At 45.8% G+C, this 144,179-nt stretch overlaps 2 protein-coding genes, 1 long non-coding RNA gene and 1 pseudogene across 6 annotated transcripts; all 4 read left to right on the forward strand.

Moving 5' to 3' along the window:
- Nucleotides 1-44,926: 44,926 nt before the first annotated feature.
- LOC136472020 (uncharacterized) lies at nt 44,927-110,178 on the forward strand. 4 transcript variants are annotated; one of them, XR_010762195.1, is made up of 4 exons: nt 44,927-45,053; nt 47,985-48,144; nt 109,678-109,837; nt 109,922-110,178. It is a non-coding gene; the product is annotated as an uncharacterized lncRNA (long non-coding RNA). The 4 variants fall into 4 exon arrangements; XR_010762194.1 differs by lacking the exons at nt 109,678-109,837; nt 109,922-110,178 and adding an exon at nt 48,229-48,412; XR_010762196.1 differs by lacking the exons at nt 44,927-45,053; nt 109,678-109,837; nt 109,922-110,178 and adding exons at nt 45,256-45,371; nt 48,229-48,412.
- Nucleotides 59,801-60,780, forward strand: LOC136472018 (germin-like protein 12-1). Its single transcript, XM_066469764.1, has 2 exons — nt 59,801-59,984; nt 60,141-60,780. The coding sequence occupies exons 1-2, from the start codon at nt 59,870-59,872 to the stop codon at nt 60,707-60,709; spliced, it is 684 nt and encodes a 227-aa protein (XP_066325861.1). The 5' UTR covers nt 59,801-59,869; the 3' UTR covers nt 60,710-60,780.
- On the forward strand, nt 79,626-80,605 carry LOC136472019 (germin-like protein 12-1). Its single transcript, XM_066469765.1, has 2 exons — nt 79,626-79,809; nt 79,966-80,605. Exons 1-2 carry the CDS (start codon nt 79,695-79,697, stop codon nt 80,532-80,534), a joined length of 684 nt encoding a protein of 227 aa, XP_066325862.1. The 5' UTR covers nt 79,626-79,694; the 3' UTR covers nt 80,535-80,605.
- An 11,326-nt stretch (nt 110,179-121,504) lies between the features above and the next one.
- LOC136472023 (putative germin-like protein 12-4) lies at nt 121,505-122,495 on the forward strand (annotated as a pseudogene).
- The last annotated feature ends 21,684 nt before the right edge of the window (nt 122,496-144,179 follow it).

A 144,179-nucleotide genomic window follows, 5' to 3' on the forward strand; every position in this document is an offset into this window, starting at 1 on the left:
GGGCCCGGCGACCCTGGGCGCCTGCCCAGGCTCTGTCCGGGGCTAGACTGCTGATTGCATGCGCATCTCCTCCGTTGGAACTTGGAAGCTGCATAGGCATCTTGTGAGAGCCTGAGACATCAATCCGATCAGCTTTTTGGCCCACAATATGTCCAGCTCACTATGCATTGAAAGTTAGAACTAAACAGGTAACTATATATGCTCATGATTTTTGCTTAACTGTTAAACTTGTCTGATCAATTCTTCTTCTTCTTTTTTGCGAAAGGCTGATCAATTCTTCAGTGTCTTAATAGTTAGCTATTTCAGCAGCTGCCTCACATACGTAAGCTCACATATGTTTTTTCAGCCCAAACATATTATTGTATTCTTGTGGCAAATCCCCAAATTTTAGGGTCGTAACGAGACAATTGTTGTGATGTCTTCTTGGTCTTAGTGTATGCATATTCGCATGTATATTGGAGTAAATATTAAGTTGTGAATTCGCTTATGTTAATGGTCGATATGTCTTATTATCAGTTGTTATGTTCGTCTAGGCTCTCGAAAATTTCTGGGTCTGCCACTGGTTTACATCACTGGTTCAGCGGAAGACTGGTTTAGTATACATAGCAATCAGAAGCGTTTCAGTTTTACAGATGGTTAAACAGAGGTCAGGTACAAAATACAACATAACCTCCGAAGTAGAATAACATGTTCATGGGACGTGGACAACAGCTATAGCTGCGGCAATCGAATAAATGAAACAATGCAAGTTGCGACACCCTGTGCCTAGCAGATGTCTCCTGAGCACACAAAAAGTTAGCCGGGTGAGCAAACGAGTCCAGACCACTCTGGACTGCCCTTGGCTTACTACCGACCAGTGGCTCCGGCCTCAACCTGGATCTTTATGGGTAACAGTTGGGAACAAACCCTGAGAACTCAATGTAATCCACAAGCCTTACCCATATACTTAATTAGCCCCACAATCAAGGGGATGCGGGGGCTATCTGGATCGTTTGGGTATTCTTGTGAAAAGCTTACCAAATCTTGGTCCTTCACTTTCATGTTTTTTTTTTCTGAACGCAATGGTAGGAGCTCTGTCTTTCAATTAAGGTAGAAAAGACTTGAGCTTGTCTATAAGTAACACCGGGTCTGAAAACCTTAACACTTGCAAGGTTAATTAAAGGAAAACCCCCGAAAACCCTCACTACTACAGATCTAACATTCACTGTCGACTCCATCACTATCGGTTTTTAAGGAACCGACAGTGCTAGTGCCTCCTGGCACATCACTGTCGGTGATAAGATCAACGGACATTGATATTGGGTCATCACTATCGGTTTTTGGCTTAAACCGACACTGATAGTAGCCCAGAACCGACACTGATATTGGGTCATCACTGTCGATTTTTTGAACCGACGGTGATAGGTTGCAAGAAAAACTTCATAACTTTCTCATATGATGTCCGATGAAGACGAATTTTATATCAAATTGTAGTACTCAAAGAGATCTACAACGTTGTAGTTCAAACTTTTTTGATTTGAGATCGTTTGGATGTCAAAATATACACCACAAGATTTTGTAGAGTTAATACCAAAGGAGTCCATATGCTACATAGTCATAATTGAGTGTGCAATGGTAGTTAAGGATCTCAGATGGAGAAGCAACCAAAACAAAAGTTGTAGGTATTGAAAAGTTATGCAACTTTATAGTTTACAGATTTCTTATTTGAAGTCATTATGATGTCACTCTATTTGATTCACAAGATTTCATAGAAGTTAATACCAACTAAAGGCATATGTTGCATAGTCATAAGTGAGTGTGTAGTGGTATTTGAGATTCTCGGATGGAGAAGCAACCAAAATAAAAGTTTTAGATGTCGAAAAGTTATACAACTTTGTAGTTGACAACTTTTTCATTTGAAACCATCTATATAACAAAAATTACGTTTGATTTCTCAAATTTAAAATCCTAAATTTTCAAACGACCTCGGATAGAGAAACACCCAAAACAAAAGTTGTAGATCTAGAAAAGTTGTGCAACTTTGCTGTTGACAACTTTTCCATTTGAAATCATTGATCCAAGGAAAATTAGGGTTGGATTTTCTCACATTGGAAATTAAAATTCTTCAAATGATCTCAGATGGAGAAATGACCAAAACCGAAGTTGTAGATCTCAAAAAGTTATTAAACTTTGTAGTTGACAACTTTTTCATTTGAAATCGTTTAGGGTCCCAAATACTCATTTCAAAATCGGATGAACATAAAATGGATAGGACGGATATCTCATTTGGACACAAGCGTCTTACATGTGTAGTGGTTAGGGAACGAACATACAAAGCAGTAGGTCAGGGGTTCGAGCGCCGGTCGTTGCAAAGTGTGATTTTCAGAAAATCTAAAAAATGGGCTGAAAAATAGGTCCCAAGTCACATGGGGTAGTGCCTAACATCGATGACATGGACGAAATGACCAACCCAAAACGATGATGCAGAGCCTAGGACTAGTCATTGTTACCGAGCTCAAAAACGTATCCGAGCAGCTCCTACTTCTTGTGATGGTGGCCCAAGCATCAAAGTCATAACACAAGACTACATGGAAAACTATTACTGCCCTGAAGAGGTTACTGAATGTCATCATTATCGAGCTATGCTGAAACCTGTTGGCCCACAGGATCGCTGGCTCAGGCGAGTGAAGCATTCACCGGTCTTACCGAGCACCCGCTAGTGTTGCCGAGCACCCACTAGCCGTGCCGACCACGAACAGGCGTTGTCCGTCCCACGCACTATGTCTGGAGCTAGAAGAAGAAGGGAGAATAGAGCAAGCACGCACAATACAAGACACCAGTGTTGGCCGAAGCCCTGTCTGTGAGATGGCAAATCTGAACTCTCTTTACTGAGTTGCCGTGGTAGTCTATTTATACAACTCTATCTATCTAGTCCTAGTACAACCCACATGTTGTAACAGTAACTAGATAACATATAGGGCTAACTCTGCGCTGGCCACTTCATGGCTACAGTGTTGTAGGTGAGCCGTGCGGCACCTGCACCTGTAGCGGCTACAGTATCACAGCAGGGGGCCTTTCGGTGCCGCCTTCCCTTGCTGTGTTCACACAAGGTAACCGTAGATTAGCTAACAATCTTTCCCTAATCCTACTGCTAACCCTTGTACCCCTTCCATGCCGATCATCTCCTTCAGCTCCATGAGTCAAAGTCGTCTGAGCAGCTTGGTGAGGATGTTCGCGAGTTGCCGACCAGTTTCGATGAACTCGATGACGATCTGCCCTCCATCGACACAGTCCCTGAGGAAGTGGAACTTTACGTCGATGTGTTTGCTCTGGTCGTGCAGAACCGGATTCTTCGCAAGGGCAATGGCGGGCTGGTTGTCCACCATCAGTGCTGGTGGGTGAGCTTCCATGCCGGTCAGCTCGCCCAGTAGCTGGCGTAGCCACATAACTTGGCACGCCACTGTGGCTGCCGCTACGTACTTTGCCTCGCACGTAGATAGCGCCACCACCTTCTGTTTCAGCGACAGCCATGAAATTGGGGCCAACCTGAGGAAGACGAGCATGCTAGAGGTGCTCTGTCATCCGTCGATGCCCCCCTCCATGTCTGCATCACTGAACACAGTGAGCTGCAGCCTGCTCCCACCGGTCTTGGGAAAGATGATCCCTTGATCCACCATCCCTTTGACGTAGCGTAGTAGCCGCTTCACCGCAGCCCAGTGATCCTCTCTAGGATCCTCCATGAAGTGACTGACATAGCCCACGGCGAACGCAATGTCCGGCCTCGTGTGGACTAGGTAGTGCAGACCGCCGACGATGCTCCGGTAGAGTGTTGCATCCACCTTCGCCGCGGTGCTAGCCTTCGTCAGCTTCAGTCGCTCCTCCATTGGAGTCACGCATGGCTTGCACTCAGCCATGCCGCTCCGCTCCAACAGCTTGGAGGCAAACGTGATCTGACCGAGCGTGAGTTCCTCCTTCCCCTGTCTCACCCTGATGCCGAGGTAGTAGGAGAGTGCACCGAGATCGGTCATTCAAAAACAAGCCGCCATCTCGCGCTTGAAGCTGTTGATGTCCTCCGTGCGTGCGCCGGTGACAATCAAGTCATCCACATACATGCCAACCACGAGCTCTTCCTTCCCCCGTCGTCACCTATAGAGCATGTGCTCGGTTGCGCACCATTGAAACCCAAGCTCGCCCAGCAAGCTTGGAGTTCCATGCTCAGGGGGCCTGCTGCAGCCCGTAGAGCGCCTTGTGTAGTCGGAGCACCCTGTGCTCCTCTCCCTTGATGGCAAAACCTGGTGGTTGCCTGACGAAGACCGTTTCTGCCAGTTCGCCGTTGAGGAAGGCCGGTTTAACGTCCAAGTGATGGACGCGCCAGTCCTTTGCTGCTGCCAAGGCAAGTAGCAAATGGATCGACTCCATGCGCGCTACTAGCGCAAAGACCTCCTCGAAGTCTATGCCCTCGCGCTGAACAAAGCCCCGAGCGACGTGGCGCGCCTTGTGCTTGACAATGGCACCGAGCTAGTCCCTTTTGACCTTGTACACCCACTTCAGGCTAATCGGACGGCATCCTGGAAGTGGATCGATGAGCTGCCAAGCCTTGTTTTCCTCGATCGCCTTCATCTCCTCCAGCATCGCCTGTCGCCAATTTCCATCACGCTCGGCTAGCGCGAACGTGGGTGGTTCCTCTGCATTGATGAGTAGCAGCTCTGCATCATTGAGCAGCCTGCCCACCAGACCTGAGGGACCTGTGCCACCGACGGTGTCGTCCAGCCTGCGGAACCGCACCTCCTCACCTTCGTGCAGGTAGGCATCCACGAACTCAGTGATGTCACTTGGAGGTGAGGCAAACTCGATCGGCATCGATGGAGTTCCCCGTTCCGCCGAAGTGCCCGGCATAGCACCTGAAGTGCTCGGCACTACTTTTGGACAGCTCGTCATAACTCCTGCAGTGTTTGGCCACACTGTAGGATTGTCCAGTCTCAGTCTTGGAGTGGTTGGCACCACTGCAAGACCTCTTGGCTCCGCCATGGGAATGCTCGGCACCCATCCTGAAGTGGTCGCCACCACTGCAGAACCTCCCGGCACCACTCTTGGCATGCTCGGCATCCCTCCAAAAGTGCACGACACTCCTCCCGGGGTGCAGGGCAACACTAGTGGGTGCTCAGCAAGATCGGCGAGTGCTTCACTCACCTGAGCCAGTGATCCTATGGGCCAGTTGATGTCCTCCGTGCGTGCGCCGGTGATAATCAAGTCGTCCACATACACGCGGACCACGAGCTCTTCCTTCACCATCGTCACGTGTAGAGCGCGTGCTCGGTTACGCACCGTTGAAACCCAAGCTTGCCCAGCGTGGCGTCAAGCTTGGCGTTCCATGCTCGAGGGCCTACCACAGCCTGTAGAGCACCTTGCGTAGTCAGAGCACCCTGTGCTCCTCTCCCTTGATGGCAAAACCTAGGGGTTGCCTGACGAAGACCGTTTCCGCCAGTTCACCATTGAGGAAGGCTGATTTAACATCCAAGTGATGGACGCGCCAGTCCTTTGCTACGGCCAAGGCAAGTAGCAAACGGATTGACTCCATGCACGCTACTAGCGCAAAGACCTCCTCGAAGTCTATGCCCTCACGCTAAACAAACCCCCGGGCGATGAGGCACACCTTGCGCTTGACAATGGCATCGAGCTCGTCCCTTTTGACCTTGTACACCCACTTCAGGCTGATCGGACGGCATCCTAGAGGTGGATCGATGAGCTGCCATGTCTTGTTTTCCTCGATCGCCTTCATCTCCTCCAGCATCGCCCGTCACCAGTTTCCATCGCGCTCGGCTAGCGCGAACGTGGGTGGTTCCTCTGCACTGACGAGTAGCAGCTCTACGTCGTTGAGCAGCCTACCCGCCAGACATGAGGGACCTGTGCTGCCGATGATGTCGCACCTTTGTGGTAGGCGTCCACGAACTCAGTGATGTCACTTAGAGGTGAGGCGAACTCGATCGGCGTCAATAGAGTTCCCTATTCTGCCGGAGTGCCCGGCATAGCACCTAAAGTGCTCGGCACTGCTTCTAGACAGCTCGTCATTACTCCAGCAGTGTTCGACCACACTGTAGGAGTGCCCAGCCTCAGTCTTGGAGTGGTTGGCACCACTACAAGACCTCTTGGCTCCGCCACGGGAGTGCTTGGCACCCGTCCTGAAGTGGTCGCCACCACTGCAGAACCTCCCGGCACCACTCTTGGTGTGCTCGGCATCCCTCTAGAAGGGCACGACACTCCTCTCGGGGTGCTCGGTAACACTAGCGGGTGCTCGGCAAGACCGGCGAGTGTTTCACTCGCCTGAGCCGGTGATCCTGTGGGCCAGTTGATGTCCTCCATGCGTGCACCGATGACAATCAAGTCATCCACATACACGCCGACCACGAGCTCTTCCTTCCCCCATCATCATGTGTAGAGCGCGTGCTCGGTTGCACACCGTTGAAACCCAAGCTCGCCTAGCGTGGCATAAAGCTTGGCGTTCCATGCTCGGGGGGCCTGCCGCAGCCCGTAGAGTGCCTTGCGCAGTCGGAGCACCCTGTGCTCCTCTCCCTTGATGGCAAAACCTGGGGGTTGCCCGACGAAGACCGTTTCTGCCAGTTCGCCGTTGAGGAAGGCTGATTTAACGTCCAAGTGATGGACGCGCTAGTCCTTTGCTGCTGCCAAGGCAAGTAGCAAACGGATTGACTCCATGAGCGCTACTGGCGTGAAGACCTCCTCGAAGCCTATGCCCTCGTGCTGAACAAAGCCTCGGGCGACGAGGCGTGCCTTGTGCTTGACAATGGCTCTGAGCTCATCCCTTTTGACCTTGTACACTTCAGGCTGATCGGACGATATCCTGGAGATGGATCGATGAGCTACCAAGTCTCATTTTCCTCGATCGCCTTCATTTCCTCTAGCATTGCCCGTCGCTAGTTTTCATCACGCTTGGCTAGCACGAACATGGGTGGTTCCTCTACACTGATGAGTAGCAGCTCTGCGTCGTTGAGCAGCCTACCCGCCAAACCTAAGGGACCTGTGCCGCCGATGATGTCGTCCAGCCTACGGAACCACACCTCGTCACCTTCGTGGTAGGCGTCCACAAACTCAGTGATGTCACTTGGAGGTGAGGCGAACTCGATCGGCGTCGATGGAGTTCCTTGTTCTGCCGGAGTGCTCGGCATAGCACCTAAAGTCCAGCCTCAGTGTTGGAGTGGTCGGCACCACTGCAAGATGTCTTGGCTCCGCCACGGGAGTGCTCGGCACCCGTCCTGAAGTGGTCGCCACCACTGCAGAACCTCCCAGCACCACTCTTGGCTTACTCGGCATCCCTCCAGAAGTGCATGACACTCCTCCTAGAGTGCTCGGCATCCCTCCCAAAGTGCTCGGCACTGCCCCAGGAGTGCTTGACTCTACCGCCGGAGTGCTCGACGCTCCTCCCAGAGTGCTCGACACCTCTTCCCCAGCGTCTCCACCACCATGGATGACCAAGTGCTCGACAACGAAGGTGTTGGTGAAGCCGCCAGCTTCCCCCATGCTCGGACTGCTCCAGTCCCAAGCCGCCTTCTTATCGAACACGAAATTGCACAAGACAACCACTTTGTCTCCACGTGGGTCATAGAGCCAGTACGCCTTGGTACCCTCCGCGTAGCCTAGGAACACCATCGGTGTGCTCCTGTCCTCCAGCTTGGTGAGGTTCGGCTTCGTCTTCCTGACGTGGCTGATGCAATCAAATGTCTAGAGGAATGACACGTTCGGCTTGCACCCATACCAAGCTTCGAACGGTGTCTTGCCCATCAGGGCCTTGGTCGAAGCACGGTTGAGGATGAACACCGCCGTGGTCACCGCCTCTCCCCAGAACTTTGCCGGCATCCTTTTGGCCTTCATCATGGATCAGGCCATGCCGACCATCGTTTGGTTCTGTGGCTCCACCACGCCATTCTATTGTGGCGAGTACGGCACAGTGTGGTGTTGCCCCACACCCTGATCCACGCAGTACGTAGCAAACTCCACCGAAGTGAATTCACCACCGCGATCAGTCCTCAGCACATGGAGCTTCTTGCCGCTCTTAGCCTCCGCGCACGTCTTGAACTTCTTGATCGCCTCTGCCGCTTCGTCCTTGCTCGTCAGGAGTTGCAGCCACATGTAGCGACTGCAATCATCCACGAGCAAGATGAAGTACCACCGACCACTGCATGTAGCAGGCGTGATCGGCCCGCAGAGGTCGCCGTGAATGAGCTCGAGAGCTTCCTCCACACGATACTTGGCCGCCTTTGGGAAAGGTAGCCTCCTCTACTTCTCGGCCAGGCAGCTGTCACACAGCTTGCCTCCATGCTTGATGTGGGGTAGCCCTCGGACCATCTTTCCTAGCCGACCAAGCGTGTCAAAGCTGAGATGTCCGAACCGGGCATGCCACATCCACGGTTCCTCGGACTGCCTTGCCGCCAGGCACACTGGCTGCTCTACCTTCAGGTCAAGCAGGTACAACTGGTTTAGGGACCTCTTCACCTTGGCAAGGAGCCGTTGCTCCCGGTCCCTGATCCTAAGGACGCCGTCCTTGATCAATACTTCGCTACCGTGCTCATCCAGCTGACGAATGCTGATGATGTTGGAATGCAGCTGTGGGATGTAGTATACATCCGTTAGCGCGCGGTGCTCCCCATTCTGGCATATGAAGATGATGGTGCCGTGCCCTTGGATAGCCACCCTTGAGCCATCACCAAACTTCACCGTACCGGTAACATCACCGTTGAGCTCGAAGAAGGATTCCTTGGAGCCCGTCATGTGGTTGTTGGCACTAGAGTCAAGATACCACCACTGCTCCTGGTCGGTGTTCACACGCCTAAGGTAAACTTGGGCACGTGGTTCATCGAGGTTGATGGTCTTTAGGGCCCTCCCAGGTCCTTCCACCATCGTTGCCTCTTCCTTCTCCTCGGCCTTGATGTCGTGCAGTGCACAGAACGTCACCATTAGGATAGTGGCCTCATGCTCATCATCGGCTTGCTCCAGGTGAGCCTGAACCTTCTTCTCCTGCTTGCGATTTGGGCACTCCCGTGCCCAATGGCCCATCCTTCCGCAACGCCGACAGGCATTGGGGTCGACCTACTTCTTCTCCGAAGAAGCCCTGTCGCGGTGCTTGCCCTTGCCACCATGACTGGAGGAGGCTACCTTCCCGGAGTTCCTCCGAGCAGCCCACTCCTCTTCCATCAACAGGAGTTTCCCGCTGTCCTTCGTTGCTGTCGCTTGCTCTAGGCACTCGTCCACTGCCTGCAGACAGCCTGTCACATCCTCAATGGTGAGGGTGGACAAGTCCAGCATCGTCTCTATGGAGAGAGCGATCTGGATGTACTTTGCCGGAACGGAGTGGAGGTACTTGGAGACCACCTCCTCTTCGTCGATGGTGACGCCGTGGCTCTTCAGCTTGCTGATGAGCATCTATAGGCAGAGGGAGAAGTTCTCCACCATTTCACCATCCTTGAACTTGAGGAGGGCGTACTCCTGCTTCAGAAGCTGGGCCGTCGCCTTCTTTAAGCGGTCGGAACCGACGCCCATCGCCGCAATAGCCTCCCATGCCTCCTTAGCCAAGCTCTTCGTCCCCAATGGCTCTCTGTACTCCGCCGGTACAACAGCGAGGATAGCCTCCAACGCTGACATGTCATCCTCCTCATTGTCGGTGCCCTTGTCAACATCATTCTAGAGCTGTCGGGCTCTGAACTTGACCTTCATGGTCACCGACCACTCTCCATAGTTGGTGCGAGTCAGCGTCGGCCAATTGGTGCCGCTGACCTCCTGCACCGTGCGAACAACGACCTACCCTCATGGCTGGGTAGCCACAGTAGTGCCACTGCTGTCGCCCAACTCAGAACCGCCCGTCATCGCCATCGGTTAGACTGGCGACGGCACTTGTACGGCTCTTATACCACTTGTTGGCCCACAGGATCATTGACTCAGGCGAGTGAAGCACTCGCCGGTCTTGCCGAGCACTCGCTAGTGTTGCCGAGCACCCACTAGCCGTGCCGACCACAAACAGACGTTGTCCGTCCCACGCACTATGTCTAGAGCTAGAAGAAGAAGGGAGAACAGGGCAAGCACGTACAATACAAGACACCAGCGTTGGCTGAAGCCCTATCTGTGAGATGGCAAATCTGAACTCTCTTTACTGAGTTGCCATGGTAGTCTATTTATACAACTACTATCTATCTAGTTCTAGTACAGCCCACTATGCTGTAACAGCTAACTAGATAACATACAGGGCTGACTCTACGCCGACCACTGCATGGCTATAGTGCTATAGGTAAGCCGTGCTGGCTGTCTGCACCTGTAGCGGCTACAGTATCATAGCAGGGGGCCTTTTGGCGCTGCCTTCTCCTTGCTGTGTTCACACAAGGTAACAGTAGATTAGCTAACAAAACCCACGACACAGCAGCTTTCGACTTCGTCGTGGCGTCTTCCAAGCAGGTGAAGAGTCCCTACATGGCGCGGTGCAACACCAAACATAGAGCCTCAGTCGAAAATCAGTGAGTACCAGGCAGTGACCGCTGAGCAACGAAACGACGCCTCAAGGAAGGATGCATCGCACAAAGCACTGCCATCGCTCGCCAAGGAATCTGAACAGTGTTTTCACACAGAGAGTCTTGTTGTTGGGGGGAGACACGCCTCTTCATCACCCCCTCTTCGCCCCTCTCCGTCCTTACAACCGATGGACTAGCGTTTCGCCAGGGGAAGCATGTCTGAAAGCACAAGGGGTGGGCTACACTTTCGTGACACAACCATTCCCGGATTGCAAACTGGCGAAGTGGTAAGGGTGCTTAGAGTTAGGACGATAGGTGACACCTTAAGTCCCTGTTTCGTCATCTTCTGTGAGTGTTAATCATCTACAGGTGATCCTCATGTTTCGCCGCGATGGCAACGAAGGCGAAAGGGAGCGAAATGAGAGAGACCGGTCGAGGACCGAACGCACCGTCCGTGGAAGCCGAAGGTGGCGCAACCAGGGGCGGTCCCCTCCTTGTGTCAGATATGGCCATGCGTCAGCTGAGGGAGGTAACAACCAGGGGTGACGGATACCGCTGGACCAGGTTGCCCACAGTTTGTTAGGATATGCTCCGAATCTAGAGCATGTTTGGGTGTGTTTTGTTCCCGTGTAAAGCCTTCAGGCCTGTATAAATATGGCCCTAGAGGTCATTGTAAAGGAGGATGAATGATAAAACCAGTTGTCCACTAACTCACTTTGCCATTCTCTTTTGGTCATACTTTCGCTACTCGCCCCTTGCAGGGTTCTCGTTACTCGGCAACCACCTGGTGTTCGGAGGCCTAGGCCTAGAACAACACCTGTAGAGGGGGGAGGGCTCCTCAATGATGCCTCAACAGGGAGAGCGACGCCCATGGGCAGTCGCCATCATTGGCTCTGGTCAAACTGGCCAAAGCATTAAGCCTAGAGCCATCTACCCACACCTGTCGTGTCAAGGTGTGGCACGCCAAGAGGATGGGTGCAGCCCACCAACAACGTGATGCCGACACCAAACCATGCCCCCTGCCGAGTTGTTATTGTCGATGTCGACCAAAGGCACAACCAAGGCCACGCCACAGCTACCGCTTGCTTTGTTGCTGGACTGATACGCGCAGCAACCTGACCTTCATCCTGTCGCCGGCACAGCCAAGGCCATGCTGCGGCTGTCGGGTCGCTAGACTGAGACATGCTTCATCCTGACCTTTGTCTCATCGCCATGGACCGACTCTTGCAGATCCGGCCCCCGAGCTGCCCAACCCCCGCCATGGTTGCCACAAAATGAGGAGGGGAGGGGAGAGGGTGCCAGGGCTGGGAGGAGAGCCCCTCGCACCCACGTAATCATTAGAGGAGTCATCACTTACATTGCTTTCGGTACCTATTGCAATTAGGCATGTTAATGATGACTTGGAGAAAAGACATGTCTTGTATAGTTGTGAGTGGTAAAGAGCTTACTTGATGCATCACTTGTACTTAAGCTAGTGTCTTCACCAGTACTTATCCATTCTTGAATGGCGAGGAAAGCCGCTTGCTCCTTTGTTCCTTTTTCCTTGGCTTTCTCCTTTTTCTTGATTCTTTCCTTCAATCCTTCCTCATTATATTATTAACATACATACACTCGAGATGGTCGAGACTTATGGAGTACCCATCCTCCAAAGAATGCCCACATGCCTTGGCAGTCTTTTTGGCATGTGCACTGGGTACTCATCTGCACTTCAGGAGATTCTTCGCTCTCTTCTTCTTTACTTGAGCTAGGTTCTTGCCGCCATCTTGTTCTAGCTTTTGTGCTTGCTTGTGGCGGAGAAGCCCTTGATGCTTGGTATTTTTAAAGAAGTCTTATTGGCTATGCCCATGTGCAGCTTTATAGTGAAAGCCACTACTACAGAGTATACCATCAGTGTTCGCCGATCGGTAGTGATAAGCTTCGTAGCTTCAACCGCCAGTGATAGTATAACCGAAAGTGATAGATGGCCTTTCACATATTGCCAATTGGTAACAGAGACCAGAAGTGATTCTTTAGCCCTGGACCTAAATTTTTGCGTCAACACGGTTCATGCAGCAGGATCGCGATCACAATGCTTTTTTTGTTATTATGTGAGAATAAGCATCATTGCCGGTGACAAACCGGCAGTGCAACGCCAAGACCAACACGGTCCATTAACCACTGGCGGATTGAAATCTGGCACCAAAAGCGCTGGATCCAAACCAGCAGTGATTGCTAGTTACGGGTAGCCAGCACCCAAATGCTTGATCGGTCCAAAAAAAAGTCACTATCAGATACAGCAGGACGTTAATGAAACGCCGATATCATATCGAAATGTTAGGGATCCGGTGAATAGAAAATTAACATTTTGCTATGTGTTGTGGCAATAGCAGGCTGCAGGCTTACGGGATGACCTCACTGGTGATGCACGGAGGACAGATGATGGATAGAAGCTTCACCACAGATTAACTCAAAAGTAAAGCGTGTGCAGTAGCTACCCTTTTAGGCTTTTACCAGTTCGTCCCTGCGCGCCTTGGCACGGAAGCATTCCACTCGATTAATTCATGTATGTCAGCTCCCGAAAAAATGGTGACCATGCAAACATTGGAAACATGAGGAGTTGACTCTTTCTATACGTATGTGAGCACAAGCGCATGGATCGACCATTTCAACCATCACATGCAGTCCACCATCAGCATCTGCTTCTGCGAATGTCTTAATCACCATTAGAAAACAAATCATCTCTCCATATTATCAATATCTTAATCATCTCTCCATATTACCCAGCAACAATTAACAAACCGCACCATCCAAAAGGACTTATTTACCTGCGTTGAAATTTATATAAACAACATAATTATTAGGAATACGCATTTTATGGTTTACTTCATAATATTTTAGAATTATTTTTTAAAAGGATAATGACCTTGATCCTTCCACCGAAAAACACCAAAGAAAGAAAGAATACACATTCCAAAGAGATCACACTGGATTTGTTAATGTAATGCATGTGAAAATATTAAAACCAAGGTAGGTTTGGAAATGTTGTTATAGTAGTAAGATAATTGAGTTGTTTCCTCTGCAGGTTCTAGCAGCCGGAGACCCTTTCTTCTTTTGGTAGGTTGAACTTGGACTTTTTCAGTCATTAACACGTTCACGTCACCTACCCTTGCCTGCTGCGGTAGCCTATATAAACACACCATCCCCATGCCCAAAGCATCAAATAGACGGAAGCTCCATAGCTCAATTCGGAGAGCACAAACATTAAACCAGATGGCTCCCTCCACCTACTTTCTCCTCGCTTCTCTTCTAGCATTGGCCACTTCTCAGGCCATTGCTTCTGACCCTGGCCCACTCCAGGACTTCTGTGTTGCCGACATACACTCTCCAGGCACTACTACAAACTCAAATATTTCTGTGTGTGCAAAAACCCACAGAAAAATACGAATACCGATAGAAAAATATTTTTCTGACGGTGTACCATCAGAAAATTACCCACAGAAATAGAATGACAGAAAAATCAATTTTTTCTGTCGGTTCGCTGTTAGAAACAATTTTTATGTCGGTCCTTACACGCATAGAAAATTTGTGTTTGGTCAGATTAAAAATAAAATTTCTATGCATTATTCCTCACAAAAAAAAAGAAAAACTCGACAGAAAAATCATTTTTCTGTTAGTGTTATCCCGTTAGAGTTGCACTCACAGGAAAAAATTGTATTTTTCTGTTGGGTTAGGTGAACGCACAGAAAAATTATATTTTTCTGTCAGGTGTTAACAAACCACCGACAGAATAATATACACTTACCCATGCAGCAAATTGGATACAATAATTATTTGAAAACAGTAGCAACAACATATTAAAATATGGACTGTCCATACAGTAATTTCATCGTAACATATAAAGATGGAGTCCAAATGTTCAACACATTCATTCATAGCATCCAGGCTACATGTGGATGATGTCCAAATGTTCCGGCATCAATACATTCAAAAGCATTACCATCTCATCTCAGCAGTTCATGAATTTCACTACTGATAACTACTGCACTACTATGCTGACAACCAGATCGATGTTGCTACCATTGAAAATGAGCAGCTCTTAGCTCTTTCATTGCAGCTCCTATCGACCTACAAATAAAGCACAGTAAGCAATATAATATCAACTTGGCATACATCAGGTAGTAAGCACAACTTTGTTCCAGGTAGTAACTTGGCAGCTAACTTCCAGATGTCAAACTGCAAACCTTCCTAAATTCCAGATGTCAAACTGCAAACCTTGCTAAATTCCTAAGGTAGAAAGCAAAAAATTGGACTCCTGACTACATAGACAAACACATAGAATGTTCCACAAAATCTTAAGAACTGTTCACCAAATTACAAAATCGTTGCTCCTTACTGCATATGTTCCATAAATTCTGAATAAAAGGGTACTGAACACAGATTTAACAGATTTAATTTTCTTTGTGTTGCGTATACTACTGAACACAGTTTAATTTTCAACAAATACTAAGTGCTGACACCAAGGCCCATCTGTTATTCTAAATAGCATCACACTATGCAGAGTTGCAGACTGGTGCTGAATGATAGAGCTAACTGACATTCAGGCAATGGGAAAAATCATAGCAAGAAGCATAAATTATTTAATCACTAATTTTCTCTACACCGATTCTTTAATCACAGCAAGAAGCATATACATACTACAATTATAAAATCTCACGGATCTCCCTTGCTTGTATGCACATCCAGTTTGCTTGAATAACTACTAGAAAAAGAGGCACAACTTGACATTTGGGCAGCTATTTACAACTGCATACAACTCTGTTTCGCACAAGAATGGGGGAGCATGGGATGCACATACCTGATGGGAGCTCGTCACCGCCAAAGGGCCCAGTGGAGGAAGCGGCGTGGAGAAGAAGGGCTGCCATGTCGCGGATCTGGCCAGAGCTCGTTGTGATGCACATACCTGATGCACATACAAGGTTACAAGATGTGAACAACCTGAGCTACTAATTTCCAAATAAGGCAATCTGAATGAAAAAATAAACCCCAAGAAAATTTCTAAACTCTACTTATCAACTACTTCACTATTAAGTATGCTACTAATCCATTGATCAACCATGTCTAGAAAGGCATAATTTAAAACATGATAACTATAAACCTGAGCCATATCATACTGCTTGTAGCCTTGTACCATTGCAGAGAAATACCAATGATTGCAAACTGCTTACCTGTTTGGCTTTATTGTCATTGTTGACCTGATTCCGTTAGCGCGCGGTGCTCCCCATTCTGGCATATGAAGATGATGGTGCCGTGCCCTTGGATAGCCACCCTTGAGCCATCACCAAACTTCACCGTACCGGTAACATCACCGTTGAGCTCGAAGAAGGATTCCTTGGAGCCCGTCATGTGGTTGTTGGCACTAGAGTCAAGATACCACCACTGCTCCTGGTCGGTGTTCACACGCCTAAGGTAAACTTGGGCACGTGGTTCATCGAGGTTGATGGTCTTTAGGGCCCTCCCAGGTCCTTCCACCATCGTTGCCTCTTCCTTCTCCTCGGCCTTGATGTCGTGCAGTGCACAGAACGTCACCATTAGGATAGTGGCCTCATGCTCATCATCGGCTTGCTCCAGGTGAGCCTGAACCTTCTTCTCCTGCTTGCGATTTGGGCACTCCCGTGCCCAATGGCCCATCCTTCCGCAACGCCGACAGGCATTGGGGTCGACCTACTTCTTCTCCGAAGAAGCCCTGTCGCGGTGCTTGCCCTTGCCACCATGACTGGAGGAGGCTACCTTCCCGGAGTTCCTCCGAGCAGCCCACTCCTCTTCCATCAACAGGAGTTTCCCGCTGTCCTTCGTTGCTGTCGCTTGCTCTAGGCACTCGTCCACTGCCTGCAGACAGCCTGTCACATCCTCAATGGTGAGGGTGGACAAGTCCAGCATCGTCTCTATGGAGAGAGCGATCTGGATGTACTTTGCCGGAACGGAGTGGAGGTACTTGGAGACCACCTCCTCTTCGTCGATGGTGACGCCGTGGCTCTTCAGCTTGCTGATGAGCATCTATAGGCAGAGGGAGAAGTTCTCCACCATTTCACCATCCTTGAACTTGAGGAGGGCGTACTCCTGCTTCAGAAGCTGGGCCGTCGCCTTCTTTAAGCGGGTCGGAACCGACGCCCATCGCCGCAATAGCCTCCCATGCCTCCTTAGCCAAGCTCTTCGTCCCCAATGGCTCTCTGTACTCCGCCGGTACAACAGCGAGGATAGCCTCCAACGCTGACATGTCATCCTCCTCATTGTCGGTGCCCTTGTCAACATCATTCTAGAGCTGTCGGGCTCTGAACTTGACCTTCATGGTCACCGACCACTCTCCATAGTTGGTGCGAGTCAGCGTCGGCCAATTGGTGCCGCTGACCTCCTGCACCGTGCGAACAACGACCTACCCTCATGGCTGGTAGCCACAGTAGTGCCACTGCTGTCGCCCAACTCAGAACCGCCCGTCATCGCCATCGGTTAGACTGGCGACGGCACTTGTACGGCTCTTATACCACTTGTTGGCCCACAGGATCATTGACTCAGGCGAGTGAAGCACTCGCCGGTCTTGCCGAGCACTCCGCTAGTGTTGCCGAGCACCCACTAGCCGTGCCGACCACAAACAGACGTTGTCCGTCCCACGCACTATGTCTAGAGCTAGAAGAAGAAGGGAGAACAGGGCAAGCACGTACAATACAAGACACCAGCGTTGGCTGAAGCCCTATCTGTGAGATGGCAAATCTGAACTCTCTTTGCTGAGTTGCCATGGTAGTCTATTTATACAACTCTATCTATCTAGTTCTAGTACAGCCCACATGCTGTAACAGCAACTAGATAACATACAGGGCTGACTCTACGCCGACCACTGCATGGCTAATAGCTGCTAGGTAAGCCGTGCTGGCTGTCTGCACCTGTAGCGGCTACAGTATCACAGCAGGGGGCCTTTTGGCGCTGCCTTCTCTTGCTGTTTTCACACAAGGTAACAGTAGATTAGCTAACAAAACCCACAACACAGCAGCTTCGACTTCGTCGTGGCGTCTTCCAAGCAGGTGAAGAGTCCCTACATGGCTGCGGTGCAACACCAAACATAGAGCCTCAGTCGAAAATCAGTGAGTACCAGGCAGTGACCGCTGAGCAACGAAACGACGCCTCAAGGAAGGATGCATCGCACAAAGCACTGCCATCGCTCGCCAAGGAATCTGAACAGTGTTTTCACACAGAGAGTCTTGTTGTTGGGGGGAGACACGCCTCTTCATCACCCCTCTTCGCCCCTCTCCAGTCCTTACAACCGATGGACATAGCGTTTCGCCAGGGAAGCATGTCTGAAAGCACAAGGGGTGGGCTACACTTTCGTGACACAACCATTCCCGGATTGCAAACTGGGCGAAGTGGTAAGGGTGCTTAGAGTTAGGACGATAGGTGACACCTTAAGTCATGTTTTCGTCATCTTCTGTGAGTGTTAATCATCTACAGGTGATCCTCATGTTTCACCGCGATGGCAACGAAGGCGAAAGGGCTGCGAAATGAGAGAGACCGGTCGAGGACCGAACGCACCGTCCGTGGAAGCCGAAGGTGGCGCAACCAAGGGGCGGTCCCCTCCTTGTGTCAGATATGGCCATGCATCAGCTGAGGGAGGTAACAACCAGGGGTGACGGATACCGCTGGACCAGGTTGCCCACAGTTTGTTAGGATATGCTCCGAATCTAGAGCATGTTTGGGTGTGTTTTGTTCCCGTGTAAAGCCTTCAGGCCTGTATAAATATGGCCCTAGAGGTCATTGTAAAGGAGGATGAATGATAAAACCAGTCGTCCACTAACTCACTTTGCCATTCTCTTTTGGTCATACTTTCGCTACTCGCCCCTTGCAGGGTTCTCGTTACTCGGCAACCACCTGGTGTTCGGAGGCCTAGGCCTAGAACAACACCTGTAGAGGGGGGAGGGCTCCTCAATGATGCCTCAACAGGGAGAGCGACGCCCATGGGCGTCGCCATCATTGGCTCTGGTCAAACTGGCCAAAGCATTAAGCCTAGAGCCATCTACCCACACCTGTCGTGTCAAGGTGTGGCACGCCAAGAGGATGGGTGCAGCCCACCAACAACGTGATGCCTGACACCAAACCATGCCCCCTGCCGAGTTGTTATTGTCGATGTCGACCAAAGGCACAACCAAGGCCACGCCACAGCTACCGCTTGCTTTGTTGCTGGACTGATACGCGCAGCAACCTGACCTTCATCCTGTCGCCGGCACAGCCAAGGCCATGCTGCGGCTGTCGGGTCGCTAGACTGAGACATGCTTCATCCTGACCTTTGTCTCATCGCCATGGACCGACTCTTGCAGATCCGGCCCCCGAGCTGCCCAACCCCCCGCCATGGTTGCCACAAAATGAGGAGGGAGGGGAGAGGGTGCCAGGGCTGGGAGGAGAGCCCCTCGCACCCACGTAATCATTAGAGGAGTCATCACTTACATTGCTTTCGGTACCTATTGCAATTAGGCATGTTAATGATGACTTGGAGAAAAGACATGTCTTGTATAGTTGTGAGTGGTAAAGAGCTTACTTGATGCATCACTTGTACTTAAGCTAGTGTCTTCACCAGTACTTATCCATTCTTGAATGGCGAGGAAAGCCGCTTGCTCCTTTGTTCCTTTTTCCTTGGCTTTCTCCTTTTTTCTTGATTCTTTCCTTCAATCCTTCCTCATTATATTATTAACATACATACACTCGAGATGGTCGAGACTTATGGAGTACCCATCCTCCAAAGAATGCCCAGATGCCTTGGCAGTCTTTTTGGCATGGTTCTTTCCGCCATCTTGTTCTAGCTTTTGTGCTTGCTTGTGGCGGACAAGCCCTTGATGCTTGGTATTGGTAAAGAAGTCTTATTGGCTATGCCCATGTGCAGCTTTACAGTGAAAGCCACTACTACAGAGTATACAATCACTGTTTGCCGATCGGTAGTGATAAGCTTCGTAGCTTCAACCGCCGGTGATAGTACAACCGATAGTGATAGATGGTCTTTCACATATTGCCAATTGGTAACACAGACCAGCAGTGATTCTTTAGCCCTGGACCTAAATTTTTGTTTCAACATGGTTGGGATCGTGATCACAGTGCTTTTTTTTTTGTTATTATGTGAGAATAAGCATCATTAGCCAGTGACAAACCGGCAGTGCAACGCCAAGACCAACACCGTCCATTAACCACTGCCGGATTGAAATCTGGCACTAAAAGCGCTGGTTCCAAACTGGCAGTGATTGCTAGTTACGGGTAGCCAGCACCCAAATGCTTGCTCGGTCCAAAAAAAAGTCACTATCAGATACAGCAGGACGTTAATGAAACGCCGATATCATATCGAAATGTTAGGGATCCGGTGAATAGAAAATTAACATTTTGCTATGTGTTGTGGCAATAGCAGGCTGCAGGCTTACGGGATGACCTCACTGGTGATGCACGGAGGACAGATGATGGATAGAAGCTTCACCACAGATTAACTCAAAAGTAAAGCGTGTGCAGTAGCTACCCTTTTAGGCTTTTACCAGTTCGTCCCTGCGCGCCTTGGCACGGAAGCATTCCACTCGATTAATTCATGTATGTCAGCTCCCGAAAAAATGGTGACCATGCAAACATTGGAAACATGAGGAGTTGACTCTTTCTATACGTATGTGAGCACAAGCGCATGGATCGACCATTTCAACCATCACATGCAGTCCACCATCAGCATCTGCTTCTGCGAATGTCTTAATCACCATTAGAAAACAAATCATCTCTCCATATATTATCAATATCTTAATCATCTCTCCATATTACCCAGCAACAATTAACAAACCGTACCATCCAAAAGGACTTATTTACCTGCGTTGAAATTTATATAAACAACATAATTATTAGGAATACGCATTTTATGGTTTACTTCATAATATTTTAGAATTATTTTTTAAAAGGATAATGACCTTGATCCTTCCACCGAAAAACACCAAAGAAAGAAAGAATACACATTCCAAAGAGATCACACTGGATTTGTTAATGTAATGCATGTGAAAATATTAAAACCAAGGTAGGTTTGGAAATGTTGATATAGTAGTAAGATAATTGAGTTGTTTCCTCTGCAGGTTCTAGCAGCCGGAGACCCTTTCTTCTTTTGGTAGGTTGAACTTGGACTTTTTCAGTCATTAACACGTTCACGTCACCTACCCTTGCCGCTGCGGTAGCCTATATAAACACACCATCCCCATGCCCAAAGCATCAAATAGACGGAAGCTCCATAGCTCAATTCGGAGAGCACAAACATTAAACCAGATGGCTCCCTCCACCTACTTTCTCCTCGCTTCTCTTCTAGCATTGGCCACTTCTCAGGCCATTGCTTCTGACCCTGGCCCACTCCAGGACTTCTGTGTTGCCGACATACACTCTCCAGGCACTACTACAAACTCAAATATTTCTGTGTGTGCAAAAACCCACAGAAAAATACGAATACCGATAGAAAAATATTTTTCTGACGGTGTACCATCAGAAAATTACCCACAGAAATAGAATGACAGAAAAATCAATTTTTTCTGTCGGTTCGCTGTTAGAAACAATTTTTATGTCGGTCTTACACGCATAGAAAATTTGTGTTCGGTCAGATTAAAAATAAAATTTCTATGCATTATTCCTCACAAAAAAAAAGAAAAACTCGACAGAAAAATCATTTTTCTGTTAGTGTTATCCCGTCAGAGTTGCACTCACAGGAAAAAATTGTATTTTTCTGTCGGGTTAGGTGAACGCACAGAAAAATTATATTTTTCTGTCAGGTGTTAACAAACCACCGACAGAATAATATACACTTACCCATGCAGCAAATTGGATACAATAATTATTTGAAAACAGTAGCAACAACATATTAAAATATGGACTGTCCATACAGTAATTTCATCATAACATATAAAGATGGAGTCCAAATGTTCAACACATTCATTCATAGCATCCAGGCTACATGTGGATGATGTCCAAATGTTCCGGCATCAATACATTCAAAAGCATTACCATCTCATCTCAGCAGTTCATGAATTTCACTACTGATAACTACTGCACTACTATGCTGACAACCAGATCGATGTTGCTACCATTGAAAATGAGCAGCTCTTAGCTCTTTCATTGCAGCTCCTATCGACCTACAAATAAAGCACAGTAAGCAAGATAATATCAACTTGGCATACATCAGGTAGTAAGCACAACTTTGTTCCAGGTAGTAACTTGGCAGCTAACTTCCAGATGTCAAACTGCAAACCTTCCTAAATTCCAGATGTCAAACTGCAAACCTTCCTAAATTCCTAAGGTAGAAAGCAAAAAATTGGACTCCTGACTACATAGACAAACGCATAGAATGTTCCACAAAATCTTAAGAACGTTCACCAAATTACAAAATCGTTGCTCCTTACTGCATATGTTCCATAAATTCTGAATAAAAGGGTACTGAACACAGATTTAACAGATTTAATTTTCTTTGTGTTGCGTATACTACTGAACACAGTTTAATTTTCAACAAATACTAAGTGCTGACACCAAGGCCCATCTGTTATTCTAAATAGCATCACACTATGCAGAGTTGCAGACTGGTGCTGAATGATAGAGCTAACTGACATTCAGGCAATGGGAAAAATTCATAGCAAGAAGCATAAATTATTTAATCACTAATTTTCTCTACACCGATTCTTTAATCACAGCAAGAAGCACATACATACTACAATTATAAAATCTCACGGATCTCCCTTGCTTGTATGCACATCCAGTTTGCTTGAACAACTACTAGAAAAAGAGGCACAACTTGACATTTGGGCAGCTATTTACAACTGCATACAACTCTGTTTCGCACAACAAGAATGGGGGAGCATGGGATGCACATACCTGATGGGAGCTCGTCACCGCCAAAGGGCCCAGTGGAGGAAGCGGCGTGGAGAAGAAGGGCTGCCATGTCGCGGATCTGGCCAGAGCTCGTTGTGATGCACATACCTAATGCACATACAAGGTTACAAGATGTGAACAACCTGAGCTACTAATTTCCAAATAAGGCAATCTGAATGAAAAAATAAACCCCAAGGAAATTTCAAAACTCTACTTATCAACTACTTCACTATTAAGTATGCTACTAATCCATTGATCAACCATGTCTAGAAAGGCATAATTTAAAACATGATAACTGTAAACCTGAGCCATATCATACTGCTTGTAGCCTTGTACCATTGCAGAGAAATACCAATGATTGCAAATTGCTTACCTGTTTGGCTTTATGTCATTGTTGACCTGATTATCCAGTTTCCAGCCCGTCTTTCTTATCATCTTCCATCTCACTATCTCTTCACTGGTCCCTACAGATGCAGAGAATGAGACTACTGTGTTGCATATAAACCATAGAATGTTCCACCAAATATGACATGAAGTGATCACAAAGGAGAAGGAATATGGAATTCATGAAAATATGTAGGCAATGCTGAATCCATGAATCTATTATGTGATGACACATTCAGTAAAAAAATAAGTGCTAAAAATAGTTGACTTAGCCACATTGATGCACAAACTCATGAGGTTTCCTTCTGTTAAGCAGCAGTTCCCAATCAATCAAACTACTAGTGTCTTTAGGATAGACTCACAGTGTTGAGGAGGCCTGGAGCCTTTTTCCCTCCCCGAATGAACTACTGAATGTGCTGTGATGCCAATATTTTCCCTCACCAATGAACTCCTAGCTTAGTTGTAGGATCAAATTTGCCTAATAATTAATTCAGAAGGGAGGAGTGGAAGGCCACGTAGATCTAGTAGCAGTACCTGAGCAAAAAAAACAGAATACATTGATTTGGTACCTCGCTCGTCGCCTCCATGACATGGACCTGTGCAGAGAAGAGACGATGCCATGAGAGAGGGGTAGTGGGAGGAAGGGGATTGGAGCTTGCCTTGCTAGATGCTGGGGATGTTGTGGTAGCGGCATCCGTCGGCTCGTCGACCTCGACGTCGACAATCCCCTAGGGGAGGAGCAGGGTCGCACAGCAGCGACAGGCATCGTCAGGAGCTAGGGGGCCACGCATGCTGCCGAGGGCTGGGGGAGTCATGCACGATCCCAGGGGGTAGGGGGCTCAAGATCCGCCTCCTCCGCCATCTCATTCGGGAGCAGCCTCTGGATCTCACCATGGGCAGGCCCATGCTATGGATCTGGTGGCAGGGAAAGGGGGCAGCACGGACAACTGTCATAGCCTGGCCAGGGGGTGGCTAGCCCGGCCGGGCCTCCTACGATGAATGGGCAGCAGCGGCCGTGTGGCACATAGCTGCGGCCTGCCCGGTAGCCTGGTGGTGCGCCCATCCATCCCTAGCCATCGGCGGCGGCGGCCAGCATGGCTAATCGAAGCCAGCTAGGGCATGGTAGCCTGCCTAGTGCGAGGGCGTGCGGCGCGGGGAGGAAGAGGAGGGGGCGCCGGTGCTGCACGAGGAGAAGCTAGGAGCAGGGGAGGTCACCATGGGAGGAGCAGCAGGGAGCGGCGTCGGCATCGAGAGAGAGGGAGCCCGCGAGAGCGAAGACTGAGACTCCGAGAGAGACCATGGGGCATGCTGCTCCCATGCGTGTGGTGAAGAGAAACTAGGGTTTGGGAGGGAAACAATGTTCTTAACCATCGGATCGAGAGATGGACGGCTGGTATCAACTGAAGTTGCAGCTGGGCCTACAGGAGGTATTGGGCCTATCTCTCATTTTGGGATAGAATGGAGTTGTCTTTGCCCAAGACTATTTTCTTTTTTTTCTTTTCTTTTGTTGGTAGAAATATATTAAATTCTAAGATGTCAAAAATGATTTCAAATGAAAATGTTGTCAACAGCAAAGTAGTAGAACTCATCAATATCCACAACTTTGGTTTTGGTCCTTTTTCCATATGAGTTTATTTGAACAATTCAAAAATTGAATTTCAAAATATGAGAACAATGACAGAATTTTTGGATAGCAAATGACTTCAAATGAAAAAGTCATAAACCACAAATTTGTAAAACTCATCAAGATCCACAACTTTTATTTTGGTCATTTCTCCATTAGACTTTGTTTGAACAATTCAAAATTTGAATTTCTAGAAATAACAACTTCAAACAAGATTTTGAAATAGCAAATGATTCTAGCTAAAAAAGTCATAAGCAGGGGCGGGGGAGATCGACACGGAGAGGAGGGTCATCGCATCGAGACGAGCAGTGGAGGGGAAGGTCCCACGACCATGTACAGCTGGCGGAGGGCCTAGGGACATGCCCCGGAGCACTGGCGGCTAGCGGCTGGCACCCTAGCGGCCAACGGCTGGCACCCAACGGGCGGCCGGCGGACTAGGGAGAGTGAGGGCGCCGAATCGGTGGCAGCGACCGGCGGGGAGCTTACGTTGGCGTGGATCTAGAGGCTGCCGACCTAGTTGCGGCGGACGGCATGGGTGCGGAGCTGCTGCGGCGGCGGCGGCGGTGCAGCGTATGCGTGCGTGCGTGAGGAGCCGAGTGGGCGAGTCCGCGAGTGCGTGCGTGCTGTTGGGTCGAGTGCATGCGAGGGTGTTTGGGGGCGCCAGCCAGCGGGTTAGGGTTATGACTTCTTTGATTTTTATTTATTTTATTAATTAAAGTATTTTCTTTTGACGAGAACGCACGAACGCCGAAATGGAAAGCGCAAACGCCAAATCCTAGTGGTCGTTTGAATTTTTCCGTGCGTGTGTATGTTTTTATGTACGTTTTAAAATAACCGATAGAATAATAATATTTTTCCTGTGCATGCATGTATTTTTTCTGTGCGTTTTAAAGAACCGATAGAATAAGTTGTATTTTTCTGTGAGTGCTAATTTTTTCGTGTATGTATTGTCACGTACAGAAAAATCATATAATTATTCTGTCGGTTTTTGCATTTTTCTGTTGGGATATTTTGGAACTGATAGAATAATCGTAATTTTTCTGTGCGTACCGAAAAAAACGTACAGAAAAATTCGTCATCCACAGGGCAATCCGAGTTTCCAGTAGTGAGGTATGCATGCACTCACTTTGAATAATGCGCTATGTTCTTGTACTAAATTATAGATCAAATCAGAATTATTTTTGTCAGAACAAACACTATATTTTTATGTATGTCCTAGTGATTTCTGATCGTTGTGTACCTATATTTCTTTGTCCTGGACTCAACACCCTGGGTATCTCGTTGGCTCGCATTGACTACGCACCATTAGGTCAGAATCCGCCACACACACACCCAAGTGCCATAGAGATTCTCACCGTGCTTGAGGGTAGTCTCTATGTTGGATTTGTCACCTCCAACACAGACAATGGTAACAAGCTATTCGCCAAGGTTCTCAACAAGGGTGATGTGTTTGTATTCCCCCAAGGGCTCATACACTTCCAATTCAACCCAATCCATGACAAGCCAGCTGTCGCAATAGCTGCACTAAGCAGCTAGAACCCTGGGGCTATTACTATTGCCAACGCAATCTTTGGATCAAAACCATCGATCTCTGATGATGTCTTGGCCAAGGCTTTCCAAGTGCAAAAGGTAACAATTGATTGGCTCCAAGCTCAATTCTGGGAGAACAACCACTACTAAGTAAATTTAGACTCACTTCACTGTATGAAGATAGGTTTATATGCATTTTGCGTACTCTTTGCGTATTCAGTTATGACTACATGCTACAGCCGAGATATAATAGAATAAATAGGAAGTATTTGTAACCAATCACTGTTTTTGTGTCTCTGCTACAAGCTACACCACCATGTTCTTTTTCGAATATTTAAATTGAAGTACGTGAGGATCCCACAAAATTTATTGAATATTGTTTGTATATGATATGCCGTTACAAAAACAATATTTCTGAACGGTAATTTGGAGTTGAATATTGCATGGAGCCGTCCAAATTACTAAGCTAAACCAAACTATCAACCGGTAGATCAGCTAAGATTAAATTAATCCACCCAGCAGGCCTAGGAGACCCACGACCAGTGTGTTCCACTAGAGATGCATATAATAACGAAAGTAAAGTATCACTACCCCAGATCTAGACACACTACTGGATTCAGGTTCTTTGCCGAGTGCCGACCAGATTGCACTCGGCAAAGCCTTTGCCGAGTGCGACACTCGGCAAAGAACACACGACAAAAAATTGATCGGCAAAGCCCTCTTTACCAAGTGTCTTTTATCGGGCACTCGGCAAAGGCTTTACCGAGTGCCCCGGGGACACTCAGCAAAGAAAAGCAACCATCACGGCGCCGGTCCCGTTGACGGTCACTTTGCCGAGTGCCAACCCGGCAGGCACTCGGCAAAGATTTTTTTATTTTTTTTTAAAAAAAATCTTTGCCGAGTGCCAACCCTTCAGGCACTCGGCAAAGAGTTTTTATTTTTTTTACAAAATTTCTTTGCCGAGTGTCAACCTTCAGGCACTCGGCAAAGATTTTTTATTTTTTTTTAAAAATTTCTTTGCCGAGTGCCCTATGTTCGGCACTCGGCAAAGTTTGAATTTTTTTAAAAAAATTCCTTTGCCGAGTGTCCTCTGTCCGGCACTCGGCAAAGTTTGATTTTTTTTAAATTTCTTTGCCGAGTGCCCTCTGTCCTGCACTCGACAAAGTTTGAATTTTTTTTTAAAAAAATTATTTGCTGAGTGCCATGGTCACAGCACTCGGCAAAGCTAGAAAAATCAACCATTTTTCCAGCTTTGCCGAGTGCTGTGACCATTGCACTCGGCAAAGTGACCCAAAACTGCAATTTTTAATTTTTTTACATTCCATCATGACAAATAAATTCATACAAATATATATCACATATATATCTCATCCATCACATATATATCTCATCCATCCACACATCCATCCGCACATATCACATCCATCACAATATATATCACATATATAATAATAAGTGCTCAAGTCCATTCAAATAAATACACAAGTCCATCAAAGTCCACAAGTGCATCACAAGTATATCACAAAGTGAACAACAAATGAAAAAAATACAATGTGCACTCATCTCAGGCAAGACGACTGTGGTGAAGACCCAGCTCCATCATTCGGAGGTGCATGAGGTAGATTATTCGAACCACCATTAGATGGAGACTGCACAAAGGAGAAAAGATTGCATGTGAGACAAGATTGTTTGGATAGCTAATCTAGGAAGGTAGAGGCCATACAAGCAAAGCACAAGCGAAAGTAAAAAACTTTTCATACTCACGGGAGTAGCTGTAGGACGTGGAGGCGGAGGTGGAACCAAGAGCCCAGGTGGTAGAGAGAAGTCCACACGTTGCCCAAGTCCTTGTAGGAACTCTGTAATGTCCGTCAGCCTCTGCGCCTGGGTCTGCCGCTCGGCCCGCTCAGCCTCCAGCTAGGCCGCCATCCTCTGCTGCCCGGCCTCCAGCTCCTGATGTTGCCTCATTTCTTGTTCCAGCCGGGCCTGTAATATTTCACTCCAATGTTTCAGTAATGCAAAGCTAATTAAGGTGTGTAAAGATCAATGTATGATGAGTCAAATAGGAATAACCTCGAGTGCGTCGACCCAGTGCTGTACAGCGGTCGGCCGTGTGCGAATGGCTGGGCTCTCGCTCGTGCTCTGTGCTCGGATCTGGGAGAGAGAGAGGGAGTAGAGGCCGTGTCGATGACGTCGTCGCCAAGCCAGATCCGCTCATGCTTCTTGCCTTGCCCCTGACCTCATGACGACCTCTCCATCGAAGTCCTGCGTGCTCGGATCGTGGTCTGACCCATGGAGCGACCTCGCCACCTCAGTGTACTCACTGATGCGAGTGTGGACGCTCGGGTTCATGTATGCCTCGGGCGGGTCCTCTAGGTTGAAGGAGACGTCGGACGTCGCCTTGCCCTTGTGGGCCATACACCATGCCTGGAAGTTCGAGCAAGCCTGACCACTATGTGACGCCAACTGAGAGAAAGACAGCACGATTATTAGAAATCAGGCAGAACTGAGCGTCACAATAGATAAATGAATTTGTGTACCCATGCTTATTTGTATCCGGCGAGGCTGCGACTGCCTTGATGGTGTGCTGGACCTTGCATCTACAAACGACAGTCCTGGGCATCCCTGTGCATCTTGAGGTACTCCTCCGTGAACCACTTGTCCACCACCATCGCCCAGCACTCGGGATATGCTTGGCACCACTAGGGAATCATCTACATGTCATCAAGTATTGGACATATAAGAAGATCAAATTAAACCAACTTAATCTCAAAGCAAATCAATATTGATGTTCTTTATTTACCTCAAGGTACTATTCCCAGGTCAGCTGCATCTCTCTTGCGTGTTTCTTGGTTTTCCTCTCTCCAAGCTTCGACCCGTAGTAGGTTACGATGGTCTGGATGCGCACCTCGTGATGCATGTCGGAGACAAGTTTTTTATAGGCTTTGGTAGTCACCTGCTCCGCCCTGGCCTCAAATCCCTCCTCGCATCTGTAATAAGTCTGTATACAAAAGCGATGTATCCATTCATTATTTCAAGAAAAGTCCAATGAATGCGACGTATTGAGCAATGTTGTGCGAGGGAGATTTACCCAAAGCTCTGCCTTCACCCGCGCCACCTTGTTGTGGTACTCCGCATCGGTGGCGATGGCGTAGTGGTCAAACGAGTAGGCTGGCTCCGACTTCGATGCATACGTGATAATGCCGGGGAAGTGTTGCCTACACAGAAGACCCAGGATGCCGTTGACTAGCCGCGTGTTACCACCCGACACAACCACCCAGTTCCTGCACAAGTGATTAAGAAAAATTATTAGTTTTTTTCATCATATCATATGAAGTAGTGGTGATAACATATAAAGTTACTTACTTTTGCCCTTCGGGGTGAATCACTGGGCGTTGGTGAGGAAGCGGAACATGTGGAAGGCTCGCGGGACCTCGCAAGTAGACACTCGAAGAGGAGTCAGAGGAAGCGGAACCCGTGCCTGCCGCCTCCAACTTGTCGTCCTCGTGTGGCCCCTCCTCCTCGTCCGTCTACTGAACCAGCTTATCGTCTGACTCATCCATAGGCGCCACCTCCTCCTCTGGCTCCACCTCACACAGCATGGGAGGAGACGGCCCCCTCCTGCATCTGGCAGTACTCCTCCTCCTCCTGTCCGATCCCTCCGCCTCCTCTTGCAGCTGGTGTGGGCTTTGGTATATCGAGTTCACGGACCTATGACGGTCGCCCGCCATCTTTGTTCAATCACCTGCAACAAAAAAGAAAAACAAGATGTAATTAGAAATAGGTGAAAAAATGAACAAAACATAATTATAAAAAACATAGTAATACATGTATTAGAAATATTTGTAAAAATGAACAAAACATAATTACAAAAAACATAGTATTACATGTATTAGAAATAATCTTCATGATTGAGATTAGCTGGATCATAGGTCTCATCATCACTATCAACATTGTCCAACTCATCAACACTATCCGAAGGAGGAATGTTGTCTTCATTGTCATTGCCTAAACATAATCGCTCAAGCATTTGTATGTCCTTTAGATTTCGCACCTCGTCTCTAGCGTCCTCGTCATCATCTCTTTCATTGTCTACTTCCATTCCTATCTCTTCGGTTAAGTCTATATCAAACCTTCCTTGTAGTCCCTCTTCTTGATAGAACTCTCCATCATATGTGTTTGGGTTGAAGTTGTAATCTTCATCGTTTGGGACAGGTAGTTTACCATGTGGCGATACCTTATGCACAATAGACCAACCCTTAAGATGCTTGGCATCTTTGCACGCGTATGACGTATAATAAACCTAGACGGCTTGTTGAGCCACAATGTAGACATCTTTTCCTAGATAGACAAAATCCTGTTGAATCTTGACTAGCCCAAGCTTAGGGGTTCGTCTCGTTACTCCAGGATGAAACCAGTGGCATTTGAATATGATAGGAGTAAGAGGTTTGGGACCATAGAATGATAGTTCATAGATTTCTTCAATTCTTCCATAATAGTCGAGTCCATCAGTGTCGGACGTAACAACTCCGCTGTTTGTGGTTTTTCGATTGGACCGACTCTGCTCGTAGCTTGCTGTGTGAAAACGATATTCATTCACATCATAACCGGTAAATGAGTTGACCCTAATGGCACAACCGTTTGCAACCTGTCTTAGCTCGTGACTTATAGATGCATCAGTTTGGGCTTTCTGTTTGAACCAACAAATGAAATCAAGGCTCCCTGGTCCCGCACCCCATGAAAGAAGGGTATCATTTTCTTATGGGCTAGGTTGCCTTGATCCATGCTAGGATTGACGAAGAAATTCCCTGTACCAACGAGAAACAAGGGGGTTGGACGAAGAAACAAGGACATACGGCGAAATGAAACAAGTTCATTTAGAACTTACCTAATGAACAGTTGCACCTCAACAAGGTTGGTCAACACATATAGCATGATACTATGCCACTCTTCATTTTTCAATTGCTTAGTGGTCGATGCACTTGCGCTTCCGAGTTGCCCTTGGAAAAGGTTGAGGTTTAATTCATTTTCACCAGCATTGTAATGAGGGGGTGGATTATAAACACTAGGAAGTTTCTCGGTGTAGTATTTCTCTGTGAAGTTCGACACCTCCTCTAGAATGTATGCCTCTGCAATGGAAGCCTCAATTTTGGCTTTATTTCTACATTTTTTGTGAAGAGTCTACAGACATCTCTCGATTGGATAGCACCAACGGTTCTGCATGGGCCCCCCATCCGTGCCTCATATGGGAGGTGCACAATCAAATGCTATATCAGCAAGAAGAAGCCAGGTGGAAAGATCTTCTCCAACTTACAAAGCAACATGGGTGCCGCTTTTTCCAAGTCATCAATGATGGTCTGAGAGAGCTCCTTGGCACAAAGCTGGCGGAATAAGTAGCTCAACTCTGCCATCACTTGCCAGACATGCTCCGGGACATAGCCTCGAACCATTGCCGAAAGAAGACGCTCAATCCATATGTGGTAGTCATGACTCTTCATCCCGTTTACTCGCAGAGTCCCTAAGTTCACTCCCCTCTTTAGATTCACTGCATACCCATCAAGGAACATTAGCGTCTTGATCCATTCAAGTACTTCCCTCCTTTGGTCCTTTTTCAAGACGAAATCGGCCTTAGGCCTTCTCTTGGTCTTACCACGACTAGGAGGCTGCATCTCTTGATTTGGTCTATCGCACAATGTTGCCAGGTCCACTCTATCCTTAGGGTTATCCTTAGACTTTCCAGTGTCCATGAGTGTTGCCCAAAGTGCCTCAGCAACATTCTTTTCAGTGCGCATTACATCAATGTTATGTGGCAGAAGAAGGTCATCGAAATAGGGGAGCCTTGTCATGCTCGAGATATGAGTCCACATATGTTGCTCACCATATCCCACAAAACCACCTTCATTAGGCATGAGAGCATCTATCTGAGCACGAACCTTGGCACCAGTCATCATCCATGGTGCAGGGTTTGTCACTTTGACACCTTTCGTAAAGTTCTTGATGTCTTATCTGAATGGATGGTCAAGAGGTAGGAATTGACGATGTCTGTTGAACGACGAATACTTGCCACCCTTCTGCAACCAAATGAACCTCACACCTTCCTTGCATATTGGGCATGGGAACTTCCCGTGAACACACCAGGCATAGAATATCCCATACGCCAGGAAGTCATGCAGGGAGTAGTGGTACCAAACGTGCATTTTGAAGGTTGTCTTTGTAGCTCGATCGTATGTCCATACCCCTTCGTCCCAAGCATGGACCAATTCATCAAATGCGGGCTCCATGAATACACCCATATTACTCCCCAGGTGTCTAGGAATTATCAACGATAAGAATATGTTATGTCGTTGAAAGGAGACACCGGGGGGGGGAGATTAAGGGGGATAACGAAGACGGGCCAACATGTGTATGGGGAAGCCATCATTCCATAAGGATTGAACCCATCTATTCCTAGCACGACACGTACATTACGAGCCTCATATGCTTTGTCACGATGTTTGTCATTAAAGTGGATCCAAGCTTCACCATTGGATGGATGTACCATCTTGTCAGGATTGTATCGTTTGCCATTTTTGTGCCATGTCATCTGTTTCTCGGATTCCTCGGTCATGTATAGCCGTTGGATCCTCGGTAGGAATAGAAGGTACCGTAGGATTTTCACAGGGATCGTAAGTTGCCTCTTTTGGCCATCATCAGAGTCTACCTCCAGGTACCTGGAGGATTTACACTTTGCACAGAACTTTGCATGCTCGTGTTCTTTCCTAAATAGGATGCACCCCTTTGGACAAACATGTATCTGCTCATACGGCATCTTAAGTGCTCAAAGGAGCTTCTATGACTCGTACATGCTCTTTGGCAGAATGAGGCCCTCCGGAAGCAGGGTGCCAATCACGTCCAACATCTTATCGAAGCCAGGTCGACTCAAGTTTAACTCATACTTCAACCCCATTAAGCGTCCAATGGCATCTAGTTGAGGCACCATTGACTGATCATGAAGGGGTTTCTATGCCGAGTCCATCATGTCGTAGAACGCCTGTGCGGCTGCCTCCATCTCCTCCTTCTCACGTCCCTCATCGAACTATCCTTGGTGAAAGTCATCTAACATGTCTGGTACCCCTGGCATCAGCATCAAAAGCCTCCACCCATGGTCTCACCACCTCCTCTCTCATACGATGGGCTTCACCATGGTGGACCCACCGGGTGTAGTCCAACGTAAATCCATTCTTCACAAGATGTTTACCCATTTCCACCTTGTTTACCCTCCTCCTGTTTCCACATTTGCTGCAGAGACACAAAACTAGGCAATGTCCTTTAGCAGCCTTCCTAAATACACTGTTCAAGAAAGCATCAGTCTTGTTCATCCATTCCGTGGTGTAATCATTTTGACTTCTCCAGCCCGTGTACATTCACTGACGGTCATCCATCCTTTAACATATGTATCAACGAGTAATGTAACCATCAATTGCATCTACATGGTGTTCCTACTATCTAATAGGTGAGGATAGATCCTAATCCCACCCGCAGATGCGTAGATGAGCTTAGTTTCCATGCTCTACTCCTATCCGAGATAGAATTTCGGCAGCACCTCCCCGCTGTTCTCCAGATACATGTCCTGCCAAAGAAGAGTGCATATCCAACGAACAATAGGGAGGTGATGCCGAAACTCTGTCTTAGACCAGAGCAGACCATGGAAACTAACCCATCTACGAATCCACGGGTTGTCCAAAAAACGTGGACAATCCGAAATAGATACAGTCATAGATATGCAAAGATCTGCATACCTCCAACCGTATCTCTTTCGAATGGGAGATGCCTAACTAGGTTACGCGATCTATGACCATGATACAGAAAGAGGGGTTATACCTTGGGTGGCGGTGGAGTCAGGCTAGCGAGGCCATGGCGGGTCGGTGCAGTGGCGAGGCGGCACGGTGCAGGTAGACCGACACGGCGACAGGAACTCCAACTCGGCTCTGACGGGCTCTTCTCTAAAAAATGGAACAAAATACTGTCATTTAAAAAAAATTTGGCAGAACCTCCCCTGCACGGTGAGGTTTCCAAAACCTGCAAAAAACAGCGGCACGATGGCCGACAAGCACATATGTCTCAAGAAAGCCATGTAATTTGGATACTAATCCATGCTGAAGAATATATTCAAGTAGTACCACTACTTCTACTACTACTTCCACTATTGCTACTACTACTACCACTAGTTCTACTACTACTACCACCACTATTGCTACAACTACTACCACTAGTTCTACTACTACTACTACTACCACTACTACTACTACTACCACTAATTCTACTACTACCACCACCACTAGTTGTACTACTACTACCACTACTTCTAATACTACTACTACCACTAGCACTACTAGTACAACTAATACTACTACAACTATCACTACCATGACAACAACCAGAGAGAAGGCATACCTGACGGGCGCTGGGGGTAGGGGCGGGCGGCGTCGGGGTCGGACGGCGTCGGGGTCGGAGTCGGGGTCGTCGGAGTCGGGAACGGGGCCGGGGGTAGGGCCGACGGCCGGGGGCAGGGTCGGCGGGGGGTAGGGCTGGCCTAGGGCGGCTAGGGGCAGGGCACGACCGGGGATAGGGGGCTGTGGGCAGCACGAGGGCGGCCGGGCGGCGTGGGCAACGCGGGCGGGCGCGGGCGGCATGGCCAGCGCGGGCAACGCGGGCGGTGGCGGCATGAAAAGCAACCGTCATGGCACCGGTCCCGTTGACGGTCACTTTGCCGAGGGCCAACCCGGCAGGCACTCGGCAAATATTTTTTTATTTTTTTTAAAAAAATTTCTTTGCCGAGTGCCAACCCTTCAGGCACTCAGCAAAGAGTTTTTATTTTTTTTACAAAATTTCTTTGCCGAGTGCCAACCTTCAGGCACTCGGCAAAGATTTTTTATTTTTTTTAAAAAAATTTCTTTGCCGAGTGCCCTCTGTCCGGCACTTGGTAAAGTTTGAATTTTTTTTTAAAAAAATTCCTTTGCCGAGTGTCCTCTGTCCGGCACTCGGCAAAGTTTGATTTTTTTTTTTTAATTTCTTTGCCGAGTGCCCTCTGTCCTGCACTCGGCAAAGTTTGATTTTTTTTTAAAAAAAAAATTCTTTGCCGAGTGCCATGGTCACAGCACTCGGCAAAGTTGGAAAAATCAACCATTTTTCTAGCTTTGCCGAGTGCTATGACCATTGCACTCGGCAAAGTGACCCAAAACTGTAATTTTTATTTTATTTTACATTCCATCATGACAAATAAATTCATACAAATATATATCACATATATATCTCATCCATCACATATATATCTCATCCATCACATATATATCTCATCCATCCACACATCCATCCGCACATATCACATCCATCACAATATATATCACATATATAATAATAAGTGCTCAAGTCCATCCAAATAAATACACAAGTCCATCAAAGTCCACAAGTGCATCACAAGTACTCCGTATATCACAAAGTGAACAACAAATGAAAAAAAATACAATGTGCACTCATCTCGGCCAAGGCGACTGTGGTGAAGGCCCAGCTTCATCATTCGGAGGTGCATGAGGTAGATTATTCAAACCACCATTAGATGGAGACTGCACAAAGGAGAAAAGATTGCATGTGAGACAAGATTATTTGGATAGCTAATCTAGGAAGGTAGAGGCCATACAAGCAAAGCACAAGCGAAAGTAAAAAACTTTTCATACTCACAGGAGTAGCTGTAGCTGCAGGACATGGAGGCGGAGGTGGAACCAAGAGCCCAGGTGGTAGAGAGAAGTCCACACGTTGCCCAAGTCCTTGTAGGAACTCCGTAATGTCCGTTAGCCTCTGCGCCTGGGCCTGCCGCTCGGCCCGCTCAGCCTCCAGCTGGGCCGCCATCCTCTGTTGCCCAGCCTCCAGCTCCTGACGTTGCCTCATTTCTTGTTCCAACCGGGCCTGCAATATTTCACTCCAATGTTTCAGTAATGCAAAGCTAATTAAGGTGTGTAAAGATCAATGTATGACGAGTCAAATAGGAATAACCTCGAGTGCGTCGACCCGGTGCTGTACAGCGGTCGGCCGTGTGCGAATGGCTGGGCTCTCGCTCGTGCTCTGTGCTCGGATCTGGGAGAGAGAGAGGGAGTCAAGGACGTGTCGATGACGCCGTCGCTAAGCCAGATCCGCCCATGCTTCTTGCCTTGCCCTGCCCTCATGATGGCCTCTCCATCGAAGTCCTGCGTGCTCGGATCGTGGTCTGTCCCATGGAGCGACCTCGCCACCTCAGTGTACTCACTGATGCAGGAGTGGACGCTTGGGTTCGTGTATGCCTCGGGCGGGTCCTCCAGGTTGAAGGAGACGTCGGACGTCGCCTTACCCTTGTGGGCCATACACCATGCCTGGAAGTCTGAGCAAGCCTGACCACTATGTGACGCCGACTGGGAGAAAGACATCACGATTATTAGAAATCAGGCAGAACTGAGCGTCACAATAGATAAATGAATTTGCGTACCCATGCTTGTTTGTATCCGGCGAGGCTGCGGCTGCCTTGATGGTGTGCTAGACCTTGCATCTGCAAACGACGGTCCCGGGCATCCCTGTGCATCTTGAGGTACTCCTTCGTGAACCATCTGTCCACCATCATCGCCCAGCACTCGGGATACGCTTGGCACCACTAGGGAATCATCTACACGTCATCAAGTATTGGACATATAAGAAGATCAACTTAAACCAACTTAATCTCAAAGTGAATCAATATTGATGTTCTTCATTTACCTCAAGGTACTGCTCCCGGGTCAGCTGCATCTCTCTTGCGTGTTTCTTGGTTTTCCTCTCTCCAAGCTTCGACCCGTAGTAGGTTACGATGGCCTGGATGCGCACCTCGTGATGCATGTCGGAGACAAGTTTTTTACAGGCTTTGGTAGTCACCTGCTCCACCCTGGCCTCAAATCCCTCCTCGCATCTGTAATAAGTCTGCATACAAAAGCGATGTATCCATTCATTATTTCAAGAAAAGTCCAATGAATGTGACGTATTGAGCAATGTTGTGCGAGGGAGACTTACCCAAAGCTCTGCCTTCACCTACACCGCCTTGTTGGGGTACTCCGCATCGGTGGCGATGGCGTAGTGGTCAAACGAGTAGGATGGCTCCGTCTTCGATGCATACGTGACAATGCCGGGGAAGTGTTGCCTGCACAGAAGACCCAGGATGTTGTTAACTAGCCATGCGTTACCACCCGACATAACCACCCAGTTCCTGCACAAGTGATTAAGAAAAATTATTAGTTTTTTTCATCATATCATATGAAGTAGTGGTGATAACATATAAAGTTACTTACTTTTGCCCTTCGGGGCGAATCGCTGGGCGTTGGTGAGGAAGCAGAAGATGTGGAAGGCTCACGCGACCTCGCAAGTAGACACTCGAAGAGGAGTCAGAGGAAGCGGAACCCGTGCCTGCCGCCTCCAACTCGTTGTCCTCGTGCGGCCCCTCCTCCTCGTCCGTCTACTGAACTAGCTTATCGTCCGACTCGTCCATAGGGGCCACCTCCTCCTCCGGCTCCTCCTCACACGGCGTGGGAGGAGACGGCCCCCTCCTGCGTCTGGCAGTACTCCTCCTCCTCCTCCTGTCCGATCCCTCCGCCGCCCCCTCCGCCTCCTCCTATAGCCGGCATGGTCTTTGGTATATCGAGTTCACGGACCTATGACGGTCGCCCGCCATCTTTGTTCAATCACCTGCAACAAAAAAGAAAAACAAGATGTAATTAGAAATAGGTGAAAAAATGAACAAAACATAATTACAAAAAACATAGTAATACATGTATTAGAAATATTTGCAAAAATGAACAAAACATAATTACAAAAAACATAGTATTACATGTATTAGAAATAATCTTCATGATTGAGATTAGCTGGATCATAAGTCTTGTCATCACTATCAACATTGTCCAACTCATCAACACTATTCGAAGGAGGAATGTTGTCTTCATTGTCATTGCCTAAATGTAATCACTCAAGCATTTGTATGTCCTTTAGATTTCGCACCTCGCCTCCAGCGTCCTCGTCATCATCTCTTTCATTGTCTACTTCCATTCCTATCTCTTTGGTTAAGTCTATGTCAAACCTTCCTTGTAGTCCCTCTTCTTGATAGAACTCTCCATCATATGTGTTTGGGTTGAAGTTGTAATCTTCATCGTTTGGGACAGATAGTTTACCGTGTGGCGATACCTTGTGCACAATAGACCAACCCTTAAGATGCTCGACATCTTTGCACGTGTATGACGTATAATAAACCTAGACGGCCTGTTGAGCCACAATGTAGACATCTTTTCCTGGATAGACGAAATCCTGTCGAATCTTGACTAGCCCAAGCTTAGGGGTCCATCTCATTACTCTAGGATGAAACCAGTGGCATTTGAATATGATAGGAGTAAGAGGTTTGGAACCATAGAATGATAGTTCATAGATTTCTTCAATTCTTCCATAATAGTCAAGTCCATCAGTGCCGGACATAACAACTCCACTGTTTGTGGTTTTTCGATTGGACTGACTCTGCTCGTAGCTTGCTGTGTGAAAACGATACCATTCACGTCATAACCGGTAAATGACTTGACCCTAACGGCACAACCGTTTGCAACCTGTCTCAGCTCGTGACTTATAGACGCATCAGTTTGGGCTTTCTGTTTGAACCAACAAATGAAATCGGGGCTCCCTGGTCCCGCACCCCATGAAAGAAGGGTATCATTTTCTTATGGGGTAGGTTGCCTTGATCCATGCCAGGATTGACGAAGAAATTCCCTGTACCAACGAGAAACAAGGGGGTTGGATGAAGAAACAAGGACATACAGCGAAATGAAACAAGTTCATTTAGAACTTACCCAATGAACAGTTGCACCTCGATAAGGTTGGTCAACATATATAGCATGATACTACGCCACTCTTCATTTTTCAATTGCTTAGTGGTCGATGCACTTGCGCTTCCGAGTTGCCCTTGGAAAAGGCTGAGGTTCGATTCATTTTCGCCAGTATTGTAATGAGGGGGTGGATTATAAATGCTAGGAAGTTTCTCGGTGTAGTATTTCTCTGTGAAGTTCGACACCTCCTCTACAATGTATGCCTCTGCAATGGAAGCCTCAATTTTGGCTTTATTTCTACATTTTTTGCGAAGAGTCTTCAGACATCTCTCGATTGGATAGCACCAACGGTTCTGCATGGGCCCCCATCCGTGCCTCATATGGGAGGTGCACAATCAAATGCTATATCGGCAAGAAGAAGCCGGGTGGAAAGATCCTCTCCAACTTACAAAGCAACATGGGTGCCGCTTTTTCCAAGTCATCAATGATGGTCCGAGAGAGCTCCTTGGCACAAAGCTGGCGGAATAAGTAGCTCAACTCTGCCAGCACTTGCCAGACATGCTCCGAGACATAGCCTCGAGCCATCGCCGGAAGAAGCCGCTCAATCCATATGTGGTAGTCATGACTCTTCATCCCATTTACTCGCAGAGTGCCTAAGTTCACTCCCCTCTTTAGATTCGCTGCATACCCATCAGGGAACATTAGCGTCTTGATCCATTCAAGTACTTCCCACCTTTGGTCCTTTTTCAAGACGAAATCAGCCTTAGGCCTTCTCCAGGTCTTACCATGACTAGGAGGCTGCATCTCTTGATTTGGTCTATCGCACAATATTGCCAGGTCCACTCTACCCTTAGGGTTGTCCTTAGACTTTTCAGTGTCCATGAGTGTTGCCCAAAGTGCCTCGGCGACATTCTTTTCAGTGCGCATTACATCAATGTTATATGGCAGAAGAAGGTCATCAAAATAGGGGAGCCTCGTCATGCCCGAGATATGAGTCCACATATGTTGCTCACCATATCCCACAAAACCACCTTCATTAGGCATGAGAGCATCTATCTGAGCACGAACCTCGGCACCAGTCATCATCCACGGTGCAGGGTTTGTCACTTTGACACCTTTCGTAAAGTTCTTGATGTCTTGTCTGAATGGATGGTCAAGAGGTAGGAATTGACGATGTCTGTTGAACGACGAATACTTGCCACCCTTCTGCAACCAAATGAATCTCACACCTTCCTTGCATATTGGGCATGGGAACTTCCCGTGAACACACCGGGCGCAGAATATCCCATACGCCAGGAAGTCATGCAGGGAGTAGTGGTACCAAACATGCATTTTGAAGGTTGTCTTTGTAGCTCGATCGTATGTCCATACCCCTTCGTCCCAAGCACGGACCAATTCATCAAACAAGGGCTCCATGAACACACCCATATTACTCCCTGGGTGTCCAGGAATTATCAATGACAAGAACACGTTATGTCGTTGAAAGGAGCACCGGGGGGAGATTAAGGGGGATAACGAAGACGGGCCAACATGTGTATGGGGCAGCCATCATTCTATAAGGATTGAACCCATCTATTGCCAGCGCGACACGTACATTATGAGCCTCATATGCTTTGTCACGATGTTTGTCATTAAAGTGGATCCAAGCTTCACCATCGGATGGATGTACCATCTTGTCAGGATTGTACCGTTTGCCATTTTTGTGCCATATCATCTGTTTCGCGGATTCCTCGGTCATGTATAGCCATTGGATCCTCGGTAGGAACGGAAGGTACCGTAGGATTTTCACGGGGATCGTAAGTTGCCTCTTCTGGCCATCATCAGAGTCTACCTCCAGGTACCTAGAGGATTTACACTTTGCACAGAACTTTGCATGCTCATGTTCTTTCCTAAATAGGACGCACCCCTTCGGACAAACATGTATCTGCTCATACGGCATCTTAAGTGCTCGAAGGAGTTTCCGTGACTCGTACATGCTCTTTGGCAGAATGAGGCCCTCCGGAAGCAGGGTGCGAATCACGTCCAACATCTTATCGAAGCCAGGTCGACTCAAGTTTAACTCGGACTTCAACCCCATTAAGCGTCCAATGGCATCCAGTTGAGGCACCGTTGACCGATCGTGAAGGGGTTTCTATGCCGAGTCCATCATGTCGTAGAACGCCTGTGCGGCTGCCTCCATCTCCTCCTTCTCACGTCCCTCATCGAACTGTCCTTGGTGAAAGTCATCTAACATGTCTGGTACCCCGACATCAGCATCAAAAGCCTCCACCCATGGTCTCACCACCTCCTCTCTCATACGATGGGCTTCACCATGGTGGACCCATCGGGTGTAGTCCGACGTAAATCCATTCTTCATAAGATGTTTACCCATTTCCACCTTGTTTACCCTCCTCCTGTTTCCACATTTGCTATAGGGACACAAAACTAGGCAATGTCCTTTAGCAGCCTTGCCAAATGCACTGTTCAAGAAAGCATCGGTCTTGTTCATCCATTCCGTGGTGTAATCACTCTGACTTCTCCAGCTCGTGTACATCCACTGACGGCCATCCATCCTTTAACATATGTATCAGCGAGTAATGTAACCATCAATTGCATCTACATGGTGTTCCTACTATCTAATAGGTGAGGATAGGTCCTAATCTCACCCGTAGATGCGTAGATGAGCTTAGTTTCCATGCTCTACTCCTATCCGAGACAGAATTTCGGTAGCACCTCCCCGCTATTCTCCAGATACATGTCCTGCTAAAGAAGAGTGCGTATCCAAAGAACAATAGGGAGGTGATGCCGAAACTCTATCTCGGACCAGAGCAGACCATGGAAACTAACCCATCTACGCATCCGCGGGCTATCCAAAAAACGTGGACAATCCAAAACAGATACGGTCATAGATATGCAAAGATCTGCATACCTCCAACCGTATCTCTTTCGAACAGGAGACGCCTAACTAGGTTACGTGATCTACGACCATGATACGGAAAGAGGGGTTATACCTAGGGTGGTGGTGGAGTCAGGCTAGCGAGGCCATGGCGGGTTGGTGCAGTGGCGAGGCGGCATGGTGCAGGTAGACCGGCACGGCGATAGGAACTCCAACTCGGCTCCGACAGGCTCTTCTCTATAAAAATAGAACAAAATACTGTCATTTAAAAAAATTCGGCAGAACCTCCCCTGCACGGTGAGGTTTCCAAAACCTGCAAAAAACAGCGGCACGATGGCCGACAAGCACATATGTCTCAAGAGAAGTCATGTAATTTGGATACCAATCCATGCTAAAGAATATATTCAAGTAGTACCACTACTTCTACTACTACTTCCACTATTGCTACTACTACTACCACTAGTTCTACTACTACTACCACCACTATTGCTACAACTACTACCACTAGTTCTACTACTACTACTACTACTACCACTACTACTACTACTACCACTAATTCTACTACTACCACCACCACTAGTTGTACTACTACTACCACTACTTCTAATACTACTACTACCACTAGCACTACTAGTACAACTAATACTACTACAACTATCACTACCATGACAACAACCAGAGAGAAGGCATACCTGACGGGCGCTGGGGGTAGGGGCGGGCGGGAGTCGGGTAGGACGGCGTCGAGGGGTCGGGGAGTGGGGGGTCGGAGTCGGGAAGGGGGTAGGGGGGGTAGGGCACGACGGAAGGGGGAAGGGGGCGGGGGGGGGTGAGGGAGGGATAGGGGGAAGGGGACAGGGAAACGAAACGGGGATAGGAGTGGCAGCTCAAGGGTGGACGAGGAGGGAGTGGGAAAGAGGGCGAGGGGGGATATGGCCAGAGAGGCGGGAAACGGGCGGGCGGGGTGGCGGCATGGCGCGGCGCGTGGCGCGGGGGTGGTTGGGGGCGGCGCGGGCGTGGGCGTGGGGGCTGGCTGGCTGGCTGTTTGACTGCCCCGGCCGGCAATTTTGGTTTTTACGTCCCACAACCGCCCCTTTGCCGAGTGCCGAATCAGGGAGGGCACTTGGCAAAGATTTTATTTTATTTTTTTAAAATTTCTTTGCCAAGTGTCCCAGATCTGGCACTCGGCAAAGATTTAAATTTTTTTTTAAAATTTCTTTGCCGAGTGTCCCAGATCTGGCACTCAGCAAAATTGTTTTTTTGAAAAATACTTTACCGAGTGCCCCTGGCACGGCACTCGGTAAAGATTTTTTTATTTATTTTTTTAAAACACTTTGCCGAGTGCCCCTAGCACGGCACTCAGCAAAGATTTAATTTTTTTTAAATGCCTTTGCCGAGTGCCCTCTGACGGCACTCGGCAAAGACGAAATTTTTTAAAAAAATTCAAAACCCTCTTTAACGAGTGCCTTATTCGTGGCACTCGACAAAGACCCCCTTTTGCCGAGTGCCATGCCCCGACACTCGGCAAAGTTTTTTTTGTTTTTGACCTCCAAATTTTTTGTGCAGCCCTTTTAAAGCATCACGAACTCCTAGTTAGAATTTGGGGATTTTTATGGCTTTTTGATATATTTAGTTACTTTATTTCATTTACTTGAATTTTTTCGAAAAATATAATTTTGAACCGCACGTGGTACGAATAATGGAATTTAATGATTCAAAAAATGATAGTCATGTTACTGAGTGTAGTGTGAGGCCGTATCCAGTAATGGACCCAAAATTTCAGACATCTTGTTCACGAAACATGACCGTGAACTTGCGTGCGAAGTGTTTTTAAATTCCACAAAAAGCAAACGAAGTCCGAAAAACATGAAACTTGTTGAGATGCCATGATATCATATGTGGAGGCTATGATAAAAATTTTAGAAGATTTCATGCACGTTGTCACGTATGATGCTTACAAAACAGGACATCTCTACAGAAGCAACCCGACTTTGAAGATGACTTTCGCGCGCACACACAAAAAAAAAAGCAGGCCGAGCTGCTGCCGGCCAGCATGGCGCTGCCATGCCGGTCGGTGGCTCGTCGAGACGCGTCGTTGCTCAACTGTGCCACCCAGCTCTTCGTTGTCGCGCTGCATTGTGCATGCCGGAGTTGCTCGCGCCACGCCGAGCGCGCACCAGTCCGCGCGGAGCAGCCCGCGCAGCCACTCCATCCCGCGCCATCGCGCCAGCCGAAGTTGCACGCGCCACGCTGCACTCACACCAGCCCATGCAGCCGCGATGCTGCTGCAGGCAACGGTGCCGTCCGCTCACACCCCTCTAGCCGCGCTCGCCCGGAGTTGTGTGTGGCACGCATGTGGAGCCGCGTTGTGTCTTCTCCTCCATGGCTGCGTGAAGGAGAAAGAGGAAGGAAGGAAAGAAAGGTGAGAGAGAGACTGAGGAGAGAAATAATGGAGGAGAGATGAGATGAGGAGTACCAGCACACAGCACACCAGAGCACGGCAAGAGATAAGGCGGAGAAAAATAATGGAGGAGAGAGAGATACAATGAAACACTCGATGAAGCGGAGGACAAAGAAAGGTAATGGGATGTTTCACATCTACCCTACTAATGCACCAAGTTTTCTTCGCTTGATCCACCCAGAAAAGCGTCCCTCACTGAGATGGCCATCCTAAATGCACCCCAAAAATTGTACACACAAAACCAACCACATCCGAATTAACTGCCCAGATCTGTCCTCAATATTCTCTCTCATTACTCACACACGATCCAACGATCAACATATTTTGTATGGTATTCCTCCTCCCCCTCCATGCGTCGCAGAAAAAGGAATATTGACGCGAGAAAAAATGACGCAAGAGAAATCTGCGGCTCTTTCCACGCGAAGTCCGCCTCCGCTCGATCTCCTGCCTCCGCACCTTCCTCGTCTCGCCGCAGCACGTACGTTGCCTCCGCAGCGGCGATCGTCAGGATCTCATCACCCCACCGAGGACGCGGCGTCGGCCGGATCTGAGGACGCCCCAGCCTGGACGGTGATGGCAGACGAGGCCGTGGCACCGACCTAGGCGCTGACCAAGATGAGTTTCGTCCACTGAGTCCGTGTGGGAGGAGCTACGGCGGGAGGCGCGCAAGCTGGAGGGCGACGTCGATGTGATGCTCTCCTCCTATGCGCGCCTCACCCGTGACGAGCTGGACGCCCTGGTAAGCGGGATAGGCTTCGGGGCGGCCCGCCGGCTCGTGCCCCACGGCCTCCACATCGTTCTATCCTCCTGCGACGCCACTAAGGGCTAGGACGCGGCAGGGAGCATCCTGGCGGAGGCTCCTGATGACGTGGCCGTCATCGTGGAGTCCCGGCAGCGCATACGTGATGACGGCGCATCGGTGGAGGCCTTCGTGGCCTGGGCGGTGGAAAACAATGGACGACGCGCCGTCCTCGCCGCTTCCACCATGGTATGTGTCTGAACCCGCCCGCTCAAGAATCTCCAATCCATTCGTCAGTTTTTGCTCGAACCTAGATTTCCTCTTCGAGCAGCCACCGCACGGACCATGGTGGTGACCATGCGACCGATGCAGCATGCTGGACGCCACCATGAAGCAACATGATGCAGTTCAGAGCTGCCAACAAGAGTGAATTTAAGTTGTAGGGCTGTCGCAAGCACACAAGGATCGGACTTTGCCATGGTAGTCACTGGTAAGCAAAGCGGGCTGCTTGACCAGCCAATAGCGCACACCACTTGCTCGACAAAAGTCCTCAACGCCAACAGTTGGGTGGGAAATTGTCTCTGAGTTTCAATGGTTCTTTTCTTTATTTCACTACTGGAATCTCGTTTTTTTCTGTGTGTGCGAAAAGACACAGAAAAATGCGAATACCGTCAGAAAAATATTTTTCTGACGGTGTACCCTCAGAAAAATACCCATAGAAATATGATGACAGAAAAATCAAAATTTTCTGTGGGTTCACCGTCAGAAATAATTTTTCTGTGGGTCTCACACGCACAGAAAAATAGTTTTCGCCCAGATTAAAACTAATTTTTCTGTGTGTTAATCCACACAAGGAAAAAGAAATAAACACACAGAAAAAAACATTTTTCTGTCGGTCTAGGTGAACTCACAGGAAAATTCATTTCGCCCAGATTAAAAAAGAATATTTCTGTGCAGCCAACCTCACAGAAAAAAAGAGTTAAACGCACAAAAAAAATTATTTTAAAACAGTACCAATAGCATATTAAAATATATATTTTCCATACAGTAATTTCTGTGCACGACAACAAGGTTTCATTCAAATAATACACAAATACAGAACTCGAAGGGACCTTGATGGGTGACCAGACAACCAATCAAGTATCAAGAGCAAACTGAAATACAGAGCGTAACAGTGGAGAGAAAAAATTCAGAGGAAGCATAGCTGAAGACTGAATATCAGACTCTAAAACTTGAAACAACAATTCACACGTAACAGTACTGAAACAGATTATGTGCTACTAGACAAACAAAAGCATGCAAGCCATAAATTAAATATTCAGAACTAAAAATTGAATACAGGCAGAGTAGTGAATGAGCAATCTCTAAACTTATTGTTCTCGTGTCACAGTAATAGAAACACATTAGGAACATTGAGGCTAGTTGTACTCTATTCGCTTTACACAATTATAATAACCTTCAGTCATACTACTACACTAAAGAGTATCTCAATTCCAGGATCTAAGTAAGAAGGAACTTGGCGACATACCTCTGCCTCTTCCTGGCTCATTCCCTCTTTCCATTCATGATCAAGAAGGGCATAAAGGTAACTGGAACTTGAACCTGCAATTCAGAGATAACATAAACAAGTGTCGGAAACAATATTTCTCAAGCATAACAGGGTATGTCTGTTTTTTTATCAACAATGGCATACAAAAAAAAAATAAGGACTAACATCAAGCCAAATAACCAATAAGGACTAAGATCATGTCCCATGGTTTGCTGACAGTCATGAGAATCATACAGAATGCACAAAAAACAAATTGCAGCCACCTCAGAGTTTATTTTTCATGTTGCATCATTGGCCAAATAGATATCAAGAGTTTGAACATCACAGTCATATCAAGAGATTGAACATCAGTGTCATAAATTCTAGATGCTTCAGCACAAAGAACCCTCACTAGAATCAGAGCTATGAACTTAAGCAAGACACGGCTGCCACACCATAGGGTGCTCCTCCATCGCCTAGGGTTAAGTAAACATCATCGACCAAGGCACTTTGCTTAGTTTATAAATCGGACTAGGCATCATCATGTGCAAAATCTAGGCGACAACACATGTGTACAACAAATAAGAGGTGCACATCACACAGATCTGAGGGCGGAACAAGACGAAAGCAAATGTAAACATGTAGATCAACAAAAATGTCGCCCAGATCTAAGTATCTAAGAACATGAACCCTAATATCAGTGGACGACAAACAAAATCCACAAACGATTCAACATAAATCACCGCACAGAGAGGGGCAGGAGATGGGGGCAGGTGAGATATACTGTCGGAGCACTGGAGGACCAACACGAATCCACCGGTGGAGGTTGACCGTATAGGTCAAGCGAGCTCGATGGGGAGGAAGAGGAGAGAGCGCACCAAACCAGAGGAGGAAGGAGAGGAGCGAAATGGGGGCGGTAACCCTAGCCCAGGCCCGAGGACGACAAGATCTCCCGCGCAAGATCTGGGGGCGGCGGTGGCCGCCGCGACGTTGGAAGAGAGGAGTGGGAGGCAGATCTGGGGGCGGCGGGCGGCGAAGCTCCTTGGTGCGGCAGGAGGTAGATCTGGGGGTGGAGGCGTCGCCATCCGGCCTTGCACGGGTAGCCACCGCCGTCTTCTGAGGGAAGGGAGGGGAGGAGTTGTAGTGGAGGAGGGGGTGGCCGCCGCGACGGTGGAAGAGAGGAGGGGGATGGCCGCCGCGACGGTGGAAGAGAGGAGGGGGTGGCCGCTGCGAGACCTAGAGCGACGGGAGTGCGAGCGGGTGCGGGCGGCGCGTTTGGGATAAGGATGGGCGGCCGCGTGGTTTAGGTTTTTTTCGTGTATATAGTTTTTCTGTGCGTGTACGTAGTTTTTCTGTGAGTTTTGAAAAGACCGACAGAATAATGTAAATTTTTCTGTGTGTATTTACACGCACAGAAAAATCAAGCAATTTTTCTGTGGGTTTTTGAATATTTCTGTCGGGATTTTTGAAACGCACAGAAAATTTACGAATTTTTCTGTGTGTATAGATAAACACACACAGAAAAATGTAACATCCACAGAAGTATTCAAATTTCCAGTAGTGTTTCACTTTGTTAGTTTCGAATGCTTTGACTTTGTGTTGATCTGTTATATATTTTTTCCTTAACGATTATATTTGAACTGCTTATTTAGGTTCTTGGTGAAGATGGAATCTTGGAAGAGCAGATTTTAAATGTTCTGGGGGTCCAGTAAGACTTGCTTGTCCTCCTCCCCCAACAGAAACACACATACACCAGTCAGTTCCATCTGATGCTACTCTTACCAGTTCTTTTCGATCTTCAAATGAACTCAGGTAGTGTGATTATATTGATAGATTATATTGACTGTATCTTAGCTAAGTTCTCATATGAGCTATATCACTGCACATATATCATAGGGAAGAGGAAATAGTGGCAGATCACCACCGATAGAGCATTGTCGCCTCCATTGCAACGGAACAACGGAACTCCTTCGCATTTATAGACCAGGTATTTGTTTTGCCAGCTGTCATTATTTTAAATCCATAAATAGAATTGGTTACTCTGTTGCTGAACCCATCATCATATGTTTCAAATTGTGAGTTTAATAAGTGCAGTTGTGTACTTGTGGTTGGTGTCCCTTATGCTCTGAAATGATTTACACGAGAAAACCAAATGGTGGTCGTCCCCCATTGATGACTTCCACGAAAAAACAGAGCTGTCCTAATTGTTCAATTGCAACCTGGTAATTTTTCTTTCACATGAAAAAATTGGTGCTTTACTCAGCTTCCTATCACTTTGGTTGTTTCTTGGAAAAAAATGTAGTTATTTGGTTGTTGTCGTGTGCATCGCTGCCGTTGCGTTAGCACGGGCATTATACTAGTTGAATGTAGTTTTCATTATGCATCATCCTTACAAGGTCCTCTTGAGGCCCTATTTATACACAGCCATAGCTTTTTCCTAAACCCAAAATGCCTCTCCACGTACTCCAAACAAAGGGTATATTCTGATATTCCGGGGCAGCTTCGGTCCAGACGACGCCAACCTCCCTTGGTTGCCGCCTTCCCAGCTTAGCACCTGCCCGGGCGCTCGACCTGGAGGCTGCCGGGGGACCACCTTGTTTCCGGTTCCCCCTTCGCTCTGTGCTGCTCGGAGTGTCCGATCCCACCTGCCTTTTCGCCATTTCGCGCCCCTTCGCCATCTCTTTGGTTTCCGCCCTCAGCAAACACTTGGAGATAATCTGCAAACATGAAACCCGCACCAAGGACCGAAGAATTATTGTTGTAGCGGGGCGGGAAGGGGGAACAAACCTGGTGGCGCTGGCAAGCCCTTCGCTTCTCCACCGTGCGCTGTTCCTTTCGCTTGTTGGCGAAAGGTCACTCTATTGTCAATAACAAATACTGATCTCGGAATGACAGAGGAATGGCGGAGGGAAAACTGGGGATGCCCAAAGGGTAGGTTATCCCCAACAGTATCCCCTCGATAGCGCCGCTTCAGCGTTCGGCGAAAGGTCGGTATCGTCGTTTCAGTATGCTCCTTGCTGCTTCCCCGATGCTGTCCCCCCAAGATGCAGAAGGGTCTGCGACTGGACGTTCCTGTTGTTAATAAACTATGATAATTTGTGGAGATATAAGATTTTAATTTTAACTTGGGCTAACGAATTAATTATATGTAATTATTGAATTGATTGATTTTTTTTACGCGTGAACCGACACGTCGGTTGGGTGGTAACGGTTCGGCCTTCTCGTTTTGTGCGCCTTATGGGGGCTCGTGCCCGCGCATGAGGTGGTTATGCTTGCCCCTTGGCCATTTGCGCGCTCGCTGCTGTTTCTTTCTGCCTTTGCCAGCTGCGTTTCGCATTTCGCCTTGAGCCTTTGCTTCGTGACGCTGTCAGCTCGTTCGTTTGAAGTTATGGTTTTTCGCCTTATTTTGTTTTTGGTTTTAATTTCCTGCTTGTCCTTTTTTTGTTGCATTTGTGATTTCGCCGCGTGTTTAGATGACTTCGGCGGTAGAATCCTCTTCGGCTACTGGTACATCCGGCGAAAGTGATTTCGGCTCTAAGAGACGCAGTGAGCAGGCCGCTCAGGGGTTGGGAGCCGCTGAGGGCGATCGTGGTTCGTCTCTTCTTCTGAGGAGTGAAGGCATCCGACGAAGTGTCCGTTACTGGGTCGGTATACACCGCGCCGGCTCCAGCTGGGATTAAGGATGGCAACGGATCGGGTTTCGGGCGGATATCCGCGGGTTTCGGGTTCGGGTTTGGGGATGGTTTTTCACCCACGGTTTTCGGGTTCGGGCCCCCGAAACCATTCGGGTTCGGTTTCGGGTTTTGTTTTCCACCCGTGGATATCCAATGGATATCCGAAATAAATCATTTGGAATTAAAACTCATGTTTTATAATATACTAATAATAATTTGTTTACTTAGATTATTAAATTTATTTAAAGTTGACTCATGAAAATATTTATTATTTGTTGCCTCTTGTTTATACATGTGAATATGTGTATATATATCCGCGGGTTTCGGGTATCCATTTGGGTTTCGGGTATCCGTTCGGGTTTCGGGTATCCGCGGGTTTGGTTTTGGTGATGGATTTCCACCCGAATCGGTTTTCGGGGCGGATTCGGGTTTTGATTTCGGGTTTCGGTTTTGGGTGCACGGAGACTCCACCCGATCCGAACCCGACCCGTTGCCATCCTTAGCTGGGATGAGATGCACTTTTCGCCTGGGTCGATCTTGCGTGCACTACCCCAGTTTTCGACATCACTGCCGGTTCAAAATCCCCCTTCATTGTCGGATTTTGAACCAGCAGTGGTATATCGGCAATGATGCTCGGTGGCTATTGCTGCCGGTACTTCACCTGGCAGTGATAAGGTTTAGAAAAACAAAAAAAAAGCAATCCAACAAGCATGCTAGCTGGAGCATGCTCGTTACCGCTGCTGCCACCACCATGCTCACTGGCTACCACCGCCACTACATCAAGCATTTCATCCAAGAAAAAAATTCATACATCACAGATAAAGGACGGATTCAACACATTAGAAAAACTCATCCACAAATCGATTCGTGCATCGCAGACGAAGAAGAAGGGTTCAACACATCACAAATCAACCCATCCACAAATCGATTTGTACATCACAGACAAAGGAGCAAAGTGATTCACACAACATAGAGGGAGGGGAGGGGAGGCCAGGAGGGGGAGATTGGGGATGCCACCAGGCAGGCCAAGTCGCTCCAACGCCATATCTGAGGCCGCGCTTCCAGTCACCGCCCCTACGATGATAGATCTGAGGAGACAGTGTGTGAAAGAGAGAGGAGAGAGCACCAGAAAGGGAGATTGCCGAGGAGACACAGTGCGGCTGCTTCCTCCTTCTCCGGCAGGCGCGCACGGCTGCCTCCTCCTCCTTCAGCGGGCGCGCCCCTCCTCCCCTCTGGCGCGACGGCCCTCTCCCCTCCCTCTCTCCCTCAGGCGATGCGGGCGAGGAGGCCGGATCCGGCGGCGGGGAAGCCGGATCCGGTGGCGGGGAGGACGGATCTGGGCTCCTCCTCGCCCTCACCGCCGGATCCGGGAGCGGGCGAGGCGGCGGCGGCGCGGGCAACGCGGGCGGCGCATGCGAGCGGTGGCCCTCTCCCCACGGCGGCACTCCTCCCCCTTCAACTCCGGCAGCGGCGTGGAGGCCGGATCCGGCCTCTCTACGGCGGCGCTCCTCTCCCTCCAACTCCGGTAGCGGCGTGGAGGATGGATCCGGTGGCGTGGAGGTTGGATCCGGCCTCCCCACGGCAGCGCTCCTCCCCCTACTCTAGCGGCGGCATGGAGGCCGGATCCGGTGGCGTGGAGGCCGGATCTGGCCTCCCCACAGCGGCGCTCCTCCCCCTCCATCTCTACGTCAACTCCGGCGGCGGCTGTGGCCTCGTGCCCGCGCTGGGGTGGATCCGCTCGGGTTGCCGTGGTGTGGAGGCATGGGGAGGAGGAGATAGTCTGTCGGGTTGCCGTGGTGTGGAGGCGTGGTGTTGGGAGGGAGTTGGGAGGAGCAGATAGAGTTGGGAGTTGGGAGGCGTGTGGAGTTAACTGGGATGGATAAAATTTTCGGGTCCGGGAGTATGGATCAGTGCCGGTTTGGTATTTCAACCGATAGTAAATAGACGTTACTGCCGGTTTATATTAACAACCGGCAGTGATGTGGTCCTTCAGTGTCGGTTTTAGCCCAGCCTCAATCATTTTCTCATTTTCAAGCTCGGAAGCGTACATCACTGTCAGTTCTCACGAATCCGATAGTGATGAGGCCAGCAGTGATGTCTAAATCTGTAGTAGTGGTGATGAACGTGCAGATACAGGAATATGTAAACCTGGGGTATCTGAACCTGGAGTTTTTGTCAGACTTTCGGGCTCTGGGGATGAAGAACTTCCTCAACCGAAACTGTACGGAGCCGTTGTGTAGAGATTTCTTTGTTGCTGGTCTGCAATTTTCCCTTCGTTGGCGAAGTGTTAGAGCGGTTCGAAATTAAGACGCATCAGCTGACACCCAACGCTTTCCCTCGGCTTGGAGTTTTTGCTATGGCTATGAAAATGCTTGGCTGTGAACTGCTGGCGGATACTTTTATTCATTTTTACGAGACTCAACTACATCGGAACAAGGCTAGGGACCACGATACTGGCAAAGAACTGTACTCCGAATTTGGTGCTTACAATTTCGTGCCCAAGAAAACTCAGGGCACTATGAGCATTGTCCCTACTTATCCGAATAAGTGGCCCTTTTGGACAAATTGCTGGTTTTATCACCGAGTGTGAACATATTCCGACGTTGAAAGTGCCCAGGTGAACAAGCGCACTCAGGCTTCACACAAAATTGATTGGCTTGCGTTTACCCGAGTTTTCGATGTCTAAACCCGAGGAAATTAGAACCGGTGATGCTTTCATCTTAACGTCGAGATGGCAGACCAGTCGGGATCGTATTGAGGCATGGATAGCGATCAAGCTGAAGCCTCTGTTTATTATTGTGAGGCGGTGCCCTTTTATTAAACGAGACGGTCAAAAAACAAACCGCCTCGTAAAATGCCCAACGATTAAGGGATGCGGTCGTTTTATTTAACAAGGCAAAAAAATAACCACCTCGCAAAATCGATTAACCGAGGCGGTCATTTTATTTACTGAGGCGTTTACAATTGTCCGCCTTGCAAAATCAATTTACGATGTGGTCATTTATTTACGGAGGTGTCCGCCTCGTAAAATATATTTATGGAAGCGGGCCTTTTACGAGGTCTGCCTCCAAAAATCAGGCCATTTTATAGGCCCGACTCGGTTAATGAGGCCAAATCCATTAGAAGCCAATCTCAACCTGGAAACTAGTCGTGCTATATAAACAACAAACGCTAGCCCATCGTCTCACCCATCAGCTCGCACTCCCTCCCTCACCCGACCGTCACTCGTGCGTCTCTATCTTGTCTCTGTCACTTCTCTCGCACATCTCTATCTTCTCTCCCTCACTTCTCTCGATGGCGAGAGCCCTGCAGCTCTTCTCTCCCTCACTTCTCTCAATGGCGATGGCGAGGGCCCTACAGTAGGGGGCCGCGCGCCCTAGCGGGCAGTTTGCCCGCCTTGGAAAACTGTCTTTGCCCGCCTCTGTAAAGTTTTCTATAGTAGTGTGGCTATCGTGGACCAACGCTGGCCTGCCAATGGCCGGACAATTTTTCGAATGACTTGGTGTTTGTTACATATGTTGAGCACCAAGATGACAAGGTTTGCGGGCCTTATTTCGACAAAGAGGAGAGCGCAAAACTCCAGTGCCTGGGGCAGAAACCCAGGCTTAACGGAATCTTTCGACTGATGGGATCTTATGACCGCCTCTGAGTAGTGCTTAATTCTTGAGGTATCAAGAAGCTCGTGCTTCCCCTAGTGTACTCGTTGGAGCCCCTCGCACAGGCCAAGATCTCGGTTGGATAACTCCGTGGATAGTCCCTAGGCCATCCCCACACGCAAGTGTGTCTTCGAGATGGCCTATCGTGGACTGCTCCCTACCATCTTCAATATCGAGCTTCCGGCTCAAACACCATGGGCCTCGTTCCTTCGGTACTCCAGAGGTGGCCGCACCATAAACGTGGTTCTTGTGATATTGCAAGGTTAGAAGCCGCTAGGGTACAATAATGGTGCATGCACAAGCACTAAGCTTCAGAGGTATGCAAACCTCTTTTACTAAGCCTAATGCAAGAGCTAAAGCGGTTTTCTAACTAGCCTAACCCCACCAGGAGAATTCTGGTGACTGCCATGTCAGCTAGTCGTTGCCGACCATTGGACCTTTCTCCGGTGACCACCGAATAATTCGGTGCACCTAAAACTTTCTTTGGCGCCGCTCTCCCTATCCATCGCCAGATTATTCCGGTGCCTATAAAAAGCTTTTGCAAAGACTTCTTCATCGTCCTAGCCTTTTCTCCAATCCTCCCTGGTCGCAACCACCAATGTTTTGTTGGTGTTTGTCTTGCCTACTTCTATGTACCACCCTTTTTATTTCTCCGTTGCTTGTAAAAAGAGGAATCACAGGAGTTATCCGGTGCTCCTGTGCAGCACTCGTCTAGTTCCGTTTGTTTATGTCTTCTTGTCTGCGTTTCTTCTACTTTGGACTTTTTGCATGTCTTCCAGGTATGATCTCCAATATTGCTCCATGGTCTTTGCTGAGGTGATCTTTAAATGCATGACTAACCATTCCAAATATTACAGCGTACACTTACATATTAGCATATGTAAGCCACTATCACAGAGTATACAATCACTGTTGGCCGATCACTGCCGACTGCTTTGCAATCGGTAGGGATAAGGTTTGTAGCTTCAACCGGTTGTGATAGGATAGCTTTCATATATTGCCCATCGGTAACACAGACCGGCAGTGATTCTTTAGCCATGCACCTAAATTTTTGTTTCAACATGGTTGATGAAGCAGGACCACGGTCACAGTGCTTTTTTTTTGTTATTTTGTGAAAATAGGCATCACTCATTACCTAGATTTTCACATCACTGTCAGTTTAAAAACCTCCTTCACTGCCGGTTTTTGAACCGACAGTGGCATGCCGACAGTGATAAAGGGGGCTCATCACTACCAGTTATAAAAAACCGACAGCGATGTGGTTTTCAGAAAATCCAAAAAACAGCTTGAAAAAATAGGGATTTTTTTTTAATTCTGGGAGAGACCCCACTGGACACGCGATTTTTAAGTCACAAGTCACGCGATTTTTCGTGTAAAAAATCGCGCCCTCCATGGCCACTGGTGCTCAAACCCCTGACATCTTGCTTCGCGTCTTTGGCCCCCTAACCCACTCCACCTGCAAGCTATTTGTGTCCAAATGAGATTTTTCATACTAGCCATTTTATGTTCATGTAATTTTGAAATGAGTATTTGGGACCCTAAACGAATTCAAATAAAAAAGTTGTCAACTACAAAGTTTTATAACTTTTCGAGATCTACAACTTTCATTTTGGTAGTTTCTCCATCCGAGGTCGTTTACAAAATTTGAATTTCAAATTTTAGAAATTTAAACGTAGCAAGATGATTTCAAATCAAAAAGTTGTCAACTACAAAGTTTCATAACTTTTTGAGATTTAAAACTTTCGTTTTTGCTATTTGTCCATCCGAGGTCGTTTAAAAAATTCAAATTTTAAAATTTTGGAAATTCAAACGTAGTTTTCCTTTACAAGATGATTTCAAATCAAAAAGTTGTCAACTACAAAGTTTCATAACCTTTTGGGATCTACAATTTTCGTTTTGTTAGTTTCTCCATCCGAGGTCATTTACAAAATTTGAATTTCAAATTTTAGAAATTCAAATGTTGTTTTCCTTGACAAAATGATTTCAAATCAAAAAGTTGTCAACTACAGAGTTTCATAACTTTCCGAGATCTACAACTTTTATTTTGGTCATTTTATCATTTATTCATCCGACATAGTGGTAGTAATATTGTTCACAAATGTTACATATCCCACTTATAGTTTATGAAACTATAAGAGAGATATATAAATTTTGTGAACAAAAACTATAAGAGAGAGATGTAAATTTTGTGAACAATATTACTACCACTTTATTGGATGAAGAAATGACCAAAATAAAAGTTGTAAATCTTGATAAGTTCTACAACTTCTATGTTCATGACTTTTTGAGCTGAAATCATTTAGTGTTCCAAAATGACGTTTGAAGTTGCCATTTTCTGAAATTCAAAATTCAAATAGATAAAACACAGTCACATGAAAAGATGGATAAAATAATACCCGTAAAAACACAATAAATTGATAGAGCATGATTTTAGAAATTATTAGGAAAAAAATCATCAAATTTGAAGTTAGTACGAGGGAGAAAGACTAGTTACAAGTTTTAGACAGAGATTAAAAAGAGAAATCAGAGTTTTTCAATAATTTTAAATTTTAATTTCAAATAGCATTTTGAAGTACTAAATGATTTCAAATGAAAAAGTTATCAGCTATAAAGTTGCATAATTTTTTGAGATCTACAACTTTTGTTTTGGGCGTTGGGTCGTTTGAAAAATTCAAATTTTAAATTTTAGAAATCAAACGTAATTTTTGTTAGATAGATGATTTCAAATGAAAATATTTAGACATCCACAAATCTCAATTTAAAAAAGATTGAACTAAAAAGTTGTAGATCTCTTTGAGTACTACAACTTTGATATAAAGTTCGTCTTCATCGGACATCACATGAGAAACTTATGAAGTTTTCTTGCAGCATATCACTGTCGGTTCAAGCCACGAACTTAGTATCAGTGTTGGTTTTTGGGCTAAAACCGGCAGTGATTACCCAATATCACTGCCGGTTCTTGGCTAAAAGCGACAGTGATATGAACCGACAGTGAAGACCCGAATATCAGTGTCGGTGGGTCCTATCACTGTTGGTTTCTTAAAATCCGGCAGTGATGTCCAATTCTGTAGTAGTGACTACCGGTGACACACCGGCAGCGAAACACAAAGGTCAACACTGTCGATTGACCACTACCGGATCAAAATCTGGCAGTAAAAGCTAGTTCCAAACCGGCAGTAATTGCTAGTTACAGGTAGCCAGCAGCCAAATGCTTGATCGATCCAAAAAAAAGTCACTATCAAATGCAGCAAGACGCTAATCACTACTACAGAATTAGATATCACTGTCGCCCTCATCACTGCCGGATTTTAGGAAACCGACAGTGATAGCCCAACACTGCTGGTTTTTGGTTAAAACTAGCAGTGATAGGATAGGACTAACCGACACTGATATTCGGGTCTCCACTGTCGGTTCATATCACGGTCGCTTTAAATAATACGCTATGTTCTTGTACTAAATTACATATCAAATCAGAATTATTTGTCAGAACAAACACCATATTTTCATGTATAACCTAGACATTTCTGATCGATGTGTACCAATTTTTCTTTGTCTTTGTATATGCAGTGAAGGTGAATGGATTTGTCTAAAGGTTAGCTTTGATACCATTTGTAGTGCCCAAGAGTCCAAACGGCTCAGATCCACTCTGCACACCGAGTGAACCACATCAACCACCATCCCACGTACGCTTTCGTTCTCGCTTCGTGTAAAAGGATTAACCTGGGGATGGTGGGGTTGACTCTAGAAGCCTTATATGTTGGTCTAACCCACCCTAAACAACCGGTGGGACTAAACCCGCCGCAATATCTCATCAACATGCACATGGCCACTATGGGCCAAATTCTAAACTGGGTTGGATGTCACAGACCAGTTTAGCTACCCGCCGGACGACCCATTTATTGACGGCCACCCAAGGATCGGGATGCATGGGGTTCCTATTGCTCGTGGCCCTCGTACTACTGGCCACCACCCTAGCGGGGGTTACCCTTATTAAGGCGGTTCTGGTGACTACCACTATCGATGCGGCCACCAGCGAAGGATGCAAGCGGTGCAGCGGGAGCATGCAAGTAGCAGCCACCAAAGGAGCTAGCGGCAATAAGGACGGACTAGCAGGCGACCTTCGAATCATTGGTGAGTCGTACTTCCATTAGGAAGAGCATGTCCAAGGTGTGGTAAAGGAGGGCAGAGTCGCCTTGTCCATCATGGTGTTTCTAGTTGTAGAAAACCCAGTGTTGAGCCTGCGCAGGAGGTTGAGCACTAGCTGGGGCCTGGAGATGGTGTGCTAACATCACATAGAGAGCCGGTGAAGACCTCCATGTGCTTGTAGTAGTCATTGATGAAGAAGGTCCCGAGAACCATCGAGTGGAACTCGTGGTGTAGGATGATAACACGCTACTGCTTGTTGGCATGGTTGAGGCCCTCGACGGTTGTTCAAACGGCAAACGCCATCTTTTCGGGCTCCACGGTAAGGTATAGCATGTTGTTGGTGATGCTCTGGTAGATCCAATTATGCACACAGGACTCCACCTGATGGAGAAGCCCAAACTTGGTGCACATGGGAGTGCATGAGCTGTGCCGACTTGGAGTAGCTGGGATGCTGGAGCTCAGGGGGATCGGCATCTAGTTCTTGACATTGACAGTGGCATAGGGGTTGACTGGCTGGGGGCTCATGATACCATGTAGAAAGGTAAAATAACAAGAGCCAACGAATCGAGGGAACACTCCTTACCCCCCTTCTATCGGGTGACCTTTCATATATATACATATATATTGGGACATTATTTAAGGAGCATATTGTGTTACAAGTTACATGAAGAATGTGAATTAAACATATTAAATGTCTAATAATAACCTTGTGGGATCATGGTTATGCACCTCGGAGAGGCCCAAAACAATTCATTTTTATAAAACTTAATTTCGTCTTAGTTTACATCACTAAATCCAAATGCACCAGCACCTTATATGTGTATTAGCTAGTGACTGTGTCTAAATATTTACAGAATGGAATCCACTCGGATGTCGGAACCAATAATGGTGTTGAAATGCAACAAATTAAGAAAACCCGTCAGACCATAAGCTAGTAAATTAAATATCAAGCAACAGAGTAAAGATTGACAAGGAAAAAAATTGGTCTTTATTTTATATGAGTTCTCTTTTAAATCATGCATGCTAAACCATCCCTATACTTCACGTACGTATTAGTGTAAAGCTACTAAGAAGCAATCGGTGCTTGATCTAGTAAAAGCGTGTACGCACATGCTGGTTTGGTGTGGAACTGACAGATATTTTGCACAAGCAAAAAAAATGGCGGTGACCAAGTAAACATTGGAAACATTAATCTGCTATGACTCTTTCAAGTGGTCACGAATGGCAATATATATGGAGATTGTTGGATAGTTATAATTATATGAGGTGGAAAAAGTAATTAAAGATATTGTACGATGGTCATGCACTATCGCATTGTTGACTATTTCTATATTTTTTTGTGACTTGACTCTTTCTATATACGTTTGTTAGCACAAGCATAGGTTGGTCAATGAACCACATTTCTTGTTTACGCAAATCGCTGTCCACCATCAGCAACGCCCTTATACCTGTGCCTTGTCATCTGCGACAGGGTTAGAAATGGATGTTCAATTATTTTTTCTTCAAATTCATATCCATTGATGAATCCTTCATTTTTGCGGTTTACTTCCAAACATTTTAAAATTTGGATGACTATGTGATTAATTACTATAAATCTTCATTTTACGGTTACTTTCAAAAATTCTAAAATTTATTTTTAAAATGATAGTTCGCTTGAACCCAGGCACCCCAAAACACAGAAATGAAAAGAAAGAATACACTTTCTTTAATGCTGTGCTAGAAGCAAAGAGACCATGCACGGCGCTGAAGTTGTTAGTCGTATGGTGCGTGTGAAAATATTAAAAGCAAGGTAGGTTTGAAAAGTTGATAAGATAACTGTATTGTTTCATCAGCAGGTTCAAGCTGCCAGAGACTGTTTCTTCAGTTCTGCTGATAGGTTCAACTTAAGACTTATTCAGCCATTAATACGTACACGTCGCCACAAGCACTAGCTGTGGCAGGCTATATATTCTCACCATCCCCATGCCGAGAGCATCAACAAGAGAAAAACAAACACATCAAGCCAAGAAGCTCCATAGCTGAATTCTGAGAGCACAAACACAAAAGCAAGTGCAAAACCAAATGGCTGCCTCTACCTACTTCCTTATTGCTTTTCTAGCATTGGTCACTTCTCAGGCCATTGCTTCTGACCCTAGCCCGCTCCAGGACTTCTGTGTTGCCGACATACACTCTCCAGGTATGCATGCACTCACTTTAAATAATGCGCTATATTCTTGTAATAAATTACAGATCAAATTAGAAATATTTGTCAGAACAGACACTGTATTTTTATGTTTGTCCTAGTGATTTCTGATCGATGTGTACCTATTTTTCTTTGGCTTTGTATATGCAGTGAAGGTGAATGGATTTGTTTGCAAGGACCCCATGGCCGTGAGCGCAGATGACTTTTTCAAGGAAGCAAACCTTGACAAGCCTAGGGACACCATGAAAAGCAAGGTCGGATCCAATGTCACTTTGATCAATGTCATGAAGTTGCCTGGACTCAACACCCTGGGCATCTCGTTGGCTCGCATTGACTACGCACCACTAGGTCAGAATCCGCCACACACCCACCCACGTGCCACAGAGATTCTCACCGTGCTTGAAGGTACACTCTTTGTTGGATTTGTCACCTCCAACACAGACAATGGTAACAAGCTATTCGCCAAGGTTCTCAACAAGGGTGACGTGTTTGTATTCCCCCAAGGGCTCATCCACTTCCAATTCAATCCGGTCCATGACAAGCCAGCAGTCGCGATCGCGGCACTAAGTAGCCAGAACCCTGGGGTTATTACTATTGCCAACGCAGTCTTTGGATCAAAGCCACCGATCTCAGATGATGTCTTGGCCAAGGCCTTCCAGGTGCAAAAGGGGACAATTGACTGGCTTCAAGCTCAGTTCTGGGAGAACAACCACAACTAAATAAATCATGTTTGGGCATTGTATGAGTTCTGGAATAATTTGTATGGGAATATAGAGCTTTATTTGCACTTTACATACAGCTGTATGTATTTATTATTTCTATGCTACTACTTATAATAAAATAAATGGTCAGTATTTCTCTACTATAATTTTAATTGTGTCCCTGTTGCCACTCTACCACCATGACCTTAATAAAAAAAGTCACAAGTCACGCGTTTTTTCGTGCGAAACACGCTTGCTTCGTGGCCGCCGGCGCTCGGACCCACGACCTCAGGCTCTGCTCGTCTTCGTCCCCTAACCACTCTGCCCGTAAGACACTTGTGTCCATTTGGGATATTTGTCATCCCTCTTTTATGTTCATCTGGTTTTGAAATGAGTATTTGGGACCCTAAATGAATTCAAATGAAAAAGTTGTCAACAAAAAAATTATAACTTTTGAGACCTACAACTTTGGTTTTGATCATTTCTCCATCCGAGGCAGTTTGAAGAATTTGAACTTCAAATATGAGAACATTCAAACGTAGTTTTCCTTGGATAAATGATTTTAAATGAAAACATTGTCTACTACAAAGTTGCATTACTTTTTGGGATCTACAACTTTTGTTTTGACCGTTTCTCCATCTGAGATCGGTCTCTACCACTACACACTCGCTTGTGACTATAGAGAATATGGATTCCTTTGGTATCAACTCTATACAATCTTGTGAATCAAATATTTCGGCATCAAAATGCGACTTTAAATAAAAAGGTTGTGATCTACCAAGTTGCATAACTTTTCGAGATCTACAACTTTTGTTTTGGTTGTTTCTCCATCTGACATCCTTGCCTACCACAGCACACTCACTTGTAACTATACAATATGGATATATTCCTTTGGTATTAGCTCTACACAATCACTGATCACGCATCACACATGAGCACATATCAACCATGTGTTCGCAATTTTACAACCAGGCATTGCCAATTGGTAACAGGCACTGGTGGTGGTTCTTTGTCCCTGGACCTGAATTTTTGTATCAACACAATTAATTGCGGTGGGGGCAGGGGCGCAGTCCTGGTGGTTTTTTTTCCTTTTTTTATATATCTTGATTTAGACATCACAGCAGCAAAACACCAACATCAACACTGCCGGTTACTCGCTACTGGATCGAAATCTGGTGGTGATTGCTGATTTCGACCCAGCAGTGACTGCTGGTTATATGGGGTATAGTGAGCAGCCAAATGCTTGGTCGATCCAAAAAGGGTCACTATGAGATGCAGTAGGACATTGATGAAGTGCAGATATCATATGAAAGTCAGGGATTAGGTGAAAAAGCTATTCGCCAAGGTTCTCAACAAAGGTGATGTGTTTGTATTCCCCCAAGGGCTCATACACTTCCAATTCAACCCGATCCATGACAAGCCAGCTGTCGCAATAGCTGCACTGAGCAGCCAGAACCCTGGGGCTATTACTATTGCCAAAGCAGTCTTTGGATCAAAACCACCGATCTCAGATGATGTCTTGGCCAAGGCTTTCCAGGTGCAAAAGGGAACAATTGATTGGCTCCAAGCACAATTCTGGGAGAACAACCACTATTAAGTAAATTGATACTCACTTCGTTGTACAAAGATAGGTTTATATGCATTTTGCATACTCCTGTGTGTATTTAGTTATGACGACATGCTACGGTCGAGATATAATACAATAAATGGGAAGTATTTGTAACCAATCACTGTTTTTGTGTCTCTGTTGCAAGCTATACCACCATGTTCTTTTTCGAATATTTGAACTGAATTACGTGAGGATCCTACAAAATTTATTGAATATTGTTTTTATATGATATGCTGTTACATAAACAATATTTCTGGACGGTATTTTGGAGACAAATATTGCATGGAGCCATCCAAATTACTAGGCTAAACTTAACTATCAACCGGTAGATCAGCTAAGATTAAATTAATCGGCCCAGTAGGCCTAGGAGCCACACGACTGGTGTGTTCCACTAGATGCATATAATAACGGAAGTCAAATATCATAGGTGGTCACATCCAATTTGATCCAACAATGTAAAGACTAGTTAAGTTCACTTTACAAAAGTTCACACACACACCAAATGTCTAACAGTAGAAACACGGTAGTTTAAGGCACTATGCCAAAACAGCACAAATGAGACACCTTAACCGATGAAATGAAATTAAAACACGTCACTAACGTAAGATTAGTGATGCAGGTAAATGGAACATGTCACAAATTAGTTGTCAGTCAAGGCCAAGCTGATAAGCATAATTAATATAGAGAGTAATTTTCTTTATTACAACTGATGACCGACAAATTCTGAAGAGATGCAAGGGCTATAGGACAGGGATGACCAAGGCAAAGGTTCCAGAGGGGGCATGCGGTGGCACCATAGTAGGAGATGACTAGGGGTGCAGGGGCTAGAGGGAAGGTGTAGAGGTCTCCACCGCTATTGCCATGAAGAATGATGTGACTGCTCTGCAGATACTTAACAGAGAAACCAAAGACGTCAAATTCAATAGAGCACATGTGGGCGGTAGCACTGGGGTGCATCACCTAGGGAGGCTATTGCGACTGGTGAAGGCCCAAATGATTCAGCATTGTGATGAGGCTAGCTTGATCCCACGACGGTGCTCATGGAGAGAACTGTAGTGGCACTATGGCGGTGTTGGCTAGTGACGATGACCCAAGTAGACATAGTGCAGGCCGACGCCATGCCTTGACCCAACAGGACCCATGAAACGCCGCAGAGTCCAAACTGCTTAGATCCACTCTGAGCGCTCAGTGAACCACATCTACAACCATCCCACTTACGCTTTCGTCCTCGCTTCGCGTAAAATGATTAACCCGGGGATGGTGGGATGGACTAACCCACCCTAAACAACAAAGTGGGCCTAAACCTGCCACAATATCTCATTAACATGCATATACCCACTGTGGGCCAAGTTCTAAACTGGGCCGGATGTCACATACACCCCCACCTCACGAAGGACCCGACATCCTCGTTGGTCCAACACAAACCCGCAACGAGGGCAAACAATAACCAGGAATGTTCCCTCTTAGCACATGTAGCCGTGCGTCCAGTGCCGACACATGTGCCATGCCGTGCACCCCGCAGGGCCTACACGCACAATGAGCACCATGTCCGCGCCCCTGAGCCACACGCGCCCGTGGCCGCGAAGGTCAGCTTTGATACCATTTGTAGTGCCCAAGAGTCCAAACGGCTCAGATCCACTCTGCACGCTGAGTGAACCACATCAACCACCATCCCACTTATGCTTTCGTTCTCGCTTCGCGTTAAAGGATTAACCCGGGGATGGTGGGGTTGACTCTAGAAGCCTTATATATTGGTCTAACCCACCCTAAACAACCAAGGTGGGACTAAACCCGCCACAATATCTCATCAACATGCACATGGCCACTATGGGCCAAATTCTAAACTGAGTCGGATGTCACAGACCAGTTTAGCTACCCGCTGGACGACCCATTTGTTGAAGGCCACCCAAGGATCGGGATGCATTGGGTTCCTGTTGCTCATGGCCCTCGTACTACTGGCCGCCGCCCTAGCGGGGGTTACCCTTATTAAGGCGGTTCTGGTGACTACCACTGTCGATGCGGCCACCAGCGGAGGATGCAAGCGGTGCAGCGGGAGCATGCAAGTAGCAGCCACCAAAGGAGCTGGCGGCAATAAGGATGGACTAGCAGGCGATCTTCGAATCATTGGTGAGTCGTACTTCCTTTAGGAAGAGCATGTTCCAAGGTGTGGTAAAGGAGGGCAGAATTGCCTTGTCCATCATGGTGTTTGTAGTTGTAGAAAACCCAGTGTTGAGCCTGCACAGGAGGTTGAGCACTAGCTGGGGTCTGGAGATGGTGTGCTAACATCACATAGAGAGCCGGTGAAGACCTCCATGTGCTTGTAGTAGTCATTGATGAAGAAGGTACCGAGAACCATCGAGTGGAACTCGAGGTGTAGGATGATAACACGCGACTGCTTGTTGGCATGGTTGAGGCCCTCGACGGTTGTTCAAACGGCAAACGCCATCTTTTCAGGCTCCACGGTAAGGTATAGCATGTTGTTGGTGATGCTCTGGTAGATCCAATTATGCACACAGGACTCCACCTGATGGAGAAGCCCAAACTTGGTGCACATGGGAGTGCATGAGCTGTGCCGACTTGGAGTAGCTGGGATGCTGGAGCTCAGGGGGATCGGCATCTAGTTCTTGACATTGACAGTGGCATAGGGGTTGACTGGCTGGGGGCTCATGATACCATGTAGAAAGGTAAAATAACAAGAGCCAACGAATCGAGGGAACACTTCTTACCCCCCTTCTATCGGGTGATCTTTCATATATATACATATATATAGGGACATTATTTAAGGAGCATATTGTGTTACAAGTTACATGAAGAATGTGAATTAAACATATATAAATGTCTAATAATAACCTTGTGGGATCATGGTCACCTCGGAGAGGCCCAAAACAATTCATTTTTATAAAACTTAATTTCGTCTTAGTTTACATCACCAAATCCAAATGCACCAGCACCTTATATGTGTATTAGCTAGTGACTGTGTCTAAATATTTACAGAATGGAATCCACTCGGATGTCGGAACCAATAATGGTGTTGAAATGCAACAAATTAAGAAAACCCGTCAGACCATAAGCTAGTAAATTAAATGTCAAGCAACACAGTAAAGATTGACAAGGAAAAAAATTGGTCGTTATTTTATATGAGTTCTCTTTTAAATCATGCATGCTAAACCATCCCTATACTTCACATACGTATTAGTGTAAAGCTACTAAGAAGCAATCAAGTGCTTGATCTAGTAAAAGCGTGTACGCACATGCTGGTTTGGTGTGGAACTGACAGATATTTTGCACAAGCAAAAAAAATGGCGGTGACCAAGTAAACATTGGAAACATTAATCTGCTATGACTCTTTCAAGTGGTCACGAATGGCAATATGGAGATTGTTGGATAGTTATAATTATATGAGGTGGAAAAAGTAATTAAAGATATTGTACGATGGTCATGCACTATCGCATTGTTGACTATTTCTATATTTTTTTGTGACTTGACTCTTTCTATATACCACTGGTAGAGAACAGAGCTTTACTCCCGGTGGGGAACCCCCTCTAGTCCCGATTCCCCACCCGGGAGCAAGCATCCGGGACTAAAGGGGGGTCCTTTAGTCCCGGGTCAGGAACCGGGACTAAAGGAGGACCTTTAGTCCCGGTGGGTAACACCAACCGGGACTAAAGGTGCCTTCTGACATGCCACGATGGCCGGCACCTTTAGTCCCGGTTGGTAATACGAACCGGGACTAAAGGTTTTTTTCCTTTTTTCTTTTCTTTCATTTTTTTGTTTTCTTTTCAAAATAGGTTTTCGAAGTCGTATTGTACGCTGCTAATTATATATTTATACGTGCGTATAGTATATTTCGGTTCAAGCACAATAAACGTATTAAATCACACAATTCAAGCATAGAAATATATATATATATATATATATATATATATATATATATATATATATATATATATATATATATATATATATATATATATATATATATATATATATATATGCATGCATGCATCATATATATATTTACATGCATGCATGCGTATGTGTATTTTACATTATATTATTTCATGTGCATATATTACAAAAGATTGCATTACAGTTGTTGTGATATAACAATTTCCTCTCATCCTCTAGCTTGGCTTCAATAGGAGTGTTGGGTCGAAGTAGAACTCGCCCTTAGAATCGATGACCTGCTCATTAAAAAATCCGGCTATAGACTCTTGAATTGCTTTGATTTGGTCTTGCCGTATGACCTTTTCCTCCAACCATCGAGCCTACAGGTTTGAATTAAAGGAAAATAAATTAATATATGTACATACATACATATATATATATATAAAGATATAGTAACACAATCAATAATAATAATTAAATGAATATATAGTGTATTTTTAACGTACTTTGAGTCTCTCTGTAGGAGTTCTTCGGGAGACCACCTTGATAAACTTGCAAACATAGTAACCACAGTAGTTGTTCCCCTATTCCTGTCTCAGACACCACTTTACGAGAAAAAGATTTGTCATCCAATCTGGTGATCCGGTGAAAGTTATATGTTTAATTAATAAAGATAATGCGATTTAGGGGACTTACTTTCAAAGGGATTACATTCAGTGGCGCTTTGCATTTTCCCATGTGTTGCTTCTCAATAAAGGTTTTCCAAACACTGCCCAATAAAAAATTGCCATATCATAAGATATAGTTAATCATCATGTTTGTGTGTATATATAGTTGCTAGAGATACCGAAATTACCTCTGGATAATATCTATCATATCTTGGTAGTCTTGTTGTGGTTTTCTCATCGAGTTATAGATTATCAAGTGACTTTTCACCAGATCGATGTCCATCAATATCTAGTGATTGCTGCATGTGTTTATAGGATATAACGCATAACACTCATTAATTAACTAGAATCAACATATGAGCCATTAAGGATGATCGACATTATTAACACTCACTTGAAGTTGTAGGGAAAGAGTATATCCTTCTTGTGGCGTTGGTTCACTGAGAAGTTCATGAGGTTACTCTCTGACTCAGACTTCCAATTAGTCTTTGGAGTAACTGGGTCATTGAATACTATATGGGGATCAACAAAACCAATTTCATTGCAGCCTTCCTTTCTGAGCTCTGTCATTGTAAATCTGCATATATATAGTACTTGTTAGGATAATTTATATGCATATACACACATATGATGAGTTTAATAATAGATCGAAAGAATTATTACTTACAGGCAATAGCAGCTAATGATAACTTTGTCCAGAGAGGTCAGGTGGCATAGTTGATGAAATTCTGCAAAGTCAACATACATAACATCATCGCCACGGAACCAATGTTCGTCTCTAATTCTAACACCAACGCAGAAGTCTCCACCGGTAGACGCCTGCATGTACCACTTGTTTAGCAGGTACATTTGCATTCCCAGATCACATAAGGCTTGAGGGTTGTATAGACTCTGGTCTAGTACAAATTTTTTCTTCCAAATATCAACCTCCGCCGCACTCTCAATGTTTCCATCACCAAACATCTGGTAAAGGTCGAGACCAGTCTCTTGAATAAATTCACCAAGGTGATCCAAATCGACATCCGGAGGTATGTTTGCCTGATGCATTAATCCTAAATTCGAACCATATTCATTACCAACAACTAGCGGGGGGACTGATTGGTGCAATTGTTGTCCGAGTTGTGCAACTCCTTTCCCTGCCCGCTTTTTTTTCTGTGTCGCCTCAATTGACTTGGTGAGAGTGCGGTCATAGTCCGTTAACGTTGATTTGGACGGCTTACGAGATTCCCGCTGTTGTTGCTGGTAAGAAGCCACCTTTTTCTTAGAATATCTAGAGCAACGAAGAAGTACGGTTTCTTTGGGTTTCTCCTTGCTTCTTGACCCTTTTTAAGTTTGTCATAGAATCTGGACATATCTTTTTTATATGCATCAGTTACTTCTTCCTTCTCTTCAGATACTATTTTGGGAATAGCCCTTGGTTTCACGGTGGCTTTCTTTGCCGGCAGGGACTGGTTCTTCGTTTGTGGGGCTGGCCTCATGCTAGTACTTGGCTTCTTGGTAGGCGGGGGCGGGGGAGGCGTTGGAGACCTCCTTGGAGGTGGTGGCTGCGGCGTTGGAGACCTCCTTGGAGATGGTGTGGATGCAGCCTCGCCTTCCAACACATTGTCATCGTACAAAGCACTATGATGATCTGACGATTGAACAATTGGATTTAGGTTGGGGGAGGATCTGCTACAAAAAAAGGAATGACATATTATTATGAGCAGATTGTTAATTATTTAAGCCAATATAAATTAATGATGTAGTGTTTTCATTCGCACCTATGGTGAGGTAGTTCAGGAGGAGGTGGAGCCAACATCCCAGGAATGATGATGTAGCGCTTGCGCCATAAAATGAATGTCTTCTCTGCTTCTCCGAGAGTCTTCTCGCCATCACCTCCAGGAATGTCAAGAGGCAAATCACTAAAACCTTTTTTAGCTTTATCTACCGAGATGGTAGCATATCCTTCTTGGATTATATTCCCATGAATCCTTGGTGTCTTGGTTCGGTCGATAGGATTAACAAGACCGATAGCCACCTTGATTGTGGAATTCCCCTTCGGAATGTGTAGCTCACACGATGTACAAGGTTCAGTGACGTCATCCACAGGGAAGCGCAGTCTTGTGTCCCCTTGATTTGGTATCTCCGTGGAAGCGCAACTGCTTTTCAACTGAACAGATTGGCTAATGTTGATTCCTGGCTCTGATGCCTGCTTGCTTGCACTCACTGCTATTTGCACTTGCCTTCTGATTTCCTCCTGCATTCTCGCTTCAAGGTTTTTTTCTCGCTCCTGTGCTTCACGCACCGCTTCCTCCAACCTCTGGAGCCGCTGTGCCTCTTCTTCCTTCTTTCTCTAGCGGCTTCTATAGGAAGGTATATCCTAAGGGAATCCATGCTCCCACGAGACACTTCCTTTGCCTCTAGTTCGGCCACCATGTTCAATAGTCCCGATGGCGTATGTCAGTTCATCCTTCTCTCTGTTGGGCCTGAACGCACCACTAGCAGTAGCACTCTGAGCATAAAACAATCTTTCTGCTGCTTCTTGCAGTCTTGCGCCATAAACACACTTCCCTGTCTCCTAGTCCAGTGTTCCCCCATGAGCAAAAAACCAATTCTTTGCACGCTCTCCCCACTCGAGTGATTCTAGTGTGATACCCTTGGCAAGAAGGTCTGCTTCCATTTTGTTCCACTTCTTAATGGCAGTCGGGTAGCCACCTGATCCCAAGTTATGGTGGTATGTCTTCTGTTGGGCATTACGTTAGTTCTTTATCACCCGACTCACACCCTCTTCCGACGTCTTGTACTGTACAAACTCATCCCAATAGGGCCTCTGCTTTGAGATCGGGCTTGGGACAGTGAAATCTGGTGCTATGTTCTTCTTGACATACGTCGTGTATAGGTGTTTCTTCCAAGTCTAAAACTGGGTGGCCATCTTCTTCATTGCCCAATCCCTAACTCGCTCCTTCAATTCATCACCATCTATTATATCATCATAACCATCTGTTTGGAGCGTGAAATGTACCAAGACATCTTTCCAAATTAACATCTTGTCACAATCTGAGACAAAACTTATATGAGGAGCATTGGTCTTCTTCTTCCATTCGCGGGTACTGATCGAGAGCCGGTCCCGTACAAGGTAACCACAATGGTGCACGAATTTCGTTTTATTTGGCCCCCCCCGGTTCGCCTGTATCCACATTGAACTCCGAGATGATGAAGCGGCTCTCCAATGGCTTTTTGGGACCTCGAACATTTTTACTCTTCGTTGTAGTTGTTGATGTCGATCCAGAGGGCTACAAAACATAAACATTATTTTTAATGTCATGAGCATACATAAGACATGATAATATATATAGCTAATAATAAAAAATATATACTTGGCCAATATGTTGTTGCTCATTTTGTTCAAGAGCTAAGTACTAACTCCCGTCATCTGGATCCTCTTGCATGTTATTTTTAGCACCTTCATCGCCGGCAACTTGAGTGCCAGTGTTGATCAAATTCATCATCAACTCCTCCTCATCCATGTTTCTCGGGTCGGCCATCTAGCTTCAAAAAACAAAACCAATATATAGTACGTCAAATCTTTGCTTACATGCGTAAAATCTACGAACAATATGCATTATTAAATCTTGCCCCTCGGTCACGGACGCAATTCGCCACACTAGGGCGAACTGCGTCGGTACTAGGGCGAATTAGGGCTATACATAAACGGCCGAGGGCGAATTGCGTCGGTGACTAGGGCGAACCACATCGGTGACATCAACAACGCGGTTCGCCCTAGTCACCGACGCAATTCGCCCTGGTGTGATTGTTTAGCGTTAACGATAACGATAATATGAATGTTGATCGACTAGGCCACGAGAGAGGGCGGTGTGACAAGAGTGGCAGTGCTCCACTCCGCCATATATATGTTTATACACATGGGTGAACGAGGGCAGCGGTGCTCCGCCGTATACATAGAAACACATGGGCGAATGAGGGCGGCGGTGCTCCGCGATGTATATATACATGCATATGAATACAAATGACGTATATATACGTGTCAGCGCGGTGGCCGGTGTGCTGACGACGACGATGTGAGGCGGGCTGACGTGCTGACGATGACGACGTGAGGCGGGCCAGGGCGGTGTCGGTGCGTGATGTTGTTATCCTATGTACCATGTGAACCATGTAGTCATTCATCATATATCTTAAACTAAACATAGTCACTTTATTAACTACAATATATCTTATGCCGACACGTAATACGAATGTTGATCGACTAGGCCGCGAGAGAGGGCGGTGTGACGAGAGTGGCGGTGCTCCACTCCGCCGTATATATGTTTGTACACATGGGTGAACGAGGGCGGCGGTGCTCCGCCGTATACATAGAAACGCATAGGCGAACGAGGGTGGCGGTGCTCCGCGACGTATATATACATGCATATGAATACAAATGACGTATATATACGTGTCGGCGCGGTGGCCAGTGTGCTGACGACGACAACGTGAGGCGGGCCGGTGTGCTGACGACGACGACGTGAGGCAGGGCGGGGCAGTGTTGTCGGTGCGTGATGTCGTGATGTTGCAAGTTTCAGCTAGCTAAGTTACGTCTACCACTGCTTCGAACAAGACCTCGACATCCACCAGGGCTGCGCCACACTGTCGGAACACATTGTCCATGACGGCTGAGCCTTAGAGCTCCGCCGGAAGGCATCGTGAGATTCGCCACCGTGTGACTTCTGGAGACAACAAGGGCCGCCGGAGTATGTTCTAGGCGTAAAGGTACCACATCCACTTGGATGGCAAGGCTGTTGACTTGCACGTGGCGTGCTTCAAGGAAATGATTCGCCGCAGCCATGGCATGCCATTGCCCCAAGACGCCATTGTTGAAACTGACAACCATGGCATGCCCCCCAAGATGACGGCAGCAGCTGATGGCTCCTCCGCTATGGACAACAAGCAGCAAAAGACCCCAACCATGCACGGGCCCTCACTGACGCCATTTCACCATGCACGACGAAAGCCGAGAGAACTCTCACCTCGGGCGGGCACGGTGGAGGGCCACGGGCGCGCTCGATGGAGGCCGGGCCGCACGAGGTCGTCGGCGGTGGAGGGCCGCACGAGGTGAGGCACAGGCTCCGGTGTCACTGGGGTGGGCTGATGCGCAGGGGAAGATGAATCGACGGCGGCGTGAGGAAGAAGAGAAAGGGCGGCGGTGTTCGACGAGGAAGAAGAGGAGGGGATCGATCTGCGCCTGGCACTGGCGGTTATATACCTAGGAGATTTACTCCCGGTGCCAGCCACCAGCCGGGAGTAAAGGTCCTTTACTCCCGGTGCGTATTACCAACCGGGAGTAAAGGTCCCTTTACTCCCGGTGCGTGTTACCAACCGGGAGTAAAGGTATACCTTTCCTCCCGGTTGGTAACACGCACTGGGAGTAAATGGTTTTTTTGGCGGGCCACGAAACTGCAGCCCACCTTTACTCCCGGGTGGGCTTCCCACCCGGGAGTAAAGGTGGGCTGCAGTTTCGTTTCCCGCCTGTTTTGAGCAAATTTTTTTAATAGAAATATGGATTTTCTTGTTAAATACATAGTAAATTAAATAAAAGGCATAAAATTATTTTGTTAAAAATATGGATTTTCTTTTTCTTTATTGCACATAGGAAAAATCTATAACCTAACTTTTTTTATTTTTTGTTATAATTATAAAACATAATGTAACTAATATTTATTATTTCGTTAATGCAAAAATGTAGTGTTTAATTAAAATTATTAAAACTATTGGTTTTGGACAGGAAATTTGTTTTCACATCATTTTAACGTTAATATTTTAATTTTTCATCACTCAATATCCTAATTTAACTTTTCGAGAGAGAAGTCCCACCAAATCAAACATTGATTTTATTTGAAACACGACATAATAAACATCTGAATTCACAATTATTACATAATATCTCAAACACACACTACATTAAATCACTATATCATCAAGTGGGCACAGCAGTGAACTTTTTCTTTATGTATGTCCCTTGGTTATGATCGCGTCGTAACCATGGAGTGTCCTCATCATTTACCAAGATGCTAGGGTCTTTATTCACTTTGAAGGGCGGAATTCGGTCATACTTTTCATAATCTTCTGACATGTCCAACTTGTCCTCAATTCCCACGATGACTCTTTTCCCTGAAAGAACTATGTGGCGCTTTGGCTCTTTGGTTGAGTCATTATCGTTTTTCCCTCTTTTTGGTTTGGTAGACATATCATTGACATAGAACACCTGATTCACATCCTTGGCAATGACGAATGGTTCGTCTTTGTACCCAATATTACTAAGGTCTACTGTTGTCATTCCATACTCGTTGTCTACTATTACCCCGCCTCCGATCAACTTGACCCATTGGCACTTGAACAATGGGATCTTCAAAGTAGGTGCATATTCTAGTTCCCATATTTCATCTATGCGGCCATAATATGTCTGCTTATTCCCATTCGGGTCTGTGGCATCTATGCGGACACCACTGTTTTGGTTGGTACTCCTTTTATCTTGGGCTACTGTGTAGAATATGTTCCCATTTATCTCGTACCCTTTGTATGTTACGATATGCCATGATGGTTGCATAGCCAATAAATACAGTTGCTCATGGATGCTCTCATCACCTTGACATTTTTTTCGCAACCAACCGCCGAAAGTTTCCATGTGCTTACGCGTAATCCAAGCTTCAGTCTTCCCTGGAAACTCGGATCGTAAGATATCCTTGTGTGTCTCAATATACGGATCTACCAAAGAGGAGTTCTGTAGAACTGTGTAGTGCGCTTTATTAAAATAATCATCCTCCGTACGAATATATGTTTTCCTCCCTAGTGTCCCCTTTCCGCTTAGTCTCCCCTCATGTCTCGATTCAGGAACACCAATCGAGTCAACGTCGGGAATAAAGTCAACACAGAACTCAATGACCTCTTATGTTCCATAGCCCTTAGCGATGCTTCCTTCTGGGTGAGCACGGTTGTGAACATATTTCTTCAGGACTCCCATGAATCTCTCTAAGGGGAACATGTTGTGTAGGAACACAGGACCGAGAATGAAAATCTCCTTGACTAGGTGAACTAGGAGGTGTGTCATGATATCAAAGAAGGAAGGAGGGAACACCAACTCAAAGCTGACGAGACATTGAACCACATCATTCTGTAGTTTAGCTAGATCAGTTGGATCAATTGCCTTCTAAGAAATTGCATTGAGGAATGCACATAGCTTCACGGTGGCTAGACGTACGTTTGGAGGTAGAATTCCTCTTAATGCAACTGGAAGTAATTGTGTCATGAGAACGTGACAGTCATGGGACTTTAAGTTACAGAATTTCTTCTCTGGCACATTTATAATACCCTTTATATTCGAGGAGAATCCAGATGGTACCTTGATGTTGTTTAAGCATTCAAACATGATTTCCTTCTCCTCTTTGCTTAGAGTGTAGCTGGCAGGACGTAAGTAATGGCGTCCATCATCTGTCTTCTCTGGATGCAGGTTGTCTCTTTCTCTCAAACAATGCAGGTCCTGTCGTGCTTCAAATGTGTCCTTAGGCTTTCCATACACACCCATGAAGCCTAGCAGGTTCACACAAAGATTCTTCGTCAGGTGCATCACGTTGATCGAGCTGTGGACCTCTAGGACTTGCCAATAGGGTAGGTCCCAAAATATGGACTTCTTCTTCCACATGGGTGCATGACCGTTAGCGTCGTTCGAAACAGGTTGGCTGCCATGTCCTTTTCCAAAGACGACTTTCACATCATTGACCATATCGAGTACATCCTCACCGGTTCGGTTGCGAGGCTTGGTCAGGTGGTCTGCCTTCCCTTTAAAATGCTTGCCTTTCTTTCTTACGGGGTGATTTGCAGGAAGAAATCGACGATGGCCAAGGTACACGACCTTTTGACATTTTTTCAAGAATACACCTCTAATATCACCGAAGCAGTGTGTGCATGCATTATATCCCTTGTTTAACTGTCCTAAAGGATTACTTAGAGCAGGCCAATCATTGATTGTTATGAACAACAATGCTCGCAGATCAAAGTGTTCCTGTTTGTACTCATCCCACACACGTACACCTTCTTTATTCCACAAAATGAGAAGTTCGTCAATAAGTGGTCTCAGGTACACATCGATGTCATTGCCAGGTTGCTTCGGGCCTTGGATGAGCACAGACATTATAATGAACTTTCGCTTCATGCATAACCAAGGAGGAAGGTTGTAGATACTTAGAGTAACAGGCCAAGTGCTATGACTACTGTTCTGCTCTCCAAAAGGATTGATACCATATGTACTTAAAGCAAACCTTAAGTTTCTTGCATCATTTGCAAACTCCAGGAATTCTCTGTCGATTGCTCTCCACTGGGACCCATTAGCAGGGTGTCTCAACATATTGTCTACCTTACGGTCTTCTTTGTGCCATCGCAACAATTTTGCATGTTCTTTGTTTCTGAACAGACGTTTCAAGCATGGTATTATAGGAGCATACCACATAACCTTGGCAGGGATTTTCTTCCACGGATGTTCACCCTCAACATCACCAGGGTCATCTTGCCTGATCTTATACCGCAATGCATGGCATACCGAGCATGCATCCAATTTCTCGTACTCTTTGCCACGGTACAGGATGCAGTCATTAGGACATGCATGTATCTTCTCGATTTCTAGCCCCATAGGACAGACAACTTGTTTTGCTTCGTAGGTAGTGGTGGGCAATTCATTGTCCTTCGGAAGCATCTTCTTTTGGATTTTTAGTAACTCTCCAAATCCCTTGTCAGATACACCATTCTTTGCCTTCCATTGTAGCAATTCTAGCGTGGTTCCCAACTTTTTGTTCCCTGCATCACAAGTTGGGTACAACAATTTGTTGTGATCTTCTAGCATCCGCTCGAACTTGATCTTCTCCTTTTCACTTTCACATTCTCTTTGTGCGTCACGAATGACATGACAAAGATCATCAGCAGGCTCATCTTCTGTGGCTACCTCTTCTTCAGCTTCTCCCATTGCATTATCATTGAAGCACGCACCATCGGGAATAATATCATTGTCGTCCCATTGTTCTTCTTCACCTTCTTCCATTACAATGCCGGTTTCTCCGTGCTTCGTCCAACAAATATAGTTTGGCATGAAACCCGACTTGAACAAGTGTGAATGAAGAGTCCTTGAGTAAGGATATTCCACCGTATTCTTACATATGGCACATGGGCAGCACATGAAACCATCGCGTTTGTTTGCCTCGGCCGCACGTAACAAAGAATGCATGCCGTCAATGAACTATTGGGAGCAGCGATCAGCATTGTACATCCAATGCCGGCTCATCTGCATTACATGACATAAATACCATATTAAAACCTAGATCATAATTAATTATTCATACAACATGTGTGCCACCACAAAAGGTACAAATTTATGAAAGCATCGCTACAATGTAGACAATCCCAACTACCACTAAAAGAACTAAAGCTAAAATACATTTCAGGAGCACAAGGATTTCGCGACCAATCTCAACTAAAACAGACAGATCCCCCGATTGTGCAACATCTTTGGGCTTCTTCGGCTGGATCACTGTCTCATTAGCCGCCGTATCTGCCAGTTGTGCAAGATATTTTTGCACGAGTTCAACATACTCTTCCTCCTAGTAGAAGCCTGAACATCGTCCACTGCCATCCCACTGAAATTAAAACAAAAAATTAGAACTTTAATCACAACCATCATGAAAATAGGTATAAACTAACCATAATCATTAAATACAATAAAATAACTCACATTGCGATCCGGACACTTGTAGAAGATACGATCCTTGTTGGGACCCTCCTTCTTCACTCGGTACTCCATCACAATCTTCATCTCATCACGACACTTGCCGCATGGAATGAGAGGGAGGCTTGGCCTAAGTCGCTTTGGAAACCCATGAGAGGCCGAGGACCCGGAAGCAGTTGCCATCTACTCTCTATACTCATTTTTGAATACACTATAAATTTCTCATTTTATAAACAAATAAAATTAAGAAACTATAAAATTATCTATATCTCTAAACAATGATATTTTTAATGGTCATTGTGTTCTCGTCTTTTACTGCGGCAGGTAAGTAATTCACATGATATTTCCGCAAATTAACAGAAGAATGGGAGTGTACACACATAACAATCGATTATCGTTTATATTTATATATATATACTACGTTTGGTTACGGTGATTGACAGACTACTACGACGATATCGGGACATGTGAATAAATAACCATCAGTACTAGTTGACCTTGCTTACGTGATCATCTCAGCGAGCATTTCTCCACCGGACGGCACCGTACTTGGCCACGGAAGAGCTCCGATTCTACGAGGAAGGGAACACGGTCTTCCACGACCATTGCCGCTCTCCCTCGTAGAATCAAAGCTCCTCCTTGACGTCCGTTACCGCTCGGCAGAGAACATGCTCGCCAAAATGAACACGGTCCGCTAGTTCAACTAGCTACTTTAACCTTCCTTCATGTAAATATGCAAGCTTGAAGTGATTTTGAGCTCAAATTGCTTACAAATGAAAAAAACCACAATAAAGAACCATATATATATATAGTGAACAAAATGGGATAAGACAATGATGAAACATGAGAGTATGAAGTTGGTAACCTTTAGAACCAAAGAATCGACGGAGGAATCAAAGAAATCGATGGAGGAATCGAAGAATGGATGGAGAAAGAGCAAGAACACTGCTTAAATTTGAACTTAAGCTCTCAGGCGGGCTCGGGGAGGAAGAAGACGGCCAGCAGGATTTATAGCTCAAAAACATGTTTTAATAAATAACCATCCGTACTAGTTGACCTTGCTTACGTGATCATCTCGGCGAGCATTTCTCCACCAGACGGCACCGTACTTGGTCAAGGAAGAGCTCCAATTCTACGAGGAAGGGAACACGGTCTTCCACGACCGTTGCCGCTCTCCCTCATAGAATCAAAGCTCCTCCTTGATGTCTGTTACCGCTCGGCAGAGAACATGCTCGCCGAGCTAAACACGGTCCGCAAGTTCAACTAGTATGGATTTTCTATAATTTTCTAACTATTTTCTAGGTTTTTCATTTCATAAAAAGTTAAAATAAAATGTTTAGTCGCGGAGTCCATAGAAATGACCATATTTTGACCTAGCAACGCATTGTCAATTGTCATTGCGTTGCATTGCACCCCGGACCAGACTCTGGACAATAAAATACTATGGTCGATCGATGCCGTTCTTTGTCGTACAGTCGCACGGCGACGGCCGACGGACCCGTTCAACCACCAAATCTGTCAGGCCCGGCTGTTCGGGCGTATCGTCAAAAGAGAACAGATTTGCTTTCTATTGCACGGCCTTGCATTGCATCTGTCATACCAGTCGGAGGCACTAGTCCCTATACTCATTTTTAATACACTATAAATTTCTCATTTTATAAACAAATAAAATTAAAAAACTCTAAAATTCTCTATATCTCTAAACAATGAAGTGTGCTATGCATGCTACAAATGAACGGTGAATACTAGTTTTTAATAGCTACTTTAACCTTCCTTCATATAAATATGCAAGCTTGAAGTGATTTTGAGCTCAAATTGCTTACAAATGAAAAAAACAACAATAAAGAACCATATATATATAGTGAACAAAATGAGATAGGACAATGGTGAAAAATGAGAGTATGAGATTGGTAACCTTTACAACTGAAGAATCGACGGAGGAATCGAAGAAATCGACGGAGGAATCGAAGAATGGATGGAGGAACAATGGAGGGAGGAAGAACACTAGTGCAGTGAGCTTCAAAATGTGCTGAGCTCGGGCTCGGGGAGGAAGAAGGAGGCGGCCGATATATAAAGGGGGGACCTTTAGTCCCGATTGGTGGCTTCAACCGGGACTAAAGGTCCCTCCCAACAGCTCCTGCGGTGGCAGAGACCTTTAGTCCCGGTTGGAGCCACCAACCGGGAGTAAAAGTCTACCTTTAGTCCCGGTTGGTGGTTCCAACCGTGACTAAAGGTCCCTGCCACCTCTGTCTGGCGCAGTAGCCGTTGGGAGGGACCTTTAGTCCTGGTTGGAGCCACCAACCGGGACTAAAGGTATCTCTAGTCCCGGGCGCAAAAAATACCGGGACTAGAGCCCATTTTAGCCGAGGATCAAAGGTCTGTTCTCTACTAGTGTACGTTTGTTAGCACAAGCATAGGTTGGTCAATGAACCACATTTCTTGTTTACGCAAATCGCTGTCCACCATCAGCAACGCCCTTATACCTGTGCCTTGTCATCTGCGACAGGGTTAGAAATGGATGTTCAATTATTTTTTCTTCAAATTCATATCCATTGATGAATCCTTCATTTTTGCGGTTTACTTCCAAACATTTTAAAATTTGGATGACTATGTGATTAATTACTATAAATCTTCATTTTACGGTTACTTTCAAAAATTCAAAAATTTATTTTTAAAATGATAGTTCGCTTGAACCCAGGCACCCCAAAACACAGAAATGAAAAGAAAGAATACACTTTCTTTAATGCTGTGCTAGAAGCAAAGAGACCATGCACGGCGCTGAAGTTGTTAGTCGTATGGTGCGTGTGAAAATATTAAAAGCAAGGTAGGTTTGAAAAGTTGATAAGATAACTGTATTGTTTCATCAGCAGGTTCAAGCTGCCAGAGACTGTTTCTTCAGTTCTGCTGATAGGTTCAACTTAAGACTTATTCAGCCATTAATACGTACACGTCGCCACAAGCACTAGCTGTGGCAGGCTATATATTCTCACCATCCCCATGCCGAGAGCATCAACAAGAGAAAAACAAACACATCAAGCCAAGAAGCTCCATAGCTGAATTCTGAGAGCACAAACACAAAAGCAAGTGCAAAACCAAATGGCTGCCTCTACCTACTTCCTTATTGCTTTTCTAGCATTGGTCACTTCTCAGGCCATTGCTTCTGACCCTAGCCCGCTCCAGGACTTCTGTGTTGCCGACATACACTCTCCAGGTATGCATGCACTCACTTTAAATAATGCGCTATATTCTTGTAATAAATTACAGATCAAATTAGAAATATTTGTCAGAACAGACACTGTATTTTTATGTTTGTCCTAGTGATTTCTGATCGATGTGTACCTATTTTTCTTTGGCTTTGTATATGCAGTGAAGGTGAATGGATTTGTTTGCAAGGACCCCATGGCCGTGAGCGCAGATGACTTTTTCAAGGAAGCAAACCTTGACAAGCCTAGGGACACCATGAAAAGCAAGGTCGGATCCAATGTCACTTTGATCAATGTCATGAAGTTGCCTGGACTCAACACCCTGGGCATCTCGTTGGCTCGCATTGACTACGCACCACTAGGTCAGAATCCGCCACACACCCACCCACGTGCCACAGAGATTCTCACCGTGCTTGAAGGTACACTCTTTGTTGGATTTGTCACCTCCAACACAGACAATGGTAACAAGCTATTCGCCAAGGTTCTCAACAAGGGTGACGTGTTTGTATTCCCCCAAGGGCTCATCCACTTCCAATTCAATCCGGTCCATGACAAGCCAGCAGTCGCGATCGCGGCACTAAGTAGCCAGAACCCTGGGGTTATTACTATTGCCAACGCAGTCTTTGGATCAAAGCCACCGATCTCAGATGATGTCTTGGCCAAGGCCTTCCAGGTGCAAAAGGGGACAATTGACTGGCTTCAAGCTCAGTTCTGGGAGAACAACCACAACTAAATAAATCATGTTTGGGCATTGTATGAGTTCTGGAATAATTTGTATGGGAATATAGAGCTTTATTTGCACTTTACATACAGCTGTATGTATTTATTATTTCTATGCTACTACTTATAATAAAATAAATGTTCAGTATTTCTCTACTATAATTTTAATTGTGTCCCTGTTGCCACTCTACCACCATGACCTTAATAAAAAAAGTCACAAGTCACGTGTTTTTTCGTGCGAAACACGCGTGCTTCGTGGCCGCCGGCGCTCGGACCCACGACCTCAGGCTCTGCTCGTCTTCGTCCCCTAACCACTCTGCCCGTAAGACACTTGTGTCCATTTGGGATATTTGTCATCCCTCTTTTATGTTCATCTGGTTTTGAAATGAGTATTTGGGACCCTAAACGAATTCAAATGAAAAAGTTGTCAACAAAAAAAATTATAACTTTTGAGACCTACAACTTTGGTTTTGATCATTTCTCCATCCGAGGCAGTTTGAAGAATTTGAATTTCAAATATGAGAACATTCAAACGTAGTTTTCCTTGGATAAATGATTTTAAATGAAAACATTGTCTACTACAAAGTTGCATTACTTTTTGGGATCTACAACTTTTGTTTTGACCGTTTCTCCATCTGAGCATGACCTTAATAAAAAAAGTCACAAGTCACGTGTTTTTTCGTGCGAAACACGCGTGCTTCGTGGCCGCCGGCGCTCGGACCCACGACCTCAGGCTCTGCTCGTCTTCGTCCCCTAACCACTCTGCCCGTAAGACACTTGTGTCCATTTGGGATATTTGTCATCCCTCTTTTATGTTCATCTGGTTTTGAAATGAGTATTTGGGACCCTAAACGAATTCAAATGAAAAAGTTGTCAACAAAAAAAATTATAACTTTTGAGACCTACAACTTTGGTTTTGATCATTTCTCCATCCGAGGCAGTTTGAAGAATTTGAATTTCAAATATGAGAACATTCAAACGTAGTTTTCCTTGGATAAATGATTTTAAATGAAAACATTGTCTACTACAAAGTTGCATTACTTTTTGGGATCTACAACTTTTGTTTTGACCGTTTCTCCATCTGAGATCGTTCTCTACCACTACACACTCGCTTGTGACTATAGAGAATATGGATTCCTTTGGTATCAACTCTATACAATCTTGTGAATCAAATATTTCGGCATCAAAATGCGACTTTAAATAAAAAGGTTGTGATCTACCAAGTTGCATAACTTTTCGAGATCTACAACTTTTGTTTTGGTTGTTTCTCCATCTGACATCCTTGCCTAGCACAGCACACTCACTTGTAACTATACAATATGGATATATTCCTTTGGTATTAGCTCTACACAATCACTGATCACGCATCACACATGAGCACATATCAACCATGTGTTCGCAATTTTACAACCAGGCATTGCCAATTGGTAACAGGCACTGGTGGTGGTTCTTTGTCCCTGGACCTGAATTTTTGTATCAACACAATTAATTGCGGTGGGGGCAGGGGCGCAGTCCCGGTGTTTTTTTTTCCTTTTTTTATATATCTTGATTTAGACATCACAGCAGCAAAACACCAACATCAACACTGCCGGTTACTCGCTACTGGATCGAAATCTGGTGGTGATTGCTGATTTCGACCCAGCAGTGACTGCTGGTTATATGGGGTATAGTGAGCAGCCAAATGCTTGGTCGATCCAAAAAGGGTCACTATGAGATGCAGTAGGACATTGATGAAGTGCAGATATCATATGAAAGTCAGGGATTAGGTGAAAAAGCTATTCGCCAAGGTTCTCAACAAAGGTGATGTGTTTGTATTCCCCCAAGGGCTCATACACTTCCAATTCAACCCGATCCATGACAAGCCAGCTGTCGCAATAGCTGCACTGAGCAGCCAGAACCCTGGGGCTATTACTATTGCCAAAGCAGTCTTTGGATCAAAACCACTGATCTCAGATGATGTCTTGGCCAAGGCTTTCCAGGTGCAAAAGGGAACAATTGATTGGCTCCAAGCACAATTCTGGGAGAACAACCACTATTAAGTAAATTGATACTCACTTCGTTGTACAAAGATAGGTTTATATGCATTTTGCATACTCCTGTGTGTATTTAGTTACGACGACATGCTACGGTCGAGATATAATACAATAAATGGGAAGTATTTGTAACCAATCACTGTTTTTGTGTCTCTGTTGCAAGCTATACCACCATGTTCTTTTTCGAATATTTGAACTGAATTACGTGAGGATCCTACAAAATTTATTGAATATTGTTTTTATATGATATGCTGTTACATAAACAATATTTCTGGACGGTATTTTGGAGACAAATATTGCAGGGAGACATCCAAATTACTAAGCTAAACTGAACTATCAACTGGTAGATCAGCTAAGATTAAATTAATCGACCCAGTAGGCCTAGGAGTCACACGACTGGTGTGTTCCACTAGATGCATATAATAACGGAAGTCAAATATCATAGGTGGTCACATCCAATTTGATCCAACAATGTAAAGACTAGTTAAGTTCACTTTACAAAAGTTCACACACACACCAAATGTCTAACAGTCGAAACACGGTAGTTTAAGGCACTATGCCAAAACAGCACAAATGAGACACCTTAACCGATGAAATGAAATTAAAACAAACGTAAGATTAGTGATGCAGGTAAATGGAACATGTCACAAATTAGTTGTCTGTCATGGCCAAGCTGATAAGCATAATTAATATAGAGAGTAATTTTCTTTATTACAACTGATGACCGACGAATTCTGAAGAGATGCAAGGGCTATAGGACAGGGATGACCAAGGCAAAGGTTCCAGAGGGGTTATGCGGTGGCACCATAGTAGGAGATGACTAGGGGTGCAGGGGCTAGAGGGAAGGTGTAGAGGTCCCCACCGCTATTGCCATGAAGAATGATGTGACTGGTCTGCAGATACTTAACAGAGAAACCAAAGACATCAAATTCAATAGAGCACATGTGGGCGGTAGCACCGGGGTGCATCACCTAGGGAGGCCGTTGCGACTGGTGAAGGCCCAAATGATTCAGCATTGTGATGAGGCTAGCTTGATCCCAAGACGGTGCTCATGGAGAGAACTGTAGTGGCACTATGGCGGTGTTGGCTAGTGACGATGACCCAAGTAGACATAGTGCGGGCCGACGCCATGCCTTGACCCAACAGGACCCATGAAACGCCGCAGAGTCCAAACTATTTAGATCCACTCTGCGCGCTGAGTGAACCACATCTACAACCATCCCACTTACGCTTTCGTCCTCGCTTCGCGTAAAAGGATTAACCCGGGGATGGTGGGATGGATTAACCCACCCAAAACAAACAAAGGTGGGCCTAAACCTGCCACAATATCTCATTAACATGCATATGCCCACTATGGGCCAAGTTCTAAACTGGGTCGGAGGTCACATACACCCCCACCTCTCAAAGGACCCGACATCCTCGTTGGCCCAACACAAACCCACAACCAGGGCAAACAATAACCAGGAATGTTCCCTCTTAGCACACGCAGCCGTGCGTCCAGTGCCGGCACATGTGCCATGCCGTGCACCCCGCAGGGCCTACAAGCACAATGAGCACCATGTCCACGCCCCTGAGCCGCATGCGCCTGTGGCTGCGAAGGTCAGCTTTGATAGCATTTGTAGTGCCCAAGAGTCCAAACGGCTCAAATCCACTCGGCACGCTGAGTGAACCACATCAACCACCATCCCACTTACGCTTTCGTTCTCGCTTCGCGTAAAAGGAATAACCCGGGGTTGGTGGGATTGACTCTAGAAGCCTTATATATTGGTCTAACCCACCCTAAACAACCAAGGTGAGACTAAACCCGCCACAATATCTCATCAACATGCACATGGCCACTGTGGGCCAAATTCTAAACTGGGTCGGATGTCACAGACCAGTTTAGCTACCCGCTGGACGACCCATTTGTTGAAGGCCACCCAAGGATCGGGATGCATTGGGTTCCTGTTGCTCATGGCCCTCGTACTACTAGCCGCCGCCCTAGCGGGGGTTACCCTTATTAAGGCGGTTCTGGTGACCTTTCATATATATATACATATATATGGACATTATTTAAGGAGCATATTGTGTTACAAGTTACATGAAGAATGTGAATTAAACATATATAAATGTCTAATAATAACCTTGTGGGATCATGGTTATGCACGTCGGAGAGGCCCAAAACAATTCATTTTTATAAAATTTAATTTCGTCTTAGTTTACATCACTAAATCCAAATGCACCAGCACCTTATATGTGTATTAGCTAGTGACTGTGTCTAAATATTTACAGAATGGAATCCACTCGGATGTCGGAACCAATAATGGTGATGAAATGCAACAAATTAAGAAAACCCGTCAGACCATAAGCTAGTAAATTAAATATCAAGCAACAAAGTAAAGATTGACAAGGAAAAAAATTGGTCTTTATTTTATATGAGTTCTCTTTTAAATCATGCATGCTAAACCATCCCTATACTTCACGTACGTATTAGTGTAAAGCTACTAAGAAGCAATCAAGTGCTTGATCTAGTAAAGCGTGTACGCACATGCTGGTTTGGTGTGGAACTGACTGATATTTTGCACAAGCAAAAAAAATTTCGGTGACCAAGTAAACATTGGAAACATTAATCTGCTATGACTCTTTCAAGTGGTCACGAATGGCAATATGGAGATTGTTGGATAGTTATAATTATATGAGGTGGAAAAAGTAATTAAAGATATTGTACGATGGTCATGCACTATCGCATTGTTGACTATTTCTATATTTTTTTTGTGACTTGACTCTTTCTATATACGTTTGTTAGCACAAGCATAGGTTGGTCAATGAACCACATTTCTTGTTTACGCAACTATCGCTGTCCACCATCAGCAACGCCCTTATACCTGTGCCTTGTCATCTGCGACAGGGGTAGAAATGGATGTTCAATTATTTTTTCTTCAAATTCATATCCATTGATGAATCCTTCATTTTTGCGGTATACTTCCAAACATTTTAAAATTTGGATGACTATGTGATTAATCACTATAAATCTTCATTTTACGGTTACTTTCAAAAATTCAAAAATTTATTTTTAAAATGATAGTTCGCTTGAACCCAGCCACCCCAAAACACAGAAATGAAAAGAAAGAATACACTTTCTTTAATGCTGTGCTAGAAGCAAAGAGACCATGCACGGCGCTGAAGTTGTTAGTCGTATGGTGCGTGTGAAAATATTAAAAGCAAGGTAGGTTTGAAAAGTTGATAAGATAACTGTATTGTTCCATCAGCAGGTTCAAGCTGCCAGAGACTGTTTCTTCAGTTCTGCTGATAGGTTCAACTTAAGACTTATTCAGCCATTAATACGTACACGTCGCCACAAGCACTAGCTGTGGTAGGCTATCACTGCAATAGATTTGCACATCACTGCCGGCATCATCACTGCCGGATTTGTGAGAACCGGCAGTGATGTACCTTCACTGCCGGTTATGAGCTTGAAAATGAAAAAACGATTGGGGCTGGGCTAAAACCGGCAGTGAAGGACCACATCACTGCCGGTTTGTGGCTTGAACCGGCAGTGTTTTGGCGGGCACTCATCACTGCCGGTTTAAGCCAAGAGCCGACAGTGATTGTGCTCTATCACTGTCGATTCTAGCTAAGAACCGACGGTGATAAGCCTACAACACAAAAAGGCTGCAGCCGTCCTCTCCTTCCTCGTCTCTTCCATCCCGAGAACAGAGGCGCGCGTTTGGACCCTTTCCTCCATTGCTGCGGCTGCTCTTCACCATGAAGCTAGTGCTTGGATTTTGAAGAATGGCTTGATCTTTTTGCTTTAAGGTTAGTAACAAACATCCACTCCTTTGATTTTGTTGCTTAATTAGCTTTATTTTGATGGCTGCATTGCTTGATTCTCATTCTAGTTCTTTCTCCATTCTAGAGAGCACTTTTTCAATTGGACATTTGTGCAAGGCTCAAATTATGGTGAATCCATCATCCAAAAGGTTGGTGTCTATGAACACATTTAAATTCCTAGCTAATTATTCCAGGGTGGTCAAGATCATCATTGTTAGTATGTAATGCTATAATTAGTTCTTAGAAGTAGAGTAGAATAGTTGTTCTTCAATATTGTGCAATGATTGTTTTTTACTACGATTTTTAATTTACAGGGCCGGGGCTACCAATTTCAATTTTTCAATAATTAGTGTACAATAATAATTTCCAAAAATGGTACTTTCGAGCTACAATTGTTGTTCATGAAGCTCGATTTCTTATTAAATCTTTGTAATTACTATCTTAGTATTTTTTGTGCAGAGATGGATCGAGAATGGATGCATCTGTCCCGAACGGATAAGCGGTACATGCATGGCGTCAGCCAGTTTATCACCGATGCCAAAGCCCATGCTGGGAATGGGAACCCTGTCTTCTGCCCATGCAAAGATTGCAAGAATCATAGGAACTTTCATCAAATTGAGTCTATACGATCGCACTTGATTACCAGGGGGGGTCATGCCAAACTATACGATATGGACTATGCATGGCGAGGTTGGTGTGAATGTTCTGCGGGAAAACGATGATGATGTGGACATGTCTGACATAGCCATCCACGATGCTGACGAGGAACCCGGTGTCAACACGGAACCTATGGCCACAATTAATAATGTGTTTAGGAACACGCTAGCTGACGACATCGAGGATAACGATGGCATTTCTCAGCTGCTACGTAATGTAGAGACCGGATGTCTTAGTGAAAGACAGCTGAGAAAGCTAGAGAAAATGAGACAAGATGGCAAAACACCATTGTATAGGAATTGTCCAATGAGCAAATTGGAAGCCGACATCATGCTGTTAGAGTTCAAATCAACAAACAGATTGAGTGATAAAGGCTTTGATCAGTTGTTAGGTATAATAAGGAAAATGCTCCCAGAAAAAACGAGTTTCCAGAAAAGACATACTTGGCCAACTAAATGATCTGCCCCATTGGCCTCAAGGTTGAAAAAATCCACGCGTGTTCCAATGATTGCATATTGTACCATGGAGAAAAATACAAAGACTTGGACAAGTGCCCCAAGTGTGAAGCTCCACGGTACAAGGAAGGGCCGTCAGATGAGGGTACCAAGACCAGAGGAGGTCCTGTAAAGGTCGTTTGGTATTTTCCTATAGCTCCCCAAGTGCATAGGTTGTTTGCATGTGCAAAGTCAGCCAATGGGCATGACTGGAGGACTGTCAATACTATGTTCTATAAGGACATCGGTGGAGAGGTAAGGCACCTTTGGTTTGCTTTGAGCACAGATGGGATGAATCCTTTTGACCAGGTTAGAAGCAATCATAGCACCTGGCCAGTGACGCTCTGTATATACAACCTTCCACCTTGGGTCTGTATGAAGCGGTCGTACATCCAGATGCCACTACTGATCCAAGGGCCAAGATAGCCTGGGAATGACATCGATGTGTTTCTGGAACCAGTGATCGATGAACTAGTGGAGATGTTTGAAAATGGTGTGTCGGATGTTTGGGACAAGTACAAAAAGGAACATGTCACGATCAAGGGAGTACTTATCGCTACAATCACCAACCTGCCAGGTCGAGGTTCGTTGTCCGGAGAGAAGACAAAAGGCTATACTGGATGTGTCGAGTGCTTGGACGACACCGATGCGATAAATCTGCCAAATAACTCAAAGATAGTTTATATGGGACACCGTAGGTTCCTACCTAAGGATCACCCTTACCGCAGGAATATAAAAGATTTCAACGGTACTATTGAGAAACGCTTAGCTCCAAAATATCGGGACGGGCCTGTGATACTTCGAGAACTTAACAAACTAGAGGTTGTCCTTGGGAAGGGGACAATGCAGTAGCAGCGCCTGATGGGAGCGTTTGGAATAAAAAATCAGTTTTCTAGAAACTACCTTACTGGCCATTTCTGAGTGTACGCCACTGTCTTGATCCTATGCACATCACTAAAAACATGTGCACTAACACTCTTAACACCTTGATGGACACCGAGGGACATCGAAGGATTCACTAGCCACACGCCTGGACATGCAACACTTGGGAATCAGGAAGGAGCTGCATCCCGTGGAGCTAGAGAATGGCCAGTTTGAACTTCTGGTTGTGTCATGGACATTGAAGAAGGAACAAAAGCATGCACTTATTTCTTTCTTCAATGAACTCAAAGTCCCAATGGGCTACTGTGCGAACCCAAAGAGGCTAGTGAACATGAGAGAACTCAAGTTCAATTATGGCCCTATGAAGGCCCATGACTGTCATGTCATTATGACTTAGCTGCTCCCTATTGCCTTGCATGGTATCCTCGCCCCAAAGGTCCGCGCCCTAATCATAAAGCTTTGCTCGTTCTTCAACACGATCTCAAAAAAGATCATTGATGTGTCCACGCTAGAGCAGCTACAGCGGGACATAGCCGAAACTCTCGTTAGGCTTGAGATGCATTTCCCGCCAACTTACTTTGATATCTCATTGCATCTGCTCATTCATCTTGTTGACCAAATTAGAGCCCTTGGCCCAATGTACCTGCATCAGATGTTTCCTTTCGAAAGATTGATGAAAGTTTTTAGGAGGTATGTTAGGAACAGATTTAGGCTAGAAGGGGCGATGGTTGAAGGATGGTCAACGGAGGAGGCCATTGAGTTCTGCACATATTATCTAGACATCAAAAGGGTCGGAGTTCCAGAATCTCATCACGAGGGAAGACTACGTGGCAAAGGAACGATCGGAGAGAAATCTGTTACAGTAGATGACCTTATTTCTTTCAGACAGGCACATTTCGCTATTCTCCAGCAAGCTGAGGGTGTGATGCCATACATTGACGAGCACAGGCAATCGCTGCAAACTCTGTATCCGAGCAAGTCACAGGCTTGGCTGGATAAAAAACATAAGGAGGAATTTGTCAGCTGGTTGCGACGTCGCTTGCTTGGAATAAAGTTGGGTAATCAACTGGATGCCTTAGCCAAGGGACCTTCGAGTACATATCTTAAGTACCAAGGGTATGAGATCAATGGATTCACATTTTACACAAAAAAGCAAGATGGAAAGAGCACATACCAAAATTGTGGTGTTCGTTTTGATGCTCACGATGAAAACGACAACGTGCAGGCGACATACTATGGTTTCATAGAGGAGATATGGGAGCTAGCCTACGGTCCGTTGAAGGCAGCTCTTTTTCGCTGCCAGTGGGTGCGGCTCGAGGAAATCAACACTGACAGCAAAGGGTTCACTACCATTGATCTCACTAAGACCGCATACAGAGACGACCCCTTCGTCCTTACAAGAGATGTTATGCAATTCTTCTATGCAAGGGACAACAAGACAAAAAGAAGGCTAAAAGTAGTCCTAGAAGGGAAAAGAAAGATTATCGGTGTCGATGGAGTGACGGACGAAGAAGACTACAAGGGCTATCAGGAAATGCCTCCATTCGGGGCGAACGTATCCCTACCTATCCTTCAAGAGGGTGACGAACCTGCTTACGTACGAATTGATCACAATGAGGCCCTCATTGTTGATGCACCTAAAGATAGTTAGATATTGTTAACTATGTAATCATTATGCAGACGTTGTATCAATAATTCGTACTGAATATTTAATTTATATTTTATGCGCATCTCTACAATTTAATTATTGACTATGTAATCAAATATTAAGATGATGTTCACAAACACTATTATTTGATAATTATAGACCATTAATTAATTATCATAGAATTAAATAATCAAGACACAAATTTTTGTGTTATTTTAAAATATAAACTAACTGTATTATTTCTATTAATAAATAAATAAAGAAAAGCAACCTAAGCGAACTCCCTATCCTAGCTCAGTAGTTAAGGCCGCGCACTCTGTACTGTGAGACCCGCGCTCGAATCTCAGGCGGGCCAAACTTTTTTTGATTTTGCATTTATTATTTAGTAGTGCATTATGATGGGATCAAAGAAAAAAATAAAACCATTCTAACCGAACTCCCTATCCTAACTCAGCGGTTAAGGCCGCGCACTCACGACCCCATGACCCACGCTCGAATCTCAGGCGGGCCAAACTTTTTTATATTTTTTACAAAAAGGCTGTGATGGCAGGCTCCAAACTGACAATGTTTTTATTTTATTTTTTTACTAAAAGATGGGTGTAGGGCCCTTCACTGCCGGTTTTGGTTTTAAAACCGGCAGTGATAGCTTCTATCATAGTCGGTTGCTCAAATCGACACAGAAGGCCCAATTTACTGTCAGTTTTTAAACTAAAACCGACAGTGATGTGTAGATGCTCCTCACATGCCAACAGTGCTCCCATGACCACAACAGTTGGAACACTGCTCCCACCTACCCCGACAACTTTAGTTCAGAAATAAAAATGTACCACGACTGCTAGCCCCTATAAAATGGCACTCGGACAGGAGCTAGCCTCTCCATGCATGTTGGTTTCAGCCAGGCCTTATTAGCCATGATATAATATTTTCCTCTCACAACAAACCACAGATATCGTTATGCATCGTAGTCCACCAAAATGGCACACACATGAGGTACTAGAAGAATGCTACTAAAGATAGAGCAACGCCAAAGATTGGAGATGCCACGAGGTTCACAGAGCCATCCACTATGGTGCACTCTAAACTGTATGTCCAGAGAGACCTGGTGTGCTCTGGGCAATTTCCTGCCCTGGAGCGGCATTGGTTCATCGGTGCGGTGCTGAGCTGAATCCGATGTGCTTTGGTCTGTACTGAGAAAAAGGCCATGTACTGCAGAGGCATGGATTCATCGATGCCACCTTATCATCTCTAACCGGTATAGCTCGTAGACCACCTCGGTGCTGTTGTTTGACCCTAGTTGGTGCTAGAAGAATGCTACTAAGGTGATTAAATTATAATATATTGATACACATTGATGGTAACATTAACCTGTACGCAAATAGGTCTTTGTTATCGTATATGGAATTTTAGTGTAAGGTCTTTGTTATCGTATATGTAACTTATTTCTAATTTTTTTGTAATTTTTTGATGTATTTCATTACTATCCAAAAAAATATATCATTATTGTTAAAACTTTCCCACTATAGTATCTAAATAAATATATCCTTTACATATGTTGCACCTTCACTGTCGGTTCTATTTAGAAACCGGCAGTGATAGTCACCTTCACTATCGGTTCTATTTAAAAACTGGCAGTGATGTCCATGCCCCCTATATAAAACAAACTGTTGGCCACATACATCGATCCCACCCACCCACGAACTCTCTCAGTCTCATTTTTCACGTTTCACTCTCACTTCTCAAGACATCCACTCTCTCTCTAAGTAATTTGGTCATGGCTCCTGCATTTTTTAATGGTATTAATATGTTGTCTTCTCCAATATTCTATCTATATTCATTTGATCTATATTTATATTCATGTTTCTTTGCATTCTACATTTATATATATTCTTATTCCTTGCATTCGATCTATATTTAATTATGTTGCCACATTTTACTTGAAGAATTTTTTTGTGCATATATTTTATGTTCATATTTTTTTTTTGCATTTTATATCGATCAGGTGGTATGAGCAACGGACCTACCCCACCACAAGAACCAGGTTTTCACCCTGGCGAAAAGCCATTCGCTCCTAATGTGGCCATTCCATGGTTCCCTGTTCCAGCTATTGTATGAAATATTTTCCAACATCTTTTATTTTTTTTATGCTAACAAATAAGTGTAATTAGTTTAATATCATTGTTGCATGCATATATGTCGCAGACTATATCCCCAATAGATTGACTGCGAACAACACTTAGCTGGTTCTTTATCTCGAACATCGTCGAGAACACGGCATCTAATGCAAGTGGTTGGCTATGGACGTGTGAATTTAGTTTTTTCATCCCTGTGAGGGGTTCAAATCATCGGAACCGTATCCATGGGATGGGAATACAGAGCCCGGACGTGATAAACGCCCAATTAAGTGCCGTGCGCATCTGTTTAGAGGCTCTTCGATGTATTTGCTATGATGTGCCTGATTTCTCGCACTTCAAGGCAATTGCTTTGAATGCTAGTGATATCCCCGTCCCGCAAGCAAGCGAATGGTTTGCAAGCTACAACTATGCGGACGTGGTAAAATGGTTTGCAAGCTATGACGACCGTACTTAGGCTACATATACATGTTGTCGGATAAGGCGTTATTTCCCAACGATTATTTCAGTTATATAACCCAAGGTGTTTCTTTATTTTATCCTATCGATTTAACCATTATTCGAAATAGGGCATCATTATCTATCTAGTAATCAACTATTCTGGAGCTACAAAATTTACGGTGGGTACCTAATATTGCTAGGAGCCTACTGTACAAATTTTAGATTCAACCCTATTACCAATTTACCATAACAATTCCTACAAGTTTATATTTTCATAATATTAAGCATTCTAAATCAATTAGAGCAACCCTAGAACCATCTTAAAACTAGGTGAACAAATTATACTAATAAGTAGATCCTGATTTTATAAACCTAATAAAATTAGTTTCATAATTTTTGGATCACTACACAATTTTATATTGATTTTATAGTTTTGCCTTATAAGCGAATTTAGAAATTGCTTAAGAAAAATAAAGAGGCCAGTAACCACCTACTCGGCCCAGCGGCCGAAGACAGTGGTCCGCGTACACGCGGCCCAGGCATGGTGGTCGTCCTAGTAGCGGTTTGGCCCACGGCGCGCGTGCTGGCGCGAGCGGCCCAGCGGCGCGGCGGCCTAGGCGGGCAGGAAATGACCGGCCCAACGTGCAGTGAGCACAGCCCAACGCGAGGCAGGGCGCGAGCGGCCCAAGGTAGGCGCGTGGCCCAGCGCACACCGCGTGGCCCAAGCGCTAGCAACGCCCAGCCGGGTGGCCACAGGGCGGCCCAGCACAGGCAGTTGGCACGGCACAAATGCGAAATGGCCCTTGTACTACCTCGAAACAAAACGCAGTCCAGTAGGTACTATTCATTCAAGTCGTGTATTTCACAAATAAAACCCTGTATAATTATTTTTCTTGGCTTTCTCACCCTTCCTCATCTTTTCTTCTCACAAAAACAAAGCACCAGGGGAGGGCATGGTGGCCGGCGGCTGCTGTGGTCCGGCAGAAGGGCACCCAGAGCAGCGGACCACGGCGTGGCCGCACGGGAGGCACGGACACTGGAGCAGAGCACTGGCATGGCCACGGGGCACGCGTGCACGTTCACACACGTGACGGTGGTGGCGGCGCGGAGCTCGTGCTCGGAGGTGGTGCGGCGTGAACGCCGGCGACGCGCTACGGCTACGGTCCAGCTCGGGACACGGCGGGGGCACTACGGCTCTGGTGGCGGGAGCACGAGGCGGCAACAGCATCGGCGGAACCGGAACGATCGAGCCGCGCAGCGGACGGATCGTGTCTGGCCGAGCGCCACGGCATGGGCACAGCAAGGCTCGCGCACTCGCGCACGGTGGCCGAGCAGCGGGAGTGAGAACTTCCGACGGCGTGAGGTGCTTCGGTGGCTGCGGCATGGAACGGCACGGCCACCCGGCCCAGGCGGGTGCTGCGGCACATGGGCGCGGCAGCAGCGGACCTAGGGCATGCGCGGGCGGCGTGCCACTATGGCACGACATCGGCACGGCGTGGCCATGGTGGAGACGCGGCGTGGACCGAGGACATGCACGTGTGGGAAAGCCGAGCGATGGGGCGGCTGCGGTGAGATGCGCGGATACAACCGGTCCAAAGCGGGGAAGGAAAAATGACGGCACTCGCGCACGGTGTGGCGTTCCAGGTGTAGGACTGCGCTCCAGGTGCGGCGTGGAGCTACGGCGCCAGCAGGGCGGCTCCGTGCAGCAGGCGGCCTGCTCGAAAGAGCAGCGCGCGTGGTGGAGGCAGGGCAATGGTGGCGCGGCCCTGGCTGGTTGCTCGGATGGGTGGCTCCAAAACCTAGAGGAGGAAGCAGGGAGGGAGGTAGCACCATGGAGAGAGTGAGAGGCCAGTCTGGTTCAGCTTGGCAGATGCAGAAGATACAAGGCAGACAAAGCCAACACCGAGACAGGCAGCAAAGGCAACACAACAAGGCTTGACGAGACAACAGAGGCAGGTAAAAAGTAGTACATCACAGTAGCAGCAGCAATGCATAGCGCTGGGGGAAACCGACGACGGCGGACGCAGCCAAAGTTGGTGCTCGGCTCAGAAAAGAAATCAGAGACAGAGGCAGATAGGTGCACGAGGGCAGGGCACGTCGGTTGGCGCAGACAGCTCCATAAAGGTGCTCCTATGTGCGGTCAACTGCAACAGCTACGCTGGTAGCAACGTGACGACATCAAGAACAGGCGAGAATGAGACCACGCAAGGCAGGCAAAGAGACAAGGCAAGAGCCATTGAAAAGCAGGCGCGCGAGATAGAGCGGGGAGAAGAGAAAGGACCTGGCGCACTGCCGCTCACAAAAAAAATAGCGTATGCGATAGCTCATACTAGTACCAAGCCATAGAACAAAATATTTAAAGCGTTATGTGTTTATTTTACGCAAAACCAATCACCACAAACCGCGCTTTAAAATATACCGTCCAAATTTTCACCGATGACGCGAAAAGCTGGTTTTTAAATTTTAACAGCTGGAAAAATCGTTTCGGTAATTTTTCTTAGGCTAGAATCACGGTGTTAAACGAGATCATAACACCAGGGTGTTACAACCAACCCCCCTTAAAAAGAATCTCATCCCAAGATTCTAAGCAAGAACCAGAAGAGGGGAAACGCGATTACATTTCGTAGATCAGGGATTACACGAAAGATTATATGACTTCGAATACTAAACCACATGGGAATCTAGGGATACATGGTTAAGAGCAACTTGGTACAACCGAGACTTACTCCAGAAGTCAAGATAGATGAGGACAATGGAAAAAACAACAAGAAGATGATTATCCAAAACACGGCGTAGCACCAACAGATCTAGAAACAGTCGACTGAGAAGTAAAACATCATGAACCCTAAGATTGACTACCCAAAATGGGAACTTGAACTTCTTCGACAAACCAGATCCTTTCTTCTCCTTAGATTACACCATCACCTCAGACTAACGAACCTAGCTTCATAATGGCGACTGGATCTCATAGCTATGCTCGGACTGAAGTGGATGGGGAGGAAGAAGAACAAGGACCAAGGGTATTTTATAGAGGCGAACGGAGGTGGGGTGCAACACACCGAAAGCGGATGCGGCGGGGATGGGATACACAGACGTTTCATGCTGTGGGGATAAACATGGCCCTAGTGCGCTCCCTGCACAAGCGAGCGGATGGGAAATAAAGGAGAGGAGAGGGGTCCGCTTGGCGAGATAGGTGTGCGGGCGGTCGTGTCCACAAAAAGAAGAAAGAAAGGAAGGGGAAATGGGGGGGTCCGGTACGAGGGACGAGGCATGAGAGTCGAGAGCCGACCGGATGTTGGGAGAAGGAAAAGCGCACAGTGCACAAGGACGGCAAGTGCGGCATGATGCTGCGGCCACGCGAAAATGGGGAGCTAAGGGCCCGATACAGACAACGTTCGTAGGGCACGCAGCGAAATGACCCAACATGCGTAGCGTGGTCAACTAAACACAGGGCTTGGGACATGACGTCCACTCAGGCTTTTACGACTACCCACGGCTAACCTTCCTTACTACTCTTATTTTTTTTCCTTGTCAACATCCGTCTTTCATGTAGACTAAGACCATGTCTTACTTTCTTCCTCCAAAACCACCTCCTCGTGTTGACTTTCAGAGAACGCTTCTACACCGACCCGTTGTGGATTTCCTGTTTAAACACCTGAACATTTCTAAGGAAATTATTTGTAACAAAGCGGTATGGCGGTGTAACTTGGTAAAGATACTTGGTCAACAACCTCGATATCAGCGCGTGGCGAGCAGCGTCACCATGTGGCAGCTGTTCCACAGGGAGGCCTCGGTTTCGTCATGGCACCATAAGCTTTTAACCAGGCAACTATCACCAACTTACTTGCCATGAAGGCAGTGGGGTCATAGACCATAGAATAAGGGGAGTATTGCAAGGGAAAATTCAAGCAACAAGGGTTCCCTTCACAACAAGGGACAAGGAATTCAAATTCAACGGCGGATTTATTTTAAAGAGATTCAAGTGTTCTACTGGGACATCCACAATTAGTCGATACAGTGTCCAATATTATCCAATCATGACTAATCTGCTAGCATCTGAATGTCAACTTCTCTTGTAACCCACTTAATATCACCCTGGAAAACTTTAAGCGCGCCTAACGAACTGAGGGTAGATGAACGCAATAAACACAGCAAAATAAACAAAATGCATATTCTGAACGGTCTTATATGGGTACAACGTACAGGCATTCAGGCTCCGATTCACGACACAACATTCTCCTATGGTCGAACGAGCTCAACAACTACAGACGACAACAACGGCAAGAGTACAATACCGGGGGACAGTAACGAAAAACACTACTACTACGGGTACAGCATCCCAAATCAACTAATCTACATCCTCTCGTGGCAATGGCTGAGTTAAAGGAATCAAGGGCTCAACTTCTGACACTTCCGAGGGTGGAGGTGCTGGCGGTGCTTCAACACCAGTTCTTCTTCTTTCTGGCGAGTGGATAGGGATCCCTTCCAAGATTGGGGCATCCTGCCTTTCAGCAGCCAACGTCCTCTGCTCGGCCCTGGTGACAAGATAGGCCACCCGTGGCTGATGGACATGCCAATCTCCAGCCTCCTTCAGGGCTTCCGACATGGCAGTCTCCCGGCTCTCAGCAGCTACAGCACTAGCATGCGCTTCGGTGAGCTGCACCTGGAGCATCCGGTTGAAGATCTCGACTTCCTTGGCTCGATGGAGGCAGCTCCTCAGTTCTAAGGCTTGCCAGTCATACTGCTCATCTAGAGCGAGCGGGTACGTGGTCAAGTGCACCATGGTGGGACTGTCCTCTTGCGCATCCCACCCTTGCAAAGCCTCCATGCGAGCCCTCCATGCCCACCGATTCTTGTCCAAAGGAGGAAAGAACCGCATGGGGGTACGAGCAATGGGCTCCTCATAGATCTGGCAGAGGTACCGCAAGGCTTTGTGGGCCACAACCTGGTAGGTGTCGATGAAGCGAAACCCGGTTGCGGTCACACTCTAGGCTTCAGTGAGGTTAGGGAACTCTTCACTCTTCCCGATGTAGATGGTAACCTCAAACCGCTCGGTGCCATGCTCCTCATACTCACGGCCCTCATACTCGGGACGATCTTTGACTCCGAGCTTTTGCACGGTGGCATGCAGGATTTTGGGGAAACCCTCAACATTTAGGCAATAGTACTAACCCAGGCTCCTGCCATCTCTGGCGGTGGTTGCAAGGAAGGCTGAGTGAAAAGCTGGCTCAAAAGAAAAGCTAAGCGAGCTAAAGTGCGCCGAGTGGTGGTACCAATGGCTAAGCCAAGCTCTACTTATAAAGGCAGAACATTCAGTGGTCCTGGCGCGGTTCACCAGGGTTCCCGCACGGGATCACTACGATGAATCGACCAAATTCCACGCGTTCGAGGTGAGCGACGTGCGATGCTATTACTGACTAGTACGACTGCGGGGCAAATGTTCGACAAGAGCGCAGAAAAGGGGGTACAGGGAGACGTGGGTCACAACCGGCGCGAACCACGGGCAAACGTGAAACACGAAGCCATAGTGCAGACCTAACTCGGGAATAGGAACAAGTCCGTCGTGTACAATACGACACATATGACACCTATGGATGGCGTATCTACAAGCAATACGAGCGCTACAATGCACCAATGGGATATGCATGAATGCACGTCCTATACGTCCTTCCACTGTTGCCAGCATATAGGGCAACCGTTCTTAGATTTTTGGCACATCGTTCTTTCCCTGTAACTAGTCGATACTATCAGACTAAGCTCGAGTCAGTGTACCTGCAGAAAACTTGATTTAGCCTACCTAAGTCAGCAGAGTGCCATCTACCCTAGATACATAACCATAGTAATAGGGCTACTTATATAACTTCGCATACAAACGTCCTAACTTTTTGAAAGGAATTTGTTGTCAAATTTTAGTTTAGAAAAGGTTTTCGAAGCCTTATTTCCTCATTTGCGCTCTAATACCACCTATGGCAGAACCGCCTAATCTAATGCCTCCCAGGAGTGCTTGTTTTTCATTAGACACTAAGCACCCAAAGGAGAACACTAAATTCCTCGGTTCCGTCGGGCACACCCCGTGGCAGAACCTGAAAACCCATCGGGCACTCGGTTCCGTCACGACATCTCAACAAGTTTCAAGGTTTTCGGACTTCGTTTGCTTTTTATAGAATTTAAAAACACTTCGCACGCAAGTTCGCGGTCATGTTTCATGAACAAGATATCCGAAATTTTGGGCCCGTTGCTGGATATGACCTCACACTACACTTAGGAACATGACTATCATTTTTTGAATCATTAAATTCCATTATTCGTACCACATGCAGTTCAAAATTATATTTTTTGAAAAAAAATCAAGTAAATGAAATAAAGTAACTAAATATAGAAAAAAGCCATAAAAAATCCCCAAATTCTAACTAGGAGTTCCCGGTGCTTTAAAAAGGCTGCACAAAAAATTTGGAGGCCAAAAACAAAAAAAACTTTGTCGAGTGCCGTGGCATGGCACTCGGCAAAGGGGGTCTTTATCGAGTGCCACGAATAAGGCACTCGGCACAGAGGGTTTTGAATTTTTAAAATTTTTTTTGTCTTTGTCGAGTGCATTCACAGGGCACTCGGCAAAGACGTTTAAAAAAATTAAATCTTTGCCGAGTGGGGCACTCGACCTAGTATTTTTCAAAAAAAAATAAAAAAAATCTTTGCCGAGTGTCGTGCCAGGGGCACTCGGCAAAGTATTTTTCAAAAAAAAATTTGCCGAGTGTCAGATCTGGGACACTCAGCAAAGAAATTTTAAAAAATTTAAATCTTTGCCGTGTGCCAGACTGGGACACTCGGCAAAGAATTTTTTTTAAAAAAAAACTTTGCCGAGTGCCGAACAGCAGACACTCGGCAAAGAAGGACATGGCCAAACACCGTTATGTGGGTCATCCTATGCCGAGTGCCGCGCTTTTGCCGAGAGTCTGGCACTCGGCAAAGAAGTCCTTTGCCGAGTGCATTTTTTGTCGTGTGCCCGGCACTCAGCAAAGAACTCTTTGCCGAGTGCAATTCTTTGCCGAGTGCAGCACTTGGCAAAGAAGGTCTATGCCGAGTGCCCAATTTTTGACACTCAACAAAGAATTTTGCACTCGGCAAAGTCTCTGTTTCCAATAGTGACATCACTGCCGGTTAAAAAACCCACTTCACTGTCGGATTTTGAACCGACAGTGGCATACCGATAGTGATGGAAGGTTGACATCACTGTCGGTCCTTAAAAACCGACACTGATCTATAGGAAACAGTGTCGGTTCCTGGCTCTACCCGGCAGTGTCCAGTTGAACAACACTGCCGGTTTGTAGTGCCAACCGACAGTGACGGTTGCTTTTAGAGTGTCGGTTCTTGGCTCAAGCCAGCAGTGTTGAGCAAGCCTACACTGTCGGTTCATAGATCAAACCGGCAGTGTTGTAGTAAATATCAGTGTCGGTTCATGGATCAAACCGGCAGTGTTGTCGTAACCATCAGTGTCGGTTCATGGTTCAAGCAGGTAGTGTTGAGCAAGCCAACACTACCGGTTTGTTGCTGACCGGCGGCGCCCGTTCATATTTTATTGTTTTATAATTTATTTTAATTTATATTTTTTCGTGGAATCGGGTTTCGCTTTATATACGCTACGTAGACGATAGGTCCATCAATATTAAACATTACAAATGTCACGGTTACAGTTCAAATGTTCTTATCAAGATCTTGATAACTCAAAACAAAAAAGAAATATTCTCGGATTTCACAGATTGTGCAATGCTTCTCGGACTTCTTATAATAATCTGGCGAGCCGCTCTAGGCCATACTGGTCCTTGTACTTCACGGATTGTGCAATGGAAAATATTCCATCTTTTTTCAATACCTCGGCTAAGATGAATTTTGCCAGCTTCGATTGTAGTGCGACGATCACCATGTCTAGCAGCCTTTCGTGCTTATATTTCTTGCGCTGTCGTTCAAAAAAGATGATATCCAAAGAAGAACAGTAAATCATTTTGTTGAATTACTAACATACATAAATGAAATGTGGATTATACACACCAACTTATCGGCTTCTTTCAATTTCCCGCCGATGTAGCGAAGCATTGCACACATTACATAAAACCCGCATTCATTGTTTCCCGCCGGCTGTGATAGGTACTTCCCCTCCATTTCGACAACCTTGAATGGGACCAGCGTCCAATTCCAACAATGTAAAGACTAGTTAAATTCACTTTACAAATGCAACACAAAAGTTCACACACATGAAAAGTCTAACCGTCCAAACTCGGCAGTTCAAGGCACTATGCCAAAACAGCACAAAGGAGACACCTTAATCAGTGAAACGAAATTAAACCAAGTCGCTAATATAAGATTAATGACGCAAGTAAACGAAACATGTCACAATTTAGTTGTCAGTCATGGCCAAGCTGATAAGCATAATTAATATAGAGAGCAGTTTTCTTTATTACAACTGATGACCGACAAATTTCGAGGAGATGCAAGGGCTATAGGACAGGGATGACCAAGGCGAAGGCTCCAAAGGGGGCATGCGGCCAGTGGCAACATGGTAGGAGATGACTAGGGGTGCAGCGGCTAGAGGGAAGCTGTAGACATCCCCGCCACTATATGCCGTGAAGAATCATGTCATTGGTCTGCAGATCATTAACAGAGAAGCCAAAGACATCAAATTCAATTGAGCACATGTGGGAGGTTGTTCCAGCTGGTGAAGGCCCAAATGATTCAGCGTTGTGATGAGGCTAGCTTGATCCCAAGACGGTGCTCATGGAGAGAACTGTAGTGGCACTATGGTGGTGTTGGCCAGCGACGACGACCTGAGTAGACCTAGTGCGCGGGCTGACGCCGTGCCTAGACCCAACATGGTCCAGTTACCTACCTGCTGGACGACCCCAGCCTCCCCAGTCACCAGAATCATTCGCAGCACTAGCATTTTGTTCCCAACTTGAGTTCATTGTTGTGCCATTTTCCCATGAGCTGCCTTTCTGAATATTTTGCTCTCCAACTTAAGTATTATACAACACCTCAGAATAAGAAGAGTAAGAATTCTAAGAAACCCCAAACCACTGCCCTGGTAAGTGAAGTTTGATTCTTGCCTTGGCCCTTTCATTGTAGCTGCTGTTTGCATATACATTTTAATTGTGCAAGCAAGCAAATATATCCGACTTGTAATGCTAATCATGTTTTCCAATCGGCATTGCACATGCTCTAGAAATTTATAAGGTGAAATATATATTCTACTGCTCGGCTTCAGTCTCAAGCAAGTCTTTACTGCCTTACTGGTGCATCTCACTGCCTTACTGGAAGTACAGTACAAAAACAGATGCTACATTTGTTTATATTTACCTGCATCTCACTGTTCTACATAGATTGAAGCTCATTGTTCAGGTTCTTGGACTTTGGAATATTTGATGTTTTTCATGGTCTGAAGCTTATAGTGAATTGTTCTGTCTCTCTTAGGTTTATGCTAGTGAAATTAGAAGAGATATGGAAGGAGGTTCAGTGCCCTATCTGCTTAGGTGAGAATATCCTTTCTCATTCTTCAGTTTTCTCGCATGACTGAAGCATTCATATTAAGGAGCTGTGTTTGTGTATTGGATACTAGCTGTTTGCTAGTACAAACTCATCTTCTAGTCAATTGTATCACAATAATATGGCTGCCTTGTATCATATATATACATGTCATTTTTTATGGTTCACCCCAAGATGTTGAAAGTTCGAGAATTCCATTGCTTGATTTGCATCATTTTCTATCAGATGATGATAATATGGTTGCCTTTTATCATATATATACATGTTATTTTTTGTGGTTCACCCCAAATGTTAGAAGTTCGAGAATTTCATTGCTTGATTTGCATCATTTTCTGTTAGATGATGATATGCCATAGCATCTAATCCTTCTATTTTGCAGGCATTATCCGGAAGACAAGGACAATTATGGAATGTTTGCACCGGTTATATAGAGACTACATTGACAAATCTATGCAGAGAGTGATTAGAGATGAATGGTTATGCGTGTAGCTACTGCATATATCATCATCAAATGGCTTGTTGTAAAGACATACAATACCATTTGTTGAGCATTGAACTATCTGTGTATGTGCTATATCTATGTAAAGACATCTGACTTGCTAATACATGAATGAATCAATGTTTGTTAATTTGATTATGTTGTGATGAAATTACTGTATGGACAGTCCATATTTAATATGTTGTTGCTACTGTTCTATTTCTATATAATTATTGTATCCAATTTGCAGCATGGTTAAGGGTTTTTCTGTCGGTGGTCTGTTATTTTTCTGTGCGTTAACCGACCGACACAACATTTAAATTTAATATGGCTAACACAATTTTTCTGTGCGTGTATACCCACAGAAAAATCATTTTTCTGTCGGGCTTTTCTTTTTTCTGTGAGGATTAACGCACACAACATTTAAATTTAATCTGGGCTAACGCAATTTTTCTGTGCGTGTAATACCCACAGAAAAATTGTTTCTGACGGCGAACACACGGAACAATTGAATTTTTCTGTCATTATATTTCTGTGGGTATTTTTCTGACGGTATTCGCATTTTTCCGTGTGTTTTCGCACACACAGAAAAATACGAGATTCCAGTAGTGTAATTATACACACACAGGACTCAACCAGATGGAGAAGCCCAAACTTGGTGCACATGGGAGTGGATGAACTGCGCCGACTTGGAGTAGATGGGATGCTAGAGCTCAGGGGGATCGGCATCCAGTTCTGGACATTGACAGTGGCGTAGGGGTTGATCACCAGGGGGCTCATGATACCATGTAGAAAGGTAAAATAACAGGAGCCAACAAATCGAGGTAACACTTCATACCCCCCCCCCCCTTCTATTGGGTGCGCTTTCATATATACACACACATTATACACATAGGGAAATTAATTGAGGAGCATATTGTGTCACAATTTACATGAACAATCACTAGTACAAAAATAATTTTTACTCACGGTCAAATATGGTTTTCAGAAGTGGTTTCAAAAACCAATACTTTGGCATCGATTGTAAAAATAGTTCATTTCTAGTGTCCGATTATTAACGTCTCTAGAAATATATTTCTAGAATAGGTTGTGTTAAGTGAACCGATCCGAAAAAACAATCTCCAAGGACGGTTGTCCCAGACCCACCGCTACCCTGAATGTATTTGCCGTGCCGGTCAGCTTAAGCAACCCGACTTTGAAGATGACTTTCGCGCACACACACAAAAAAAAGCAGGCCGAGCTGCTGCCATGCCGGTCGGTGGCTCGTCGAGACGCGTCGTTGCTCAACCGTGCCACCCAGCTCTTCGTTGCCACGCTGCATTGTGCATGCCGGAGTTGCTCGCGCCACGCCGCGCGCGCACCAGTCCACGCGGAGCAGCCCGTGCAGCCGCTCCATCCCGCGGCGCCGTCGCGCCAGCCGAAGTTGCACGCGCCACGCTGCGCTCACACCAGCCCATGCAGCCGCGATGCTGCTGCAGGCAACGGTGCCGTCCGCTCACACCCCTCTAGCCGCGCTCGCCCGGAGTTGTGTGTGGCACGCATGTGGAGCCGCGTTGTGTCTTCTCCTCCATGGCTGCGTGAAGGAGAAAGAGGAAGGAAGGAAAGAAAGGTGAGAGAGAGAGACTGAGGAGAGAAATAATGGAGGAGAGATGAGATGAGTACCAGCACACAACACACCAGAGCACGGCAAGAGATAAGGCGGAGAAAAATAATGGAGGAGAGAGAGAGATACAATGAAACACTCGATGAAGCGGAGGACAAAGAAAGGTAATGGGATGTTTCACATCTACCCTACTAATGCACCAAGTTTTCTTCGCTTGATCCACCCAGAAAAGCGTCCCCCACTGAGATGGCCATCCTAAATGCACCCCAAAAATTGTACACACAAAATCAACCACATCCGAATTAACCGCCCAGATCTGTCCTCAATATTCTCTCTCATTACTCACGCACGATCCAACGATCAACATATTTTGTATGGTATTCCTCCTCCCCCTCCATGCGTCGCGGAAAAAGGAATATTGACGCGAGAAAAAATGACGCATGAGAAATCTGCGGCTCTTTCCACGCGAAGTCCGCCTCCGCTCGATCTCCTGCCTCCGCACCTTCCTCGTCTCGCCGCAGCACGTACGTTGCCTCCGCAGCGGCGATTGTCAGGATCTTGTCACCCCACCGAGGACGCAGCGTCGGCCGGATCTGAGGACGCCCCAGCCTGGACGGTGATGGCAGACAAGGCCGTGGCACCGACCTAGGCGCCGACCAAGATGAGTTTTGTCCACTGAGTCCGTGTGGGAGGAGCTACGGCGGGAGGCGCGCAAGCTGGAGGGTGACGTCAATGTGATGCTCTCCTCCTATGCGCGCCTCACCCACGACGAGCTGGACGCCCTGGTAAGCGGGATAGGCTTCGGGGCGGCCCGCCGGCTCGTGCCCCACGGCCTCCACATCGTTCTATCCTCCCGCGACGCCGCTAAGGGCTAGGACGCGGCAGGGAGGATCCTGGCGGAGGCTCCTGATGACGTGGCCGTCATCGTGGAGTCCCGGCAGCGCCTACGTGCACTACCGGAGATCGGCTCTTTGCCGAGTGCCAGGTGGTTTGCCGAGTGTTGTTTTTCGGGCACTCGGCAAAGACGCTTTTGCCGAGTGTTTTTTTTGACACTCGGCAAAGATGCTCTTTGCCGAGTGTTTTTTTGACACTCGGCAAAGAGGCTCTTTGCCGAGTGTTTTTTTTGACACTCGGCAAAGAGCTTCTTTGCCGAGTGTTATTTTTTTGACACTCGGCAAAGAAAATTTCAAAGCACATTTTAAAGCAGTAAATTAATTCAAATGAAAAAGTTTTCAACTACAAAGTTGTATAACTCATCAAGATGTATAATGTTTGTTTTGGTCTTTTCTTCATACGACAAAGTGAAAATAAATTTGTTCACAAATCTAACATATCTCTCTTATAGTTTATGAAACTACAAGAGAGATATATAAGATTTGTGAACAATGTTAGAACGACCATGTCGGATGAACAGATGACCAAACAACCAAAATAAACTTTGTAGATCTCGAAAAGTTATGAAACTTTGTAATTGGCAACTTTTTGATTTGAAAACATCTTGTCATGCAAAACTGCGTTTGAATTTCAAAATTTTAAAATTCGAACTTTTCAAACGACCTCGGATGAAAAAACAACCAAAATAAACTCTGTAGATCTCGAAAAGTTATGAAACATTGTAGTTGACAACTTTTTGATTTGAAAACATCTTGTCATGCAAAACTGCGTTTGAATCTGAAAATTTTAAAATTCGAACTTTTCAAACAACCTCGGATGAAAAAACAACCTAAATAAACTCTGTAGATCTCGAAAAGTTATGAAACATTGTAGTTGACAACTTTTTGATTTGAAAACATCTTTCATGCAAACTGTGTTTGAATTTGAAAATTTTAAAATTCAAATTTTGTAAACGACCTCGGATGGAAAAACTTCCTAAACTAAAAGTGTAGATCTCGAAAAGTTATGAAACTTTGTAGTTTACAACTTTTTTATTTGAATTCGTTTAGGGCCTCAAACATGCAATTTACACTCGGTTTAGTATAATATATTGGGAACTAAAACGGAATCCAGACACAAGTGAGAGTGTGGTGTAGTGGTAGAGGAGGTACGTGCACAGCGGGAGGTCTTGGGTTCGAATCGGGTCGGCCGCGTAGCCATGAAATTCACGCGAAAAATGTCGGAGATGGGTGGGCGCTGGCCGGTGGGGGCCTCCATCGATAAAAAAGAATTCCATTTTTTTGGGTAAAAATTCCCATTTTTTTCGGGTTTTTTCCGGTTTGAACTTTGCCGAGTGTCGGGCACTCGGCAAAGGCTTTGCCGAGTGCCCGATAAAAGACACTCGGCAAAGTTGGCTTTGCCGTCACTGTTTTTGGCGAGTGCTGTTCGCCGAGTGTTACACTCGGCGAACCATTTGCCGAGTGTTTTATGTCTTTTGCCGAGTGTTTCGGGCACTCGGCAAACTCAAGGAGTCCGGTAGTGGTGATGACGGCGCATCGGTGGAGGCCTTCGTGGCCTGGGCGGTGGAAAACAATGGACGACGCGCCGTCCTCGCCGCTTCCACCATGGTATGTGTCTGAACCCGCCCGCTCAAGAATCTCCAATCCATTCATCAGTTTTTGCTCGAACCTAGATTTCCTCTTCGAGCAGCCACCGCACGGACCATGGTGGTGACCATGCGGCCGATGCAGCATGCTGGACGCCACCATGAAGCAACGTGATGCAGTTCAGAGCTGCCAACAAGAGTGAATTTAAGTTGTAGGGTTGTCGCAAGCACACAAGGATCGGACTTTGCCATGGTAGTCACTGGTAAGCAAAGCGGGCTGCCTGACCAGCCAATAGCGCACACCACTTGCTCGACAAAAGTCCTCAACGCCAACAGTTGGGTGGGCAAATTGTCTCTGAGTTTCAATGGTTCTTTTCTTTATTTCACTACTGGAATCTCGTTTTTTTCTGTGTGTGCGAAAAGACACAGAAAAAATGCGAATACCGTCAGAAAAATATTTTTCTGACGGTGTACCCTCAGAAAAATACCCACTAGAAATATGATGACAGAAAAATCAAAATTTTTCTGTGGGTTCACCGTCAGAAATAATTTTTCTGTGGGTCTCACACGCACAGAAAAATAGTTTTCGCCCAGATTAAAACTAATTTTTCTATGTGTTAATCCACACAAGGAAAAAAGAAATAAACACACAGAAAAAAACATTTTTCTGTCGGTCTAGGTGAACTCACAGGAAAATTCATTTCGCCCAGATTAAAAAAGAATATTTCTGTGCAGCCAGCCTCACAGAAAAAAAGAGTTAAACGCACAAAAAAAATTATTTTAAAACAGTACCAACTAGCATATTAAAATATATATTTTCCATACAGTAATTTCTGTGCATGACAACAAGGTTTCATTCAAATAATACACAAATACAGAACTCGAAGGGACCTTGATGGATGACCAGACAACCGATCAAGTATCAAGAGCAAACTGAAATACAGAGCGTAACAGTGGAGAGAAAAAATTCAGAGGAAGCACTAGCTGAAGACTGAATATCAGACTCTGAAACTTGAAACAACAATTCACACATAACAGTACTGAAACAGATTATGTGCTACTAGACAAACAAAGGCATGCAAGCCATAAATTAAATATGCAGAACTAAAAATTGAATACAGGCAGAGTAGTGAATGAGCAATCTCTGAACTTATTGTTCTCGCGTCGCAGTAATAGAAACATATTAGGAACATTCAGGCTAGTTGTACTCTATTCGCTTTACACAATTATAATAACCTTCAGTCATACTACTACACTAAAGAGTATCTCAATTCCAGGATCTAAGTAAGAAGGAACTTGGCGACATACCTCTGCCTCTTCCTGGCTCATTCCCTCTTTCCATTCATGATCAAGAAGGGCATAAAGGTAACTGGAACTTGAACCTACAATTCAGAGATAACATAAACAAGTGTCAGAAACAATATTTCTCAAGCATAACAGGGTATGTCTGTTTTTTATCAACAATGGCATACAAAAAAAATAAGGACTAACATCAAGCCAAATAACCAATAAGGACTAAGATCATGTCCCATGGTTTGCTGACAGTCATGAGAATCATACAGAATGCACAAAAAACAAATTGCAGCCACCTCAGAGTTTATTTTTCATGTTGCATCATTGGCCAAATAGATATCAAGAGTTTGAACATCACAGTCATATCAAGAGATTGAACATCAGTGTCATAAATTCTAGATGCTTCAGCACAAAGAACCCTCACTAGAAATAGAGCTATGGACTTAAGCAAGACGCGGCTGCCACACCATAGGGTGCTCCTCCAGTGCCTAGGGTTAAGTAAACATCATCGACCAAGGCACTTTGCTTCAGTTTGTAAATCGGACTAGGCATCATCATGTGCAAAATCTAGGCGACAACACATGTGTACAACAAATAAGAGGCGCACATCACACAGATCTGAGGGCGGAACAAGACGAAAGCAAATATAAACATGTAGATCAACAAAAATGTCGCCCAGATCTAAGTATCTAAGAACATGAACCCTAATATCAGTGGACCACAAACAAAATCCACAAACGATTCAACATAAATCACCGCACAGAGAGGGGCAGGAGATGGGGGCAGGTGAGATATACTGTCGGAGCACTGGAGGACCAACACGAATCCGCCGGTGGAGGTTGACCGTATAGGTCAAGCGAGCTCGATGGGGAGGGAGAGGAGAGAGCGCACCAAACCAGAGGAGGAAGGAGAGGCGCGAAATGGGGGCGGTAACCCTAGCCCAGGCCCGAGGATGACAAGATCTCCCGCGCAAGATCTGGGGGCGGCGGTGGCCGCCACGACGTTGGAAGAGAGGAGGGGGAGGCAGATCTGGGGGCGGCGGGCGGCGAAGCTCCTTGGTGCGGCAGGAGGCAGATCTGGTGGCGGAGGCGCCGCCATCCGGCCTTGCACGGGTAGCCACCGCCGTCTTCCGAGGGAAGGGAGGGGAGGAGTTGTAGTGGAGGAGGGGGTGGTGACCTCACCGGTGGAGGAGGGGGTGGCCGCTGCGACGGTGGAAGAGAGGAGGGGGATGGCCGCCGCGACGGTGGAAGAGAGGAGGGGGTGGTCGCTGCGAGACCTAGAGCGATGGGAGTGCGAGCGGGTGCGGGCGGCGCGTTTGGGATAAGGATGGGCAGCCGCGTGGTTTAGGTTTTTTTTCATGTATATAGTTTTTCTGTGCGTGTACGTAGTTTTTCTGTGAGTTTTGAAAAGACCGACAGAATAATGTAAATTTTCCTGTGTGTATTTACATGCACAGAAAAATCAAGCAATTTTTCTGTGGGTTTTCGAATATTTTTGTCGGGATTTTTGAAACGCACAAAAAAATTATAGAGAAACACACACAGAAAAATGTAACACCCACAGAAGTATTCAAATTTCCAGTAGTGTTTCACTTTGTTAGTTTCGAATGCTTTGACTTTGTGTTGATCTGTTATATATTTTTTCCTTAACGATTATATTTGAACTGCTTACTTATTAGGTTCTTGGTGAAGATGGAATCTTGGAAGAGCAGATTTTAAATGTTCTGGGGGTCCAGTAAGACTTGCTTGTCCTCCTCCCCCAACAGAAACACACATACACCAGTCAGTTCCATCTGATGCTACTCTTACCAGTTCTTTTCGATCTTCAAATGAACTCAGGTAGTGTGATTATATTGATAGATTATATTGACTGTATCTTAGCTAAGTTCTCATATGAGCTATATCACTGCACATATATCATAGGGAAGAGGAAATAGTGGCAGATCACCACCGATAGAGCATTGTCGCCTCCATTGCAACGGAACAACGGAACTCCTTCGCATTTATAGACCAGGTATTTGTTTTGCCAGCTGTCATTATTTTAAATCCATAAATAGAATTGGTTACTCTGTTGCTGAACCCATCATCATATGTTTCAAATTGTGAGTTTAATAAGTGCAGTTGTGTACTTGTGGTTGGTGTCCCTTATGCTCTGAAATGACTTACACGAGAAAACCAAATGGTGGTCGTCCCCCATTGATGACTTCCACGAAAAAACAAAGCTGTCCTAATTGTTCAATTGCAACCTGGTAATTTTTCTTTCACATGAAAAAAATTGGTGCTTTACTCAGCTTCCTATCACTTTGGTTGTTTCTTGGAAAAAATGTAGTTATTTGGTTGTTGTCGTGTGCATCGCTGCCGTTGCGTTAGCACGGGCATTATACTAGTTGAATGTAGTTTTCATTATGCATCATCCTTACAAGGTCCTCTTGAGGCCCTATTTATACACAGCCATAGCTTTTTCCTAAACCCAAAATGCCTCTCCACCTACTCCAAACAAAGGGTATATTCTGATATTCCGGGGCAGCTTCGGTCCAGACGACGCCAACCTCCCTTGGTTGCCGCCTTCCCAGCTTAGCACCTGCCCGGGCGCTCGACCTGGAGGCTGCCGGGGGACCACCTTGTTTCCGGTTCCCCCTTCGCTCTGTGCTGCTCGGAGCGTCCGATCCCACCTGCCTTTTCGCCATTTCGCGCCCCTTCGCCATCTCTTTGGTTTCCGCCCTCGGCAAACACTTGGAGATAATCTGCAAACATGAAACCCGCACCAAGGACCGAAGAATGATTGTTGTAGCGGGGCGGGAAGGGGGAACAAACCTGGTGGCGCTGGCAGGCCCTTCGCTTCTCCACCGTGCGCTGTTCCTTTCGCTTGTTGGCGAAAGGTCACTCTATTGTCAATAACAAATACTGATCTCGGAATGAGAGAGGAATGGCGGAGGGAAAACTGGGGATGCCCAAAGGGTAGGTTATCCCCAACAGTATCCCCTCGATAGCGCCGCTTCAGCGTTCGGCGAAAGGTCGGTATCGTCGTTTCAGTATGCTCCTTGCTGCTTCCCCGATGCTGTCCCCCCAAGATGCAGAAGGGTCTGCGACTGGACGTTCCTGTTGTTAATAAACTATGATAATTTGTGGAGATATAAGATTTTAATTTTAACTTGGGCTAACGAATTAATTATATGTAATTATTGAATTGAAAATTATTGATTTGATTGATTTTTTTTACGCGTGAACCGACACGTCGGTTGGGTGGTAACGGTTCGGCCTTCTCGTTTTGTGCGCCTTATGGGGGCTCGTGCCCGCGCATGAGGTGGTTATGCTTGCCCCTTGGCCATTTGCGCGCTCGCTGCTGTTTCTTTCTGCCTTTGCCAGCTGCGTTTCGCATTTCGCCTTGAGCCTTTGCTTCGTGACGCTGTCAGCTCGTTCGTTTGAAGTTATGGTTTTTCGCCTTATTTTGTTTTTGGTTTTAATTTCCTGCTTGTCCTTTTTTTGTTGCATTTGTGATTTCGCCGCGTGTTTAGATGACTTCGGCGGTAGAATCCTCTTCGGCTACTGGTACATCCGGCGAAAGTGATTTCGGCTCTAAGAGACGCAGTGAGCAGGCCGCTCAGGGGTTGGGAGCCGCTGAGGGCGATCGTGGTTCGTCTCTTCTTCTGAGGAGTGAAGGCATCCGACGAAGTGTCCGTTACTGGGTCGGTAGACACCGCGCCGGCTCCAGCTAGCAACGGATCGGGTTTGGGGCGGATATCCGTGGGTTTCGGGTTCTACGGGTTCGGGTTTGGGGATGGGTTTTTCACCCACGGTTTTCGGGTTCGGGGCCCCGAAACCATTCAGGTTCGGTTTCGGGTTTTGTTTTCCACCCGTGGATATCCAATGGATATCCGAAATAAATCATTTGAACTTAAAACTCATGTTTTATAATATACTAATAATAATTTGTTTACTTAGATTATTAAATTTATTTAAAGTTGACTCATGAAAATATTTATTATTTGTTGCCTCTTGTTTATACATGTGAATATGTGTATATATATCCGCGGGTTTCGGGTATCCATTCGGGTTTCGGGTATCCGTTCGGGTTTCGGGTATCCGCGGGTTTGGTTTTGGTGATGGATTTCCACCCGAATCGGTTTTCGGGGCGGATTCGGGTTTCGGTTTTGGGTGCACGGACACTCCACCCGATCCGAACCCGACCCGTTGCCATCCTTAGCTGGGATGAGATGCACTTTTCGCCTGGGTCGATCTTGCGTGCACTACCCCAGTTTTCGACATCACTGCCGGTTCAAAATCCCCCTTCATTGTCGGATTTTGAACCAGGAGTGGTATATCGGCAATGATGCTCGGTGGCTACTGCTGCCGGTACTTCACCCGGCAGTGATAAGGTTTAGAAAAACAAAAAAAAGCCTTCCAACAAGCATGCTAGCTGGAGCATGCTCGTTACCACCGCTGCCACCACCATGCTCGCTGGCTACCACCGCCACTACATTAAGCATTTCATCCAAGAAAAAAATTCATACATCACAGATAAAGGACGGATTCAACACATTAGAAAAACTCATCCACAAATCGATTCGTGCATCGCAGACGAAGAAGAAGGGTTCAACACATCACAAATCAACCCATCCACAAATCGATTTGTACATCACAGACAAAGGAGCAAATTGATTCACACAACATAGAGGGAGGGGAGGGGAGGCCAGGAGGGGGAGATTGGGGATGCCACCAGGCAGGCCAAGTCGCTCCAACGCCAGATCCTGAGGCCGCGCTTCCAGTCACCGCCCCGTACGACGATAGATCTGAGGAGACAGTGTGTGAAAGAGAGAGGAGAGAGCACCAGAAAGGGAGATTGCCGAGGAGACACAGTGCGGCTGCTTCCTCCTTCTCCGGCAGGCGCGCACGGCTGCCTCCTCCTCCTTCGGCGGGCGCGCCCCTCCTCACCTCTGGCGCGACGGCCCTCTCCCCTCCCTCTCTCCCTCAGGCGATGCGGGCGAGGAGGCCGGATCCGGCGGCGGGGAAGCCGGATCCGGTGGCGGGGAGGACGGATCTGGGCTCCTCCTCGCCCTCACCTGCCGGATCCGGGAGCGGGCGAGGCGGTGGCGGCGCGGGCAACGCGGGCGGCGCAGGCGAGCGGTGGCGGTGGCCCTCTCCCCACGGCGGCGCTCCTCCCCCTTCAACTCCGGCAGCGGCGTGGAGGCCGGATCCGGCCTCTCTACGGCGGCGCTCCTCTCCCTCCAACTCCGGTAGCGGCGTGGAGGATGGATCCGGTGGCGTGGAGGTTGGATCCGGCCTCCCCACGGCAGCGCTCCTCCCCCTACTCCAGCGGCGGCGTGGAGGCCGGATCCGGTGGCGTGGAGGCCGGATCTGGCCTCCCCACAGCGGCGCTCCTCCCCCTCCATCTCTACGTCAACTCCGGCGGCGGCTGTGGCCTCGTGCCCGCGCTGGGGTGGATCCGCTCGGGTTGCCGTGGTGTGGAGGCATGGGAGGAGGAGATAGTCTGTCGGGTTGCCGTGGTGTGGAGGCGTGGTGTTGGGAGGGAGTTGGGAGGAGCAGATAGAGTTGGGAGTTGGGAGGCGTGCGGAGTTAACTGGGATGGATAAAATTTTTGGGTCCGGGAGTATGGATCAGTGCCGGTTTGGTATTTCAACCGACAGTAAATAGACGTTACTGCCGGTTTATATTAACAACCGGCAGTGATGTGGTCCTTCAGTGTCGGTTTTAGCCCAGCCTCAATCATTTTCTCATTTTCAAGCTCGGAAGCGTACATCACTGTCAGTTCTCACGAATCCGATAGTGATGAGGCCAGCAGTGATGTCTAAATCTGTAGTAGTGGTGATGAACGTAGCAGATACAGGAATATGTAAACCTGGGGTATCTGAACCTGGAGTTTTTGTCAGACTTTCGGGCTCTGGGGATGAAGAACTTCCTCAACCGAAACTGTACGGAGCCGTTGTGTAGAGATTTCTTTGTTGCTGGTCTGCAATTTTCCCTTCGTTGGCGAAGTGTTAGAGCGGTTCGAAATTAAGACGCATCAGCTGACACCCAACGCTTTCCCTCGGCTTGGAGTTTTTGCTATGGCTATGAAAATGCTTGGCTGTGAACTGCTGGCGGATACTTTTATTCATTTTTACGAGACTCAACTACATCGGAACAAGGCTAGGGACCACGATACTGGCGAAGAACTGTACTCCGAATTTGGTGCTTACAATTTCGTGCCCAAGAAAACTCAGGGCACTATGAGCATTGTCCCTACTTATCCGAATAAGTGGCCCTTTTGGACAAATTGCTGGTTTTATCACCGAGTGTGAACATATTCCGACGTTGAAAGTGCCCAGGTGAACAAGCGCACTCAGGCTTCACACAAAATTGATTGGCTTGCGTTTACCCGAGTTTTCGATGTCTAAACCCGAGGAAATTAGAACCGGTGATGCTTTCATCTTAACGTCGAGATGGCAGACCAGTCGGGATCGTATTGAGGCATGGATAGCGATCAAGCTGAAGCCTCTGTTTATTATTGTGAGGCGGTGCCCTTTTATTAAACGAGACGGTCAAAAAACAAACCGCCTCGTAAAATGCCCAACGATTAAGGGATGCAGTCGTTTTATTTAACAAGGCAAAAAAAAATAACCACCTCGCAAAATCGATTAACCGAGGCGGTCATTTTATTTACTGAGGCGTTTACAATTGTCCGCCTTGCAAAATCAATTTACGACTGTGGTCATTTATTTACGGAGGCTGTCCGCCTCGCAAAATATATTTATGGAAGCGGGCCTTTTACGAGGTCTGCCTCCAAAAATCAGGCCATTTTATAGGCCCGGCTCGGTTAATGAGGCCAAATCCATTAGAAGCCAATCTCAACCTGGAAACTAGTCGTGCTATATAAACAACAAACGCTAGCCCATCGTCTCACCCGTCAGCTCGCACTCCCTCCCTCACCCGACCGTCACTCGTGCGTCTCTATCTTGTCTCTGTCACTTCTCTCGCACATCTCTATCTTCTCTCCCTCACTTCTCTCGATGGCGAGAGCCCTGCAGCTCTTCTCTCCCTCACTTCTCTCAATGGCGATGGCGAGGGCCCTACAGTAGGGGGCCGCGCGCCCTAGCGGGCAGTTTGCCCGCCTTGGAAAACTGTCTTTGCCCGCCTCTGTAAAGTTTTCTATAGTAGTGTGGCTATCGTGGACCAACGCTGGCCTGCCAATGGCCAGGACAATTTTTCGAATGACTTGGTGTTTGTTACATATGTTGAGGCACCAAGATGACAAGGTTTGCGGGCCTTATTTCGACAAAGAGGAGAGCGCAAAACTCCAGTGCCTAGGGCAGAAACCCCGGCTTAACGGAATCTTTCGACTGATGGGTATCTTATGACCGCCTCTGAGTAGTGCTTAATTCTCGAGGTATCAAGAAGCTCGTGCTTCCCCTAGTGTACTCGTTGGAGCCCCTCGCACGGGCCAAGATCTCGGTTGGATAACTCCGTGGATAGTCCCCAGGCCATCCCCACACGCAAGTGTGTCTTCGAGATGGCCTATCGTGGACTGCTCCCTACCATCTTCAATATCGAGCTTCCGGCTCAAACACCATGGGCCTCGTTCCTTCGGTACTCCAGAGGTGGCCGCACCATAAACGTGGTTCTTGTGATATCGCAAGGTTAGAAGCCGCTAGGGTACAATAATGGTGCACTGCACAAGCACTAAGCTTCAGAGGTATGCAAACCTCTTTTACTAAGCCTAATGCAAGAGCTAAAGCGGTTTTCTAACTAGCCTAACCCCACCAGGAGAATTCTGGTGACTGCCATGTCAGCTAGTCGTTGCCGACCATTGGACCTTTCTCCGGTGACCACCGAATAATTCGGTGCACCTAAAACTTTCTTTGGCGCCGCTCTCCCTATCCATCGCCAGATTATTCCGGTGCCTATAAAAAGCTTTTGCAAAGACTTCTTCATCGTCCTAGCCTTTTCTCCAATCCTCCCTGGTCGCAACCACCAATGTTTTGTTGGTGTTTGTCTTGCCTACTTCTATGTACCACCCTTTTTATTTCTCCGTTGCTTGTAAAAAGAGGAATCACAGGAGTTATCCGGTGCTCCTGTGCAGCACTCGTCTAGTTCCGTTTGTTTATGTCTTCTTGTCTGCGTTTCTTCTACTTTGGACTTTTTGCATGTCTTCCAGGTATGATCTCCAATATTGCTCCATGGTCTTTGCTGAGGTGATCTTTAAATGCATGACTAACCATTCCAAATATTACAGCGTACACTTACATATTAGCATATGTAAGCCACTATCACAGAGTATACAATCACTGTTGGCCGATCACTGCCGACTGCTTTGCAATCGGTAGGGATAAGGTTTGTAGCTTCAACCGGTTGTGATAGGATAGCTTTCATATATTGCCCATCGGTAACACAGACCGGCAGTGATTCTTTAGCCATGCACCTAAATTTTTGTTTCAACATGGTTGATGAAGCAGGACCACGGTCACAGTGCTTTTTTTTTGTTATTTTGTGAAAATAGGCATCACTCACTTACCCAGATCTTCACATCACTGTCAGTTTAAAAACCTCCTTCACTGCCGGATTTTGAACCGACAGTGGCATGCCGACAGTGATAAAGGGGGCTCATCACTACCAGTTATAAAAAACCGACAGTGATGTGGTTTTCAGAAAATCCAAAAAACAGCTTGAAAAAATAGGGAATTTTTTTTAATTCTGGGAGAGACCCCACTGGACACGCGATTTTTAAGTCACAAGTCACGCGATTTTTCGTGTAAAAAATCGCGCCCTCCATGGCCACTGGTGCTCAAACCCCTGACCTCTTGCTTCGCGTCTTTGGCCCCCTAACCACTCCACCTGCAAGCTATTTGTGTCCAAATGAGATTTTTCATACTAGCCATTTTATGTTCATGTAATTTTGAAATGAGTATTTGGGACCCTAAACGAATTCAAATGAAAAAGTTGTCAACTACAAAGTTTTATAACTTTTCGAGATCTACAACTTTCATTTTGGTAGTTTCTCCATCCGAGGTCGTTTACAAAATTTGAATTTCAAATTTTAGAAATTTAAACGTAGCAAGATGATTTCAAATCAAAAAGTTGTCAACTACAAAGTTTCATAACCTTTTTGAGATTTAAAACTTTCGTTTTTGCTATTTGTCCATCCGAGGTCGTTTAAAAAATTCAAATTTTAAAATTTTGGAAATTCAAACGTAGTTTTCCTTTACAAGATGATTTCAAATCAAAAAGTTGTCAACTACAAAGTTTCATAACCTTTTGGGATCTACAATTTTCGTTTTGTTAGTTTCTCCATCCGAGGTCAGTTTACAAAATTTGAATTTCAAATTTTAGAAATTCAAATGTTGTTTTCCTTGACAAAATGATTTCAAATCAAAAAGTTGTCAACTACAGAGTTTCATAACTTTCCGAGATCTACAACTTTTATTTTGGTCATTTTATCATTTATTCATCCGACATAGTGGTAGTAATATTGTTCACAAATGTTACATATCCCACTTATAGTTTATGAAACTATAAGAGAGATATATAAATTTATGTGACAAAAACTATAAGAGAGAATATGTAAATTTTGTGAACAATATTACTACCACTTTATTGGATGAAGAAATGACCAAAATAAAAGTTGTAAATCTTGATAAGTTCTACAACTTCTATGTTCATGACTTTTTGAGCTGAAATCATTTAGTGTTCCAAAATGACGTTTGAAGTTGCCATTTTCTGAAATTCAAAATTCAAATAGATAAAACACAGTCACATGAAAAGATGGATAAAATAATACCCGTAAAAACACAATAAATTGATAGAGCATGATTTCAGAAATTATCAGGAAAAAAATCATCAAATTTGAAGTTAGTACGAGGGAGAAAGACTAGTTACAAGTTTTAGACAGAGATTAAAAAGAGAAATCAGAGTTTTTCAATAATTTTAAATTTTAATTTCAAATAGCATTTTGAAGTACTAAATGATTTCAAATGAAAAAGTTATCAGCTACAAAGTTGCATAATTTTTTGAGATCTACAACTTTTGTTTTGGGCGTTGGGTCGTTTGAAAAATTCAAATTTTAAATTTTAGAAATCAAACGTAATTTTTGTTAGATAGATGATTTCAAATGAAAATATTTAGACATCCAAACAATCTCAATTTAAAAAAGTTTGAACTAAAAAGTTGTAGATCTCGTCGAGTACTACAACTTTGATATAAAGTTCGTCTTCATCGGACATCACATGAGAAACTTATGAAGTTTTCTTGCAGCATATCACTGTCGGTTCAAGCCACGAACTTAGTATCAGTGTTGGTTTTTGGCTAAAACCGGCAGTGATTACCCAATATCACTGCCGGTTCTTGGCTAAAAGCGACAGTGATATGAACCGACAGTGAAGACCCGAATATCAGTGTCGGTGGGTCCTATCACTGTTGGTTTCTTAAAATCCGGCAGTGATGTCCAATTCTGTAGTAGTGACTACCGGTGACACACCGGCAGCGAAACGCCAAGGTCAACACTGTCGATTGACCACTACCGGATCAAAATCTGGCAGTAAAAGCTGGTTCCAAACCGGCAGTAATTGCTAGTTACAGGTAGCCAGCAGCCAAATGCTTGATCGATCCAAAAAAAGTCACTATCAAATGCAGCAAGACGCTAATCACTACTACAGAATTAGACATCACTGTTGCCCTCATCACTGCCGGATTTTAGGAAACCGACAGTGATAGCCCATCACTGCTGGTTTTTGGCTAAAACTAGCAGTGATAGGATAGGACCTAACCGACACTGATATTCGGGTCTCCACTGTCGGTTCATATCACAGTCGCTTTAAATAATACGCTATGTTCTTGTACTAAATTACATATCAAATCAGAATTATTTGTCAGAACAAACACCATATTTTCATGTATAACCTAGACATTTCTGATCGATGTGTACCAATTTTTCTTTGTCTTTGTATATGCAGTGAAGGTGAATGGATTTGTCTAAAGGTTAGCTTTGATACCATTTGTAGTGCCCAAGAGTCCAAACGGCTCAGATCCACTCTGCACACTGAGTGAACCACATCAACCACCATCCCACGTACGCTTTCGTTCTCGCTTCGCGTAAAAGGATTAACCCTGGGGATGGTGGGATTGACTCTAGAAGCCTTATATGTTGGTCTAACCCACCCTAAACAACCGGTGGGACTAAACCCGCCGCAATATCTCATCAACATGCACATGGCCACTATGGGCCAAATTCTAAACTGGGTCGGATGTCACAGACCAGTTTAGCTACCCGCTGGACGACCCATTTATTGAAGGCCACCCAAGGATCGGGATGCATGGGGTTCCTATTGCTCGTGGCCCTCGTACTACTGGCCACCACCCTAGCGGGGGTTACCCTTATTAAGGCGGTTCTGGTGACTACCACTATCGATGCGGCCACCAGCGAAGGATGCAAGCGGTGCAGCGGGAGCATGCAAGTAGCAGCCACCAAAGGAGCTAGCGGCAATAAGGACGGACTAGCAGGCGACCTTCGAATCATTGGTGAGTCGTACTTCCTTTAGGAAGAGCATGTCCAAGGTGTGGTAAAGGAGGGCAGAGTCGCCTTGTCCATCATGGTGTTTGTAGTTGTAGAAAACCCAGTGTTGAGCCTGCGCAGGAGGTTGAGCACTAGCTGGGGCCTGGAGATGGTGTGCTAACATCACATAGAGAGCCGGTGAAGACCTCCATGTGCTTGTAGTAGTCATTGATGAAGAAGGTCCCGAGAACCATCGAGTGGAACTCGTGGTGTAGGACTGATAACACGCGACTGCTTGTTGGCATGGTTGAGGCCCTCGACGGTTGTTCAAACGGCAAACGCCATCTTTTCGGGCTCCACGGTAAGGTATAGCATGTTGTTGGTGATGCTCTGGTAGATCCAATTATGCACACAGGACTCCACCTGATGGAGAAGCCCAAACTTGGTGCACATGGGAGTGCATGAGCTGTGCCGACTTGGAGTAGCTGGGATGCTGGAGCTCAGGGGGATCGGCATCTAGTTCTTGACATTGACAGTGGCATAGGGGTTGACTGGCTGGGGGCTCATGATACCATGTAGAAAGGTAAAATAACAAGAGCCAACGAATCGAGGGAACACTTCTTACCCCCCTTCTATCGGGTGACCTTTCATATATATACATATATATAGGGACATTATTTAAGGAGCATATTGTGTTACAAGTTACATGAAGAATGTGAATTAAACATATATAAATGTCTAATAATAACCTTGTGGGATCATGGTTATGCACCTCGGAGAGGCCCAAAACAATTCATTTTTATAAAACTTAATTTCGTCTTAGTTTACATCACTAAATCCAAATGCACCAGCACCTTATATGTGTATTAGCTAGTGACTGTGTCTAAATATTTACAGAATGGAATCCACTCGGATGTCGGAACCAATAATGGTGTTGAAATGCAACAAATTAAGAAAACCCGTCAGACCATAAGCTAGTAAATTAAATATCAAGCAACACAGTAAAGATTGACAAGGAAAAAAATTGGTCTTTATTTTATATGAGTTCTCTTTTAAATCATGCATGCTAAACCATCCCTATACTTCACGTACGTATTAGTGTAAAGCTACTAAGAAGCAATCAAGTGCTTGATCTAGTAAAAGCGTGTACGCACATGCTGGTTTGGTGTGGAACTGACAGATATTTTGCACAAGCAAAAAAAATGGCGGTGACCAAGTAAACATTGGAAACATTAATCTGCTATGACTCTTTCAAGTGGTCACGAATGGCAATATGGAGATTGTTGGATAGTTATAATTATATGAGGTGGAAAAAGTAATTAAAGATATTGTACGATGGTCATGCACTATCGCATTGTTGACTATTTCTATATTTTTATGTGACTTGACTCTTTCTATATACGTTTGTTAGCACAAGCATAGGTTGGTCAATGAACCACATTTCTTGTTTACGCAACTATCGCTGTCCACCATCAGCAACGCCCTTATACCTGTGCCTTGTCATCTGCGACAGGGTTAGAAATGGATGTTCAATTATTTTTTCTTCAAATTCATATCCATTGATGAATCCTTCATTTTTGCGGTTTACTTCCAAACATTTTAAAATTTGGATGACTATGTGATTAATTACTATAAATCTTCATTTTACGGTTACTTTCAAAAATTCAAAAATTTATTTTTAAAATGATAGTTCGCTTGAACCCAGGCACCCCAAAACACAGAAATGAAAAGAAAGAATACACTTTCTTTAATGCTGTGCTAGAAGCAAAGAGACCATGCACGGCGCTGAAGTTGTTAGTCGTATGGTGCGTGTGAAAATATTAAAAGCAAGGTAGGTTTGAAAAGTTGATAAGATAACTGTATTGTTTCATCAGCAGGTTCAAGCTGCCAGAGACTGTTTCTTCAGTTCTGCTGATAGGTTCAACTTAAGACTTATTCAGCCATTAATACGTACACGTCGCCACAAGCACTAGCTGTGGCAGGCTATATATTCTCACCATCCCCATGCCGAGAGCATCAACAAGAGAAAAACAAACACAACAAGCCAAGAAGCTCCATAGCTGAATTCTGAGAGCACAAACACAAAAGCAAGTGCAAAACCAAATGGCTGCCTCTACCTACTTCCTTATTGCTTTTCTAGCATTGGTCACTTCTCAGGCCATTGCTTCTGACCCTAGCCCGCTCCAGGACTTCTGTGTTGCCGACATACACTCTCCAGGTATGCATGCACTCACTTTAAATAATGCGCTATATTCTTGTAATAAATTACAGATCAAATTAGAAATATTTGTCAGAACAGACACTGTATTTTTATGTTTGTCCTAGTGATTTCTGATCGATGTGTACCTATTTTTCTTTGGCTTTGTATATGCAGTGAAGGTGAATGGATTTGTTTGCAAGGATCCCCATGGCCGTGAGCGCAGATGACTTTTTCAAGGCAGCAAACCTTGACAAGCCTAGGGACACCATGAAAAGCAAGGTCGGATCCAATGTCACTTTGATCAATGTCATGAAGTTGCCTGGACTCAACACCCTGGGCATCTCGTTGGCTCGCATTGACTACGCACCACTAGGTCAGAATCCGCCACACACCCACCCACGTGCCACAGAGATTCTCACCGTGCTTGAAGGTACACTCTTTGTTGGATTTGTCACCTCCAACACAGACAATGGTAACAAGCTATTCGCCAAGGTTCTCAACAAGGGTGACGTGTTTGTATTCCCCCAAGGGCTCATCCACTTCCAATTCAATCCGGTCCATGACAAGCCAGCAGTCGCGATCGCGGCACTAAGTAGCCAGAACCCTGGGGTTATTACTATTGCCAACGCAGTCTTTGGATCAAAGCCACCGATCTCAGATGATGTCTTGGCCAAGGCCTTCCAGGTGCAAAAGGGGACAATTGACTGGCTTCAAGCTCAGTTCTGGGAGAACAACCACAACTAAATAAATCATGTTTGGGCATTGTATGAGTTCTGGAATAATTTGTATGGGAATATAGAGCTTTATTTGCACTTTACATACAGCTGTATGTATTTATTATTTCTATGCTACTACTTATAATAAAATAAATGGTCAGTATTTCTCTACTATAATTTTAATTGTGTCCCTGTTGCCACTCTACCACCATGACCTTAATAAAAAAAGTCACAAGTCACGTGTTTTTTCGTGCGAAACACGCGTGCTTCGTGGCCGCCGGCGCTCGGACCCACGACCTCAGGCTCTGCTCGTCTTCGTCCCCTAACCACTCTGCCCGTAAGACACTTGTGTCCATTTGGGATATTTGTCATCCCTCTTTTATGTTCATCTGGTTTTGAAATGAGTATTTGGGACCCTAAACGAATTCAAATGAAAAAGGTTGTCAACAAAAAAAATTATAACTTTTGAGACCTACAACTTTGGTTTTGATCATTTCTCCATCCGAAGGCAGTTTGAAGAATTTGAATTTCAAATATGAGAACATTCAAACGTAGTTTTCCTTGGATAAATAATTTTAAATGAAAACATTGTCTACTACAAAGTTGCATTACTTTTTGGGATCTACAACTTTTGTTTTGACCGTTTCTCCATCTGAGATCGTTCTCTACCACTACACACTCGCTTGTGACTATAGAGAATATGGATTCCTTTGGTATCAACTCTATACAATCTTGTGAATCAAATATTTCGGCATCAAAATTCGACTTTAAATAAAAAGGTTGTGATCTACCAAGTTGCATAACTTTTCGAGATCTACAACTTTTGTTTTGGTTGTTTCTCCATCTGACATCCTTGCCTACCACAGCACACTCACTTGTAACTATACAATATGGATATATTCCTTTGGTATTAGCTCTACACAATCACTGATCACGCATCACACATGAGCACATATCAACCATGTGTTGGCAATTTTACAACCAGGCATTGCCAATTGGTAACAGGCACTGGTGGTGGTTCTTTGTCCCTGGACCTGAATTTTTGTATCAACACAATTAATTGCGGTGGGGGCAGGGGCGCAGTCCCGGTGGTTTTTTTTTCCTTTTTTTATATATCTTGATTTAGACATCACAGCAGCAAAACACCAAGATCAACACTGCCGGTTACTCGCTACTGGATCGAAATCTGGTGGTGATTGCTGATTTCGACCCAGCAGTGACTGCTGGTTATATGGGGTATAGTGAGCAGCCAAATGCTTGATCGATCCAAAAAGGGTCACTATGAGATGCAGTAGGACATTGATGAAGTGCAGATATCATATGAAAGTCAGGGATTAGGTGAAAAAGCTATTCGCCAAGGTTCTCAACAAAGGTGATGTGTTTGTATTCCCCCAAGGGCTCATACACTTCCAATTCAACCCGATCCATGACAAGCCAGCTGTCGCAATAGCTGCACTGAGCAGCCAGAACCCTGGGGCTATTACTATTGCCAACGCAGTCTTTGGATCAAAACCACCGATCTCAGATGATGTCTTGGCCAAGGCTTTCCAGGTGCAAAAGGGAACAATTGATTGGCTCCAAGCACAATTCTGGGAGAACAACCACTATTAAGTAAATTGATACTCACTTCGTTGTACAAAGATAGGTTTATATGCATTTTGCATACTCTGTGTGTATTTAGTTATGACGACATGCTACGGTCCAGATATAATACAATAAATGGGAAGTATTTGTAACCAATCACTGTTTTTGTGTCTCTGTTGCAAGCTATACCACCATGTTCTTTTTCGAATATTTGAACTGAATTACGTGAGGATCCTACAAAATTTATTGAATATTGTTTTTATATGATATGCTGTTACATAAACAATATTTCTGGACGGTATTTTGGAGACAAATATTGCATGGAGCCATCCAAATTACTAGGCTAAACTTAACTATCAACCGGTAGATCAGCTAAGATTAAATTAATCGACCCAGTAGGCCTAGGAGCCACACGACTGGTGTGTTCCACTAGATGCATATAATAACGGAAGTCAAATATCATAGGTGGTCACATCCAATTTGATCCAACAATGTAAAGACTAGTTAAGTTCACTTTACAAAAGTTCACACACACACACCAAATGTCTAACAGTTGAAACACGGTAGTTTAAGGCACTATGCCAAAACAGCACAAATGAGACACCTTAACCGATGAAATGAAATTAAAACACGTCACTAACGTAAGATTAGTGATGCAGGTAAATGGAACATGTCACAAATTAGTTGTCAGTCATGGCCAAGCTGATAAGCATAATTAATATAGAGAGTAATTTTCTTTATTACAACTGATGACCGACAAATTCTGAAGAGATGCAAGGGCTATAGGACAGGGATGACCAAGGCAAAGGTTCCAGAGGGGGCATGCGGTGGCACCATAGTAGGAGATGACTAGGGGTGCAAGGGCTAGAGGGAAGGTGTAGAGGTCTCCACCGCTATTGCCATGAAGAATGATGTGACTGCTCTGCAGATACTTAACAGAGAAACCAAAGACATCAAATTCAATAGAGCACATGTGGGCGGTAGCACCGGGGTGCATCACCTAGGGAGGCTATTGCGACTGGTGAAGGCCCAAATGATTCAGCATTGTGATGAGGCTAGCTTGATCCCACGACGGTGCTCAAGGAGAGAACTGTAGTGGCACTATGGCGGTGTTGGCTAGTGACGATGACCCAAGTAGACATAGTGCGGGCCGACGCCATGCCTTGACCCAACAGGACCCATGAAACGCCGCAGAGTCCAAACTGCTTAGATCCACTCTGCGTGCTCAGTGAACCACATCTACAACCATCCCACTTACGCTTTCGTCCTCGCTTCGCGTAAAAGGATTAACCCGGGGATGGTGGGATGGACTAACCCACCCTAAACAACAAAGGTGGGCCTAAACCTGCCACAATATCTCATTAACATGCATATACCCACTATGGGCCAAGTTCTAAACTGGGCCGGATGTCACATACACCCCCACCTCTCAAAGGACCCGACATCCTCGTTGGTCCAACACAAACCCGCAACGGGGGCAAACAATAACCAGGAATGTTCCCTCTTAGCACATGCAGCCGTGCGTCTAGTGCCGACACATGTGTCATGCCGTGCACCCCGCAGGGCCTACACGCACAATGAGCACCATGTCCGCGCCCCCGAGCCACACGCGCCCGTGGCCGCGAAGGTCAGCTTTGATACCATTTGTAGTGCCCAAGAGTCCAAACGGCTCAGATCCACTCTGCACACTGAGTGAACCACATCAACCACCATCCCACGTACGCTTTCATTCTCGCTTCGCGTAAAAGGATTAACCTGGGGATGGTGGGATTGACTCTAGAAGCCTTATATGTTGGTCTAACCCACCCTAAACAACCGGTGGGACTAAACCCGCCGCAATATCTCATCAACATGCACATGGCCACTATGGGCCAAATTCTAAACTGGGTCGGATGTCACAGACCAGTTTAGCTACCCGCTGGACGACCCATTTATTGAAGGCCACCCAAGGATCGGGATGCATGGGGTTCCTATTGCTCGTGGCCCTCGTACTACTGGCCACCACCCTAGCGGGGGTTACCCTTATTAAGGCGGTTCTGGTGACTACCACTATCGATGCGGCCACCAGCGAAGGATGCAAGCGGTGCAGCGGGAGCATGCAAGTAGCAGCCACCAAAGGAGCTAGCGGCAATAAGGACGGACTAGCAGGCGACCTTCGAATCATTGGTGAGTCGTACTTCCTTTAGGAAGAGCATGTCCAAGGTGTGGTAAAGGAGGGCAGAGTCGCCTTGTCCATCATGGTGTTTGTAGTTGTAGAAAACCCAGTGTTGAGCCTGCACAGGAGGTTGAGCACTAGCTGGGGCCTGGAGATGGTGTGCTAACGTCACATAGAGAGCCGGTGAAGACCTCCATGTGCTTGTAGTAGTCTTTGATGAAGAAGGTCCCGAGAACCATCGAGTGGAACTCGTGGTGTCGGACGATAACACGCGACTGCTTGTTGGCATGGTTGAGGCCCTCGACGGTTGTTCAAACGGCAAACGCCATCTTTTCGGGCTCCACGGTAAGGTATAGCATGTTGTTGGTGATGCTCTGGTAGATCCAATTATGCACACAGGACTCCACCTGATGGAGAAGCCCAAACTTGGTGCACATGGGAGTGCATGAGCTGTGCCGACTTGGAGTAGCTGGGATGCTGGAGCTCAGGGGGATCGGCATCTAGTTCTTGACATTGACAGTGGCATAGGGGTTGACTGGCTGGGGGCTCATGATACCATGTAGAAAGGTAAAATAACAAGAGCCAACGAATCGAGGGAACACTTCTTACCCCCCTTCTATCGGGTGACCTTTCATATATATACATATATATAGGGACATTATTTAAGGAGCATATTGTGTTACAAGTTACATGAAGAATGTGAATTAAACATATATAAATGTCTAATAATAACCTTGTGGGATCATGGTTATGCACCTCGGAGAGGCCCAAAACAATTCATTTTTATAAAACTTAATTTCGTCTTAGTTTACATCACTAAATCCAAATGCACCAGCACCTTATATGTGTATTAGCTAGTGACTGTGTCTAAATATTTACAGAATGGAATCCACTCGGATGTCGGAACCAATAATGGTGTTGAAATGCAACAAATTAAGAAAACCCGTCAGACCATAAGCTAGTAAATTAAATGTCAAGCAACACAGTAAAGATTGACAAGGAAAAAAATTGGTCGTTATTTTATATGAGTTCTCTTTTAAATCATGCATGCTAAACCATCCCTATACTTCACGTACGTATTAGTGTAAAGCTACTAAGAAGCAATCAAGTGCTTGATCTAGTAAAAGCGTGTACGCACATGCTGGTTTGGTGTGGAACTGACAGATATTTTGCACAAGCAAAAAAAATGGCGGTGACCAAGTAAACATTGGAAACATTAATCTGCTATGACTCTTTCAAGTGGTCACGAATGGCAATATGGAGATTGTTGGATAGTTATAATTATATGAGGTGGAAAAAGTAATTAAAGATATTGTACGATGGTCATGCACTATCGCATTGTTGACTATTTCTATATTTTTTTGTGACTTGACTCTTTCTATATACCACTGGTAGAGAACAGAGCTTTACTCCCGGTGGGGAACCCCCTCTAGTTCCAGTTCCCCACCCGGGAGCAAGCATCCAGGACTAAAGGTGCCTCCTGACATGCCACGATGGCCGGCACCTTTAGTCCCGGTTGGTAATACGAACCGGGACTAAAGGTTTTTTTTTCCTTTTTTCTTTTCTTTTCATTTTTTTGTTTTATTTTCAAAATAGGTTTTTGAAGTCGTATTGTACGCTGCTAATTATACATTGATACGTGCGTATAGTATGTTTCGGTTCAAGCACAATGAACGTATTTAATCACACAATTCAAGCATAGAAATATATATATATATATATATATATATATATATATATATATATATATATATATATATATATATGCATGCATGCATCATATATATATTTACATGCATGCATGCATGTGTATTTTACATTATATTATTTCATGTGCATATATTACAAAAGATTGCATTACAGTTGTTGTGATATAACAATTTCCTCTCATCCTCTAGCTTGGCTTCAATGGCAGTGTTGGGTCGAAGTAGAACTCGCCCTTGGAATCGATGACCTGCTCATTAAAAAATCCGGCTATAGACTCTTGAATTGCTTTGATTTGGTCTTGCCGCATGACCTTTTCCTCCAACCATCGAGCCTACAGGTTTGAATTAAAGGAAAATAAATTAATATATGTACATACATACATATATATATAAAGACATAGTAACACAATCAATAATAATAATTAAATGAATATATAGTGTATTTTTAACGTACTTTGAGTCTCTCTGTAGGAGTTCTTTGGGAGACCACCTTGATAAACTTGCAAACATAGTAACCACAGTAGTTGTTCCCCTGTTCCTGCCTCAGACACCACTTTACGAGAAAAAGATTTGTCATCCAATCTGGTGATCCGGTGAAAGCTATATGTTTAATTAATAAAGATGATGCGATTTAGGGGACTTACTTTCAAAGGGATTACATTCAGTGGCGCTTTGCATTTTCCCATGTGTTGCTTCTCAATAAAGGTTTTCCAAACACTGCCCAATAAAAAATTGCCATGTCATCAGATATAGTTAATCATCATGTTTGTGTGTATATATAGTTGCTAGAGATACCGAAATTACCTCTGGATAATATCTATCATATCTTGGTAGTCTTGTTGTGGTTTTCTCATCGAGTCATAGATTATCAAGTGACTTTTCACCAGATCGATGTCCATCAATATCCAGTGATTGCTGCATGTGTTTATAGGATATAACGCATAACACTCATTAATTAACTAGAATCAACATATGAGCCATTAAGGATGATCGACATTATTAACACTCACTTGAAGTTGTAGGGAAAGAGTATATCCTTCTTGTGGCATTGGTTCACTAAGAAGTTCATGAGGTTACTCTCTGACTCAGACTTCCAATTAGTCTTTGGAGTAACTGGGTCTTTGAATACTATATGGGGATCAACAAAACCAATTTCATTGCAGCCTTCCTTTCTGAGCTCTGTCATTGTAAATCTGCATATATATAGTACTTGTTAGGATAATTTATATGCATATACACACATATGATGAGTTTAATAATAGATCGAAAGATTTATTACTTACAGGCAATAGCAACTAATGATAACTTTGTCCAGAGAGGTCAGGTGGCATAGTTGATGAAATTCTACAAAGTCAACATACATAACATGATCGCCACGGAACCAATGTTCGTCTCTAATTCTAACACCAACACAGAAGTCTCCACCGGTAGACGCCTGCATGTACCACTTGTTTAGCAGGTACATTTGCGTCCCCAGATCACATAAGGCTTGAGGGTTGTATAGACTCTGGCCTAGTACAAATTTTTTCTTCCAAATATCAACCTCCGCCGCACTCTCAATGTTTCCATCACCAAACATCTGGTAAAGGTCGAGACCAGTCTCTTGAATAAATTCACCAAGGTGATCCAAATCGACATCCGGAGGTATGTTTGCCTGATGCTTTAATCCTAAATTCGAACCATATTCATTACCAACAACTAGCGGGGGGACTGATTGGTGCAATTGTTGTTCGAGTTGTGCAACTCATTTCCCTGGCCGCTTCTTTTTCTGTGCCGCCTCAATTGACTTGGTGAGAGTGCGGTCATAGTCCATTAACATTGATTTGGACGACTTACGAGATTCCCGCTGTTGTTGCTGGTAAGAAGCCACTTTTTTTCTTAGAATATCTGGAGCTACGAAGAAGTACGGTTTCTCCGGGTTTCTCCTTGCTTCTTGACCCTTTTTAAGTTTGTCATAGAATCTGGACATATCTTTTTTATATGCATCAGTTACTTCTTCCTTCTCTTCAGATACTATTTTGGGAATAGCCCTTGGTTTCACGGTGGCTTTCTTTGCCGGCGGGGACTGGTTCTTCGTTTGCGGGGCTAGCCTCTTGCTAGTACTTGGCTTCTTGGTAGGCAGGGGCGGGGGAGGCATTGGAGACCTCCTTGGAGGTGGTGGCAGCGGCGTTGGAGACCTCCTTGGAGGTGGCGGCTGCGGCGTTGGAGACCTCCTTCGAGATGGTGTGGATGCAGCCTCGCCTTCCAACACATTGTCATCGTACAGAGCACTATGATGATCTGGCGATTGAACAATTGGATTTAGGTTGGGGGAGGATCTGCTACAAAAAAGGAATGACATATTATTATGAGCAGATTGTTAATTATTTAAGCCAATATAAATTAATAATGTAGTGTTTTCATCCGCACCTATGGTGAGGTAGTTCAGGAGGAGGTGGAGCCGACATCCCAGGAATAATGATGTAGCGCTTGCGCCATAGAATGAATGTCTTCTCTGCTTCTCCGAGAGTCTTGTCGCCATCACCTCCAGGAATGTCAAGAGGCAAATCACTAAAACCTTTTTCAGCTTTATCTACCGAGATGGTAGCATATCCTTCTTGGATTATATTCCCATGAATCCTTGGTGTCTTGGTTCGGTCGATAGGATTAACAAGACCGATAGGCACCTTGATTGTGGAATTCCCCTTCGGAATGTGTAGCTCACACGATGTACAAGGTTCAGTGACATCATCCACAGGGAAGCGCAGTCCTGTGTCCCCTTGATTTGGTATCTCCGTGGAAGCGCAGCTGCTTTTCAACTGAACAGATTGGCTAATGTTGATTCCTGGCTCTGATGCCTGCTTGCTTGCACTCACTGCTATTTGCACTTGCCTTCTGATTTCCTCCTGCATTCTCGCTTCAAGGTTTTTTTCTCGCTCATGTGCTTCACGCACCGCTTCCTCCAACCTCTGGAGCCACTATGCCTCTTCTTCCTTCTTTCTCTGGCGGCTTCTGTAGGAAAGTCTGTCCTGAGGGAATCCGTGCTCCCACGAGACACTTCCTTTGCCTCTAGTTCGGCCACCGTGTTCAATAGTCCCGATGGCGTATGTCAGTTCATCCTTCTCTCTGTTGGGCCTGAACGCACCACTAGCAGTAGCACTCTGAGCATAAAACAATCTTTTTGCTGCTTCTTGCAGTCTTGCGCCATAAACGCACTTCCCTATCTCCTAGTCCAGTGTTCCCCCATGAGCGAAAAACCAATTCTTTGCACGCTCTTCCCACTCGAGTGATTCTGGTGTGATACCCTTGGCAAGAAGGTCTGCTTCCATTTTGTTCCACTTCTTAATGGCAGTCGGGTAGCCACCTGATCCCAAGTTATGGTGGTATGTCTTCTATTAGGCATTACGTTGGTTCTTTATCACCCGACTCACACCCTCTTCCGACGTCTTGTACTGTACAAACTCATCCCAATAGGGCCTATGCTTTGAGATCGGGCTTGGGACAGTGAAATCTGGTGCTATGTTCTTCTTGACATACGTCGTGTATAGGTGTTTCTTCCAAGTCTGAAACTAGGTGGCCATCTTCTTCATTGCCCAATCCCTAACTCGCTCCTTCAATTCATCACCATCTATTATATCATCATAACCATCTGTTTGGAGCGTGAAATGTACCAAGACATCTTTCCAAATTAATGTCTTGTCATGATTAGAGACAAAACTGATATGAGGAGCATTGGTCTTCTTTTTCCATTCGTGGGTACTGATCGAGAGCCGGTCCCGTACAAGGTAACCACAATGGTGCACGAATTTCGTTTTATTTGGCCCCCCGGTTTGCCTGTATCCACATTGAACTCCGAGATGATGAAGCGGCCCTCCAATGGCTTTTTGGGATCTTGAACATTTTTACTCTTCGTTGTAGTTGTTGATGTCGATCTAGAGGGCTACAAAACATAAACATTATTTTTAATGTCATGAGCATACATAAGACATATGATAATATATATAGCTAATAATGAAAAATATATACTTGGCCAATATGTTGTTGCTCATTTTGTTCAAGAGCTAAGTACTAACTCCCGTCATCTGCATCCTCTTGCATGTTATTTTTAGCACCATCATCGCCGGCAACTTGAGTGCCAGTGTTGATCAAATTCATCATCAACTCCTCCTCATCCATGTTTCTCGGGTCGGCCATCTAGCTTCAAAAAACAAAACCAATATATAGTACATCAAATCTTTGCTTACATGCGTAAAATCTACGAACAATATGCATTATTAAATCTTGCCCCTCGGTCACGGACGCAATTCGCCACACTAGGGCGAACTGCGTCGGTACTAGGGTGAATTAGGGCTATACATAAACGGCCGAGGGTGAATTGCGTCGGTGACTAGGGCGAACCACGTCGGTGACATCAACAACGCGGTTCGCCCTAGTCACTGACGCAATTCGCCCTGGTGTGATTGTTTAGCATTAACGATAACGATAATACGAATGTTGATCGACTAGGCCGCGAGAGAGGGCGGTGTGACAAGAGTGGCGGTGCTCCACTCCGCTGTATATATGTTTGTACACATGGGTGAACGAGGGCAGCGGTGCTCCGCCGTATACATAGAAACGCATGGGCAAACGAGGGCGGCGGTGCTCCACGACGTATATATACATGCATATGAATACAAATGACATATATATACATGTCGGCGCGGTGGCCGGTGTGCTGACAATGACGACATGAGGCGGGTCGGCGTGCTGACGACGACGACGTGAGGTGGGCTAGGGCGGTGTAGGTGCGTGATGTTGTTATCCTATGTACCATGTGAACCATGTAGTCATTCATCATATATCTTAAACTAAACATAGTCACTTTATTAACTACAATATATCTTATGCCGACACGTAATACGAATGTTGATCGACTAGGCCACGAAAGAGGGCGGTGTGACGAGAGTGGCGGTGCTCCACTCCGCCGTATATATGTTTGTGCACATGGGTGAACGAGGGCGGCGGTGCTCCGCTGTATACATAGAAATGCATAGGTGAACGAGGGCGATGGTGTTCCACGACGTATATATACATGCATATGAATACAAATGACATATATATACGTGTCGGCGCGGTGGCCGGTGTGCTGACGACGACGACGTGAGGCGGGCCGGTGTGCTGACGACGACGACGTGAGGCAGGATGGGGCGGTGTCGTCGGTGCGTGATGTCGTGATGTTGCAAGTTTCAGCTAGCTAAGTTACGTCTACCACTGCTTCGAACAAGACCTCGACATCCACCAGGGCTGCGCCACACTGCCGGAACGCATTGTCCACGACGGCCGAGCCTTAGAGCTCCGCCGGAAGGCATCGCGAGATTCGCCACCGTGTGACTTCTGGAGACAACAAGGGTCGCCGGAGTAGGTTCTGGGTGTACAGGTACCACATCCACTTGGACGGCAAGGCTGTTGACTTGCACGTGGCATGCTTCAAGGAAATGATTCGCCGCAGCCATGGCATGCCGTTGCCCCAAGATGCCATTGTTGAAACTGACAACCATGGCATGCCCCCCAAGATGACGGCAGCAGCTGATGGCTCCTCCGCTATGGACGACAAGCAACAAAAGACCCCAACCATGCACGGGCCCTCACTGACGCCGTTTCACCATGCACGACGAAAGCTGAGAGAACTCTCACCTCGGGCGGGCGCGGTGGAGGGCCACGGGCGCGCGCGGTGGAGGCCGAGCCGTACGAGGTCATCGGCGCGAGGTCGTCGACGATGGAGGGCCGCACGAGGCGAGGCACGGGCTCCGATATCATGGGGGCGGGCTGATGCGCAGGGGAAGATGAATCGGCGGCGGCGTGAGGAAGAAGAGAAAGGGCGGCGGTGTTCGACGAGGAAGAAGAGGAGGGGATCGATCTGCGCCTGGCACTAGCGGTTATATACCTGGGAGATTTACTCTCGGTGCCAGCCACCAGCCGGGAGTAAAGGTCCTTTACTCCCGGTGCGTATTACCAACCGGGAGTAAAGGTCCCTTTACTCCCGGTGCGTGTTACCAACCGGGAGTAAAGGTATACCTTTCCTCCCGGTTGGTAACACGCACCGGGAGTAAAGGGTTTTTTTTGGCGGGCCACGAAACTGCAGCCCACCTTTACTCCCGGGTGGGCTTCCCACCCGGGAGTAAAGGTGGGCTGCAGTTTCGTTTCCCGCCTGTTTTGAGCAAATTTTTTTAATAGAAATATGGATTTTCTTGTTAAATACATAGTAAATTAAATAAAAGGCATAAAATTATTTTGTTAAAAATATGGATTTTCTTTTTCTTTATTGCACATAGGAAAAATCTATAACCTAACTTTTTTATTTTTTGTTATAATTATAAAACATAATGTAACTAATATTTATTATTTCGTTAATGCAAAAATGTAGTGTTTAATTAAAATTATTAAAACTATTGGTTTTGGACAGGAAATTTGTTTTCATATCATTTTAACGTTAATATTTTAATTTTTCATCACTCAATATCCTAATTTAACTTTTCGAGAGAGAAATCCCACCAAATCAAACATTGATTTTATTTGAAACTCGACATAATAAACATCTGAATTCACAATTATTACATAATATCTCAAACACACACTACATTAAATCACTATATCGTCAAGTGGGCACAGCAGTGAACTTTTTCTTTATGTATGTCCCTTGGTTATGATCGCGTCGTAACCATGGAGTGTCCTCATCATTTACCAAGATGCTAGGGTCTTGGTTCACTTTGAAGGGCGGAATTCGGTCATACTTTTTATAATCTTCTGACATGTCCGACTTGTCCTCAATTCCCACGATGACTCTTTTCCCTGAAAGAACTATGTGGCGCTTTGGCTCTTTGGTTGAGTCATTATCGTTTTTCTCTCTTTTTGGTTTGGTAGACATATCATTGACATAGAACACCTGATTCACATCCTTGGCAAGGACGAATGGTTCATCTTTGTACCCAATATTACTAAGGTCTACTGTTGTCATTCCATACTCGTTGTCTACTATTACCCCGCCTCCGGTCACCTTGACCCATTGGCACTTGAACAATGGGATCTTCAAAGTAGGTGCATATTCTAGTTCCTATATTTCATCTATGCGGCCATAATATGTCTGCTTATTCCCATTCGGGTCTGTGGCATCTATGCGAACACCACTGTTTTGGTTGGTACTCCTTTTATCTTGGGCTACTGTGTAGAATATGTTCCCATTTATCTCATACTCTTTGTATGTTACGATATGCCATGATGGTTGTATAGCCAATAAATACAGTTGCTGATGGATGCTCTCATCACCTTGACATTTTTTTCGCAACCAACCGCCAAAAGTTTCCATGTGCTTACGCGTAATCCAAGCTTCAGTCTTCCCTGGAAACTCGGATCGTAAGAGATCCTTGTGTGTCTCAATATACGGATCTACCAAAGAGGAGTTCTGTAGAACTTGTAGTGCGCTTTATTGAAATAATCATCCTCCGTACCAATATATGTTTTCCTCCCTAGTGTCCCCTTTCCGCTTAGTCTCCCCTCATGTCTCGATTCAGGAACACCAATCAAGTCAACATCGGGAATAAAGTCAACACAGAACTCAATGACCTCTTCTGTTCCATAGCCCTTGGCGATGCTTTCTTCTGGGCGAGCACGGTTGTGAACATATTTCTTCAGGACTCCCATGAATCTTTCTAAGGGGAACATGTTGTGTAGGAACATAGGACCGAGAATGAAAATCTCCTTGACTAGGTGAACTAGGAGGTGTGTCATGATATCAAAGAAGGAAGGAGGGAACACCAACTCAAAGCTAACGAGACATTGAACCACATCATCTTGTAGTTTAGCTAGATCAGTTGGATCAATTGCCTTCTGAGAATCATGGTGGCTAGACGTACATTTGGAGGTAGAATTCCTCTTAATGCAACTGGAAGTAATTGCGTCATGAGAACGTGACAGTCATGGGACTTTAAGTTAAGGAATTTCTTCTCTGGCACATTTATAATACCCTTTATATTCGAGGAGATTCCATATGGTACCTTGATGTTGTTTAAGCATTCAAACATGATTTCCTTCTCCTCTTTGCTTAGAGTGTAGCTGGCAGGATGTAAGTAATGGCATCCATCATCTGTCTTCTCTGGATGCACACTACTACAGGAATCAATTTGCGCAGCGTGGCCAAAACACGCTCCGTGGCGGGCACCTTTTTTGCCCGCCACGGTTAACCGGTGGGCGGCCAGCGAGGCCGGCCACCGGGGCGCCCGCTGCGGGAAATTGGTTTACCGTGGCGGGCAACCTTACCTGCCCGTCACAGGAAATCGTTATTTACCGCGGCGGGCGGTATGAATAGCCCGCCGCGGTTAATACGGTTTACCATAGCGGGCTCTTTAAACTGCCCGCCACGGTAAAGACTTGATTTACCGAGGCGGGCGTTTTATGTTGCCCGCCGCGGTAAAGCCTGTACAAATACAGACCTCAGACCCTCCTTCTTCTCCACGGGTCTTCCTCTCTCAAAACTCATGGGGGGAGGCTTTGCCCTAAAATTTGAGGAAACTTTTGATTTGAGTTGAAGGGCTTGGATTTGAGGGAGGAGGACATCATAAGAGGTTCATAAAGGCTCTCCCTCTCTCCTTCCATCCTCTCTCTCTATTTCCTTCACCTAGAGTTCTCTTTAGATCTAGATCTAGATCTAGATCAATTTTAATGGAAAAAATGATGTCATGTATTTCTTTAACTTTAGATTCATCATAGATGCATGCTTCATCTTTCACATCGTCATTTCCTCTCTTTTTCATGATTTTGGACGTAAAAATCATCAATTTCTCCTAATTCTTCTTTATTTAATGTTGATTGTGATGGATAATGTTCGCAGATACGATGGATAGATCGGAATGGATGTACCGGATCGATAGAGTGAATGATCCACGGTACCTCTTTGAATTAAGGAAGTTTATTGCGGCTGGTAAAGCTCACCATGAGAGACTGAAGCGGATGACAACCATATGTCCATGTTCTCGTTGCAAGAACCTGAAAGCCCACCGAGACAGCGAGGTGCAAACTCATTTGATCATGTATGGTTTCATCGAGGGCTACACAGTCTGGACATTTCACGGCGAAAGAGTTGGTGCGAGTGGCGCTGCATCTGGAGTTACCTCTTCGACGCCGACGACGACAGCACCACCGGTGAATAAAGATCCTTCCGCAGCAGCTGCGCCAGCTGACAGTGACAACAGTTGTCGTGATTACATCACGGTGGATGATGTAATGCAAGACATGGCCGACGAAGCCGGCGACGGTGGTGATGGTCAGGATACTGTGAGCCAACCCGAGGATGTGCAGCTTGTTGAAGATCTAGTCAAACACTTCGATGAAGACGACGTTGTGTTGGGTTGCCCAAAGTGGTTGGAGAATTTCAGAGAGTTGAAACAGGCGGCAGTTGATCCTCTCTATAAGGACGGCGGCGATTGTCCAAAGGAGTGCACGGCGCTCCGTTTTAACCTCCATATGTTGATGTTGAAGGCTCATCATGGTTGGTCTGACACTAGCTTCAATGAGTTGTTAAGCTACCTTGCCACCACATACCCAACGGCTAACAAGGTGCTCGCCAATACTTATCAGGCCAAGAAGCTGATCTGGCCAGTGGCGATGAAGCTTAGAAAGTTTGATGCATGCCCTAACCACTGCATCCTGTATCGGGGCAATGAGTATGAGAATTTGACGAGTTGTCCGCACTGCGGCTTTAGTCGGTACAAGAAAAATGATGGTTGTCGCGTGGATGCAGAAGACGAGGGAGGCTTGCGGGGTGGTCGGAAGAAGAACAAGAAGGGGGCAAAGAAGAGCAGTGTGGCCAAACAGATCTTGGCTCAGCAGGACGATGAAGAAGAGGGTTACACGCACAGGAAAAGTCTAGCACTGTCGGTGTGGTACCTGCCCATGACCGATCGCCTGCGTGCAATATTCGGGAACCCGGATGATGCCAAGCTCATGTCCTGGCATGCATCTGCTGACCGCCTGAACGACGATGGCAAGCTACGGCACCCATCCAATGGCAAGCAGTGGAAGGATTTCGATGAGGCCTACCCAGAGTTTGGCAAGGAGCCCAGGCATGTTAGGTTCGCACTAAGTACCGACGGGATGAACCCGTTCGGTGAGCTTAGCAGCTCGCACAGCACTTGGCCCGTCGTGCTCACCATGTACAACCTACCTCCCCATCTATGTCAGAAGCGTAGGTACCTTATGTTGACCATGCTTATCTTCGGACCGAAGCAGCCCGGCAACGATATAGATGTGTTCCTGGAGCCGTTCATGGAGGAAATGAAGATACTATTTGATGTTGGGGTCCAGATGGTGGATGCATCCCGCAAGGAGAAGTTCACACTAAAAGCAATCATCTTTGTCACCATCACCGATTACCCCGGTCTCTTCTCACTGTCGGGGCAGATCAAAGGGAAGACCGGCTGCGTAATTTGCATCGACGGGACCTGCTACACTTACCTTAAGGGATCCAATAAGATGGTGTACACGAGGCACAGACGGTTCCTCGCAAAAAATCACAGGTATAGAAGAAGTATTATGAACAAATACTTTGACAATCAGGACGAGCCGCAGCGTGATCAACCGACATAGACTAGTTGGGGGACAAAGGTGTATGAGATGGTCAAGGACATGGATCAGGTGGAGTTTGGAAAGAAGAAGAAGCCGCCTAAAGAGGGGAGCAAGCAGACAAGGAAGCGAAAGCGGGACCAGACGGAGGAAGTCCCCTCTGCCGTTCCTTTCAAGAAGAAGTCAATTTTCTTCAAGTACCTGTCGTATTGGAAAACACTGAATACACCCCATGCCATCGACTACATGCACCTAGAGAAAAATGTCTTCGAAAGCACGATCGGTGTCCTGCTGGACATCAAGGGCAAGACAAAGGATGGTATTAAGTCACGGATAGATCTTGTCAATCTGGGCATCAGGCCGGACCTTCACCCGGGACCGCCTCAGAACGGTAAAGTCGATATCCCGGGTGCGGCCTGCAACCTAACGCAAGACGAGAGGACGGCTTTTCTTAAGTTGCTTAGGGGTATCAAGGTGCCGACTGGTTTCTCTTCCAACATCAAGAGCCTGGTCTCCATGAAAGACCTCATAATGACCGGCTACAACTCACACGACTGCCATGTCATGCTGACGGTGTTCCTACCAATTGCGATTAGGGCTATCCGTCTAGAGTACATGAAGATGGTCATCACACGGATGTCATACTTCTTTAATCGCATCACTCAGAAGGTCATTGATAAGGCTGAGCTGCCTGCCCTGAAGGAGTTCATCGCGGAGACCCTTTGCCAGCTCGAGATGTGCTTTCCACCATCTTACTTTGATATTATGCCACACCTAATGATGCATATGGTCGATCAGATCCATCAACTAGGCCCCGTGTACCTACACTAGATGTGGACGTATGAGCGGTTCATGTCCATCCTCAACAGATACGTCCATAACCGCGCTTACCCGGAGGGCTCTATGATCGAGGCATACACAACGGAGGAGGCCGTGAACTGGTGTATGAGGTACATAAGAGATGGGAGGGTGATTGGGTTGCCTGTCCATCACCACGAAGGCAAAACCTCAGGAATGGGGTGCACAGGCCGAAAAGTGCGCACCGATGTGGCAAACCGAATGGTGCAAGAAGCTCATTACAGCATCCTTCATCAGTTAGTGAGCATGGAGAAATATATTGAAAAGAACCTAGAAGAGATCCGCGCCGCTAATGATGGACAACGCACGGAGGCATGGGTCCAGAACCATCACAAGAGCAATTTCGTAGAGTGGCTCAAAGAGCAACACATACCCCTTGAAGGATGCCCTGATGAAGATACGGAGACTGTTAAGAGGCTTGTGTTAGGCCCATCCAGCCAAATCACCACGTGGCAAGGGTATGACATCTAGGGCTACAGGTTCCACATGAAAGACAAGGACAAGAAGAGCTCGGCACAGAACTGCGGTGTTCGATACGAGGGCGAAGAAGAGTACACGGGCCAGAGGAGGCAATACTATGGGCAAGTTGAAGAAATATGGGAACTTGACTACGGCCAGAACCTACGCATAACCGTCTTCCATTGCCAGTGGGTCAAACCAAATGCGGTTGCAGTGGACAGTTATGGGCTAACCACCGTGGACCTCAAAAGTATCGGCTACAAAGATGACCCATGGGTACTAGCAACCAATGTCGCACAAGTGGCCTACTATATATGCAGAGGACCCAAAAAGGCATGTGGTTGTGTCCGGAAAGCAGCGGATTGTGGGAGCTAATGGGGTGCAGAGTCCCGAACAATACAACAACTACGCAGAGCTCGAGCTTTTTACCGATCATCCAAAGAAGATCAAGGCCGTCGAGGACCAATTCAACAAGTCCAGGATGATGCCGTGGGCCCGCCCCGATGGTGAGAAGAGGACGGTGAAAGCACCTGCACCAAAATGATTTATGTATCCCAGAGACATATATGTAATAATATAGCTCGATCTATTGAAGACAAGTTTTGTAACTTATTATTAATATCATGGAACCATACTACTCTACTAGTACTACTGAATCTACTACTACTATACTATACAATACTACTCTACTAGTACTACTCAACCTACTACTACTATAGCATACTACTACTATCTATTGTACTAATACTACTCTCTACTACTCACATGTACTCTACTACTACATAGCACTACTCTACTACTACTACACAGTACTACTCTACTACTACACAACACTACTCTCTACTTACACAACACTACTCTCTACTACACAGTACTACTACACAACACTTACACACTACTTACACACTACTTACACAGTACTAAATATCAGGGAGGAAATGAAAAAATATTAACCGTGGCGGGCACGTAACAGCGCTCGCCGCGGTTAATAGATTAACCGTGGCGGGCAATTTAAGGTGCCCGCTACAGTAAACATTTACCGCAGCAGGTGGATTATATTGCCCGCCGCGGTTAATCCATGCGCTATATATGTGCCGCTGCTCGCACATATTTTCTTATTGCCTCGCGCCCTCGATTTCGACCCGAAGGGCTGCCGAAATATTGCGCCGCCGCCGCCATCCCCGCCGCCGAGCTCCTCCGTGGTGACCCCCGCCCCCATCCTCCTCCCCCATGCCCGTGCCCCGCCCCCGTCCTCCTCTCCCTTGCCTGCGCCCCGTCCCCGTGCTCCTCCGGCGCCCCGTCCCTGGAACCCTAGCTCCAGTGCGTCGCCGGCTCCGACCCGTCCGCCGCTGCCAAATTCCTCGACGGCCTTCTCCACCCTTCTCCAGTTCAGGCAGCACTACACAGCGCGCAAGGAAACAACGCCACCAGCGGTACGTGACCTAACCTCTGCATTTGGGATTTCATTTTTTTATTTATGAACTGAAACTATGAAAACAATTATGAAACCATGTCTGTTCATGAAAATTAGTAATGTGCATATGGAATGTCTACAAATAATGAAATAAAACATGTCTGTATAATCCTGCTGCTTGGTTTGCATGTCTCATGTATCTAAGATATTTTTACTATATTCTAGTACAGTTAAATGTCTCATGTATCTGCTATCAGTTATATATTTTCAGTAATCAAACCTCCAATTGGGGGCATAGATACTGTGAGGTTATTTTGCAGTTGTATGAACTACTGAATGACCTTCATCGTATTTCACTTGAATCTGACAGGACACGCACAGCTATAGCTTTTGCCTGTGAACACTACTAGTATACTGCCTACTACTACTCCCTCCTCCTCTACTCCTCTACTCCCTCCTATACTACTAGTATACTACTGCCTACACTCTATAGCTTGATGCAAATTTTTGATTTGTGAAAGGTTTTTGTTTAATGGGGCTGGTTCCTTTTTTGGCATATGCAATGATGAACTTTTTTGGCATTTGCCTCTCTTGCTTGTCATTGGCAGTTTGGCATTGCCAATTGCCATGATGCCCATTAATCCACTGCCTACACTCTACTACCTACACTCTACTGTCTACTGCCTACACTCTATAGCTTGATGCAAATTTTTTATTTGTGAAAGTTTTTTGAGATGGCTAGCTACTACTTATCCCCTTACTGGTACTCTACTGCTTGATGCAAAATTGTACTTGTATTACCTATTTCTCTCTACCACTGTTGTCTTACTACTACTGCTGCTACTCTGAATTCAACTGAACTGCTATACTACACTTGGTGAATTTTGAACTGCTATACTACTGATCTATGATGCTTTTGGTGAACCGTAGCATTTGAATTCAATTCTTTTTGCTGCCTATGATGCCAAAGAAATTTATGACAAAATTCTGAGCATATGCCACTGCCTATGATGCACCTTTCCTTTAAACTAATTCTGAGCTAAATTTGTGAGAATTTTGAGATGAATTGGTCACTCTGCTGCAATTTTGGCAAATTTGATATAATTTGTGAGAATTTTGAGATGAATTGGTCACTCCCTCCTTTACTACTAGTATACTACTACTACTCTGCCTACCTCTACTCCCTCCTGTACTACTACTAGTATACTACTACTACTGCCTACTACTTTCTAGTAGTATACTACTACTAGTATACTACTACTACTGCCTACTACTACTCCCTCCTCCTCTACTCCTCTACTCCCTCCTATACTACTATTCCACTACTGCTGCTCCTGTTTTTGATTTGTGAAAGGTTTTTATTTAATGGGGCTGGTTCCTTTTTTGGCATATGCAATGATGAACTTTTAAACTTATTGCTGAGGCAGTGGCATATGCAATGATGTGAACCCTTTTATGCTGAGGCAGCGGCGATGATGATCGAGTGCCCCCGCTAAACTAGGATGGCTTGTATACAAGATACAAGCAACCAGTTTAAAAGCAATGTGATGACAATGGGGCAAATCTGAGCCAACTACTACTACTTTACTACTCTAGTACTACTCTACTTTACTACTCTATAACTGTGTCTATACAACTGAAATATGTATTCATTGTAGCTTTCCAATGGCGGAGGAACCGATAAGCGAATGGCGCGACCCTACCCCAAGTGCATCATCATCAACTAGCCTCGAGAGCCAAGTGTCCGTGACCCCGAGGCCAACAAAGAAACGTTGTACAGAGGACGATGATGATCCGACCTACCAACCGAGGGACGACGAAGTTGAAAGTGCGCGGTCTCCAAACCCTGAACAGATGCTGGTGGTGCCTCGAGAATTGAATTTCAAGGAGGAAGAAGTCAGTGACAAAGAACCCCCCGCTCCATCTCCAACCATTTCAGGCAAGTCTAGTGGTCAGAGGACAAAGCTGAGAAGGGGGGAACACGGGAGGCACCAGAGGGAAATCCACGGCGAAGTCCATGTGATCCATGAGGTGGGACCAGAGGGAAACCCGTTGTTGCCACCCACGGTCCTTGCCAAGTTCAGCAACCAGGTGGCATGTATAGTCAAGGACAAGGTGGAGATCACTTGGGCAGAGTGGAACAATGTCCCGGTCGACTACAAGACACATATCTGGGGTGAGGTGACGAGGAGCTTCCATTATCTCGAGGACGCCGATCTGGACAAGTGCAGGGAGTGGGTCATGCACGTGGCAGGAAGAGCCTTTAGAAACTTCAAGTCCATGCTGACCAGGTACTACCTGAAGCTAGGCAAGTCACCCTGTGTCAAATACACTATGGTGAAGGAACATCACTGGGAAGAGTTCTACAAACAAAGAACAACAGAAGAAGCAAAGGCAAAGAGCGCCAAGTTCAGCGCACTGGCGAAGAAGAACCTGCACCCCCACCACTTGGGCATGACTGGGTTTGCTGGTAAGAGGCCCCAGTGGCAGGAGGAAGAAAGGGCTAGAGCTGCCGCCGGGCTTCCCGATCCGTACGACGGTGTAGACTTGAGGGCTAAGGACTTCATTTATGCCCGCAAGCCGAAGAAGCTCAAGGAGGGCGCGAGCAAGTTCAATGAGCCGAAGTTCGAGGAGGTGGAGAGGGCTCTCATCGAGGCCGCTAAATCCAAGGACAGCTTTGAGGTTCACAGGGGCCAGGACTTGCTGACCCTGGCGCTGGGAACCCCCGAGCACCGTGGTCGTGTCCGTGGCATGTCGTCGAAGATGAGCTGGAACTCAGTGGAGTCATGGCAATCCGACGCTGCCACATACCGGTCAAGGCAGAGGTACAAGGAGGGCATCTTTCAGAAGGGCTATGATCAAGGCGTGGCCGAAATGATCAGTCGGTCCATAAAAGAAGCCTTCACGAGCAATGACCCAGATATGGTGTCGATGAGGTCACAGATGCTTTGCCAGGCTGGCGTGGCCATGCCACAAGTTCCACAAGGGCAGACACAAGGGCAGCCACTACCGATGATTGAGGATCGCCCAAGGCA

Source organism: Miscanthus floridulus, chromosome 8 (genome assembly GCF_019320115.1).
Source record: "Miscanthus floridulus cultivar M001 chromosome 8, ASM1932011v1, whole genome shotgun sequence".
In the NCBI taxonomy this organism is placed as follows: domain Eukaryota; kingdom Viridiplantae; phylum Streptophyta; class Magnoliopsida; order Poales; family Poaceae; genus Miscanthus; species Miscanthus floridulus.

Excerpts from the sequence above, each read along its gene's own strand:
- LOC136472018 (XM_066469764.1), top strand. The coding sequence starts at position 59,870 with ATGGCTGCCTCTACCTACTTCCTTATTGCTTTTCTAGCATTGGTCACT. Across the intron at positions 59,985-60,140 it reads TGCCGACATACACTCTCCAG|TGAAGGTGAATGGATTTGTT; the intron begins GTATGCATGCAC and ends TTGTATATGCAG.
- LOC136472019 (XM_066469765.1), top strand. The coding sequence starts at position 79,695 with ATGGCTGCCTCTACCTACTTCCTTATTGCTTTTCTAGCATTGGTCACT. Across the intron at positions 79,810-79,965 it reads TGCCGACATACACTCTCCAG|TGAAGGTGAATGGATTTGTT; the intron begins GTATGCATGCAC and ends TTGTATATGCAG.